Source organism: Pristis pectinata, chromosome 7 (genome assembly GCF_009764475.1).
Source record: "Pristis pectinata isolate sPriPec2 chromosome 7, sPriPec2.1.pri, whole genome shotgun sequence".
NCBI lineage: Eukaryota > Metazoa > Chordata > Chondrichthyes > Rhinopristiformes > Pristidae > Pristis > Pristis pectinata.
The window spans coordinates 104,184,104-104,328,282 of NC_067411.1; the positions used below are offsets into that span (position 1 = coordinate 104,184,104).

Genomic DNA, 144,179 nt, shown 5'->3' on the forward strand with positions numbered 1-144,179 from the left:
GTATTGCAATCTTTCTCATTGGTACCTCTATATATTGATTTAGAAAACTTTCCTGAACACATTTGACAAATTCCAAGCCATCCAACCCTTTCACAGTGTGGGAAACCCAGTCAATATGTGGAAAGTTAAAATCCCCTACTATTACAACTTTCTGTTTCTTACATCGATCTGCTACCTCCCTACAGATTTGTTCCTCCAATTCTCTCTGACTATTGGGTGGTCTATAATACAACCCTATTAGTGTGGTGTTGATATGTTTTTAGTTTTGTTTTAGAGATGTTTTTATAGACTATTTTAGATATTTATCACTGTTCTTTTTGTTGCACTGATATGAGCTGGTGAGAAACAGTATTTCGGTTTTTTTGTGTATGTAAATACTCAGAGAAATGACAATAAAGTAAATCTTGAATCTTGAATCATACATGGATTATGGTAAGGCATTTGTTAAGGTCCCTCATGGGAGGCTCATCCAGAAGATTAAGCTGCAGGGGATCCACAGTGACTTGGCTGTTTGGTTTTAGAATTAGTTTGCCCATAGAAGACAGAAGGAAGTGGTCGATGATTCTTATTCTGGCTGAAGATTTATGACTAGTGGTGTTCCACAGGGATCTGTACTGCGACCTCTGCTGTTTGTGATGTATGTAAATGACTTGGATGAAAACGTGGATGGGTGGGTTAATAAGTTTGCAGATGATACAAAGAGATTTTGAAGACATTTTTGTATTCCCACTTTCCATGCAAATTGGGTTTGGAGAAGAACCATTCACAAATGCCAGTTAGTTAAGCCCATTTTTCGCTGTATTGATGAAGGAGAGACAGGACTCCAATCAGCTAACCACAGAGAGGTACAGTGGAGTCAAACGGTACAGCTGTAGCAGCCTGGACCCGCAGGTCTCGAACCGCCATCGTCGGCCGCAGGCACATGCGTGGGAGCGCAACGCGAACTAACTGCGACGCGGACTAACCGCGGGTCGGGCCTTCCGGCAGGGACTGCACATCACATTCGCCAGAGAGGCTCTTGGTTACTTCAGTGAGTGCACACGCTTTGTTTCAGTGAGTAAAGTGTGCTCCAGTCCAGCCGCCGGTTTCTGCGTTTTCTTTCCTGCCACGCGCTGCGTTCGGCTACATTTGGTGACCCGATGCTCCCAGATGGCATCTGGAACCCGAGACATGAATCCCAACAACTCACACAACACAGTCTCACTCAAGCTCCCAACTTTCTGGGCTGCTTAGCCTCACATTTGGTTTGAGCAGGCTGAGGCCCAGTTCAGCATCAGAGGCATTACAGCCGACGCCACACGGTACTACTACGTGGTCAGCGTGCTCGACCAGGACATGGCAGCGCGTATCATTGACTTCCTGCACCATCCGCCTACGGAGGACAGGTACATTAAAATCAAGCCACTCCTCCTCTGCACTTTCGGACTCTACCACCGCGAACGAGCCGCGCGGCTCCTGCGCGTGGACGGCCTGGGCGACCGCAAGCCATCCAAGCTGATGGACAACATGCTGGCACTCATGGATGGCCTGCCTCCTTTTCGAGCAGCTGTACCTCAAGCAACTGCCAGAGGATATTCGCCTCCTCCTCACGGGTGAAGATTTCAGCGACCCGCGCAGCCTCGCGGCCAGGGCGGACATTTTGTGGCAGAGTAAGCAGCGGGGAGCAGCTTCCATCTGCCTAACCACGACCGCACAGCCTAAGGCCAAGACCCCACAACTGAAACGGCCGAGACCCATGGGGGACAAAGATGAGGGTTCAGACCAATGGTGTTTTTACCACCAGAGGTGGGGGTCAAACGTGCGCTGCTGCCGTCCACCGTGTGCCTTCCCGGGAAATGCCGGGGCCGGCCGTCGCTAGTGGCTTCGACGGCTGGCCGGCGCGACAGCCTCCTGTTCCTCTGGGACTGACACTCTGGGCGACGTTTCCTGGTGGACACCGGGGCCGAGATCAGCGTCCTTCCCCCCTCAAACATGGACACCCGTACCACAGCCCCAGGCCCCCACCTCACCGCTGTGAACGGCACCACCAACTGGATGTACGGCTCGTGTACCACCCCGCTGCGTTTTGGCCCCAGCTGTTTTACCTGGACCTTCACAGTAGCAGCGGTGTCGCGGCCATTACTAGGGGCGGATTTCCTACGGGTCAACCGCCTTCTGGTCGACCAGAAAGGTTGGCATTTGGTCCACGCTGAGACTTTCCAAACCATCCAGCTCGGGGAAGCCCAGTTCCCGGCCCTTCACCTGGACTCCGTCACGCTCTCGGGTGACGAGTTCACCAGGATGCTGGCGGATTTCCCCTCCATCATCACCCCACAGTTCTCCACTACCGGCCCCAAGCACGGCGTACAGCACCACGTTCCCACGCAAGGACCACCGCTACACACCCGGGCCCGTAGGCTGCCACCCAACAAGCTTCGCCTCGCCAAGGAGGAGTTCCGGAAAATGGAGGAGATGGGGATCATCCGCCGCTCGGACAGTCCTTGGGCATCGCCGCTGCACATGGCGCCCAAGTCCACAGGAGGTTGGAGGCCCTGCGGGGATTACAGGAGACTTAACAACGACAGAACCGCCGACAGATACCCGGTGCCCCACATCCAGGACTTCACGGCCAACCTCCACGGGGCGGCCATCTTTTCAAAAATTCTACCTGGTCCGAGGTTATCATCAGATCCCTGTGCACCCTGACGATGTGCCCAAGACAGCCATCATCACCCCTTTCGGGCTGTTCGAATTTCTAAGGATGCCCTTTGGCCTCAAGAACGCAGTTCAGACTTTCCAGAGGCTAATGGACTCGGTTGGGCGAGGCCTGGATTTCGTTTTCATCTACCTAGACGACATCCTGGTAGCCAGCAAGTCACGCAAGAAACACGTGGCACATCTACGCCAGCTCTGCCGGCACCTGAGTGACCATGGACTGGCAATCAACCCGGCGAAGTGCCAGTTCGGGCTGCCAGAAATCGACTTCTTGGGCCACCAGGTCAACCGGCTTGGAGCTGCCTCTCTGCCAGACAAAGTTCAGGCCATCCGCCAGTTTCCCAAACCCAGCATGGTCAAGGGCCTGCAAGAGTTTGTGGGGATGGTGAATTTCTACCACCGGTTTGTGCCGGTGGTGACGCGCATCATGAGACCCCTGTTCGGTCTGATGGCCAGCAAGGCTAAGGAGGTGGAATGGGACACAGAGTCCACGGAAGCCTTCGAGCAGACCAAAGAGGCGTTGGCGAAGGCGGCCCTCCTAGTACACCCAAGAGTTGATGTACCCACGGCGCTCACAGTCGACGCTTCCGACACAGCAGTCGGCGGAGTCCTGGAGCAGCTTGTCGAGGGCCAGTGGTGACCGTTTGCCTTTTTCAGCTGACACCTGTGACCGCCAGAGGTGAAGTGCAGAGCTTTCGCCAGGGAGTTACTAGCGCTCTACCTAGCCATCCGGCACTTCCGGTATTTCCTCGAAGGATGGGATTTCACCACGTATATAGATCACAAGCCCCTCACCTTTGCCCTCACAAAGGTATCGGACCCATGGTCAGCTCAGCAGCAGAGGCACCTCTCGTTTATCTCAGAGTTTACCACCGACATCCACCACATCACGGGGAAGAACAACGTGGTCACCGACACGCTGCCTCGTCCCCACATCCACTCAGTGACCACCTCAGCCCCAGGGGTCGACTACACAGCGCTGGCGCAGGCACAACAAGCAGACACCGAGATCCCGGCCTATCGCACCGCCGTTTTGGGACTCCAGCTGGAGGACGTCCCCGTTGGCCCTACAGTGGTTTGGCTCCTGTGCAACATGTCAACTGGCAGAACCTGGCCCATGGTACCAACAGCATGGAGGCGGCAGGTATTCGACACGCTACACGGCCTGGCCCACCCGTCCATCCAGGCATCCATCAAATTGGTCTCAGACAAATTTGTCTGGCACGGCCTGCGCAAGCAGGTCGGACACTGGGCCAGGACCTGCGTACACTGCCGGACCTGCGTACACTGCCAGACCGCCAAAGTCCAGCGGCACGTGAAGGCTCCCCTCCAACGGTTCCAACCGAAGCTAGGCAGGTTTCAGCACATCCACATGGACATCGTCGGCCCCCTGCCCATCTCCCGGGGCGCCAGGTATATCTTCACCATGGTCGACAGGTTCACCAGATGGCCCGAAGCCATGCCGCTAGCGGACACATCCACGGAGTCTTGTGCCAGGACGCTCATCGCAAGCTGGATCGCCAGGTTCGGACTTCCAGCGGACATCACCTCCGATAGGGAGGCACAGTTCACGTCAGGGTTGTGGACAACACTGGCACAGCTCTTGGGCACCCATTTACACCACACCACGGCATACCACCCACAGGCCAACGGTTTGGTCGAGCGTTTCCACAGGCACCTCAAGTCAGCCCTGATGGCACGCCTCAGAGGGCCCAACTGGGCAGATGAACTTCCCTGGGTTCTACTGGGCATCCGCACGGCCCCCAAGGAGGACCTGGGCACCTCGGCAGAGTTGGTTTACAGCACCCCCCGACGGTCCCGGGCAAGTTCATGCCAGAGGCCCAAGGTCCAGCAGGGACTCCAGCGGAAGTGCTGACGAAGCTGTGGGTCAAGGTGGGGAGCCTGGCACTGGTTCCAACCTCCAGACATGGCACTACACCGACTTTTGTTCCTAGGGATCTCAGGGACTGTGAGTACGTTTTCATTCGCAGGGGCATACACAAGTCCCCTCTGCAGAGGCTGTACAAAGGACCCTTCAAGGTGATCCGGCATAACGGATCTACATGTGTTGTGGAGGTGGGGGGCCGCCAAGAGACCTTCACAGTGGACCGCCTCAAACCGGTGCATTTGGACATCGGACAGCCCGTGAAGGTGCCCTCACCGTGCCAGCGGGACAGGCCATCTAGGGTGGACACACAGACTGGGGATCCCACGCCCCTGATGGGCGATTCTGGGGGGGGGGTGGTGGTGGTGTAGCAGCCTGGACCCACAGGACTCGAACTGCCATCGGCGGCCGCAGGCGCATGCGCGGTAGCACAACGCGAACTAACTGCAACGTGGACTAACCATGGGGCGGGCCTTCTGGCGGGGACCGCACATCACATCCGTCAGAGAGGCTCTCAGTTACTTCGGCGAGCGCGTGATCTTTGTTTCAGTGCTCCAGTCCAGCTGCCGGTTTCTGCGTTTTCTTTCCTGCCACGCGCTGCGTTCAGCTACACAGTAAAGGTTATAAAGCAATTTTCATCTCTGACCTTCCCTAAATACTAGCAAACCTGTTCTTCCACTAATAATTCTTGGCAGAAAAAGGTGGGAGGCAGTTACAATAATTTCGTTTTTCAGGACCAGGTATCTCAGTTATTGGTTTTCCCGTATTGACCTTGAGAAAACAGTGGGGATAAAACGAATTGCCTTTTTGAACTGAAGCATCCTTTTGGTGAAGGTACTGTATTTCCATTGTGCTGTTTAGTAAGGAGTTCCAGGATTTAGACCCGGCGATGATGAAGGAACAGTAATTTCTTTCCAAATCAGGATGGGGTGCGGCTTGGAGAGGAACCTGCAGTTGGTGGTGTTCCCTTGTCTTTAATGATGGTGTAGATTATGGACTGGGGTAGGTGCTGCCAAGTAGCTTTGAGTAACATTTAATTGCACAGCACACATTGCCGTCATGGTGCACCCATCTCAAAAGGATTGAAGGTTTAGGGTGGTGGATGAGGAAGTGTTGAACTTCTTGAGTATTGTAGCTACAATCATCCAGGTAAGTGGAGAGTATTCCATCATGTTTCTGATTTGTGCCCTGTACATGGTGGGAAGGTATTTCCCTTTTTCCAAAATCTTAGGTGACTATCTCCCATTATTATTTTGCTTCCACAGAGATTGAAATGATCCTCACCTGTTTTCAGAAAAATCTGGATGGAGCTTTTGGAGACTTGACATTCACTTATAGGTCTTGCACACTAAAAATTTTAAAATATCTCTCCCTCAGTACTGGATTTAGTAGGACTTGTGATTGAAAATGATAACCTTCTGGTTACCACCACTGGGTCACAGGTTTGTCGCAGTTGCCACTGGCAACTGGTTTATTTGAGTGACAGAAAGAAGACGAAATCTGAGTCAGAGGTCAAAGATATGATGATGTCACATGACTGCCTATTCATGACATCATGACTGTCCTGGAATTGTAGCCTTGAGACTACGTTCTTAAGATCTCGTCAGTGGGAGTTTAAATAATTCATATTTACAGCCTACTGCTTCAAGACATCATGATTTAAATTGGCTCCCATTTATGGCCCTTGCTCTTTTGGTCATTTTATTAAGTAGCTTGTCAGGTCCAGTGGATTTTCACCACATGTCTAAGTTAATTTGCTTTTATTCCACAGGCATCTTATATGCACTGTAATTTTTTCTTTATTTGACTGATTTACCAACTGTCTGCAGCCATGAAGACACGTAGAGGGCGCAAAGGCAGGAAAGTTCCATTATCTGCTCCTCTAACTACTCAAGCTTCCACACCTGAGTCAACAATGCAAGAGAATGGACAGGAGTCAAATTTTCATCATTCTGCATCACCTGCTGTGCATCCGTATTCTCGACCCTCTGCACGAACTCGTACTATCAGAGAGCTTTCTGAGCCCAGGAACTGGTCTGCTGTGAAACTGAAGGCAGAGTTGACTGCTCTGGGAGTTCCAATACCTCAAAACTATAAGAAACAGCAGCTCTACACCCTCTTTATGAACTCAAGAAGTGCTTCAGAGGCTTTTGCACATGATTCTGCTTTAATTGCAGATCGAATCCATTCTCTTGATGTGATTGCTTCCATGGTATCAACACCAGTTTCTACCTCCAACAACACAGACTCAGTGAACAACCATGGTCCTTGTCTTGCTCTGGACTCATCACCTGAAACTCCTGTAAGTTTGCACAATTTGCCCTACATGGATGAGTATGCACAAAGCACAATAGGCAACTTGTGAAGAGTAATTATTAATGTGAATAGAACGGTTAGTTAATAATTCAGTATTGTAACATACTGAAACTATAACATGGGGGTTGGATTTCCTTAGTTTTTTTCTCTGGTTACAATTAAGTTATAATGTCTCAAATCAATATAAAGGCAATTTGCAAAATAGCTATCACAATTAACACTACCTTCCTCAATACAAGTGAATTGACAAGTTCAAGGTTATTGTTGTCATAGGCATACACACACAGGGTATAAGTGCCATGAAGATGAGCTTTTTACAGCAACAGCACAGTACATTACAGGATGAGGACAAACATAAATTAACATAAATTAAATTTTACATAACTACAAGTGTGCAAAATAAACAACAAAATAAGCAATGACGCTAGTGCAACATGAAAGAGAGGGAAAAAAATTGGTCCAAGGTAGTGTTTGGGTTTTTCAGGTCAGTTCAAGAACCTGACGGCAGTGGAGAAGAGGATGTTGTTGAACCTTGAGTTGTGGTTCTTCAGGCTCCTGTATTCCTGCCTGATGGCAGCATCAAGAAGAGGGCAGGGCCTGGATGGCGGGAGTCCCTGATGGTGGATGTCACCTTCCTGAGACATCACCTCCTGTAGATGTCCTCAATGGTAGGGAGAGCTGTACCCGTGATGGAACTGGCTGAGTCCACCACTCTCTGTAGTCTCTTGCGTTCCTGTGCATTGGAGTTCCCACTGGGTATAATGCTTTCCATTGTACATCTGTAAAAGTTTATCAGAGTCTGTGATGACATGCTGAATTTCCTTAAACTTCTAAGAAAGTAGATATGCTGGTGCGCCTTCATGGTTGCATCCATGTGCCGGGCCCAGGATAGGTTCTCCAAGATGTTGATACTGAGCTGATGTTGAAGCTGCTTGCCCTTTCCACTGTAGACCCTTCAATGAGGACTGGTGTCTGTTCGCCTGACAAGTGCTTATTTTTACTTTACTTTCTCTATTAACTGCTCTCTGTCCCTGCTCTACTGTAGCAGGTGAATGTCAGTACCAGATTTTACATGCATAAAATGGAGAAGCATACGTGCATAGGGAGAAGCAGTTTTCCCAAGAAGAGCAGGAAACAAAAATGAGCATTTTTTTTCTGGTTTCAGTTGGTTTGGTGACTCATTAACATAATCAAAACAGAAAAAAGAGTGTTATAAAAAAGCTGCATTCCAATACAGTCTTTGGTTGTTTGATTCCTTGAAAACAGGTGTGATAAGACTTAAAAAGAAGTGCACATGCAGTGGATAAAATCCAAAGATTTTGTCCTTTTCAACTAGAAAGCTGTGAAATAGATTAAACCCAAAGGCCACTCACTCAACAGTGGGACCTTGGTAAAATTGGCATCTTTATTTTTTTTGCCTTTTTGCACAAAGGCAAACGAATCATTGAGACACAGTGCTGGAGTCATGCAGCACAGAACATGCACTATAGAGCATAGAACATGCAACATAGAGTGTAGCACTATAGAGCATAGAACATGCAACATAGAGTGTAGAGCATGTAGTGTAGAGCATAGAACATGCAGCATAGAATATAGAACATGGAGCATGCAGCATAGAATATAGAAGATAGAACATGCAGTGTAGAATATAGAACAGAGAACATATCACATCGAATGTGGAACATGCAGCGTAGAACATAGAACATGCAATATAGACTACATGCAGCATAGAATATTGAACATGCAGCATAGAATATAGAAGATAGAATATGCTGTGTAGAATACAGAACATGAAACATATCGCATGGAACATGCAGTACAGAATATAGAACATAGATCATGCAGCATAGATTATAGAACATGCAGCTTAGAATAGTTCCTTCAGCCCATCATGTGCATATCGATCGTCAAATACTCATTTCACTAATCTGACTTACCAGCATTTAGCCAGGAGCCTTCTAAAAGACACTTCGACAGGTACATGGATAGGAAAGGTGCAGAGTGGTATGGGCCAAACACAGACAAATGGGACAAGCTTGGATGGGTATCTTGGTTGGCATTGACCAGTTGGGCCAAAGGGACTTTTTTGTTGTTGTATGACTCTATTCAAGTGTTCATCTAGATTCTTTTTAAATGTATTTTAGACACTTTAGAATATCTGCCTCAGTTACCCACTCAGGCAATGCATTCCAAACCCTGGGTGGAAAATTCTTTCTCAGATCCCCTCTAAGCCACCTGCCCCTTACCTTAAACCTAAGGCCCACTGGGAAAATGTTTCTCATGATCTGCCCTATCTATGCCACTCAATATGTTGTACATCTAAATAAGATCCCCCCTCAGCCTCCTCTGCTCCCAGAGAAACAAACTTAGCCGATCCAGTTTGTCATAACTGAAATAGAACATAGAACAGTACAACAAGGGACCGGCAATTGGGCCCACAATGTTGTGCTGATCTCAATGCCAATTTATACCAAATGTCCTCCTCTGTATAATCCACATCCCTCCATTCCCTTCATATTCATGTGTCTATCTAAAAGACTCTTAAACTCCACCAAACTGCCTGCTTCCACTAGTACCCTGGTAACCCATTCCAGGCACATACCACTCTCTGTGTATAATTAAAAAACAACTTGCCCCTCACGTCACTTTTTAAACCCCCCCCCCGACCTTGAAAAGCATGTCCGCTGGTGTTTGACATTTCTACCCTGGGGAAAAGATTCTGACTGTCTACCCTATTTATGCCTCTCATAATTTTAAAAACCTCTATCAGGTCTCCTCCTCAGCCTCCAAAGCTCTAGGAAGAACAACCCAAGTTTGTCCAACCTTTCCTTATAGCTCATACCCTCTAATCCAGGCAGCATCCTGGTAAACCACTTCTGCACCCTTTCCATAGTCTCTACATCTTTCCTGTAATGGGGCAACCAGAACTGCACACGATACTCCAAGTGCAGACTGACTAAAGTTTCATATAGCTGCAGCATGAATTTCCTACTCTTATACTCAACAGCCCTACCAATGAAGGCAAGTATGCCTTCTTCATCAACTTATCTACCTGTGCTGCCACCTTTAGGCATCCTTGGACTTGTTCAGTATTTCCTCAATACTCACTGGGGGCCTACCATTTATTGTACAGGTTCCAGCATTATTAGTCATTCTAAAATGCATCATCTCATTTATCAGGATTAAATTCCATTTGACATTGTTCTGCCCAACTTATCAACTCTGTAACCCAAAATTCTCCTTCTCACCATCAAAACAGCACCATGTTATGGATGCGATGGGAGGTCGATACAGTCACTGTCACTAAAGAGGTAGTGATGAGCAAACTAGTGGGCATAAAGGTAGACAAGTCCCCTGGTCCTGATGGGTTGCATCCCAGGGTGCTGAAAGAAATGGTAGAAGTTATAGTAGGCACACTTGTGATAATTTCCAAAATTCTCTGGAATCTGGGCAGGTCTTAGCTTAATATCCATAGTTGGGAAAATGCCTGAAGCTATCATTAAGGAAGAAGTAGTGAGATATCTGGATAGAAGTGGTTCCATCAGGCAGATACAGCATGGATTCTGGAAGGGGAGGTCCTGTTTAACAAACTTACTGGAGTTCTTTGAGGATATAATGAACGCAGTAAATAGAGAGGAACAGGTGGATGTTGTATACTTGGATTTCCCGAAGGCATTCAATAAGGTGCCACATAAAAGACTTATCCATGAGATAATGATGCATGGAGTTGAGAGTAATGTATTAGCATGGTTAGAGGATTGGTTAATTAATAGAAGGCAGATAGTTGGGATAAATGGGGGTTGGGAGTGTTATGGGCGTACAGGAGGGAAGGGTTAGATTGATAACGGAGGAGCTGTTTATATAATTTGGCACAACACTGTGGGCCGAAGGGCCTGTACTGTGCTGCACTGTTCTATGTCCTCTGGTTGGCAATCAGTGATGAGTGAGGTGCCAGAGGGGTTGGTGCTGGGCCTGCAACTGTTCACGATATACATTAACGATTTGGAAGAGGGGACCAAGTGTCGCGTATCTAAGTTTGCTGATGACACTAACTGAGTGGAAAAGCAAATTGTGCAGAAGATGCGGAGAGCCTGCAGAGAGATATAGATAGGTTAAGTGAGTGGGCAAGGATCTGGCAGATGGAGTACAGTGTTGGTAAATGTGAAGTCATCCACTTTGGAAGGGAGAATAGAAGATCAGATTATTATTTAAACAGTGACACACTGCAGCATGCTGTTGTGCAGAGGGACTTGGGAGTGCTTGAGCATGAATTGCAAAAGGTTGGTTTACAGGTGCAACAGGTTAGCAAGGTGGCAAATGGAATAGTGGCCTTCATTGCTGGAGGGATTGGATTTAAGAGCAGGGAGGTTATTGCTGCAACTGTACAGGGTACTGGTGAGGCTGCACCTGGAGTACTGCGTGCAGTTCTGGTCTCCTTACTTAAGGAAGAATATACTGGCTTTGGAGATGGTGCAGAGGTGGTTCACCAGGTTGATTCTGGAGATGAGGGGGTTAGCCTATGAAGAGAGATTGAGTTGCCTGGAACTATATTTGCTGCAATTCAGAAGAATGAGAGGGGATCTTATAAAAACACATAAAATTATGAAAGGGTTAGATAAGATAGAGGCAGGAAGGTTGTTTCCACTGGTAGGTGAGACTAGAACTAGGGGATGTAGCCTCAAGATTTGGGGGAATAGATTTGTGATGGAAATGAGAAGAAACTGCTTTTCCCAGAGAGTAGTGAATCTGTGGAATTCTCTGCAGTGGAGGCTACCTCATTAAATATATTTAAGACACAGTTAGATAGGTTTTTGCATAAGATAAGGTAAGATTTCTTTATTAGTCACATGTACATTGAAACACACAGTGAAATACATCTTTTTGCATTGTGTTCCATAGTTGGGGAATTAAGGGTTCTGGGGAAAAGGCAGGTAGGTGGATCTGAGTCCATGGCCTGATCAGCCATGATCTTTTTCCCAGGGTTGGAGAATCAAGAATTAGAGGACATAAGTTTAAGATGAGAGGGGAGAGATTTAATAGGAAACTGAGGGGCAACTTTTTCACCCAGAAGGTGGTCCAGCTATGTAATGAGAAGTCAGAGGAAGAGGGTGAGGCAGGTAAATTAGCACCATTTAAGAGGCACTTGGACAGGTACATGGATAGGAAAGGTTACTGGAATATGGGCCAAACACGGGCAAATGCTTAGATGGGCATCTTGGTTGGCATGGATGAGTTGGGGTGAAGGGCCTGTTTCCATGCTGTATGACTCTTTCTTCAAGGGTAGGGGAGTCGAAAACTAGAGAGCATAGATTTAAGGTGAAGAGAGGAAAGATTTAAAAGGGACCTGAGGGGCAGCTTTTTCACACAGAGGGGAGTGGGTATATGGAATGAGCAGCCAGAGAAAGCTGTAGAGGCTTAAAATACATTTAGCCAGGTACATAAATAGAAAAGATTTAGAGGGATATAGTCAATTGGTAAATTGGTTTATTATTGTCACATGTACTGAAGTACAGTGAAAAACTTGTCTTGCATACCGTCCATACAGATCAATTCATTACAACAGTGCATTGAGGTAGTACAAGGGAAAACAGTAAGAGTTCAGAATAAAGTGTCACAGTTACAGAGAAAGTGCAGTGAAGATAGACAATAAGGTGCAAAATCACAATGAGGTAGATTGTGAGGTCAAGAGTCCATCTTATCGTACTAGGGAACCACTCAATAGACTTATAACAGTGGGATAGAATTTGTCCTTGAGCCTGGTGGTACATGCTTTCAGGCTTTTGTATCTTCTGCCTGATGGGAGGGGGGAGAAGAGAGAATGTCTGGGGTGGGTGGGGTCTGATTATGTTGTCTGCTTTACCAAGGCAGCGAGGTGTACACAGAGTCCACGGCGAGAAGCTGGTTTCTGTTATGAGCTGAGCTGTGTCCGCAACTCTCAGCAGTTTCTTGCGGTTATGGGCAGAGCACTTGCCATACCAAGCCATGATGGATCCTGATAGGATGCTTTCTATGCTACATCAATAAAAATTGATGAAGGTCAAAGGGGGTGTGCTTAATTTCTTTAGCCTCCTGAGGAAGTAGAGTAGCTCATGAGCTTTCTTGGCCGTGGTGTCTATGTGCTTCGACCAGGACAGGCTATTGGTGATGTTCACTCCTAGGAACTTGAAACTCTCAACCCCCTTGACCTCAGTAGCATTGATGTAAACAGGAGCGTGTGCACCGCTCCCCTTGCTGAAGTCGACCAGCTTTTTTTGTTTTATTGACTTTGAGGGAAAGGTTGTTGTCATGACACCATGCCACTAAGCTCTCTATCTCCTTCCTGTACTCCAACTTATTGTTATTTGAGATATGGCCCACTATGGTGGTATCATCTGCAAACTTGTAGATGGAGTTAGAGCAGAATCTGGCCACACAGTCGTGAGTGTATAGGGAGTAGAGTAAAGGGCTGAGGACGCAGCCTTGTAGGGCACCTGTGTTGAGAATAATCGTGCTGGAGGTGTTGCTGCCTATCCTCACTGATTGCAGTCTGTTGCTCAGGAAGTCAAGGATCCAGTTGCAAAGGGAGGTGTCAAGTCCCAGGTCTAGGAGTTTGGAGATGAGTTTGCTTGGAATTATAGTATTGCTGTGGTCAATAAAGAATCGTCTAACGTTGGTGTTTTTACTGTCCAGATCCTCCAGAGATGAGTGTAGGGCTAGGGAGGTGTGCTATAGACCTGTTTTGATGGTAGGTGAATTGCAGTGGGTCAATGTTGTCTGGGAGGCTGGATTTAATGTGTTCTTCATGATGGGGATGTCAGAGCCACCGGTCGGTAGTCATTGAGGCACGTTACCTTGTTTTTCTTAGGTACCAGGATGATAGTTGTCTTCTTAAAGCAGGTGGGAGCCTCAGATTGAAGCAGGGAGAAGCTAAAAATGTCTGTAAAGAACCCCGCACCAGCTGATCTGTGTAGGATCTAATGATACAACCAAGGACACCATCCAGGCCAGTTGCTTTCCATGGGTTCACTCTCCGGAAGACTGATCTTACATCCTCAGTGGTGATTGTGGGTTCAGGTACATTGGAGGCTGTCAGGGTGGGTGGTGACAAACCACTCCCTTTCTGTTCAAAACATGCATAGAATGTGTTAAGTTCATCAGGAAGGGATGTGCTGTTGTGGGCAATGCTGCCTGACTTTACTTTGTAGCCCGTTATAGCATGTAATCCCTGCCACAACTGATGACTGGTATTGTCTCTTGGCATCTCTGATAGCTTTACGGAGGTCGTATCTAGATTTCTTGTAAAGGTCAGGATCAGCTGATTTGAACACCGCAGTCCTAGACTATGGACTCTTGGACTATAGATACGGGTCAAATGTAGGCAAATGGGACTTGCTTGGATGGATGAGTTGGGCCAAAGGACCTGTTTCCATGCTGTACAACTCCATGACTCTGACTCTATCACCAAAGGTGCTGCATTCCCTCTTTATTGCACAGGAGTTGTGGTTGATTCATACGGGTCCACTTAAACTGCCTTTCTGTTTGCTGTGGAAGTGTCATCCATTTGTGAGTTTTGTCTCACCTCATTTTCAGAGGCCTCTTTTTAACATCTTAATGGAAAAAAACACTTAAAATGCAACTGATGAAGAGTCCAAGGTAAGACAAACAGTCCAATGGCCAGATCTTATAGATTTTTATAGAAAGAATACTTACAATATTTAGCAATGTGTTTTATGTCTTCTTTCTGTAATGTTTTATTCATTCATTATGTTATATGAACCTAATTTTTAAATTGCTTTTTTGGCACTGAGTTAGAAAACAACAGGATTAACGTATTGACCTTCGGGTTATCCTTCAGCAATTTAATTGATTTGTTTTGTGTTTTGTGAATGATACTACTGAAAATAAAGCAGAACCAATATGAGGTTACAAGTTCAAAGTGATTTTATTTCTCTGTAGATCATTGGCTGTAAAGTAGTTAGTCATTGAACTCTGTTAGTTATGTTTTTTCCTAGAGCTGTTCACTATTGTTTATTCCACATTTATTTAATGTGTGACCTCTTGTGATTTTGTCTTCTGCCTACTCTCAGGGGATCTGAGGGGCAAATTTCTCACACACGGGGTAGTGGGTATGTGGAATGAACTGCCAGAGGAGTTGGTAGAGCAAGGTACAATTACAACATTTAAAAGACATTTGGGCAGGTGCATGGATATGAAAGGTTTAGAGGGATATGGGCCAAATGCAGGCAAATGGGATTAGCTCAGGTAGCCATCTTGGTAGGCATGGATGAGTTGGGCTGAAGGGCCTGTTTCCATGCTGACTAACTCTATGAATCTACTCAAGTATAAATTGGGAAAATAGGCTGTGGTTGAGGCTCCACTTACTGAGAAGACTGAAGCCATTGTCTTCATTACGAAGTACAAACTCTCTTTCCTAGCCCACTTTCACCCTTTCCTGACCACGTAGTTCGAATCAAATTCTACATCCTGTTCTGATGAAAATCTTTGACCTGATACACTAACTCTGTTTCTCTCTCTATAAATAATATCTGACCTGCTGAATAGCTGCTGTGTTTTCTGTTTTTATTTCAGGTTTCCAGCATCTTATTTGATCTACTCCATCAGAAGCTCACTACCTCCATTTGCATCATTGCCCACCTCTGGCCTTCCGTAACTCATCTGTTGCTGTAATCACTTCAGACCCAAGTCTCCAAATAGCAGCCTCAAATGCAGCAGCCTGTACAACCATAATCTCATTCAAAATTCTCCTGTCCCTATCCTAACTTGCACTATTAAACCAACACCCCTATCTTTGCTGATTGACTTTAACATCTGGTTCCACCAAACTTCAAAATTAAAGTCCTCCTGTATTCAACTCCCTCGACATCTCAGCCCTCACAATATCTATAATCTACTTGAGCCCTACAATCTTCTGAAAAATCTGCATTGCTCCAACTCTGAATACATTGGTGATTGTTGCTTCAACTATAGATATATTAAAGTCTAGAATTCCCTCCCTAAGCCATTCTATCTTTTCACTTCTTTAAGCTGTTTTCCTAGAAACCTTTTACATTGACCCTGCTGCACATGTCATTGAAGCCTATAGCCCATAATAAACAGCATTATGATAAACCTAAGTGTTTGAACATGGTAATCCAAGGAAACTTACAATTGCTACAGTGGTAGCAGGAAGCAATCATTCTGTATGTTCCATTAGTAACTGCTCTCCATTTTGGTTTGCTGGGCTTACAAACACAGCACCGGGCAGGCCATGTAAACCTTCGGCTGGCAGTTTTCCTTAAGTTTGAACTTCACCACTGGACCATGGTATTAACTGGAAGCCTTGGCTTGGAATGCACGCTGGTGCTTTTGTACCAGAGTATTCAATGCAGGGCTTCCCCCAGTACGACTGATGTAGGATAGCACCAATGGAATGTTTTTAATCCAGTTTCTGCCCAGCAAATTAGGCTGTTGGCTTCCCCTGACAACATGCACTGGTAAGTGGAACAGGTCTCTGTGGTGGATCACTTCTGCTGTGAATACGTCCCGTACGTAGACACTGTCCCCGGTGCAGCTGCGAAACACCGAGTTTGGAGGTTGTCGTTTTGGACTCCGGTGTAAGGATGATTTGCATACCAAGGTGCTGGCTGACCCAGTCTCCAGCTCAAATTTCACGGGCTGGTTGTCTACTGTGAGCGTAGCCAAGTTCGGAGGCCAGTTCTGGTTGCCCATTTCATGGGTTTGGAAGGTAGTGTCCGCTTCTTCACAGCAGCCGTCTCCTTGAGTGGAATTGATAGTGGAATTCTGTCACTTTCCCAGGGCACGTTGAATTGCGAAGCAAATCTTCTCGAGGTGCCCTAACTTCAGAAAGAACCTGCAGATGGTCTTTTGATGCTTGCAGTGGGGCCACTGGACATGACTTTCACCACAGTGATGGCGCCCCTGTGAAGGCTGATGTGATTTTGACTGGAAGCTGCGGGTTTGCAAACACTGGCAAACATTGACGTGTTCAGGACGGGGCTCTTGCTCCAGTACTGCCTGAATAAGTGGTTCTGGATTTGGTTGAATCTGTGTAAGGCCTCTCTTGACTGCTTCCCTGTGACTGCCTCCTTGCTTTGTCCCAGGACAAGTCGTGGTTTTCAGACAGGAGGGTCTCACGTGTCTTCTCATCATAGACTCCGATAATCAACGCTTGGATAAGCATCACTTCTTCAAATTTGTTCGATTGGATGTCTTTGTATTTGCACTCCTGCACAGCCAGAGCTAATCTTGTGAAGAAATCATCTATGTTCTCATTGGGGGGTTGTTGTAGCTGTGAGAACCTGAAGCATGCTGTAAAGACATTGTCCTGAATCCCCCAAATGATGTCTAAAGCCTCAAACGTACTGGTCAATTCAGCTTTGCTCTGTAAGTGCAGAGTATTGAAGTATTTCTGCCCGAGTTCTCCCAATTGCATGCAAAGCAGCTTGAGTTTGACAGCTTCCTCCAGCTCAACTGTTGGTGTTAAAACTGCTAGAAGTTCGATGTCGTCCTGGAAGGTTTTCTTCTGTTGTAGCCAGGTTTCTGGTGTTGGTTTTTCCACAATTGCAGCCCAGAATGGATTGTGTGCTTGAAGTTGAGAGGCCATTCTTGTTTTGATCCTTATTGCCAAGTGTTATGTATGTACAGAGCAAGAACAACAACGGTGTGGTAGAGTAAATGCCTTTACTGACTCGTATCAATCAAAATACAGAAACTTAGCAAGTTAAATTGCAGACCCACAAGAAGGTCTGCGGAGATTCCCCGGAGTCCCGCGCCAAAAGTGAAGTTGCGCACGTCAGAGGGCATCGTTGTTCTGCCGAATGATCATCTGGCCAGTGCGTGCATGCGTATAGGTGTGCGCATGCATACTGCCACATTCACGCCATCAATCTGCTGGGTGATTGACCGACCAGCATGCACAAGTGTCGCACTTGCTGTGTTCTCCATACGCTTCATCCGTATGGTTCACTCGCCATCTGGAACATGCCCTCTTCTCATTGCTACCATCAGGGAGGAGGTACAGGAGCCTGAAGACCCACACTCAGTGATTCAAGAACAGCTTCTTCCCCTCTGCCATTAGATTTCTGAACAGTTCATGAACCCATGAACACTACCTTGATATTCCTTTTTCTTTGCACTATTTATTTATTTTGTAATTTATAGTAACTTTATGTCTTGCACTGTACTGCTGTTGCAAAACAACTAATTTCATATCATATAAGTCAATGATAATAAATCTAATTCTGATTCTTCTCCTGCCTTATGGCTAGAACCTTGCTCTGCTGGGTGTGTCTTTGCACAGATGGTATTTCCTGTGACTGCAATAACAAAGAGAAGAAAAGAACATGGTTATGGTGAGGATGGGCACTGTTAAGAGGAACACGCAGCAGACATAGGCAGACTATTCAGTTTATTGAGTAGAAGAGGCATCTGAAGTGGCAAGTTAGCCACTTGTAGCACCTCAGCCATGTGAAGCTCAGCTTCTGCAGAGTTTATATATATCATACCTCCTATCCTCAAGGTTTGCAGTCTGGTCAGTCATTGTGGCAGGATGGGTTAGTCTTCGTGTGTGTGTATGTGTTTAGAACACACCAGAAAACATCCAGGTGTCTTCTTCTGCGGAGCTCTATTGGGATCAAGAATGCAATGGTGTGTTCTGGTGGTTAGTGCCCTTTATGAGCTGAAGCCTTGTCATCAAATAATGTAGAATGCAGCCCACTGGTCCACAGCAGTAGATGCTGGCAAGAGCTCACCTGCTAAGACAGGTGAAGCATTGTATTGTGCACTGAAACCAGACACTTACATTTGCATAAAGATCACAACTGAAAGCTAGATGCCAGCAAGACCAGTATATTCAAGGATAGGTTACCTATGCAGTGCCAGTTTAGCGTAATTATTGAAGGCAGAAGAATTTTGATCTCAAAACACTGCTCTAGCAGTTGAATGTAAAAGTTCCCTCAGCACTAACCAAAGAAGAATTGGAAGCTGTGTCAGTGACCTAGTCAATATTTATTTCTCAACCAACATAACTAAAATGCATTAACTAGTTGTTCCTCTCACTGCCATTTACTTGACCATTCACTGAGCAACTGCCGTGCTTCCTACATCACAACAGTGACGACATTTCTAAAATGTTTCTTTCATTATGAGGACTCTGGGGCTTCCTGAGAAAGTAAAAGGTGCTTTTACATTCAAGTTATTCTTCAACAGGGTTAAGTGGGAGAAAGTTAGGTTTGCTGCTCAGCAAATGTTTACACTTTGATTCCTCATTGATTATCAATTGGCAATAGACCTCAAATGGAAGAGACTGCACCAGATATTTGCTATATAAAGGAAAAGGGCTTCAACTGAACGGCCCAGGATGATCCAAAACATTTGTGATGATGTGTAACATTTGTTCAATGGTCCACAGCCATGACTACCTGTGAGAGTTCATCACTAAATTTGCAGTTTTTAGAATTAATGAATGATATTTAACTACAATTCTGTTCTATTGCAGGTAGAAATTAAAGATCAAAACAGCACTTCATCTTTCCCCAGTCATCAAAGATAAGCCATACAAGCTCCTTTCTGGAAGCATCTACTGTATAATGGGAAATGTATCTGCAGGAAAGACATTAAAAAATTATACATCATGTGAGGAAGCTTCTCATTTTTTATATCAAGGTGCAAGTTAACATGTGTTGCCAGAGAGATGAAGTTGGAGAATTTATATGCATAATTTAGGATGCCAAGCAGTGGTTTACCTTTCAAATTCGTGGGTGTCGCTGGCTATGCCAGCATTTATTGTCCTTCTCAATTGGCCTTGAGATGGTGATGGTTAACTATTGCAGTCCTTTTAGTGACATTTCTCCCACAGAATTGTGAGGAAAGGAGTTCAAGAATTAAGATCTAGTGGCAATTAAAGAGTGACACTATACTTACTGCTCAGAAAGATGTGTGATTTAGAGGGGAGATTATTGGTGGTGGTATTCCTTTGTGCCTCTTGCTCTTGTCCTTGCTGGTAGAGGTTGGAGTTATGGTGATCTCCAGGCATTTTTTGTGAGTATCTGTGATGTTGATGCCATTGAATGTTAAGGGCGCACATTCAGCTTTATTCTTCCTGATGATGGTCATTTCTTGGCACTTGTTTGGTGTGAATGTTATTTGCCACTTATCATTGCTTGCCTGAATATTATTCAGATCCTGCTGCCTGGAGGCATGGATCATATTCTTTGCTGTAGGGATGTAAACCAAATTGAATATTGTGCAACTAAGCCTGTGTTTAGATTTGTAACTTCATGATGAAAGGTAGGTCATTGATATAGCAGCTAAAGGTGAGTGAAGCTAAGTAATTCCCTGAATGGTGTCCTGGGTTGGTGTAATTGACCCCCAACGATCACAATCATCTTACTTTGTGCTGGGTTTGACTCCAGCCAATGCAGTATTTTTCCCATGACACCCATTGACTTCAGTTTTGTCAGTGCCACAATGTCAAATATTGCTTTGATGTCAACGGCAATCACTCACACCTTGCCTCTGAAATTTGGCTCTTTGGTCCATGCTGGGACTTGTCTATAATAAAATCTGGAGATAAGTAATCCTGGTGGAAGATGAACTAAGTATTAGTAGACAGGTTACCTCTGCCACTAGATTGAGTCATAGAGCACTACAGCACAGAAACAGGCCCTTCAGCCCATCTAGTCCATGCCAGCCTGGTTTACTGCCTAGGTCCATCTACCTGCACCGGGACCATAGCCCTCCATATCTCTCTCATTCATGTACCTATCCAACCTTCTCTTAAATGTTACAATTGAACCTGCATCTACCACTTCCACAGGCAGCCCATTCCACACTCACACCACCCTCTGACTGATGTAGTTCCGCCCTCAGATTCCCCTTAAATATTTCACCTTTCACCCTAAACCTATGACCTCTAGTTGGGGGAAAGCCTGCATGTATTCACCTTATCTATACCCCTCATAATTTTGTGTACTTCTAGAAGATCTCCCCTCATTCTCCTGAGCTCCAAGGAATAAAGTCCTAACCTATTCAATCTATCTTTGTAACTCATGTCCTCAAGTCCCAGCAACTTCCGTGTAAATTTTCTCTGCACTCTTTCAAACTCATTGATATTTTTCCTGCAAGTAGGTGACCAGAACTGCACACAATAATCCAAGTTTGGTCTCACCAATGTCTTATACAACTTCAACATAACATTCCAACTCCTATACTCAATGCCCTGATTTACGAAGGCCAAAGTGCCAAAAGCTCTTTTTACGACCCTATCTACCTGTGATGCCATTTTCAAGGAACTATGGATCTGTATTTCCAGATCCCTTTGTTCGACCACACACATCAGAGCCCTACCATTCACTGTGTGAGTCTTACCCTGGTTTGTCCTCCCAAAGTGCATCACCTCAAGTGTCTGCATTAAATTCCATCTGCTGTTTTTCAGCCCATTCTCCCAGCTGGTCCAGATCACTTTGCAAGCTTTGATAGCCTTCCTCACCATCCACCACGCCCCCAATCTTGGTGTCATCCGCAAATTTGCTGATCCAGTTTACCGCATTATCATCTAAATCATTAATAGAGATGACAAACAACAATGGACCCAGCACTGATCCCTGTGGCACACCACTAGTCACAGGCCTCCGGTCAGCAAGACAACCATCTACTACCACTCTCTGGCTTCTTCCTCTAAGCCAACATTGAATCCAATTGACTACCTCATCCTGAATGCCAAGTGACTTAACCTTCTGGACCAACCTCCCAGGCAGGACTTTGTCAAAGGCTTTGCTAAAGTCCATGTAGACAATGTCCATGGCCTTCCCTTGATCAACCTTCCTTGTAACCTTCTCGAAAAATTCTATAAGATTGGTTAGACATGACCTGCCACACACAAAGCCAATTTGACTATCCCTGATCAGGCCCTGTCTATCCAAATACTTAGATATCCTGTCCCTTAGAATACCTTCCAATAATTTCCCCACAACTGACATCAGGCTCACTGGCCTATTATTTCCCATCTTATTCTTAGAGCCTTTCCAACACCTCACCCATGGCTAAGGATGTTCTAAATATCTCTGCCGGGCTCCTGCAGTTTCTGCACTAGCCTCCCACAAGGTTTGGGGGAACACCTCGTCAGGCCCTGGGGAATTTATCCACCCTAATTCACCTCAAGACAGCAAGCACCTCCTCTTCTATAATCCGGATTCGGTCCATGACCTCACTACTCTTTTTCCTCAGTTCTATAGACTGTGTCTGTCTCTCGCGTAAATACAGACACAAAAAATTCATTTAAGATCTACCCCATCTGTTTTGTTTCAATGCATAGATGACCATGTTGATCTTCAAGAGGACCAATTTTGTCCCTTGCTGTCCTTTTGATCTGAATATAGCTATAGAAATCCTTGGGATTCCCTTTCACTTTGTCTGCCAGAGCTATCTCATATCGTTTTTTTTAACCCTCCTGATTTCTCTCTTAAGTGTTCTCTTGCATTTCTTATACTCAAGCACCTCATTTGATCCTAACTGCCTATACCTGATATGCGCCTTCTTTTTGTTTACCAGGGCCTCAATATCCCTCAATAACCAAGGTTCCCTAAACCTGTTAGCCTTGCCATTTATTCTAACAGGAACATGCAGATTCTGTACTCTCAGTATTTCACTTTTGAAAGCCTCTCACTTACCAAGCATCTCTTTGCTGGAAAACAACCTATCCCAATCCACACCTGCCAGATCCTGTCTGATGCCATCAAAATTGGCCTTCCTCCAGTTTAGAATCTTAACCCTAGGTCCAGTCCTATCCTTCTCCATAATTATCTTGAAACTAATGGAATTATGATCACTGGATCCAAAGTGTTCCCCTACACTCAATTCCGTCACTTGCCCTGTCTCATTCCCTAAGAGGAGATCCAATATCATGCTTTCTCTAATTGGGACCTCTACGTATTGATTAAGGAAACTTTCCTGAACACATTTGACAAACTAAATCCCATCCAGTCCTTTTACAGTATGGGAGTCCCAGTCAATATGTGGAAAGTTAAAATCACCTACTATCACAACTTTATACTTCCTACAACTGTCTGCCGTCTGTCTACAAATTTGCTCCTCTAAATCCCGCTGTCTATTGGGAGGTCTATTAATATATTCCCATTAACATGGTCGTCCCTTTTTTATTCTTCAGTTCTACCCAAATTGCGCTGGTAGTTGAACCCTCCAGTATGTCCTCTCTGAGCACTGCCATGACATTTTCCCTGATGAGTAATGCCACCCCTCCCCCTTTAATACTACTTCCCCATCATATCGAAAACAACAGAACCCCAGAACATTGAGCTTCCAGTCCTGCTCCTCCTGCAACCAAGTCTCACTAAAGGCTACAACATCATAATTCCACGTATTGATCCATGCTCTCAGTTCATCTGCCTTACCTACAATACACCTTGCATTGAAATAGACACAACTCAGAACATTAGTCCATCATGCTCAACCTTTCACTTTCTGTCTTTGCATATAGTCTTCACATCTGCTTTCCCCACAGCCGCTCCACTTGCTGACCTACCACTCTGGTTCCCACCCCCTGCAACTCTAGTTTAACCCCCCCACCTCCCCCCACCCCCCGAGCAGCATTAGCAAATCTTCCCACAAGGATATTGGTCCCCCTCCCGTTCAGGTGAAAACTGTCCCATTTGTACAGATCCCACCTGTCCTGGAAGAGAGCCCAATGATCTAAAAATATGAAGCCGTCCCTCCTGTACCATCTCCTCAGCCACATGTTAAACTGCACTATCTTCTTATTTCTTGCCTCACTAGCACATGGCACAGGTAGCAATCCTGAGGTCACCACCCTGGAGGTCCTGTCTTTTAACTTAGCACCTAACTCCCTGAACTCATTTTGCAGAACCTTGTCACTTTTCCTGCCTATGTCATTGGTACCAATATGGATCATAACCTTTGGGTGCTCACCCTCTGCCTTAAGAATGCTGTGGACTTGATCCACACTTCCATCATATTCCTGAAGGTTGAGATGAGACTAGTTGAGCAATCATGGGTTAGACTGACTTTCAGAATCAAAATCAGAATCAGGTTTATTATCACCAACATATGTCATGAAATTTATTGTTTTGTGGCAGCAGTACAGTGCAAGACGTAAAGACATAAAAATTACTATAAGTTACAAAAATAAATAACTAGTGCAAAAGAGGAATAACGAGGTAGTGTTCATGGATTCATGGACCGTTCAGACATCTGATGGCAGAGGGGAAAAAGCTGTTCCTGAAATGTTGAGTGTTGGTCTTCAGGCTCCTGGACCTCTCCAGTGGTAGTAACATGAAGAAGGTATGTTCCTGGTGGTGAGGTTCCATAATGATGGATGCTGCCTTCTTGAGGCACCGCCTCTTGAAGATGTCCTCAATGGTGGGGAGGTTTGTGCCCATGATGGAGCTGGCTGAGTTTACAACCCTCTGCAGCCTCTTTTGATCCTGCACATTGTAGATTCTGTACCAGGCGGTGATGCAACCAGTCAGAATGCTCTCCACTGTACATATGTAGAAATTTGCAAGAGTCTTTGGTGACGTTCCAAATCTCCTCAAACTCCATTAGGAGAGCCATTGGTGTGCCTTCTTTGTGATTGCATCAATGTGTTGGGCCCAAGATAAATCCTCTGAGATGTTGACACCCAGGAATTTGCTCACCCTTTCCACTGCTGACCCCTCAATGAGTACTATTGTGTGTTCTCCCAACTTCCCCTTCCTGAAGTCCAGAACCATTTCCTTGTTCTTGCTGACATTGAATGTGAGGTTGTTGTTGTGATGGCCTCCTCATTGCCATCTGAGATTCTGCCAACAACAGTGGTGTCATCAGCGAATTTATATATGGCATTTGAGCTCTGCCTCACCACACAGTCATGAGTGTAGAGAGAGTAGAGCAGTGGGCATCCTTGATGTGCGCCTGTGTTGATTGTCAGTGAAGAGGAGATGTTATTACCGATCCACACTGAATGTGGTCTCCCGATAAGGAAGTCGAGGACCCAGTTGCAGAGGGAGGTACAGAGGCCCAGGTTTTGAAGCATGTTGATTAGTACTGAGGGGACAATGGTGTTGAACACTGAGCTGTAAACAGCAGCCTGACATATATTTATCGTCGTCTAGGTGCTCCAAAGCTGAGCGGAGAGTCAGTGAGATTGGGTCCACTGTAGACCTGTTGTGGCGGTAGGCAAATTGCAGCGGGTACAGGTCCTTGCTCAGGCAGGAGTTAATTCTAGCCATAACCAACCTCTCAAAGCACTTCATCACAGTAGATATGAGTGCTACCGGGTGATAGTCATTGAGGCAGCTCACCCTGCTCTTCTTGGGCACTGGTTTGATTGATGCCCTTTTGAAACAGATGGGAACTTCCGACTGCAGCAGTGAGAGGTTGAAGATCTCCTTGAACACTCCAGCCAGTTGATCAGCACAGATTTTCAGTACTTTGCCTGATACACCGTTGGGCCTGATGCCTTGCAAGGGCTCACTCTCTTGAAGGATGTTCTGATGTCGGACTCTGAGACAGAAGTCACAGGGTCACTAGATGTTGTAGGGATTCGCACATGTGTAGTGTTATTCTCCCTTTCAAAGCGTGCAAAAAAGGCATTGAGCTTATCAGGGAGTGAAGCATCACCGCCATTTATGCTGTTAAGTTTCGCCTTATAGGAAGTAAATGGCATTCAAACCCTGCCATAGCTACCATGTGTCCGATTATGTCTCTAACTTCACACAGAATTGCCTTTTTGCTTTCACGATGGCCTTCCATAGGTCATACCTGGACTTCTTGTAGGGTTCTGTATCACCGGTCTTGAATGCCACAGATCTAGCCCTCAGCAGACTGTGAATCTCCTAAGGTACATTCTTTGATCTAAGTACATAGTCTAAGATATTCCTTGTTTATCACATGACATTTTGGGAAACAGAGCATAATAGTTTTCTAATGTTCCTGGCTAATATTCATAATTTCACTTTTTATCATTGTTAGGTTCGCTAGCTGTTTAATCTTTGGGCTTTCTCACATGATTTGCGAAGTAGTAATTGCCTGTTGCATAACCACCAATGACCTTACAACTAAATCATCAGCTGTGAGATATATTCAAAACACAAAAGGCAGTACACAGTGTTTTCCTTTCTGTAAAAGCACCACATCATAAAAAGTTAAAATTGGTTTGAAATCACTGTCACATCCTAAAAATTCTGGTGCCTAATTAGTGGGGAACTGATCACCATGTGGATTTATGTTTTACAGCCAGACTATTTTTGCCAATTAAACATAAAGTATGCTACATTCTATTTTCCACCGCCCTGTATCTGCTCATTAAATCTCCTGCTTTCGTCAGTTGGAAGGACATGGTTGATGATTTAAATTATTAAAAATAAGATTAAAAGCAGTATGACATGTTCCAAGAAGGTTGTTACTTAACTAGGACCAAAATTTAAGATAATGGGTTGAAATGAAAACAACTCATTCAAGGACCAAATTAAAAGTGCTAACAAATAAAACTGTGTGTGTTGCAGACTTGCAGAGGGATTACAGATACTCTTCATTACCAGGGTTTCGCAAATCTGGGCAAGGGATCCTATTTCACATCTTTTCATATATGCCTGTGTTTGGATTTGACCTTGCCAGATTGCTGCAGACACACTGAGACACAGTTTGCCATACTCCTGAATGCACTGTCAGGTTAACATGCATCCAAGAGCATGGCTTTAAGATCGCAGCTGAATGACACATTGGACTACGTGGACTTGAGAAAGAAATCCTTCCTCAACCTCAATGAGAGCCTGTTTGCCGCTGCAACCAATTGTTCCATCCCTCTGCCAACTCTCACCACCTCAGGTATCATCAGAGTGGCCATCACCTTCATCCTTTTCATCCTTTCAGTGACTATGAATATAACATTTCTGGTGAAACAGAACAAGAAGAAAGCATCACGCCTCAAAACACTGCTCAACAACCTGACAGCAGCCAATCTGGTGGAGACCCTGATCATCATGCCGATGGATGGCACCTGGATAATCACAGTGCAGTGGTTTGGTGGTGAGTTCCTTTGCAAGGCCCAAAATTTTCTCAAGCTCTTCTCCATGTATTGCCCTGCTTTCATGGTGGCGGTGATCAGTTTGGATCGCTACCTGGTAATTACAAAACCCTTGAAAAGCATAACAGCGGGGCTCCACACCGGAAAGTATATGATCGCTGCAGTTTGGCTCTCCAGTCTGGTCTTGGCTTTGCCTCAGGTAAACACTCTATGTTGATGTGTATGCCTTTCATTGTCACTGTTATGTGGAGTGATTTTAAAAAATGTAGAGATTGTAAACACAGCTGCTATAGCAAAAATTATTCACTTTCTTTGCAGATACATGCATTTATAGTGTACACTAAGTGGCAATCAACAATTTTTCTGTTACTGTAGAAGGGTGGTCTTTGACCACAGGTGAGGTCCTGGATGACTGGCGAGTGGCTAATGTTGTTCCTCTATTTAAGAAAGGAACAAGGGAAAATCCGGGCGACTATAGACTGGTGAGTCTCACATCAGTTGCAGGGAAATTGCTGGAGAAAATTCTTAGAGATAGGATATACGAGCATCTGGAATTTAATAGTTTGATTAGGGAAAGCCAGCATGGCTTTGTGCGGGGCAAGTCGTGTCTTTCTAACCTGGTTTTTTGACAGGGTGACGAGAGATTAATGAAGGTAGAGCTGTGGATGTCATCTATATGGACTTCAGTAAGGCATTTGACAAGGTTGGTTAATCAAGAAAGTTCAGATGCATGGGGTCAGTGGAGAATTGGCTGTGTGGATCCAGGACTGGCTTGCCTGTAGAAGACAAAGGGTGGTGGTTGAAGGGACTTATTCGGGCTGGAGGCCTGTGAGTAGTGGTGTTCTGCAGGGATCTGTGCTGGGACCTCTGCTGTTTGTGATGTACATAAATGACCTGGATGAGTATGTTGATGGATGGGTTAGTAAGTTTGCAGACGATACCAAGATTGGTGGAGTTGTGAATAGTACAGAAGATTGGCGATGGATACAGCGTGATGTAGATCAGTTGCAGATGTGGGCAGAGAAATGGCAGATGGAGTTTAACCTGGATAAACGTGAGGTGCTGCACCTTGGTAGGACTAATGTCAAGAGGCAGTACACTCTTAAGGGAAAGACCCTTAACAGTGTTGAAGAGCAGAGAGACCTTGGGGTGCAAGTCCATGGCTTATTGAAAGTGGCTACACAGGTAGATAGGGTGGTTAAGGCGGCTTATGGAATGCTTTCTTTCATTAATCAAGGTATTGAGTTTAGGAGTCAAGATGTTATGATGCATCTCTATAGAATTCTGATTAGGCCACATTTAGAGTATTGCGTGCAATTCTGGTCACCTCACTATAGGAAGGATGTCAAGGCTTTAGAGAGGGTGCAGAGGAGGTTTACCAGGATGCTGCCTGGATTAGAGGGCATGTGCTATCAGGAGAGGCTGGACAAACTTGGGCTCCTTTCTCTGGAGCGGCGGAGGCTGAGGGGTGATCTGTTGGAAGTGTATAAAATTATGAGGGGCATAGATAGGGTGGACAAGCAATATCTTTTTCCCATTATTGAGCGATCCAATACCAGAGGCCATGCATTTAAGGTGAGAGGAGTAGGTTGAGAAGAGTCATAGGGGGTAAGTTTTTTACTGAGAGAGTCATGGATGCCTGGGATGCGCTGCCAGATAGGGTGGTGGAGGCAAATTCACTGGGGGCTTTTAAGAGGGGCTTGAATGGGCACATGAATGAGAGGAAAATGGAGGGATATGGGCATTCTGTAGGTAGGAGGGATTAGGTATGTCGGCACAACGTTGTGGGCTGAAGGGCCTGTTCTGTGCTGTACTGTTCTATGTTCTATATTAAAGATATGGGCAAGGCCACCATTTATTGCCCATCCAATTTGCCCTTGAGAAGATGATGGTGAGCAGCCCTTCTAGTGGAAGGTACTCCATGTCATACTGTGGGTGGGGATTTCCAAGATAATCATAGAGTACTACAGCACAGGAACAGGCAATTTGGCCTATCTAGTCCATGCCGACCTGATCTTCTGCCTAGTCCCATCTACTTGCACCCAGACCATGTCCCTCCAAACCCCTCCCATCCATGTACCTATCCAAACTTCTCTTAAATGTTGCAATTAGCATAACACTATTACAGCGCCAGCGACCCGGGTTCAATTCCCACTGCTCTCTGTAAGGAGTTTGTATGTTCTCCCTGTGTCTATGTGGGCTTCTTCTGGGTGCTCCGCGTCCTCCCACATTCCAAAAGCGTACAGGTTAGGAGCTGCGGGCATGCTGTGTTGGCGCCAGAAGAGTGGTGACATTTGCGGGCTGCCCCCAGCACATTCTCAGTAATGCATAAAGATGCATTCCACTGTGGGTTTCGATGTACATGTGGCTAATAGATAAATATCTTATCTTAATTGAACCCACATCTACCACTTCTGCTGGCAGCTCTTTCCATACTCGCATCACCCTCTGAGTGAAGACGTTTCCTCTCTGATTCCCCTTAAATATTTCACGTTTTACCCTAAACCTGTGACCTCTCGTTCTGGTCTCACCCACCTGAGGGGAAAAAGCCTGCATGCATTCACCCTATCTATACCCCTCATAGTTTTGTATACCTCTATAAAAACATAGAACATCGAACACTACAGCACAGTACAGGTCCTTCGGCCTACAATGTTGTGCTGACATTTTATCCTGCTCTAAGATCTATCTAACCCTTCCCTCCCACATAGCCCTCCATTTCTCTATCATTCATGTGCCTATCAAAGAGTCTCCCCTCATTCTCCTGCAATCCAGGGAATAAAGTTCTAACCTATTCAACCTTTCCCTATAACTCAAGTCCCAGCAACATCCTTGTAAACTTTCTCTGCAGTCGTTCAAGCTTATTGATATCTTTCCTGTACGTAGAACTGCCCACAATACTCCAAATTCAGCCCCTCACCAATGTCTTGTACAACTGCAACATAACATCCCAACTCCTGTACTCAGTGCCCTGATTTATGAAGGCCAATGTGCCAAAAGCTCTCTTTACCCTATCTACCTGTGATGCCACTTTCAAGGAATTATGGACCTGTATTCCCAGGTCCCTTTGTTCTACTGCACACCTCAGTGCCCTACCATTCACTATGTAAGTCTTACCCTGGTTTGTCCTCCCAAAGTGCATCACCTCACACTTGTCTGCATTAAATTCCATCTGCCATTTTTCAGCCCATTTGCCTAGCTGGTTAAGATCGCTTTGCAAGCTGTGGTAGCCTTCCTCGCTGTCCACTATGCCCCCAACCTTGGTGTCATCTGCAAACTTGCTAACCCAGCCCTCCACCCCCTCATCTAAATCATTAATAAAAATCACAAAAAGTAGAGGTCCCAGAACTGATCCCTGTGGGACATCACTAGTCACAGTCCTCCAATCCAAATGCACTCCCTCCACCACAACCCTCTGCTTTCTACAGGCAAGCCAATTCTGAATCCACACGGCCAAGCTTCCCTGGATCCCTTGGCCTCTGACCTTCTGAAGAAGCCTACCATGCGGAACCTTGTCAAACACCTTACTAAAATCCATGTAGACCACATCTACTGTACTACCCTCATAAATCTTCTTGGTCACCTCCTCAAAGAACCCTATCAGGCTTGTGAGGCAAGATCTTCCCTTCACAAAGCCATGCTGGCTGTCCCTAATCAGTCCATGTTTCTCCAAATGCTCATAGATCCTATCTCTTAGAATCCTTTCTAGTAGCTTACCCACCACAGACGTAAGGCTCACTGGTCTGTAATTCCCTGGACTATCCCTACTACCTTTTTTGAATAAGGGGACAACATTCACCACCCTCCAATCCTCTGGTACCATCCCCATGGACAACGAGGACTCAAAGATCCTAGCCAACAATTCAGCAATGTCCTCCCTAGCCTCACAAAGCAGCCTGGGGAATATTCCGTCAGGCCCCGGGGACTTATGTGTCCTAATATTTTCTAACAGTTCCAACACATCCTCTCTCTTGATATCTACATACTCTAGAACATTACCCTTACCAACACTGTCCTCAGCGTCATCAACATCCCTCTCCCTGGTGAATACTGAAAAGAAGTATTCATTGAGAACCTCACCCACTTCCACAGCTTCCCACCTTTGTCTTTGATCGGACCTACCTTTACTCTAGCCATCCTTCTGCTCTTCACGTATGAGGAAAAAGCCTTGGGATTCTCCTTAACCCTACTCACCAAAGCCTTTTCATGTCCCCTTCTCGCTCTCCTCAGCCCCTTCTTAAGTTCCCTCCTTGCCACTCTATATTCCTCACGAGCCCTGTCTGATCATTGCTGCTTACACCTTATGTATGCTGCCTTCTTCCTAACTAGTTTTTCTACCTCTCTTGTCACCCATGGTTCCTTCAGCCTCCCATTCCTTCTCTGCTTCACCGGGACAAATTTATCCCTAACACCCTGCAATTGATCCCTGAACATCGACCACATCTCTATAGTACATTTCCCTTCAAAAATGTCATCCCAATTCACACTGTCAAGTTCTTGCCTTACAGCCTCATAATTCGCCTTTAGGGCGGTGGATGAGGGACTAATTAAGTCATGGAATACTGTATGGACTACTTTGCTGGATCGTAAAAGCTTAAATTTGTTTGGTTGCAGAGGGAACAGTTGAGAACTGTCAGACTGTAGACCCAATGCTTTGTCTGCACTTAGTGTCAAGGAGCATGGATGAGTATTACACAAGTTTGACATGGGGCTTTATGGAGCTAAAAGTCCATCCTTTCCAAAAATGGAATGTGTCCTCACTTCCACATGTGGACATCAGAATGGTGGAACATCTTTTAACATTTTTCAGTTTCCTGTTCTCAACTTGCTCACTTTCTGCATGTGCATTATACACCAGGATGGCCTGAAAACCCTTCCTCCTTGAATAAAGGCCTAACCAGTGCCCATCTACCACCATCCTACTTATAGAAAAAATCCTTTAACTCAACTTATTTCCTCCAAATCAAAAGCATAGCTGTTGGAAAATATATCCAAGCTATACCAATCTCTTTGTGGGATATTTGGAACAGTCCTTGTTTTGGCCCTACATAGGCCCTATCATCGATTTTTCAGTACATCAATGAATATATTTGTGTTATTTCCTACTCTCCTACAGAACTCAAAAATTTCAAGACCGTTGGAAGTCAGGTTCCACTCTGTCACTTTTACATGGTCCATCTCTGACTATTCCCTCCCCTTCCCTTTCTTGATTTAGTTATCTCCTTCTCAAGGGATCAGTTAATAACTAATATCCATTACAAACCCACAGACATCCACAACCACCTTGACTATGCCTCCTCTCTCTCTGATTCCTGTAAGTACTCCATTCCATTCTCCCATTTCCTCCTGCTCCATTCCATCTAGTTTGAGAGAGGAACAATATCACAGCTGCACTCAGAGGGGACATAACGGAGGGTTCATCCACTAAGTCTATATGGGTAGAACTCAAAAATAAGAAAGGTGCAATGACTCTGATGGGATTATATTACAGACCCCTCAGTAGCCACCAGGACATTGAGGAACAGATGTGAAGGCAGATTAGGGAAAGGTGTAAAAACAGCAGGGTTGTTGTCATGGGGGACTTGAACTTCCCTAATATAGACCAGGACCTCCTTAAAGCAAGAGGTTTAGGTGGGGCAGAATTTGTTTGGTGCATCCAGGAGGGCTTCTTAAATCAATATGTGGATCGTCCAACAAGAGGAGGGGCCATACTGGACCTGGTGTTGGGTAATGAGCTGGGCCAGGTGACTGACCTTTCAGTGAGAGAACAGTTAGGGAACAGTGATCACAATTCCTTAAGTTATAAGATAGCTATAGGTAAAGATAAGTATGGATCTTGTGAGAGAGTATTAAATTGGAGCAGGGCAAACTATGGGAGCATTAGGCAGGAACCAGGGAGAGTTAATTGGGAACAGCTGTTTTTGGGCAAATCTATATCTGACATATGAAGGGTGTTTAAAGGCCAACTGCACAGAGTACAGGACAGGGATGTTCCAGTAAGAAGGAAGGACAAAGATGGCAAGGTAAGAGAACCTTGGATGTCGAGAGGTGGTGAATTTAGTCAAGAAGTGAAAAGAAAAGTATATAAAGCTTAGCAAGCTAAGATCAAACAGAGCCCTTGAGGATTATAAAGAAGCCAGAAAAGAACTCAAGAAGGAAATTAGGAAAGCTAGTAGTGGCCATGCAAAGTAGGATTACAGAGAATCCCAAGGCATTCTATACGTACATCAAGAGTAAGAGGGTAACTAGGGAGCAGGTAGGACCACTCAAAGATAAAGGAAGGAACATGTGCTTGGAAGTGGAGGATGTTGGTGAGGTCCTAAATGAATACTTTGCATCAGTATTTACCAAGGAGCAGGACGTGGAATATAGGGAGATCAGTGTGGAGCATGCTAATTTGCTAGGGCATTTTGAGATAAAGGAGGTAGTGTTGGGTCTCTTAAGGAATATTAAGCTGGATAAGTCCCCAGGACTTGATAGGATATACTCCAGGTTATTGAGAGAGGCAAGAGATGGGATTGCTGGGGCTTTGACCAATATTTTCGTGTCCTCTCTAGCCAAAGGCAAAGGCCCGGAGGACTGGCAAGTAGCTAATGTTGTTCCATTATTCAAGAAGGGAAACAGAGATAATCCTGGAAACTATAGACTAGTGAATCTCACGTCAGTGGTAGTGAAGTTACTGGAGAAGGTTCTTAGTGATGGGATTTGTGTGCATTTGGAAAACAATGGCCTAATTAGGGATAGTCAGCATGGCTTTGTGCAGGGCAAAATTGTCTTACTGACTTGATTGAGTTTTTTGACAAGGTGATGATGGTCATTGATGAAGGTAGAGCTGTGGATGTTGTCTACATGGATTTTAGTAAGGCGTTTGACAAGGTCCCTCATGGGAGGCTCATCCAGAAGATTAAGATGCATGGGATCCACTGAATTGGCCGTTTGGATTCGGAATTGGCTTGCCCATAGAAGACAGGGGACATTCTAGCTGAAGGTCTGTGACTAGTGTTGTTCCACAGGGATCTGTACTGGGACCTCTGCTGTTTGTGATGTATATAAATGACCTGGATGAAAAAGTACATGGGTGGGTTAGCAGGTTTGCAGATGATACAAAGATTGATGGTGACGTGGATAGTGTAGAAGACTGGCAAAGATACAGCAGGATAGAGATCAGTTGCAGATATGGGCAGAGAAATGGCAGATGGAGTTCAACCCGGCCAAATGTGAAGTGTTGCACTTTGGGATATCAAATGTAAAGAGACAGTCCACTGTTAATGGCAAGACCCTTAATAGTGTCAATGAGCAGGGGGATCTTGGGGTCCAAGTTCATAGCTCCCTGAAAGTGGCTACACAGGTTGATAGGGTGGTAAAGAAGGCATATGGCATGCTTGCCTTTATTAGTCGAGGCATTGAGTTCAAGAGTCAGGAAGTTATGCTGCAGCTTTATAAAACTTCAGTTAAGCTGCAGCTGGAGTATTGCATTCAGTTCTGGTCAATCCATTTTAGGAAAGATGTGGAGGCTTTGGAGAAGTTGCAGAAGAGGTTTACCAGGATGCTGCCTGGATTAGAGGGCATGTGCTATAAGGATAGGTCGGGCAAACTTGGATTGTTCTGTCTGGAGCAGTGGAGACTGAGGAGAGACCTGATTGAGGTTTATAAGATTATGAGGGGCATAGACAGAGTAGACAACCAGTATCTTTTTCCCAGGGTTGAAATGTATAAGACCAGAGGGCATGCATTTAAGGTGAGAAGGGGTAAGTTCAAGGGAAATGTGTGGGGCAAATTTTTTTTACATAGAGAGTGGTGGGTGCTTGGAACGCATTGCCTGGGGTGATGGTGGAGGCAGACACAATAGGGGTTTCAAGAGGCTCTTAGATAGGCACATGAATATGTGGGAAATGGAAGGGTATGGACATTGTGGAGGCAGAAGTGATTAGTTTAGCTGGGCATTTGATTACTAATGTAATTAGTTTGCACAACATTGTGGGCTAAAGGACCTGTTCCTGTGCTGTACTGTTCTGTGTTCTGTGATGATGACACATTATAGAATATAGAACATTACAGCACAGGAACAGGCCCAGGGTGTCTGTGTCGACTATGATGCCATGCCAAACTATTCCCATCTACCTGCACAGGGTCTATATGCCTCCATTCCTTGCCTGGGGGAGGCGATGGTGCAGTGGGATTATCACTGGATTAATGATCTAGATATGCAGGGCAAAGTCTTGGAAACCTGGGTTTGAATCCCACCATGGCAGATGGTGATAAATTTGAATTCAAATTATAGAATTAAAAAGTCTAGTGAAGATCATGAAAACTATTGTCGTTTATTGTAAAGACCCATCTGGATCACTAATATGCCATCCTTACCTGGTCTGGCCTACACTTGACTCCAGATTCACAACAGTGTGGTTGATCTTAACAGCCCTCTGAAATGGCCCAGCAAGTCATTCAGCTGTAATAAACTGCTAGAAAGCCACAAGGAAATAAAACAGGACGGATCTCCTGTAGTCAACCTAGGCATCGGAAACAATAATGGCAAAAACTGTAAAGTCCTCCTTACCAATATCTGGGGGCTTGTGCCAAAATTGGGAAAGCTGTCTCGCAGACTAGTCAAGCAACAGCATGACCTCGCCACACTCACAAAATTACACCTTACAGCCAACATCCCAGACATCACCACCTCATTGGGTAAAGGAACCTGCTGATGAGCACCTACCACTCCTCCCTCAGTGATGAATCAATACTACTCCATGTAGGACATGACTCGGAGGAAGCATTGAATGTGGCAAAGGCACAGAATGTACTCTGGGTGGGGACTTCAACGTCCATCACTGAGTGGCTTAGTAGCACCCTTACAGACTGAACTGGCCAAGTGCTAAAAGACATTGCTGCTAGATTGGGTCTGCAGCAGGTGGTGAGGGAAGCATGGGAAAAAGCTACTTGATCTCCTCTCTCAGATGCATCTGTCCACAGCAGTATTGGTGGAGTCACCAGCACACAATCCTCGTGGAGACAATATCCTGTCTTCACAGTAAAAATACACTTCATTGTGCCATGTGGTGCTAACATCATACTAAATGGGGCATATTGCAACCAGATCTAGCGACTCAGACCTGGGCATCAAAAAGGTGCTTCCATCAGCAGAAGCAGAATTGTACTCAACCCCACACAAAAAGTGCTGGAGGAACTCAGCAGGTCAGCAGCATCTATGGAAATAAACAATCAATGTTTCGGGCCGAGACCCTTCATCAGGACTGGAAAGGAAGAGGGCAGAAGCCAGAATAAGAAGGTGGGGGAGGAACACACGCAAGCAGGGTGTGCACCTCCTTTACCATCCTATCTACTTGTGTTGCCTCTTTCAGGGAGCTATGGACTTGCATCCTAAGATCCCTCTGTACATCAGTGCTCTGAAGGGTCCTGCCATTTACTGTACACTTTCCACTTACATTTGACTTCCAAAGTGCAACACCTCACATTTGTCCGGATTAAATTCCATCTGTCATTTCTCCATCCATATCTCCAATTGATCTACAGTATGTCCTGCTGTATCCTTTGAAACTTTACCATCTACAACTCCACCAATTTTTTGTGCCATCTGCACCCTAACTCTGATCATCCCATTTACATTTTCATCCATATCAGTTTTTCTGAAATGCCTTCCTTTTTCTTTAACCATGGCTTTCCCTCCACCACTGTTGACAGTGCTCTCAACTGCATCTGCTCTATTTCCCACACTTCTATACACACCCTTCTCCTCCCACCTAGAATAAAGATAAGGTTCAACTCGCCCTCCATCCATCCCCCATTTAACAGATTATCCTCCATAATTTCTACCACCTTCAATGAGATTCCACCATCAAATGCATTCTCCTTCCCCTCCAGTATTCCAAAAGGACCATTCCCTCTGCAAGTCCTTGGTTCATTCCTTACTCTTAACCGACATCCAGTCCTGTCCTCATGGTACCTTCATATGCAACTGAAGGTTATGTAACACTTGTCGTTTTGCCTCTTCCTTTCCCACCATCCAGGGACCCAAACTCTCCATGCAGATGAAGAGTTCCCATCTTCCCATTTCATGCACTACCTTCAGTATTCATGATGTAGTTTCTGTTGCATTGGATAACTTAAATGCAGATTGAGGGACTGCTTTGCAGAACACTTCTCTTTCATTCCTGAGTTTCCAGTTATCCTGTTATGTTAATTCTCCATCGCACTTCCTCTGTGACCTCTCAGTCTTTGATCTCTTGTACTTTGCCAATTCAAACTACACGTCTGCCTACACATACTCTATATCCTCCATTTCCTGCCTCTCTAAGTGCCTCTTAAACGTTGCTATCATATCTTCTTTCACCAACTCTCCTGGCAGCACGTTCCAGACACCTACTGCACTCCATTTAAAAAAAAATTGCCTCATAAAGCTCCTTTAAAATTTCCCGCTCTCAAATTAAAGCTATGCCCCCCTATGATATTAAAAGTTCGTTATTTATATAAATTATTTGGATGCAAATGTAGTAAGTTTGTGAATGCCATTGAATTAGGAGGTGGTGTTGATGTGAAGAAGGTTATCATAGATTACAGGGGCATCTTGATCAGTTAGGGAAATGGGCCGAGGGGTGGCAAATGGATTTCAACACAGATGCGTTTGAGCTGATGCATTTTGGAAAGTCAAACCAGCGTAGGACTTGTACTATGAATGGTAGGGCACCAGGGAGTGTAATGGAACAGCAGGACCTAGGAGTACAAGTGCACAGTTCGTTGAGAGTGGTGTCACAGGTAGATAGGGTGGTGAAAAAGGCATTTAATACGCTGCCCTCATCAGTCAGGGCATTGAGTACAGGAGTTGAGACATAATGTTGCAGTTGTATACTGTAAGTCATTGGTGAGGCCACACTTGGAGTACTGTGTGCAGTTAAAGGAAAGACGTGGTTAGACTGGAAAGAATGCAAAAAACATTGACGCGGATGTTGCCAGGACTAGAGGCCCTGAGTTATAGGGAGAGGTTGGCCAGGCTAGGTCTTTATTCCTTGGAACAAAGGAGAATGAGGGGTGACCTTATAAAGATTTATAAAATCATGAGGGGCATAGATAAGGCAGATGATAAATCTTTCCCCAGGATAGAGGAGTCCAAGACTAGGGGGGGCATAGATTTAGGGTGAGAGGGGAAAGATTTACAAGAGACCTGAGGGGCAACTTCTTCACGCAGAGGATGGTGGATGTATGGAACGAGTTGCCAGAGGAAGTGGGTGAGGCATGTACAATTGTATCAATTAAGAAGCACTTGCAGGGGCAGGGCTTAGAGAAATATGGGCCAAACACAGGAAATTGGGTCTAGCTGGGTCTGCATGGACTCGTTGGGCCAAAGGGCCTGTATCTGTGCTGTGATGCTCTGCCACTCTATGACTCTGAGAGTTAGGGGAACATGTCCCTACTAGGGTGAAGGGTAAGGCTGGCAATTTTAGGGAAGCTTGGTTGATGAGAGATATTAGGCTCTGGTCAGGGAAAAGGAGGCATATACTGGGTTTGGGCAATTGGAAGTAAGCGAATCTCTCTATTATAAAAAGTGTAGGAGTACAATTAAGAGGGAAATCAGGACGAAAAGGGGGCATGAGATGGATCTAGCATGCAGGGTTAAGGAAAATCTCAAGAAATTCTCTAGGTATATTAAGAGTGAAAGGGGGACTAAGGGAGAGAATAGGTCGCTTTAAAGATCAGCATGGCCATCCATGCATGGAGCCACAGAAAATGAGTGAGATTTTTAATAATTAGTTTTCGTCATAGAGAAAATGATGGATGCTAAAGAAATTAGGGAAATGAGTGATGATGCCTTGGACCACATATGAATTACCAGGGAGAAGGTATTGGTGGCCTTAAAGCACATTAAGGCGGGTAAATCCTTAGGGCCTGACCAAGTGCATCCTTGGACCTTGTGGGAAGCTCGGGAAGAAATTGCGGAAGGCATTGCAGAGATATTTGCTTCATCTTTAGCCACAGGTGAAGTTCCAGAAGACTGGAGGGTGGCTAATGCTGTACCGTTATTTAAGAAGGGCAGCAAAGACAAGCCAAGAAACTACAGACCGGAGAATTTGAAATCAGTAGTGGGTAAGTTACTGGAGGGGATTCAGAGGGACAGGATGTATCAACATTTGGATAGGCAAGGTCTAATTTGGGATAGTCAGCTTGGCTTTGTGTGTGGGAAATTGTGTCTGACAAATCTCTTAGAATTTTGCAAAGAGGTAACCGAGAGGATAAATGAGGGAAGGGCAGTGGATGTTGTCTATATGGACTTTAGCAAGGCCTTTGACAAGGTCCCACATGGCAGGCTTGTCCTGAAGGTTAGATCGCATGGTGTCCAGGGAGTGATAGCTAATTGAGTTCGTAATTGGTTCAATGGTAAGAAGCAGAGAATGATAGTGGAAGGTAATTTTTCGGACTAGAGGCCTGTGACTAGTGGTGTGCCACAGGGGTTGGTGCTGGCACCTTTGTTGTTTGTTATTTGGATAAACGATTTGGATGAGAACATACAAGTCACGGTTAGTAAGTTTGCAGATAATACTACAATAGGTGGTATCATAGACAGTGGAGAAAGTTATCAAAAATTACGGGAGGATCTTGATCAGCTGAGGATTGTCAAGCAGCATTCAATTCAGATACATGTGAAGTGGCTCTCCACTCTTCATTGGAGCACCTAGACAACAGCAAAACATACGTTAGGTTGCTGTTTGTCGATTACAGCTTGGTGTTCAACAACAGTTAAGCAACATTAATCCTCAGTATTCAAAACCTGGGCCTCTGTAACTCCCTCTGCAACTGGATCCTTGACTTCCTATAATATAATATTTATTTATTAGTCACATGTACATTAAAACGCACAGTGAAATGCATCTTTTTGCATTAACAACCAACACAACATAGCATGCCCACAACTTCCGAACCCGTGTGTCTTTTGGAACATGAGGTTGCTTTGGCAGATAATGTGAAGGTAAATCCGAAGAGGTTCTACAAGTATATGAAGAATAAAAGGATAGTAAGGGACAAAATTCGTCCCCCAGAAGATCAGAGTGGTCGTCCATGTGTGGAGCCTCAGGAGATGGGGGAGATCTTAAACAATTTTTTTGCATCAGTATTTACGCAGGAAACCGGCTCAGTGGAAATGGAATAAAGGGAAATAGAGTCATGGAACATATAGACATTAAAGAGGAGGAGGTGCTTGCTGCCTTACAGCAAATAAAGGTAGATAAATCCCCTGGGCCAGATAAGATATTTCCTCGGACATTGAGGGAGACTAGTGTAGAAATTGCAGGGGCCCTGGCAGATATATTTAAAATGTCCTTAGCCGCGAGTGTGGTGCCGGAGGACTGGAGGGTAGCTCATGTTGTTCCATTGTTTAAAAAAGGATCTAAAAGTAAGCCAGGTAATTACAGGCCCGTGAGCTTGACATCAGTAGTGGGTAAATTGTTGGAAGGTGTTCTGAGAGATCAGATATACAAGTACTTGGACAACCAAGGGCTGATTAAGGATAGTCAGCATGGCTTTGTGCGTGGTAGATCGTGTTTAACGAATCTTATAGAGTTTTTCGAGGTTACCAAGAAAGTAGATGAAGGAAAGGCTGTGGATGTTGTCTACATGGACTTTAGTAAGGCCTTTGACAAGGTCCCACATGGGAGGTTAGTTCAGAAGGTTCAGACACTAGGTATCCATGGAGAGGTTGTAAACTGGATTCGAAATTGGCTGTGGGAGAAGACAGAGAGTGGTAGTGAATGATTGTTTCTCAGACTGGAGGCCTGTGACTAGTGGTGTGCCTCAGGGATCTGTGCTGGGACCATTGTTGTTTGTTGTCTATATCAATGATCTAGATGATAATGTGGTAAATTGAATCAGCAAGTTTGCTGATGACACTAAGATTGGAGGTGTTGTGGACAGCGAGGAAGACTTTCAAAGCTTGCAAAGGGATCTGGACCTACTGGAAGAATTGTCCAGAAAATGGTAGATGGAATTTAATGCAGACAAGTGTGTGATGTTGCATTTTGGAAGGATAAATCAAGGTAGGACATACACAGTAAATGGTAGGGCACTGAGGAGTGCAGAGGAACTAAGGGATCTGGGAGTTCAGATACATAATTCCCTGAAAGTGGCGTCACGGGTAGACAGGGTTGTAAAGAAGGCTTTTGGCATCCTGGCATTCATAAATCAAAGTATTGAGTATAGGAGTTGGAATGTTATGGTGAGGTTGTATAAGCCATTGGTGAGGCCAAATTTGGAGTATTGTGTGCAGTTCTGGTCACCTAACTATAGGAAGGATGTCAGATTGAAAGAGCGCAGAGGAGATTTACTAGAATGTTGCCAGGTCTTCAGGAGTTGAGTTACAGGGAAAGATTGAACAAGTTAGGACTTTATTCTTTGGAGCGCAGAAGAATGAGGGGAGATTTGATAGAGGTTTACAAAATTATGAGTGGTATAGACAGAGTTAATGCGAGTAGGCTCTTTCCACCTAGATTAGGAGAGATAAGTATGAGAGGACATGGCTTTAGGGTGAAAGGGGAAAGGTTTAGGGGGAACTTCTTCACTCAGAGAGTGGTGGGAGTATGGAACGGGCTGCCATCTGATGTAGTAAGTGCGGGCTCACTCTTGAGCTTTAAGAATAAATTGGATAGATACATGGACGGGATTGGTCTGGAGGGTTATGGACTGGGTGCAGGTAAATGGAACTAGCGGGATAACGTTTCGGCACAGACTAGAAGGGCCGAATGGCCTGTTTTTATGTGCTGTAGTGTTCTATGGTTCTATGGAATGTGGGAGGAAACCAGAGCACCCAGAGGAAACCCACACAGACACGGGAAGAATGTACAAACTCCTTACAGACAGTGGCTGGAAATGAACCCGGGTCACTGGCACTGTAATAGCGTTATGCTAACCACTACACAAATGTGCTGCTCCTTATCAGGAGACCACAGTCAGTGCAGATCAGTAAAAACATCTCCTCGCTGACAATTAATACAGGTGTACCTCAAGGATGCGTGCTTAGCCCACTGCTCTACTCTCTCTACACTGATGACTGTGATTAAGCACAGCTCAAATGCCATCTTTATATTCACCAATGACACGACCGTTGGTAGAACCTCAGATGGCGACAAGGAGGCATGCAGGAGTGAGATAGATTGGCTGGTTGAGTGGTGTCGTGATAACAACCTCACACTCAACGTCAGCAAGACCAAGGTATTTATTGTGGACTTCAGGAAGGGGAAATCAGGAGAACACACACCAGTCCTCATTGAGGAGTCAACAGTGGAAAGGGTGAGCAGCTACAAGTTTCTGGGTGTCAACCCTGGTTAGACCACACTTAGAATATTGTGTTCAGTTCTGGTCACCTCATTATAGGAAGGATGTGGAAGCTTTAGAAAGGGTGCAGAGCAGATTTACCAGGATGCTGCCTGGATTGGAGAGCACGTCTTATGAGGACAGGTTGAGTGAGCTGGGGCTTTTCTCTTGAGAGAGAAGGAGGATGAGAGGTGAATTGATAGAGGGATACAAGCTGATAAGAGGCATATATTGAGTGGACAGTCAGAGACTTTTTCCCAGGGGGGAAATGGTTAACACGAGGGGGCATAATTTTAAGGTGATTGGAGGAAAGTATGGGGGGGAGGGTATCAGAGGTAAGTTTTTTACACAGAGAGTTGTGGGTGCGTGGAAGGTGCTACCAGGGGTGCTGGTAGAAGTGGATACATTAGGGACATTTAAGAGACTCTTAGATAGGCACATGGATGATAGAAAAATGGAGGGATATGTGAGAGGGAAGGGTTAGATTGATCTGAGAGTAGGTTAAAAGGTCTGCACAACATCATGGGCCGAAGGGCCTGTACTGTGCTGTAATGTTCTATGTTCTATGGTCTAACACCTCAGGATCTATTCTGGGCTCAACACGTTGATGCAATCAAGTAGGCGGCATGCCAGCGGCTCTACTTCATTAGGAGTTTGAGGCGATTTGGTATTACAAATTTCTATTGATGTACGGTAGAGAGCATTCTGACTGGTTGCATCACCGCCTGGTATGGAGGCTCCAATGCACAGGATCGCAAGAGGCTGCAGAAGGTTATAGACTCAGCCAGCTCCATCACAGGCACAACCCTACCCACCATTGAGGACAACTTCAAGAGGTGGTGCTTCAAGAAGGCGGCATCCATCACTATCTGGGATATGCCCTCTTCTCGTTACTACCATCGGGGAGGAGATACAGGAGCCTGAAGACCCACACTCAATGATTTAGGAACAGCTTCTTCCCCTCTGCCATATTTCTGAATAATTTAGTGGTGTTCCTGGACTGAACACTACTTAATAGTGGATAAAAAGGAATAATTATTTTGTAATTTATAGTCATTTTATGTCTTTGCACTGCACTGCTGCCACAAAACAACACAATTCATGACATATAAGTCAGTGATAATAAACCTGATTCTGATTCTGAATTGTTGCATTTTGGGAAGTCAAACCTGGGTAGGACTTAAACAGAGAATGGTTGGGCCCTGGGGAGCGTTGTGGAACAGAGGGATCTTAAAGTACGTAGACATAGAACACTACAGCATAGTACAGGCCCTTTGGCCCACAATGTTGTGCTGACATTTTATCCTGCTCTAATTTCTATCTAACCCTTCCCTCCCACATAGCCCCCTATTTTTCTATCATTCAAGTGTCTATCTAAGAGTCTCTTAAATGTCCCTAATGTATCTGCCCCCACAATCTCTGCTGGCAGTGCGTTCCACGCACCCACGACTCTCTGTGTAAAAGAAAAATCTTACCCCTGACATCCCCCTTATAACTTCCTCCAGTCACCTTAAAAATATGTCCCCTCGTGTTAGCCATTGTCACCCTGGGAAAAAGTCTCTAACTGTCCACTAGATCTATGCCTCTTATCATCTTGTTTGCATTATATAGTTTGCTGAAAGCAGCTTCACAGGTACACAGGGTGGTGAAGTTGTTTAGCATGCTGGCCTTCATCAGTCAGGGCACTGAGTATAGGAGCTGGGACGTGATGTTGCAGTTGTACAAGACATTTGTGGAACTCAAATCAGACTAGCTTGGTGGGTACCATGGTCAGCATGGACAAGTTGGGAGTAAAGAGGACGGGAAGATATTTAATTGGGGAAAGGCAAATTATGAGGCTTATAAGGCGAGAACTTGGGATGGTAAATTGGGGTGACGTTTTTGAAGGGAAATGTACTATGGAGATGTGGTCAATGTTCAGGGATCTTTTGCAGGATGTTAGGGATAAATTTTCCCGGTGAGGCAGAGAAGGAATGGTAGGGTGAAGGAACCGTGGGTGACGAGAGAGGTGGAGCAACTAGTTAGGAAGAAGAGGGTAGCATACATAAGGTTCAAGCAGCAAGGATCTGACAGGGCTCATGAGGAATATGGAGTAGCAAGCAAGGAGCTTAAGAAAGGGCTGAGGAGAGCGAGAAGGGGACTTGAAAAGACTTTGGCAAGCAGGATTAAGGAGAATCCCAAGACTTTTTTCTCGGACTTAAAGAGCAGAAGGATGGCTAGGGTAAAGGTAGGTCCGATTAAAGACAAAGGTGGGAGGATGTGCCTGGAAGCTTTGGAAGTGGGTGAGGTTCTCAATGAATACTTCTCTTCAGTATTCACCAAGGAGAGGGGTCTTGATGATGCTGAGAACAGTGTAGGTGAGGGTAATGTTCTGGAGTATGTAGATATTAAGAGAGAGAATGTGATGGAGTTGTTAGTAAATATTAAGACAGATAAGTCCCCGGGGCCTGATGGAATATTCCCCAGGCTGCTTCATGAGACGAGGGAGGAGATTGCTGAACCGTTGGTTAGGATCTTTGAGTCCTCGTTGTCAACGGGGATGGCACCGGAGGATTGGAGGGTGGCGAATGTTGTCCCCTTATTCAAAAAAAGGTAGTAGGGATAGTCCAGGGAATTACAGACCAGTGAGCCTTACGTCTGTGGTGGGTAAGCTGGTGGAAAGGATTCTAAGAGATAGGATCTATGAGCATTTGGAGAAACATGGACTGATTAGGGACAGCCAGCATGGCTTTGTGAAGGTAAGATCTTGCCTCACAAGCCTGATAGGGTTCTTTGAGGAGGTGACCAGGAAGATTGATGAGGGTAGTGCCGTAGATGTGGTCTACATGGATCTTAGTAAGGCGTTTGACAAGGTTCCACATGGTAGGCTTCTTCAGAAGGTCAGAGGCCAAGGGATCCAGGGAAGCTTGGCCGTGTGGATTCAAAATTGGCTAGCCTGTAGAAAACAGAGGGTTGTGGTGGAGGGAGTGCATTCAGATTGGAGGGCTGTGACTAGTGGTGTCCTGCAGGGATTGGTTCTGGGACCTCTACTTTTTGTGTTATTCATTAATGACTTAGATGAGGGGTGAAAGGCTGGGCTAGCAAGTTTGCAGATGACACAAAGATCGGTGGTGTTGTGGATAGTGTGGAGGGCTGTAGAAGCTTACAGAGGGATATTGATAGGATACAGAGCTGGGCTGACAAGTGGCAGATGGAGTTCAATCCAGAGAAGTGTGAGGTGGTACACTTTGGAAGGACAAACTCCAAGGCGGAGTACAAGGTAAATGGCAGGATTCTGGGCAGTGTAGAGGAGCAGAGGGATCTGGGGGTTCATATCCACAGATCACTGAAAGTTGCCTCGCAGGTGGATAGGGTAGTTAAGAATGCTTATGGGATGTTAGCTTTCATAAATCGGGGAATCGAGTTTAAGAGCCTCAAAGTGATGATGCAGCTTTACAAAACTCTGGTTAGGCCGCACTTGGAGTACTGTGTCCAGTTCTGGTCACCTCATTATAGGAAGCATGTGGAGGCGTTGGAAAGGGTGCAGAGGAGATTTACCAGGATGCTGCCCGGATTAGAGAGTATGGATTATGAGGAGAGACTAAAGGAGCAGGGGCTGTTCTCATCGGAGAGGAGGAGGATGAGGGGAGGCATGATAGAGGTATACAAGATATTGAGAGGAATAGATAGAGTGGACAGCCAGCGCCTTTTTCCAGGGCACCAATGCTCAAAACAAGAGGACATGGCTTTAAGGTATTGGGTGGGAAGTTCAAGGGTGATGTCAGAGGGAGGTTTTTCACCCAGAGAGTGGTTGGTGCATGGAATGCACTGCCTGGGGTGGTGGTGGAGGCTGATACATTGGACAAATTCAAGAGATTGTTAGATAAGCATATGGAGGAATTTATGTTAGAGGGATAAGTGGGAGGAAGGGGTTAGATAGTCATAGGTGTGGTTTGAAGGGTGGCACAACATGGTGGGCCGAAGGGCCTGTATTGTGCCATATTGTTCTATGGTTTAGAAGGGCCTGTTTCCTTGCTGTATTAACCTATGTCTCTAATAGCTAATATACTCCAATCTAGGCAACATCCTGGTGAACCTGTTTTTCACCCTCCACAAAGCCTCCACATCCTTCCTATAACGCAATGTGCAGAACTGCACACAATACTCTAAATGAGGCATAACCAAAGTTTTATATAATTGCAACATATGATTTCCTGACTTTTATGATCAATATCCCAACTGAAGAATGTAAATATGCCATATGCCTTCTTTACCACCCTATCTACTTGTGTTGCCACTTTCAATGAGCTATGATCTTGCACCTCAAGACCCCTCTGTACATCAGTGCTGTTCAGGATCCTGCCACTTACTGTATACTTTCCTCAAGTAGATCAAGAATTTCGAACTGACAGACTAGAAAGGCATTTGGTTGGAGTAAAGGGAATTATGAGGCTCTCAGGCAGGAAGTTGGAAGCTTAAATTGGGAACAGATGTTCTCAGGGAAAAGTACGGAAGAAATGTGGCAAATATTCAGGGGATATTTGTGTGGAGTTCTGCATAGGCATGTTCCAATGAGACAGGGGAGTCACGATAGGATACAGGAACCGTGGTGTACAAAGGCTATAATAAATCTAGTCAAAAGGAAAAGAAAAGCTTACAAAAGGTACAGAGAGCTAGGTAATGTTAGAGATCTGGAAGAGTATAAGGGGAACAGGAAGGAGCTTAAGAAGAATAATAGGAGAGCCAGAAGAGGACATGAAAAGGCCTTGGTGGGCAGGATTAAGAAAAACCCCCAAGGAGTTTGTTAAGTGTGTACAGGAAGTATTCCTGTCACAGTATGTTGACAGGCCGACTAGAGGGAATGCCATATTAGATCTAGTATTAGGTAATGAACTAGGTCAGGTGACAGATCTCTTGGGTGAACATTTGGGGGACAGTGACCACCGCTTCTTAACCTTTAGCATTGTCATGGACAAGGACAGGAGCAAAGAGGATGGGAAGATATTTAATTGGGGAAGGACAAATTATGAGGCTATAAGGCTAGAACCTGAGTGTGTAAATTGGGATGACATTTTTGAAGGGAAATGTACTATGGAGATGTGGTCATTGTTCAGGGATCTCTTGCAAGATGTTAGGGATAAATTTGTCCTGGTGAGGCAGAGAAAGAATGGCAGGGTGAAGGAACCATGGGTGACTGGAGAGGTGGAACAACTAATTAGGAGGAAGAAGGCAGCATACATAAGGTGTAGGCAGCAAGGATCAGAAAGGGCTCAGGAGGAATATAGGGTAGCAAGGAAGGAACTTAAGAAGGTGCTGAGGAGAGCAAGAAGGGGGCATGAAAAGGCTTTGGCGAGTAGGGTTAAGGAGAATCCCAAGGCTTTTTTCACTTATGTGAAGAGCAGAAGGATGATGAGAGTAAAGGTAGGACTGATTAGAGACATAGGTGTGAGGATGTGCTTGGAGCCGTGGAAGTGGGTGAGGTTCTCAATGAATACTTCTCTTCAGTATTCAACAAGGAGAGTAGCCTTGATGACGCAGAGGACAATGTTGGTAAGGTTAATGTTCTGGAGCATGTAGATATCAAGAGGGAGGATGTATTGGAGTTGTTAGAAAATATTAGGACAGATAAGTCCCCGGTGTCTGATGGGATGTTCCCCAGGCTTCTCCACGAGGCGAGGGAGGAGATTACTGAGCCTTTGGCTAGGATCTTTGAGTCCATGTTGTCCATGGGAATGGTACCAGTGGATTGGAGGGTGGCGAATGTTGTCCCCTTATTCAAAAAAGGTAGTCGGGATAGTCCAGGGAATTACAGACCAGTGAGCCTTATGTCTGTGGTGGGCAAGCTGTTGGAAAGGATTCTTAGAGATAGGATCTGTGGGCACTTAGAGAATCACGGTCCGATCAGGGACAGCTGGAATGGATTTGTGAAGGGAAGATCATGTCTCACAAGCCTGATAGGATTCTTTGAGGAGATGACCAGAAAGATTGATGAGGGTAGTGCAGTAGATCTGGTCTACATGGATTTTAGTAAGGCATTTGACAAGGTTCCACATGGTAGGCTTCTTCAGAAGGTCAGAGGGCATGGGATCCAGGGACACTTGGGTGAGTGTATTCAGAATTGTCTTGCCTGTAGAAAGCAGAGGGTTGTGGTGGAGGGGGTGCATTCTGATTAGAGGGCTGTGACTAGAGGTGTCCCACAAGGGTCAGTTCTGGGACCTCTACTTTTCATGATATATATTAATGACTTGGATGAGGAGGTGGAAGGGTGGGTTAGCAAGTTTGCAGACGACATTAAGTTCGGAGGTTTTGTGGATAGTGTGCAGGACTGTAGGAGATTGCAGAGGGATATTGATAGGATGCAGAGCTGGGCTGAGAAGTGGCAGATGGAGTTCAATCCAGAGAAGTGTGAAGTGGTACACTTCAGAAGGACAAACTCCAAGGCAGAGTACAAAGTTAATGGCAGGATTCTGGGTAGTATGGAGGAGCAGAGGGATCTAGGGGTTCTTATCCATAGATCACTGAAAGTTGCCTCGCAGGTGGATAGGGTAGTTAAGAAAGCTTATGGGATGTTAGCTTTCGTAAGTCGGGGGATCGAGGTTAAGTGCCTCGAGGTAATGATTGAGCTCTACAAAACTCTGGTCAGACCACACTTAGAGTACTGTGTCCAATTCTGGTCACCTCATTATAGGAAAGATGTGGAAGTGTTGGAGAGAGTGCAGAGATTTACCATGATGCTGCCTGGTTTGCAGAGTATGGATTATGAGGAGAGACTAAGGGAGCTAGGGCTTTACGCTTTAGAGAGAAGGAGGATGAGAGGAGACATGATAGAGGTGTACAAAATATTAAGAGGAATAGATAGAGTAGACAGCTAACGCCTCTTTCCCAGGGCAGCAATGCTCAATACAAGAGGGCATGGCTTTAAAGTAATGGATGGGAGGTTCAAGGGAGGTATCAGAGGGAGGTTTTTCACCCAGAGGGTGGTTGGTGCATGGAATGCGCTGCCTGGAGTAGTGTTGGAGGCAGGTACACTGGTCAAGTTCAAGAGATTGTTAGATAAGCATATGGAGGAATTTAAAATAGAGGGATATGTGGGAGGAAGGGTTTAGATAGTCTTAAGCGAGGTTTAAAGGTCGGCACAACATGGTGGGCCAAAGGGCCTGTATTGTGCTGTATTGTTCTATGGTTCTATGGTTCATTCTACAAGTATGTGAAGAGCGAGAGGATAAGATGCGAGGGAAAGGTCCTTTCAAGTGCAGCAGTGGGAAAGTGTGTATGGATCCAGAACAAATAGCAGAGGTACTTAATGAATACTTTACATCAGTATTCACTACGGAAAAAGATCTGGGGGATTGTAGTGAGGACTTGCAGCAGGCTGAAAAGCTTGAGCATGTAGGTATTAGGAAAGAGGAGGTGCTGAAACTTTTGGAAAGCATCAAGTTGGATAAGTCGCCAGAACTGGATGAGATGTACCCCAGGCTGCCGTGGGAGGCGAGGGAGGAGATTGCTGAGCCTCTGATGATGATCTTTGCATCCTCGATGGAGACGGGAGAGGTTCCAGAAGATTGAAGCATTGCAGATGTTGTTCCATTATTCAAGAAAGGGAGTAGAGATAGCCCAGGAAATTATAGTCCAGTGAGTCTTACCTCAATGGTTGGTAAGCTGATGGAGAAGATCCTGAGAGGCAGGATTTATGAACATTTATAATATGATTAGGAATAGTCAGCATGGCTTTGTTAAGGGCAGGTCCTGCCTTACGAGCCTGATTGAATTTTTTGAGGATGTGACCAAACACATCGATGAAGAGAGAGCAGTAGATGTAGTGTGTATGGATTTCAGCAAGGAATTTGATAAGGTACCCCATGCAAGGCTTATTGAGAACGTAAGGAGGCATGGGATCCAAGGGGACATTGCATTGTGGATCCAGAACTCACTGGCCACAGAAGGCAAAGAGTATTTGTTGAAGGTTGGTATTCTGCATGGAGGTCGGTGACCAGTGGTGTACCTCAGGGATCTGTTCTGGGACCCTTACTCTTTGTGATTTTTATAAACGACCTGGATGAGGAAGTGGAGGAATGGGTTAGTAAGTTTGCGGATGACACAAAGGTTGGATGTGTTGTGGATAGTATAGAGGCCTGTCAGAGGTTACAGCAGGATATTGATAGGATGCAAAGTTCGGCTAAGAAGTGGCAGATGCAGTTCAACCCAGATAAGTGTGAAGTGGTTCATTTTGGTAGGTCAAGTATGATTGCAGAATATAGTCTTAATGGTAGGACTCTTGGCAGTATGGAGGATCAGAGGGATCTTGGGGTCCAAGTCAATAGAACACTCAAAGCAGCTGCACAGGTTGACTCTGTGATTAAGAAGGCATATGGTGTATTGTCCTTCATCAATCATGGAATTGAATTTAGGAGCCGAGAGGTATTGTTGCGGCTGTATAGGACCGTGGTCAGACCCCACTTGGAGGACTGTGCTCAGTTCTGGTCATCTCACTACAGGAAGGATATGGAAGCCATGGAAAGGGTGCAGAGGAGATTTACAAGGATGCTGCCTGGAATGCGGAGCATGCCTTATGAAAACAGGTTGAATGAACTCGGCGTTTTCTCCTTGGAGCGACGGAGGATGAGGGGGGACCTGATAGAGTTATATAAGATGATGAGAGGCATTGATCAGGTAGATAGTCAGAGACTTTTCCCCAGGGCTGAAATGGTGGCCACAAGAGGACATAGGTTTAAGGTGCTGGGGAGTAGGTATAAAGGGGATGTCAGGGGTAAGTTTTTTACTCAGAAAGTGGTGAGTGTGTGGAATGGGCTGCCGGCAACGGTGGTGGAAGTGGATATGATAGGGTCTTTTAAGAGACTTTTGGATAGGTACATGGGGCTGAGAAAAATAGAGGGCTATGGGTAAACCTAGTAATTTCTAAGGTAGAGACATGTTCGGCACAGCTTTGTGGGCTGAAGGGCCTGAACTGTGCTGTAGGTCTTCTATGTTTCTATGAACTAATGAAATGGTGTCCCAGCAACACTGCCTGTCGAGCAGCTGCTTCAGAGCATCAGACACCCAAGTTCATTCCGGATGTTGGGTGCATTCTATATGGAGTTTGCACGTTCTCCTTGTGATCACATGGGATTCCTCTGGAGCCCCGTTTCTTCCCACATCCCAAAGACATGCAGGTTGGTAGGTTAATTGGCCGGTGAAAATGACCCCTAGTTTGTAAATGTGTGGTAGAATCTGGGATTAGTAAATGGGATTGTGGGAGGGTTTAGGGGGTGGTGGAATATAAAATGCAATTAAAATAAGATTGATGTAACTAGGTGGTTGATGGTTGGCTTGGAGTGGATTGGACTGGTATGGGCAGAACAAAGGACCTGTTTGCTTGCTGTATCCCCCTTGACTCCTTTCCAGCAATAAGGGAATGATAATCTAATCACACAATGTGTACCAAATGATGGTGCAAAACGAAGCCATGATGTACCCATGGTGGAGAAGGTAAATATTTAAGGTAGTGATTGTGGTGCCAATGAAGAAAGTGGTTTCCTTCAGAATATTACCAAGCTCAAATGTTGTTGAGGCTTGTTCAGCATGACACGGTAGTGCAGTGGTTAGTGTAACGCTATTACAGCGCTAGGGTCCCGGGTTCAATTCCATCCACTGTCTGTAAGGAGTTTGTACGTTCTCCCTGTGTCTGTGTGGGTTTCCTCTGGTTGCTCCAGTTTCTTCCCACATTCCAAAGACGTACAGATTAGGAAGTTGTGGGGATGCTATGTTGGCGCTGGAAACGTGGAGACACATGCGGGCTGCCCTCAGCACACTGTGCAAAAGATGCATTTCACTGTGTGTTTCAATGTACATATGACTAATAAAGATATCTTATTTCTTACATTTGGAGAGTTCTGTCTGGTTCCTGATTTCAGTCTGACAAATTGTGCAAAAGCTTTGGGAGTCAGTGTGTAGGTTACTTTCCATAGTATTCTGTCCATTCTTGTTAACCACAGAAAATATATGGCTGGTCCACTTAAGTCTCAATAATGTTTCTCAGGATGCATGTCAGTGCATTTATCTGCTTTTGAAGATCAGGCTGACTTGAAAGTCCTGTTTCTTGCACACAAAAATATGTACAAGAGAAATAAGAACACTAAGATCTAATGTGCAAGTTTCAAAGAATAAATCCAGTAACTTTTCTGTTTGTCTAATATTGTTTCTCTTGCCACCTTTGCTGCCTGACCTACTGAGCATTTCCAGCATTTTCTGTTTTCATTTCAGGTTTCCAGGATCTCTCGTTCTTTTTTCCATTTTGATAAAAGATCTAATATCTCAATTTTCGGTGTGCTACAAAAAGCTTCCACTGATGGGTCTGAGCTCTGCTGTGCAAACTTGGGCCACATGTGACTAATAAAGATATCTCTCTTATCTTATATTTGGAGAGTTCTGTCTCATTCCTGATTTCAATCTGACAAATTGTGCAAAGACTTTGGGAGTCAGTGTGTAGGTTACTTGCCATAGTATTCTGTCCATTCTTGTTAACCACAGAAAATATACATGTATGGCTAGTCCACTTAAGTTTCAATATGCAAGCTGACTGTTGCCACATGGGCTCAGATTGCTGCCGTACACACTCAAGCTGATGCATAGCCCATGATTCTGAAAGTGATTCGATGGAGAATGACCTACCTTTTCTAGACAGAATGACAACATTTGTACTCCTGTTCCTGCCTTCTGCCAGAACCTTGCTAGCTGGCGAACAGGCCCAAGACTCAATTGAGACAGTGCAGGTTGAAGCTGGGCTTTCTAAATCCACAACAATTTGGCATTGCCCTCTAAGGCCACCTGCAGGCTGTTCAATAATAAGTCAGCAGTCTTCCCTTACTTATTTGGCTGCTACTAGGGAAGAATTTTGCAGAAGTACTAGGAAAAATGAAGGTAACCAGAAAGCACAAAAGAAGATGCACAAGAGTGACTTATTTATCACTGGAGCTATGAGCAGCAGCTCCACCTGCTAAGCCACCATGCCACCCCATTCCTGCTCGTACTCAGTTCCAAGATGAAGGCATGCTGGGCCATGCATTGTAGAAAGCTTACATTTAAATGAGTAATGGCGCACAGAAGCCCCAACCAGACTTCTTTCTTTCAAAAATTGAAACATTAGGCAAATAAGGAATGCTCCAAAAATAGAGTTTCATGTCCACAAAACAAAAATTCAACAATTTACTTGTAAGTCCATGATCTATTCACATGTTATTAGTGGTGTTCTTTATGCCATTCAAAGAGTTTTCAGTAGGGAAAGGTAGCAGGAGCTTGGCATGTGACAATGGCAACATTGCTGCTGAATTAGTTTTGCACAAAGGCTATTATCAAGATTCACCTGTTTTGCAAGTGGACATCGGGTGCATAGATGTGAAAGCTACTATGGCAAAAAGCAACTATGGAACACCAAGTTTTTGACTTTTAGGAAGCCGCTGAATGCCTTAGATTAAGAATTATAGAATCTAATTTCTCAACATTGATATGTGTAACAAGTGGACTTGATCCAGTGAGTAGCTGAGGCAGGTGATGAGGAGGCTATTTCTCAGAAAGTGACAATCATTCACGTCCATAGCTGACCAGATTTCTGACTTTTTTTTTCCATCCCTTTCAATACCATAACTTGAGAATCTTTCAGGCAGATCATTTCATTATCGGGCAGTACAATGTAGGTTTGAGTGAATGCAACCAAGTGAATTGTCATAAAAGATTAACTTGACTAATTTCCTTGATATATCTAGCAAAAATACGATTTGAATGCAATAACATTGTTTACTCTTGAGGAAAGGCTGCCTGCATATATAAGAGAAGATATCTTTATTAGTCACATGTACATCAAAACAGACAGTGAAATGTATCTTTTGCATAGAGTGTTCTGGGGGCAGCCCGCAAGTGTCATCATGCTTCCGGAGCCAGCATAGCATCCCCACAACTTCCTAACCTGTACGTCTTTGGAATGTGGGAGGAAACCGGAGCACCCGGAGGAAACCCACGCAGACATGGGGAGACCGTACAAACTCCATACAGATAGCAGCGGGAATTGAACCCGGGTCGCTGGCGCTGTAAAGTGTTACGCTAACCACTACACTACTGTGCCTGCCCCCCCGTGACTTCCTGTCACATTGCAACTTATTTAATTCTGAAACACCCACTAGAGCAAGCTGCCTTCAACACACAGTCTTCAATGGAGACACAACAGACTGCAGATGCTGGAATCTGGAGCAATACACAAACTGTCTACAATGATTTACAGAAAAGCCACCATCAACATTGGCCATAAAGGGTGGGTGAAAAATGCCAGATTCCCCACATTCCCAGAATGTATACATCAGAAGCATTGGTCTGCTTCTTAAAATTTATTTTGATTTTCTTTCTTCTTCACTTTTGCAGCTATGGCTCTTCAGAATGATCCACTATACAGAACCATGCCCCTTCTCACAGTGCGCAACTCTTGGAAGCTTTCAGGGTCAATGGGACCAGGCCTTCTACAACTTCTTCACCTTCGGATTCCTATTTGTTTTCCCGTTAATCATCATGCTGATCTGCAATTTCAAAATAATCATCAAGATGACAAACAATCTGCGTCCAAAATTCAATCGTATGTTCACAAACTTTCTCATCACCTACTTACAGGGTGGGCTCTTATGTTGAAAAAGCTGCAATGTTTTTATTGACAGCTTTTAGTTTAAAATTTTAATTCATCAAGGCGAGAAAATTAATTACTGCAGTCTACTAAAGGTAATAGTTCTTCTTAGATTAGAAGTGATCTGATAAAATGTTCTGATTGAAGATGTTTCTAAGCCACCTTGGCTCCTTTATTAATGAGGAGACAAAAATGGAACATTTTGGGGATAAGAGGAGGAGGAATGCACATCATTGCCAGACATGTCCAAGTTTAAAGGGCATGCGTCATTATTATTTTACTTCTAGTGTTTTTATATCAACTGCACATGAGGAGACTTTATATAGAATGTTAAGAATAAGGTGACCTGTAAATTAATGAATGCTAATTTCAGCTGTTGCAGTTCTGTGGTAAGCCATTTTTTATCCTTCAACTAGATAATATCATTCCAAAGGGTCATATTACTTTAGAGAATCACATATCCTTTGATTATAAATCTTTGTGATTTCCCATCTTTCCATTATTTTCCATTGTATCCACGCTGTAAACTTTCCAGAGTAGGTGACAGTTTTTTCTTGAGCAGCAATAAGACATCACATCATCCATTGACCAATGTTTCAGTTACAGGGGCTCCCCGTGTTACAAATGACCTAACTTGTCCAGGACAGATTCCCGTCACAGTATGTTGACAGGCCGACTAGAGGGAACCCTGCCTCCCTGGTGCCAGGGTCCGGGATATCTCAGATTGGGTTCAGGTTATTCTCAGGAGGGAGGGCATGAACCTAGATGTTGTGATCCATGTAGGGACTAACGACTAACGACGTTGGCAGGAAAAGAGAGGAGGTCCTGCGTAAGGAGTTCAGGGAGTTAGGTGCTAAGTTGAGGGGCAGGACATCCAGGGTAACAATTTCAGGATTGCTACCTGTGCCACATGCGAGTGAGGAGAGGAATAGGAAGATTAGGCAGATTAATACATGGCTGAGGGGATGGTGCGAGAGGGAGGGCTTCAGATTTATGGATAATTGGGATTTGTTCCAGGGAAGATGGGATCTGTTCCAACGGGATGGTTTACACCTGAACTGGAGGGGTACTGACATTCTTGCAGGAAGGTTTGCTAATGCTGCTTGGGGGGGGGGGGGGGGTTAAACTAAATTTGCAGGGGGAGGGGATCCAGAATGAGAGAGAGGATAGCGAGATAGAAGGTAGAGGACAGATAGGAACTACACAATTTCGGAACATTAATACGAATGGAGAGAGGAGAAATGGGTTAAAAATCCTATATCTGAATGCACGGAGTGTCAGGAATAAGGTAGGCGAGCTTGAAGCTCAGATACGAATGGGTAAGTATGATGTTGTTGGGATAACAGAGACATGGCTGCAGGGAGATCAGACCTGGGAAATGAATTTTCAAGGGTATACATGCTATCATAAGGACAGGAAGGTGGGCAGAGGGGGTGGGGTGGCCCTGTTGGTGAGGAATGAGATTCAGTCCCTTGCAAGGGGGGACATTGAATCAGGAAAAGTAGAGTCAGTGTGGATAGAACTGAGGAACTGTAAGGGCAAAAAGACCCTAATGGATGTTATCTACAGGCCTCCGAACAGTGGTATGGATATTGGGTGCAAGCTGAATAGTGAGTTAATGTTGGCATGTGGCAAGGGTAATGTCACAGTAGTTATGGGGGATTTCAATGTGCAAGTGGACTGGGAAAATCAGGCTGGTACTGGACCCCAGGAAAGGGAGTTTATAGAGTGCCTCCGGGATGCATTCTTGGAGCAGCTGGTACGAGAGCCAACCAGGGAGGGGGCTATTCTGGATTTAGTGCTGTGTAATGAGCAGGATTTGATAAGAGAACTCGAAGTAAAGGAGACGTTGGGAGGTAGTGACCATAACATGATAAGTTTTTATCTGCAATTGGAGAGGGAAAAGGGCAAATCAGAAGGGTCAATTTTGCAGTTGAACAAAGGAGACTATGGAGCCATGAGGGAGGAGCTGGCTAAAGTTGACTGGGTGGGCATCCTAGCAGAATTGTCAATGGAACAGCAATGGCAGGTATTCCCGGGAATAATGCACAAGGTGCAGGATCAGTTTATTCCCCAGAGAAGGAAAGACTCAAAGAGGGGGAAGGGGCCACCGTGGCTGACAAAGGCAGTCAGAGATAGCATTGTGTTAAAAAGGAAGAAGTATGGCAGAGCCAAGCTGAGTGGGAAGATAGAAGATTGGGAAATTTTTAAGGTGCAGCAGAATTTAACTAAAAAGGTAATTCGGGAAGAAAAAATGAGGTACAAAGGCAAGCTAGCCAGAAATATTAAGGAGGATAGCAAAAGCCTTTTTAGGTATGTGAAGGGAAAGAAGTTAGTTAGGAACAATGTTGGGCCCTTGAAGACCGAATCGGGTGAAATTATTACGGGAAACAGGGAGATGGCAGTCGAATTTAATAAGTACTTTGGATCTGTCTTCACGGGGGAGGACGTAAGAAATCTCCCAGAGGTAAGGATGGACAAAAGGCAGAGGGTGACAGAGGAACTGAAGTGGATTGACATTAGGAAAGAAATGGTGATGGGTAGACTAATGGGGCTGAAGACTGACAAATCCCCAGGTCCAGATGGTCTGCATCCCAGGGTACTAAAGGAGGTGGCTCTAGAAATTGTGGATGCATTGGTGATCATTTTCCGATGTTCCTTAGATTTTGGGTCAGTTCCTGAGGATTGGAGAATGGCTAATGTTATCTCACTTTTTAAGAAAGGAGGGAGGGAGAAAATGGGGAACTATCGTCCAGTTAGCCTAACATCTGTGGTGGGGAAGATGCTAGAGTCCATTATTAAGGATGAAATAGTGGCATATTTGGATAGCAATGATAGGATTGGGTCGAGTCAACATGGATTTACCAAGGACAAATCATGCTTGACTAATCTACTGGAGTTTTTTGAGGATGTAGCCAGGAAAATAGATGAGGGAGATTCAGTGGATGTTGTATACCTCGACTTTCAGAAGGCATTTGATAAAGTGCCGCACAGGAGATTGGTGGGTAAAATTAGGGCTCATGGAATTGGGGGGCGGGTATTAACATGGATAGAAAACTGGTTGGCGGATAGGAAACAAAGGGTAGGGGTGAATGGATGTTTCTCAGAATGGCAGGCCGTGACTAGTGGGGTGCCACAGGGCTCGGTGCTGGGACCGCAGCTGTTTACGATCTATGTTGATGATTTAGGTGAAGGCATTGTGAATAACATTAGCAAGTTTGCTGATGATACAAAGTTGGGTGGCAGTGTGACATGTGTAGAGGAAGTTAGGAGAATTCAAGGTGATTTGGATAGGTTGGGTAAGTGGGCAGATACTTGGCAGATGAAGTTTAATGTGGATAAGTGTGAGGTTATCCACTTTGGGAGCAGGAACAGGAAGGCGGATTATTATCTGAATGGTGTGGAGTTAGGTAAGGGGGAAATACAAAGGGATCTTGGAGTCCTTGTTCATCAGTCACTGAAAGTGAATGAGCAAGTGCAGCAGGCAGTGATGAAGGCTAATGGAATGTTGGCCTGTATTACAAGGGGAATTGAGTACAAAAGCAAAGAGATTCTTTTGCATTTGTACAGGGCCCTGGTGAGACCACTCCTGGAGTATTGTGTACAGTTTTGGTCTCCAGGGTTAAGGAAGGATATCCTGGCTATAGAGGGCGTGCAGCGTAGGTTTACGAGGTTAATTCCAGGGATGTCGGGACTGTCTTATGCTGAGAGGTTGGAGAGACTGGGATTGTACATGCTGGAATTGAGAAGATTGAGAGGGCATCTGATTGAAACATACAGGATTATTAAGGGATTGGACAAGATAGAGACAGGAAATATGTTCCAGATGTTGGGGAAGTCCAGGACCAGGGGACATGATTTAAGAATAAGGGCTAGGCCATTTAGGACAGAGGTGAGGAAAAACTTCTTCTCCCAGAGGGTTGTGAATTTGTGGAATGCACTGCCTCAGAGGGCAGTGGAGGCCAATTCTCTGGGCACTTTCAAGAAGGAGCTAGATGGGTTTCTTATAGATAGGGGAATCAAGGGCTATGGGGACAAGGCAGGAACAGGATATGGATTGTTGAGGATCAGTCATGATCTCAAAATGGCGGTGCAGACTCAAAGGGCCGAATGGTCTACTTCTGCTCCTATTGTCTATTGTGTATAGATCTAGTATTAGGTAATGAACCAGGTCAGGTGACAGATCTCTCGGTGGGTGAGCATCTGGGGGACAGCGACCACTGCTCCCTAACATTTAGCATCGTCATGGACAAGGATAGGAGCAGAGAGGACGGGAAGGTATTTAATTGGGGAAGGGCAAATTATGAAGCTAGAACTTGCAAGAATAAATTGGGATGACATTTTTGAAGGGAAATATACTCTGAGGATGTGGTCATAGTTCAGGGATCTCTTTCAGGATGTTAGGGATAAATTTGTCATGGTGAGGCATAGAAAGAATAGCAGGGTGAAGGAACCATGGGTGACAAGAGAGGAGGAACAACTAGTTAGGAGGAAGAAGGCAGCATACATAAGGTTTAGGCAGTAAGGATCAGACAGGGCTCATGAGGAATATAGGGTAACAAGGAAGGGACTTAAAAAGGGGCTGAGGAGAGCAAAAAGGGGACATGAAAAGGCCTTGGAGAGTAGGGCTAAGGGAAATCCTAAGGCTTTTTTCACTTATGTGAACAGCAGAAGGATGACGAGAGTAAAGGTAGGACCGATGAGAGACAATGGTGGGAAGATGTGCCTGGAAGCTGTGGAAGTGTGTGAGGTTCTCAATGAATACTTCTCTTCAGTATTCACCAAGGGGAGGGGCCTTGATGACGCTGAGGACAGTGTTGATAAGGTTAATGTTTTAGAGCATGTGGATATCAAGAGAGAGGATGTGTTGGAACTGTTAGAAAATATAAGGACAGATATGACGGAATATTCCCCAGGCTGCTCCATGAGGCAAGGGAGGAGATTGCTGAACCATTGGCTAGGATCTTTGAGTCTTCATTGTCCACGGGAATTGTACCAGAGGATTGGAGGGTAGCAAATGTTGTCCCCTTATTCAAAAAAGGAAGTAGGGATAGTCTAGGGAATTATAGACCGGTGAGCCTTACGTCTGTGATGGGCAAGCTGTTGGAAAGGATTCTTAGAGATAGGATCTATGAGCATTTAGAGAATCATGGACTGATTAGGGACAGCCGGCATGGCTTTGTGAAAGGAAGATCATGTCTCACAAGCCTGATAGGATTCTTTGAGGAGGTGACCAGGCAGATTGATGAGGGTAGTGCAGTAGATGTGATCTACATGAATTTTAGTAAGGTGTTTGACAAGGTTGCACATGATAGGCTTCTTCAGAAGGTCAGAGGGCATGGGATCCAGGGAGGCTTGGCCGTGTGGATTCAAAATTGGCTTGCCTGTAGAAAGCAAAGGGTTGTGGTGGAGGGGATGCATTCAGATTGGAGGGCTATGACTAGCGGTGTCCCACAAGGATTGGTTTTGGGACCTCTACTTTTCGTGATATTTATTAATGACTTGGATGAGGGGGTAGAAGGGTGGGTTAGCAAGTCTGCAGACGACACAAAGGTTGGCGGTGTTATGGATAACGTAGAGGATTGTCGAAGATTGTAGAGGGACATTGATAGGATGCAGAGCTGGGCTGAGAAGTGGCAGATGGAGTTCAATCCGGAGAAGTGTGAAGTGGTATACTTCGGAAGGACAAACTCCAAGGCAGAGTACAAAGTTAATGGCAAGATTCTGGGTAGTATGGAGGAGCAGAGGGATCTAGGGGTTCATATCCACAGATCACTGAAAGTTGCCTCGTAGGTGGATAGGGTAATTAAGAAAGCTTATGGGATGTTAGCTTTCATAAGTTAGGGGATCGAATTTAAGAGCCTCGAGGTAATGATGCAGCTCTACAAAACTCTGGTTAGACCACACTTGGAGTACTGTGTCCAGTTCTGGTCGCCTCATTATAGGAAGGATGTGGAAGCATTGGAAAGGATGCAGAGGAGATTTACCAGGATGCTGCCTGATTTGGAGAGTATGGATTATGAGGAGAGACTAAGGGAGCTGGGGCTTTACTCTTCGGAGAGAAGGAGGATGACGGGAGACAGGAGAGAGGTGTACAAAATATTAAGAGGAATAGATAGAGTAGAGAGCCAGCGCCTCTTTCCCAGGGCACCAGTGCTCAATACAAGAGAGCATGGCTTTAAAGTAATGGGTGGGAATTTCAAGGGAGATATCAGAGGGAGGTTTTTCACCCAGAGAGTTGTTGAGGCATGGAATGCACTGCCTGGGGTGGTGGTGGAGGCAGGTACGTTGGTCAAATTCAAGAGATTGTTAGATAAGCATATGGAGGAATTTAAAATAGGGGGATATGTGGGGGGAAGAGGTTAGATAGTCTTAGGCGTGGTTAAAGGTTGGCACAACATGGTGGGCCGAAGGGCCTGTATTGTGCTGTACTGTTCTATGGTTCGATTATGGAAATCCAACTTTACACAAATTATCCCATATATTTTTAAAGCATTTTTCAAGTTCGTAATAATGATAATAATAATAATAATAAAATGTTTCGTGGTATTCACTAATAACAGAATACAGTATATATTCTATCAGTTTAATCATGGGTAGTGTGAGGGTGATTATTCAATGAAATGAAAGAATTTCTATAGCAAAGTAAATGTAGAGCAATAAAATGTGGGTAGTTATAGAAAATGGATGTTTCTTACTTACAGAGTGTAGGAGGAATTTGTGTGTTTAACCTGCACCTTGAATCTGGCTTTCACATGGGGCCCAGTCACCCTCTTAATTACGGCTCAGATCGGGGCAACACACAAAGAAAATCTCTTGTACAGCAGTGGTGAGTTGCTGTACAAATAAAGTCGTTTTATTCAGACCTGTTACAGTATACAATGGGGAGCACTTTGAGTGAGAGTTCAAAGATACTCCACTGATCCAAACGACCCAGCAAATTACAGTATTTGCGTTGCAATAGTTATATGCAGATTTCACAATTTCATCAATAACCCACTCTTCTTTATAGTATTTTATCTCTGTTTAACTTCTGCAGGGGTTGCCTCTAACAGTCTGACAAATGGGACTTTTCCCCCATTCTCCTTGCAATTAGGTGACCTGGTTTATGGTCTTGTCCTTCTGTTGTGACTAAGCTTATCTCATGATCAGTTGTCCTGCACTGAAGCTGTTTTCTAACCTCCATTTGTTTATCTCTGCTCCAGCCAGCTATGTCTTATAATCTAAACACTTCCCTGCTCTTAGTAGCTGTTTCTTCTAAGTGACCTTTAAATCATCTCCATTATTGGCCTATTTTCCTATCATCTCTTTTGAACTCATATGAGACTTTCCAAAGACGTACGGGTTAGGAAGTTGTGGGCATGCTATGTTGGCGCCGGAAACGTGGTGACACTTGCGGGCTGCCCCCAGAACGCTACGCAAAAGATGTATTTCACTGTATGTTTTGATGTACATGTGACTAATAAAGATATCTAATCTAATCTAAGTTGGCCATATTACAAACTTTCCCAATTTTCTTATAATTCCTAAGATTATTCTACAATTTCTCCCCTGGTGGCCCTTGGCTACACCCAAGGGAGCCATATTAAATAACAACATCTAATACTGATTCTTGGAGTAATCACTACCTGTTTACCTCACCTACCTGCCTGACAAATATCAGGATCTTCAGTTTCTTGTATAGCTTTCTATATGCCAGAATGAGAAAATCAAAACAATTACAATCAATAACTGTACCAGTACTGCTGCATGCGATATAATCCTAATCCATGGGTGTACATGAGCATTCTGTCCCCAGTTCCAGGCCTTTTCCCACCAAGCCTGTTTTTTTTTAGATGTTCTCTGCTTCTGTACCATGTTTCCAAATTACCTTGGTGCTCTCGGACCATTTCTGAACTACCTTCTCACCCTCCTTCACCAGTGCCGTCCAATCGGCATGGAGGTGTGGTATTGGTAGAAGCTCGGTCACAGTAAGTCTCCTTATTGGTATTGGTATAGGTATTGGTATTGGTTTATTATTGTTACTTGTACCAAGGTACAGTGAAAAACTTGTCTTACAAACCGATCTTACAGGTCAATTCATTACACAGTGCACAGTGCACCTTAATGTCTCATCTGGGTCATTTTGTACATAACAAGGTTTACTGTTATCAAATGCTCCTCCAGTGGCACTGTCACTTCTTTGTCTCCGATGATGATTTGTCTCTTGAGACCCTGGATTACAACATTATGACCAGATAGGGTACAATTCTGGCCATTCTTATCATACCATTTAGCGGAGGTATTGACGTAATAGTTTCCCTGCGACAGAGTAAAACTCCCAAAGGATGCATTAGTCCTGACATTAACACAAGCTTACAGTTGTTACAATATGTAAATCCACACTAAACTCTACTGTATTTATTATATCCTCTGGGCAGGCTTGGTGATTCCCTCCTTGATGGCATCTGTCTAATCTAATGCCCCTTGGCTTTATCCATGTGCACATTTATCCATGCTCCCTGTTTATATTGTCCAATATTGTGCACCTGGTATAGAACAAAGGTCTTATTCTGTAGCTGGTGTGGGGTATGGAGAACAACTTCTCTGACATATGCTCCTTGAGCATCCTGACACACCAGGTCCACCTGACTGGCTACAGTCAATGATCATAGGTGGCAGTCGGATTACATATCTTGACTCCACTGTTTCAGTTGTTGCGTTGATATCCAATTGGAGACTTGGTGGTTTGCTAACTGCAGAATGCAACCCTGTACCTGGGACACCAGCCAGTTGGGATAGACTGCGCACACCTGTTCCCTGTGTTCTTCCTGAGAAATATTACTGACTCTAGCTATAGTTCTATTTATCGTCCCCTCGTAAGGCTTGATTATTTTAACTTCCTTGAGAAATACTTGTGCTGCTTCCTCCCCTGTCCTACTGACTGTTTCAGCATCCTTAAATCCCATTGCTGCTACTCTCCGTATCTTCCCTTTCAGTTGTTCTATCTGTTCACTAAGTCCTATGCCTCGTGTGTTAACTGTGGATATCCCTGCTGCATATCCTGCTCCCACTATATCCACTAGTCCTATTCAGGTCCTACATGTTTTTACTCCTTTTCCCGTCAACTGCTTCCCTAACAGATATTGGAATAATTCCCTAATATAAGTTGAGCATCATTCTGGGATGTCCAACCCTGTAAGGTCAAGCATCACCTGAATGTGACGGTAATGGGGAACGAGGTTTACTTTTTCTTTCATTGGAGTCATTACTAATCCGTCCACTACCTTGATATCCTCATCACAGGAGGTCAGACCCTCAGTAGTGGCGGTTAAAGGTTGATCATTTGAACACCCATCTAACGTTGACTTCTGATCTCCAGATCGACTGCGAGGCATAACAAACTGCATTTGTGTCTCCCCTCTCTGACCTCCAGGGACCAACCCCAAAAACATTTCCAGAAAATCCACGTTACATTTTCCCCTTCGCACTGCACCATTTGTCTGATAGTTAAAGTAGCTCCATTGGTGCAGATAGTTGTACTTCAGCCATCACGTACAGCCGTACCCTGTCTGCAGTAGTGTTCCCCATTCCAGTTACATTGTCTAATGACTAAATGTGGTTCTGTTGGAGCACTTGTGATTCCAGTCTGATGTATGTGTATAAAATTCCTGTAAAAAAAGCAAATCCAGCCATCTGCCAGTAGTGTTAAAGTTACTACTCTATGGTTCATACGGCTTCAGTTGGGTCCAATGATTCCATCTAGCTATCCCCTTCATGTACACTAGGGCACATGTTTCTCCCACTACTATAATACTGTGTGGTCCTACCCACCAGGGCTGAAGTCCAGCCCTTTCTGGGAGAATTTTAACCATAACCTGATCTCCATCCTTTGGCATTTTGGCTTCAATACTTACTTTCTCCTTTTCCCAATCCTTGATCCTCTGCTGATCGATTACCTCATTTTTAAGCTCATGTAATCGGTTTGCCAGCTCCTGGATATACCCAAAAACTCTTTCCCTTCCATTGCAAACCTCTGCTGCTCTGGTTGTCACGTCTTCTGGTAGATTCATAGCTCATCCTGTCATCCACTCAAAGGGTGTTAACCCTGACCCTCTGGCTGGAGTTGTCCTTAACTTCATCAGAAGGGCTGGGACTACCTTAACCCATCCCTGTCCAGTCTCACTGAATGCTTTAGTAAGGCTGTTCTTCAGAGCCCGGTTTGCTTGTTCCACTAATCCAGAACTCTGTGGGTGGTAGGGTATATGGAATCACTGTTTTACTCCTAACAAGGTACATGCCTCCTTCATTATCTTACCCGTGAAATGCGTTCCCTGATCCGAGTCCATCCAAAGAGCCTCAACCCCCACCTAGGTATTACTTCTTCGGCAAGGATTCATGCCATGGTTCCAGCTGAAGAGTCTCTGCAGGGGAATCCTTCTGCCCAGTAATAAAGTGAACAATCATTACTAAACAGGTCCTTTTATTTTGGGACTGGTGCAAGGATCCAGTGAAACCTATCTGTATACTGTAAGTATACTGTATGTCTATCTGTATCTGATACACTTCGGGAGATCAAATTTGAAGGCAGGTTAATGGCAGGACTCTTAGCAGTGCGGAGGAACAGAGGAATCTTGGGGTCCACGTCCATAGATCCCTCAAGGTTGCCACACAGGTCAATAGGTTTGTTAAGAAGGCACATGGAGTGTTGGCCTTCTTTAGTCGGGGTATTGAGTTCAAGAGCTGCGAGGTAATGTTGCAGCTCTTTAGAACTCTGATCAGACCACACTTGGAGTATTGTGTTCAGTTCTGGTCACCTCATTACAGGAAGGATGTGGAAGCTTTAAAGTGGGTGTAGAGGAGATTTACCAGGATGCTGCCTGGATTGGAGAGCATGTCTGATGAGGATAGATTGAGCGAGCTAGGGCTTTTCTCTTTGGAGAGAAGGAGGATGAGAGGTGACTTGATAGAGGTTTACAAGATGATAAGAGGCATAGATCGAGTGGACGGTCAGAGACTTTTTCCCATTGAGACAATGGCTAACACAAGGGGGCATAATTTTAAGGCGCTTGGAGGAAGGTATAAGGCGGATGTCAGGGGTAAGTTTTTTTACACAGAGAGTGGTAGGTGCATGGAACGCACTGCCTGCAGAGGTTGTGGGGGCAGATACATTAGGGACATCTAAGAGATTCTTAGATAGACACATGAATGATAGAGAAATGGGAGGCTAATGGGAGGGAAAGGTTAGATAGATCTTAGAGCAGGATTAAATGTCGGCACAACATTGTGGGCCGAAAGGCCTGTACTGTGCTGTAGTGTTCTATGCTCTATGTTCCCTTATTCCCCTTGGCCTTGGTTGATTTCCCATTTGGGTGCCATTCCTGGCTCGCATTGGCACAAGTTATGCTAAATCTCTTCCCATCCCATTCCACCACCAGCAACCACTAATCTGATGTTGCATCCAAACTCTCCCTAGATATGCCAGTCCATGGTAAACATTTAACAAAATTTGCTGGATACAGGCTGTGGCTGTTATCTTCCCATCCTTTTGCCATACTCTGTTACAATCTTTGACTATCCCCTGTGCTCCCACAACTGTTTCTCTTCACCTGGAGCAGACTCCTGCATGTGCCTTATATTTTCTGATGTATTAATTATTCTACTTACAGGGGCGATACTTGTGTCCCCTGTCCATTCCCGTTCTTCCTCCGTTAAAGCTTCAGCTGATCTATCTGCATAATCATTTCCCTTCTGTTGTGGCATCTGGATCTCTTTATGGCCACCTGGAGGATGTGCTAGAACTTTTGAGAAACATTAGAATAGGTAAGTCACCAAGTCTGGATGGGGTATATCCAAGGTTATTACGGGAAGCAAGGGAAGAGATTGCTGCACCTTTGGTGATTTTCTTTGCATCCTCATTGGCCACAGGAGTAGTGCCAGATAATTGGAGGGTGGCAAATGTTGTTCCTTTTGTCATGGTTCCTAGTGCTGGTCCTCAATTTGGCCCCGTTTATGGTGCCTTGTTGTGCATCACATGATTTCCATGCACCACTAATTGCATAATAACACACATCTGAGTTCCATCAGGAGACTAGTATTAGAACCCAGGTTCCACTAGCCCTGGTTCCACTAGCACTGGTTCCCAGAGTATTGGTCAATCTTTGGCTATACTTTGTCTTCTGGCTGCTTAGAGCTGCCAATTCTAGAGCAGTCCCAGTTTTGCTGTTTGTCCTAGGATATCCTGTTTCCATGTCAGGACTCTGCCTCAGAACCCTGAGGCAAGATTCATCCTAGTTGCTGCCTGAGTTTGGTTCCGAGGAAGCATCCTGACTCCAGTCTCGTACTGGTGTTCTGCATTTGTGTTCTCCATGATCTTGCTCTTTGTTTGACACTGTGACACCTTTGTTTAAGAAAGAGAGTAGGGATAACCCTGGGAATTACAGACCAGTAAGTCTTACTTCAGAGGTGGGCAAATTGTTGGAGAAGATTCTTAGAGACAGGATTTATGGGCATTTGGAGAAGCATTGGCTGATTAGGGACAGTCAGCATAGCTTTGTGAGGAGCAGGCTGTGCCTCACAAGCATGATTGAATTCTCTGAGGATATGACAAAGCACATTGATGAAGGTAGAGCAGTGGATGTGGTGTACATGGATTTTAGTAAGGTGTTTGATAAGGTTCGTCATGGAAGGCTGATTGAGAAAGTCAGAAGGCATGGGATCCAAGGAAATATGGCTGTGTGGATTCAGAATTAGCTCACTCATAGAAGACAGGGTGGTGGTAGATGGAGTGTATTCTGCCTGGAGGTCAGTGACCAGTGGTGTTCCACAGGGATATGTTCTGGGACCCGTGCTCTTTGTGATTTTTAGAAGTGACATGGATGAGGATGTGGAAGGGTGGGTTAGTAGGTTTGCTAATGATACAAAGGTACAGAGGCATGCAGAAGTTTGGTCACCCCTGGTCAAAATTTCTGTTACTGTGAATAGCTAAGTGAGTAAAAGACGACCTGATTTCCAAAAGACATAAAGTTAAAGATGACACATTTCTTTAATATTTTAAGCAAGATTACTTTTTTATTTCCATCTTATACAGTTTCAAAACAACAAAAGGAAAAGGGCCCGAAGCAAAAGTTTGGGCACCCTGCATGGTCAGTACTTAGTAACACCCTCTTTGGCAAGTATCACAGCTTGGAAATGCTTTCTGTAGCCAGCTAAGAGTCTTTCAATTCTTGTTTGGGGGATTTTCGCCCATTGTTCCTTGCAAAAGGCTTCTGGTTCTGTGAGATTCTTTGGCCGTCTTGCATGCACTGCTCTTTTGTGGTCTCTCCACAGATTTTCAATCCTGTTTAGGTCAGGGGACTGTGAGGGCCATGGCAAAACCTTCAGCTTGTTCCTCTTGAGGTCGTCCATTGTGGATTTTGAGGTGTGTTTAGGATCGTTATCCTGTTGTAGAAGCCATCCTCTTTTCATCTTCAGCTTTTTTTTTTACAGATGGTGTGATGTTTGCTTCCAGAATTTGCTGGTATTTAATTGAATTCATTCTTCCCTCTACCAGTGAAATGTTCCCCGTGCCACTGGCTGCAACACAAGCCCAAAGCATGGTCGATCCACCCCTGTGCTTAACAGCTCGAGAGGTGTTCTTTTCATAAAATTCTGCACCTTTTTTTCTCCAAACATACCTTTGCTCATTACAGACAAAAAGTTCTATTTTAACTTCTTCAGTCCACAGGACTTGTTTCCAAAATGCATCAGACTTGTTTAGATGTTCCTTTGCAAACTTCTGATGCTAAATTTTGTGGTGAGGACACAGGAAAGTGTGGAGATATGGACTTTTCCCCAAGATCCCTCTGTACATCAATGCTGTTAAGGGTCCTGCCATTAACTGTATACTTCCCCCTTACATTTGACCTCCCAAAGTGCAGCACCACACACTTGCCCAGATGTGCAGTGTTCCATTCTGAATGCAGTAGTAGGGACAATGTTGCATGTTACTTTTGCAACTTTGGGAACAAGCAATGCACTTCAGGAAGATGAGTATATGAGAAAGAAGATGCAGCTGTTCTGTTTGAATGAGATCAGTTTATTTTCTAGGTGTCTAGCATACACAACTACTTAATGTTCTTGAAGAGAACCAACAAATGTTCTGTGCTTTACTAAATATATTGTTCATTTTGGTACTCTCTGCTGATCTCAGTATTACTTTAGGAATTGTTGAACTTTTCATCATATTTATTTTACAGAGATGGATCTGAACCGGTCAAGGAACGGTATACCAAAAGCTCGCATGAAAACAATGAAAATGACCATTGCTTTTGTCTCTTCTTTCATCATCTGCTGGACTCCATACTACCTGATGGGAATTTGGTATTGGTTTGATCCAGACCTGGACAATAAGTTGCCTGAACCAATCAATCATTTCTTATTTGTCTTTGGATTACTAAATCCGTGCCTTGATCCACTTATTTATGGGTATTTTTCTTAGTTCATTCTCAAATGTGATGCTTGTCTTTTCATTATGTATTGTTCAGTGCTGCAAATATCTTATTGCTATTATTGTCATTTGAAACACAGAACCCTAAGAATGCTATGGTATCACTGGCACACCTACTGACCATGTTGTGAAAGATTGACACCTGTACTACCATGTTCTGGACTTTAGACACACACCAACCATATACTGAGATCCTAAACAGTTGCACTCCTAGTTCTTGCAATTTTACAGACCATATTTTGCCAGTTCCATGTTGTGCCACTTTCAACAATGGTGCAGACCATTTTGTAGAAACCCTTGCCATCAACTGCAGCACATGCCATTATAATTGTGCAACAAATCAGTTAATTTGCAATTTTTCTGTGTGGGAGCTATTAGAGTAGAAAACCTGCAAGGCTCTTAACTCAGTGTCAGTTTAAAGGCATAAAGTATGTGTCAAGACACCCAAGAAGGTGGTTACTCCTTCAGCAAAGAAGTGCAGCACATACTATTTGGAACAGGCATCCAAGCCAAACCCAGAAGTTTTCCAATATTTTCACATTTGCTGTGGGACTCACTTTAGAACTTGAGCCAACACAATCATGAAGTTGACTATTCATTCCATGTTATTCATTATGCTCTGTGTGAAGTTAGGCTGTACTCCTTAATCCTCTGACCCAGTGCCCTCAATCTCACTAAATACAACTGGAATGTATGCCAGTAGCCTTACTTAGTAAGCTGCTCCCTAGGAGAAAGAATCTGAGACCACTGCAGCACAACCAATATCAGATTTTGCCCTCCAGCAATCTCTGCTGAACTCGGGTGAAATTATGTTTTGTGAATCACCACTTGAAGACTCGTCTTTTTTTATGCCAGTATTTGAGTGAGTGGTTGAATCTGCAGGAAATCTAGCCACCTTTGTCTGAAATACCAGAGTGGACCTCACAGCTCTAAATGTGAAGAAAGTGCAGAGATTGAGGTGTTGGTGAATGAGTTTTAATCTTATCATTTAGCACACCTAAGAACAGGATGTGAAGGTGGCCTCAGTATTAAGTACACAAGAACCCAATCACTGTGTTTAGCTACGGGCGCTGCACGTGTTTCACCTGTTCTGCCCATTTCTGTCAGGCAATCAGAAAACTAACCAGCAATGTTTGAAGGGCAAGTAATGACCCATCCAAGTAATATCCATGTAATTTCTTTACCTATGTGGAAAAGGAGGAGCAGGAGTACTGAGCCCACTAAAAATGTCTCCATTTCTGAAATCTCTAGTTCCTCCACCTCACATCTCAAAGTTCTGCATTTGTAATGATTATACACTCAGCCTTATAACCGTTCCAGCCCTGATTTGTCACTATCAGTGAGCTGTGAGGGTGGGAGTTGTGAAACAGTGGTAATTGGTGTCTTATGGCTTTCTGGGGATATACTGTACTTGTATGTTTATTATTTTTACTGAATTGTCTAGAGGTACTTCTGATTAGTTGAACTTAATGTATCTGACCACATCTACATTTACTCCGTATGCTCATCTTTCATGGAATAAAGACACGATGATACAAATCAATTCTTATTTCATCTGATGTTAATTCAATCCTAACTTCAAAGGAAGTTTTAGATAATAAAAAATAACTACAGTGCATATAGCTTCCTTTAGATAATCTTGATATTAAGAAAATACAATGATAATAGAGTTGTTGAGTCATCACAGTAATCAATTCCTACAGATTCCATTTCAGTCTGTAGCCTCCTTTGCAATAGCAATTCAAGTGTTTGCCTAGACACTTCTTAAATATTGTGGGAGTACCTGGCTCTGCCATACACTAAGGCTGTGTATTTCAGATTCCAATCATTCTCTGGGTGAAAAAAGTTCTATAACCCCTTACCCTAATCCTATGTTCTCAAAATTTATATGTTTCCCTCATGGGAAGAACTGTCCTACTATCCATCCTTTCTCTGCCCCTCATAATTTTGCATACCTCAATCAGGTCCCACCACCAAACCTCCCACCCCAGCCTCCTCCACTCCAAGAACAGACCCAGCCTATCCAGTCTCTTCTCATAACTGAAATACTTCACACCAGGCAACATCCAGGTGAAATTCCTCTGCACCATCTCCTGTGCAATCACGCTCTTCCTATACTGTGGTCCAGCCCATGTCTTATCAAATTGCACCAAAACATTGCTGCTCTTATATTCTATGTCCTGGCTAATGAAGGCATGTATCCCATGTACCTTCTTTACCACCTTATCTACCTGTACTGTCACATTCAGGGATCTTCAAATTTGTATAGTGACGTCCCTCTGTTCCTCAATTCTCCCTCGGGCTTATCATTCAGTGTGTATGTCCCATCCTTATTAGTCCTCCCAAAGTGCACTACCTCGCACTGATCAAGATTAAATTCCATCTGACACTGCTCTGCGCATCTTATCAACTGATTGATATCATCTTATAGTTTACAACTGTCATCCTCCCAATCAACAACTCTGCTGATTTTTGTGTCATCTGCAAACTTACTAATGTTACCTCCTCTGTTCATATCTAAATTGTTAATCTATATAGCAAACAATGAGGGTCCCAGCACTGGTCCCTGTGTTGTACCACAAGCTTCTAATCACAAAAAGAATCCTCCACCATTAGCCTCTGCCTCCTATTACCTAGCCAACTTTGGATCCAATTTGCCAACTTGCCCTCTTATCCTAAGAACTCTGGGCTTTTGGATCAGTTATAAATGGGCAAAAAAGTTGGCATGGATGTGATGGGCTGAAGGGCCCTTTTCTGCTGTCTATGACTATGACAAACTAGAATCTTTCCAGTTCATGTTTTACATGCAAGGCATTTTTTCTTGGTGTTTCAAAATATCTTCAAAATATTGAATAGAACAGAGTTGCCCCAAGTGTGACAGTTAACCATATGTAGTTGTTTACAAACATATATATGGCCATAGTTTTTATTTGATTAGTACATAAATATTGAGTAATAAACAAACCTTAGGTATGTGATCTCAATTACTCTTAACCAAATGGGACATTGCTATAAAACTTCTGTGTACTTGTTGGTTAAACACTAAAGACAGAAAACAGAGCACGTGAACGTTGTCAAATTATGGGTGAAGATAACTCGATGGAAACAACAGCAATAGTGGGTGGAGCCTATTTTTTGGTCAGCTCAAACAATTGTAGGCTAATAGATGAAGTAAACCCACATTATGCAGCTCCAAACATTACTCAAAGGACAAGCAATATTGAAACATTCTTCTGGATGATGAACAGGTGCCAATCTGGTGAACCTTGTGAAAATCAACAATCACTTTAATGAAATCAAAGTATTATTGACAATCTCTGAAAAAATCTCAAAAGGTGTAGTGTTTGATAAATTCATTCCATAATTCCAAGCCTTGACAAAAGAGAACTGCAAAATACCCTTGCTGTGATAGATTTTTAAGTAACAATATATGTGAAATATTTTAATCTTTTATTATTTGTTATTTATTAAAACTAGCCTTTGTGCTTATCCTCCTTCATGTTTGAATGGAATCATTCTTGAAGTTAAAGCTAGCCAGGACTTTGACTTGAAGTTTGAGATTTTCAACCATCTTTAATCCAACAGCAAATGATGTAAACATGCATAAATTGGACTCCAAATGCAAAAATAATAACATAATGTTTTATGAAATGTTGGTCTCTTCAGTTAAGGGATAATTGTGAAAGCAGTGCGGGGGAATAGGATTGTATCAATTCGATTCAATGAGGTTAATTTCAAAAGTTAACTAATGGGCAATAAATGGGTGGAATTGGTTTCAGTGTAAAATATGTTTCTGATGTATTATCATTCATTGGTTATAAAAGTGAATTTCACTAGACATCAGTTCTCATAAAATTCCTATGTTTTAAAAGTTATTTTAGTTCGTACCTTTGTTAAAATACATTTTAGTTTGTTGTAGAAGAGTAATCATTGTAGCTGTTCTGTCACATGAAGTAGTAAATTCCTTAAATGAAAGATATTGGAGGTAATAACAGCTGATCTCTATTCCCCAGTTTTCATCTTGGGAACATTGTTCAGATTAACAATATTGTCAAAATCCTGGTACAAATGTTAAAAGATTGAAAAATACCTTTTTCCATAATAATCCCTAGCAATTGCCCTTCAGTCTTTCTGAATAGCTGCAGATATCAAGCAAATGGTGTTAACCTTTTGTCATTACAGCTAAAGGTGAGAGGAAGGAGTTTTACAGGGGACCTGTGGGGGAAGTGTTTTTCTACAAAGTGGTTGATATCTGGAGTACAGTGGAATCAGATACAATTACTACATTTTACATAGAACACAGAACAGTACAGCATAGAACAGGCCCTTCCACCCACGATGTTGTGCCAACATAGCTAATCCCTCCTAACTACAGAACGCCCATATCCCTCCACTTTCCTCTCATTCATGTGCCCATCCAAGCCCCTCTTAAAAGACCACAATGAATTTGCCTCCACCACCCCATCAGGCAACGCATTCCAGGCATCCACCACTCTCTGAGTAAAAAAAACTTACTTCTCATGTCTCTTCTGGACCTACCCCCTCTCACCTTAACTGCATGCCCTCTGGTATTGGATCGCTCAATAATGGGAAAAAGATATTGCTTGTCCACCCTATCTATGCCCCTCATAATTTTATACACTTCCAACAGATCACCTCTCAGCCTCCGCCGCTCCAGAGAAAGGAGCCCAAGTTTGTCCAGCCTCTCCTGATAGCACATGCCCTCTAATCCAGGCAGCATCTTAGTAAACCTCCTTTGCACCCTCTCTGAAGGCTCAACATCCTTCCTATAGTGAGGACCAGAATTGCACGCAATACTCTGCAAGCGGCCCTAACCAGAGTTCTATAGAGATGCATCATGACTTCTTGACTCCTACACTTAAATGAAAGCAAGCATTCCATATGCCTTCTTAACAGCCCTATCTACTTGTGTAGCCATTTTCAATGAGTCATGGACTTGCACCCCAAGGTCTCTCTGCTCTTCAACACTGTTAAGGGTCTTTCCCTTAAGAGTGTACTGCCTCAACATTAATCCTACCAAGGTGCAACACCTCACAGTTATCCGGGTTAAACTCCATCTGCCATTTCTCTGCCCACATCTGCAACTGATCTATATTACACTGTATCCATCACCAGCCTTCTACACTATTCACAACTCCACCAATCTTGGTATCATCTGCAAACTTACTAACCCACCCATCAACATACTCATCCAGGTCATTTATGTACATAACAAAGAATACAGATCCCTGCAGAACACCACTACCCACTGATAGGTGAGTCACCTGGCCAGGCTCATTACCCAACACTAGGTCCAGAATATCCTCTCCCCTTGTTGGACTGTCAACATATTGATTTAAGAACCACTCATGAATATAGCTAACAAATTCTGCCCCATCTAACCCCCTTGCACTAAAAAGGTCCCAATTTTTATCAGGAAAGTTGAAGTCTCCCATGACCACAACCCTGTAATTTTTTCACATTTCCCAAATCTGTTTGCATATCTATTCCTCAATGTCCCGATAGCTATTGGGAGGTCTATAGTACACCCCAAGAGAGTGATGGCACCCTTCCTATTCCTGAGTTCTACCCATATAGACTCTGTATCCGAGCCCTCCATTATGTCTCCCCGGAGTGCAGCTGATATATTATCTCTAATTAGTATTGCAACTCCTCCCACTCTTTTACCCCCCTCTCTATTCTTCCTAAAACTTTGAAACCCTGGTACATCAATCACCCATTCCTGTCCCTCCCTCAACCAAGTCTCTGTAATGGCCACAACATCGTAGCTCCATGTACTGATCCATGCTCTTAGTTCATCACTCTTGCCCGTTATACACCTGGCGTTCGAGTACAAACACTTCAAACCATTCATCCCATCACATCTGTTATTAGGAATCTGCCTAATGCAACATTCCTTGACATCAGCCCTCCTGCCCGTTTTCTCACTAACTGACCTGTCTTTCCAGTTCCCATCCCCCTGCGAAGCTAGTTTGAACCTTCCCCAGTAGCATTAGCAAACTTCCCTGCCAGGATATTGGTTCCCCTCCAGTACAGGTGCAACCCGTCCCTCTTGTATAGGTCACCACTTCCCCAGAAAAGGTTCCAATGATCCAAGAACTTGAAACCCTCCCCCCTGCACCATCTACCCAGCTACTCATTTTCTGTGCTATCATCCTGTTCTTTCCTTCACTAGTCCATGGCACCAGGAGTAATCCGGAGATTACTATCCTGAAGGTCCTGCTCTTCAGCCTTCTTCCTAACTCCCTATACTCATTGCGCAGGACCTCTACCCCGCTCCTGCCTATGTCATTGGTACCAATATGCACCACAACTTCTGGCTGCTCACCCTCCCCCTTAAGAATATTCTGCAACCGTTCTGAGACATCCAGGACCCTGGCACCCAGGAGGCAACACACCATCCTGGCATCTCATCGGCGGCCGCAGAATCTCCTGTCTGTGCCCCTAACTATCGAGTCCCCTATGACTATCGCTCTGCCTGACTTCATCCTTCCCTTCTGAGCCTCAGAGCCGACCACAGTGCTCCTGGCCTGGCTGCTGCTGCCTTGCCCAGATAGGTCATCCCCCTCAGCAGTATCCAAAGGGGTATACTTGTTGCTGAGAGGAATGGCCACAGGGAGAACCTGCACTGACTTCTCTTTCCCCCCACCTCTCTCTGTGCTCACCCATCCACTACCTGAATCCTGCCCTCTGGGTGTAACCACCTGCTCAAAGGTCCTGTCTATGATTCACTCAGCGTTCCGGCTGCTCCTCAGTTCATCCAACTCCTGCTCCAGCTCCTTAATCCAGTCTTTCAGGAGCTGATGGTCTCCCTGATGCCTTACCACAAGTGTAGGCATCAGGAAGACCATCACGTTCCATGAATTCCCACATCCTACAGGAGGAGTATTCCATTGCTGTATCTGCCATCCTGCCTACACTGTATTAAGGGAATCTAAGACCAAAGCACCAATAATAAAAGGACAAACTTACCCTTCTTACCTGTTCTTTTGCCTCAGCCTCTTCTCGTCAAAGCCTCTAATTTCCCACTCTGACTCCAGCCCACTCCAATGATAGCCGTTCCAACGATGGCCGCTTTGCCAGACCCTACCTCTCTTTTATGGTTAAAGGCCCCAAGCGAGGAGAGGGAAAAAAAACTCACTGGGTCAGGTGACTCTCCACTCTCTTCCCACCACTGCCGCTTCCCACGCCTACGCACTGGCTTCTGCGGGGAAAAAAAACTCCAAGCAAATGGAGAGGAAAAAAAGAGGCATTTTAAGAGGCATTTAGTCATGCCTCATGCACAGGAAAATGGCTGTTTTTGAAATATTTATTCAAGTGATGTGGGTTGAGCAAGCATTTCATTGCCCATCCCTAATTGCTCGAGAAGATAATGCTGAGCTGCCTTCTTAAGGTCTGGGTGTACCTACAATGATGTTAGGAAGAGAGTTCCAGGATTGACTCAGTGATAGTGAAGGAATGGTGATATATTTCCACGTTGGGATGGTGTGTGGCTTGGTGGGAAACTTCCAGGTGGTGCTGCTCTCATGCCTTTGTTGCCCTTGTCCTTCTAGCTGGTAGAGGTTGTGGGTTTGGAAGGTGCTGTCTAAGGAGTCTTGGTGAGCTACTCAAGTATGACTATCTAAATTTGCAACCTCGAGGATAATGGCAACAGATGTGTGGGAACACCACCAACTGCAGGTTCCCCTCAAGGTCATGCAACATTCTGACTTGGAAATATACCATCATTCTCCATCATTGCTGGGTTTAAATCCTTGAATTCCTGATGGGCATGCCTTCACCAGAAGGACCACAGTGGTTCTCAAGAAGACAATTCACCATCACCTTCTTGAGTGCAGTTAGGAATGGACAACAAATACTGGCCTTGCCAGTAATGCCCAGATCCTGAAAAATGAATAAAAAATTGTGTAGCTTGCTGAATCAAACCTTATTCTTCTACCAGATTGGAATACATCAGCCTGGGCCCAGATATCTCCACAATCTACTGACTAATAGGGCTCTATTGGAACGAATTTGTGAGGTGGGGAAATCCATTCTTGATTCAGAATGGAGCGCTATAATAAAGCATAAATTGTAAATATCATTCAGACAGAATGTTGATCTGAAGGATCTTATTTTCCAACAAATCTTTTCATACAGAACATAGAATATGCAACAGTACAGCACGTGGTCAGCTGGTCTTTAAATAACTCCGACATGTCACATGTGGACTTGCCCATTAACAGCTGCTCCCACCCGACTCTCCCCAGCTCCTGCCTAATAATGTTGTAATTTGCCTTTCCCCAATTTAGCTCTTTCATCTGAGGTCTAGACTTATCCTGGACAGTAAAGACACATACATTAGACTATTGTTTATTGACTACAGTTCTGCCTTCAGTACAATAATTCCAAGCAAGCTTGTCACCAAACTTCGAGACCTAGGGCTCAATACCTCCCTCTGTAACTGGATCCTTGACTTTCTAACAAACAGACCGCAATCAGTGAGGATAGGCAGCAATACCTCCGGCACGATTATTCTCAACACTGGTGCCCCACAAGGCTGCGTCCTCAGCCCTCTACTCTACTCCCTATACACTCTCGACTGTGTGGCCAGATTCTGCTCTAACTCCATCTACAAGTTTGCAGATGATACCACTGTTGTAGGCCGTATCTCAAACAGCGATGAGTCAGAGTACAGGAAGGAGATAGAGAGCTTAGTGGAATGGTGTCATGACAACTACCTTTCCCTCAATGTCAACAAAAGAGCTGGTCATTGACTTCAGGAAAGGGGGCAGTGTACATGCATCTGTCTACATCAATGGTGCTGAGGTCGAGAGGGTCGAGAGCTTCAAGTTCCTGGGTGTGACCATCACCAACAGCCTGTCCTGGTCAAATCACGTAGATGCCACGGCCAAGAAAGCTCACCAGCGCCTCTACTTCCTCAGGAGGCTAAAGAAATTTTGTTTGTCCCCTTTGATTCTCACCAACTTTTACCAATGCACCATAGAATGCATCCTATCTGGATATATCACGGCTTGGTACGGCAACTGCTCTGCCCAGGACTGCAAGAAGCTGCAGAGAGTTGTGGACATAGCCCAGCGCATCACGGACACCAGCCTCCCCTCCTTGGACTCTGTCTTTACCTCTCGTTGACTTGGTGTAGCAGCCAGCATAATCAATGACCCCACCCACCCGGGACATTTTCTTTTCTCTCCTCTTCCATCGGGCAGAAGATACAGGTGCCTGAGGCACGTACCACCAGACTTAAGGACAGTTTCTACCCCACTGTGATAAGACTATTGAACAGTTCCCTTATACAATGAGATGGGCTCTGACCTCACGATCTACCTTGTTGTGACCTTGCAGCTTATTGCACTGCACTTTCTCTGTAGCTGTGACATTTTACTCTATACTGTTACTGTTTTTACCTGTACTACATCAATGCACTTTGTACTAACTCAATGTAACTGCACTGTGTAATGAATTGACCTGTACGATCGGTTTGTAAGACAAGCTTTTCACTGTACCTCGGTACAAGTGACAATAATAAACCAATACCAATACCAATTATCATAAAACTTAAGGAGTTATGATCTTTCGTTCCCAAAATGCTCTCCCACTGAAATTCAAATTACCTGGCCAGGGTCATTTCCCAATATGAGGTCCAGTATGGTCCCTCCTCTAGTTGGACTAACGACATACGGTTTCAAGAAACCATCTTGGATGCACCTAACAAAATCTCAGCCACCTGCACTAAGGAGGTCCCAGTTAATATTGGGGGAGTTAAAGTCGCCCACTACAACAACCCTGTTATTTTTACCTCTTTCCATAATCTGTGCACATGTCTGTTCCAGTTCACAAATAAGTGATGTAACCCCAACCATGATTAACTGAAGATTGAAATTAATCACTTTGCCTCTCACCTCTCCTTAGACACCTAACTGTTTAAACAAGCTTTGTTTGATTACACTCACAATAAGTCCAGTGTGCTTAAATGTGTTTATTCTGTTAAAGATTTTACATAAAAGTTGTCATTTTAACAATACTACACCAGTGGCACCAACTTTATCCTAATTTCATTGTATATATAGGAACACAATTCACTACAACTATAACAAATATTTAACTCCATACTTTATTTAGTTTTGGCATAAAAATACAAACCTTGCTTAAACTTTTAAAAAAAATGTGGAGGGATTGTCTCTTGATCCATATTGGCTGGAGTTAAGGGTAAGCAAAAACCTGACTGGGTGACTACATGTATTATGTTAAAAAATATCTTTTGTGGCCCACCAGATGAGAAATATCTTCAATTCAACAACTAATCTTCCTTCCCATGAAGACTTATTTTATATTTATCTGCATGATGATTCAATCTAATGATTTTGTTTACAAAGCAGTCTATAGGCACCCATGTTTGTATGTAAAAATGCAAGTAGCACTTTGGGTTGGACGTTGGTATTCAGAGGTGCCAAGGCTGGATGATGTTTCTTCTTGCTGAGCACACAGCAATAAGTAGCAACATAATCTTCAGTTGGACATGGGAAGGGATTAGTGTGCTTCTCCCATCAGCTTCACTGAAGACCAATAGGTAAAAACTTTAGCATGTCATGCACTGGCCCAGATGATAAACAAATTTACCGATAGTTGACATAATTTTTTTTTCCAAATGCACTCAAGAACTACATATTACAGTCCCAAGCCCACTTACTCAACTCATTTGTTGGCTTGGCAGCTCACCAAAGGTGAAGAACAAAGCTTGGTGCTGAAGTCCACAATTGATTTGTTAGTAGGATTTCAGGGCATTGCTGGACAATTTCCTTCTTTTACACTTGCTGAGTCTAACCTTAGACACATTGCTTGCTGCATCAACTGTTGCTGAGCCTGAGATAACCAATACGACTAATCACTGGATCCATAAAACTGTTCAGCATCCCAAAAGTAAAGAGTGCATGGTTGATTGATTCAGGAAGCTCCTTCTTGTTTATCATGGCAGGGAAAAAGTTGTACCAAAATCCCAGGATGTAATACGGGGTCCAGCAAATGATGAAGGTGCTCACAAGAACAACAGACAGCTTTAAAGCTTTCATTCGCACTTTGGGAACGTAGTTCTTACTACATCTTGAATCTGCATCTTTCAAGAATACTGGAAAAATAAAATATAATATAACCATTAGGTCCAACATAAATGTTCAACCATTAGAGGGAACTTGTTTAATCAGAATAAGGCATTGCAATCTTGCAAAAGTTGGCGATGAAGAATTGAATACAATTATACTTTCACTGATATTTAAAGAGTCTCAGTCATATTCAACTGTTAATGGATGAGATGGTGCTATTTTTGGATAGCTTGTATAGTCAAAGAGTGACAGAGTAACGTAGCATGGAAACAGGCCCTTCGGCCTAACTCATCAATGCTGACCAAAGTCTCCACGTGAGCAGGTCCCATTTTTCTGCACTTGGCCCATATCCCTCTAAATCATTCCAAGCCATGTACTTATCCAAATTTCTTTGCATATTGAATATTCCTGGTTTTTGGTGTTTTAAGAGGGATAGGGAAGGGGGGGAGAAGAGGAGGAGGGGTGGCGACACTGGTCAGGGACACTGTTACGGCTGTGGAAAAGATGGATGTTGTAGAAGGATCATCTCTAGAGTCCGTATAGGTGGAAGTAAGGAACTAGAAAGGAGCAGTTACTCTACTAGGAGTATTCTATAGGCCCCCCGGTAGCAGTAGAGATATAGAGGAGCAGATTGGCAGGCAGTGTTTGGAGAGAAGCAAAAATAACAGGGTTGTTATAATGGGAGACTTCAACTTCCCAAATATAGACTGGAACCTGCCTAGTGCCAAAGGTTCAGATGGGACGGAATTTGTTAAATGTGTCCAGGAGGGATTCCTGACGCAGTATGTCAACAGGCCGACTAAAGGGAATGCCATGCTAGATCTAGTTTTAGGAAATGAACCGGGACAGGTGAAGGATCTATTGGTGGGTGAGCATTTGGAAGACAGTGACCATTGCTCCATAACCTTTAAAATTGTCATGGACAGGGACAGGTGCAAAGAGGACAAGAAGATATTTAATTGGGGAAGGGCGAACTATGAGGCTATAAGGAGAGAACTTAGGAGTGTAAAGTCGGATGTCCTTTTTGAAGGGAAATGTACTATGGAGATGTGGTCGATGTTCAGGGATCTTATGCAGGATGTTAGGGATAAATATGTCCCGGTGAAGCAGAGAAGGAATGGCAGGGTGAAGGAACCGTGGGTGACAAGAGAGGTGGAACGACTAGCTAGGGAGAAGAGGGTAGCATACATGAGGTATAAGCAGCAAGGTTCAGACAGGGCCCGTGAGGAATATAGAGTAGCGAGGAAGGAACAAGAAAGGGCTGAGGAGAGCTAGAAGGGGACATAAAAAGGCATTGGCGCGTAGGGTTAAGGAAAATACCAAGCCCTTTTTCACGTACGTGAAGGGTGGGAGGATGGCTAGGGTAAAGGTAGGTCCGATTAAAGACAAAGGTGGGAGAATGTGCCTGGAGGCAGCAGAAGTGGGAGAAGTTCTCAATGAATACTTCTCTTCGGTATTCACCAAGGAGAGGGGTCCTGATGACGCAGAAGGGAGTGCTGGTAAGGGTAATGCTCTCGAGGTTGTAGATATCAAGCGAGAGGATGTGTTGAAGTTGTTAAGTAATATCAAGACAGATAAATCTCCGGGGCCTGACGGGATATTCCCCAGACTGCTTCAAGAGGCGAGGGAGGAGATTGTTGAACCGCTGGTAAGGATCTTTGAGTCCTCGTTGTCCACGGGGATGGTGCCGGAGGATTGGAGGGTGGTGAATGTTGTCCCCTTGTTCAAAAAAGGTAGTAGGGATAGTCCAGGGAATTACAAACTGGTGAGCCTTGCGTCTGTGGTGGGTAAGCTATTAGAAAGGATTCTAAGGAATAGGATCTATGAACACCTAGAGAATCATGGACTGATTAGGGACAGCCAGCATGGCTTTGTGAAGGGAAGATCTTGCCTCACAAGCCTGATAGAGTTCTTTGAGGAGGTGACGAGGAAGATTGATGAGGGTAGTGCGGTGGATATGGTCTATATGGATTTTAGTAAGGCGTTTGATAAGGTTCCTCATGGTAGGCTTCTTCAGAAGGTCAGAGGCCAAGGGATCCAGGGAAGCTTGGCTGTGTGGATTAGGAATTGGCTTGCCTGTAGAAAGCAGAGGGTCGTGGTGGAAGGAGTGCCCTCGGATTGGAGGGCAATGACTAGTGGTGTCCCGCAGGGATTGGTTCTGGGACCTCTACTTTTTGTGATATTTATAGATGACTTAGATGAGGGGGTGGAAAGCTAGGTTAGTAAGTTTGCGGATGACACTAAGATCGGCGGTGTTGTGGATAGTGTGGAGGGCTGTCGGAGCTTACAGAGGGATATTGATAGGATGCAGAGCTGGGCTGACAAGTGGCAGATGGAGTTCAATCCAGAGAAGTGTGAGGTGGTACACTTTGGAAGGACAAACTCCAGGGCAGAGTACAGGGTAAATGGCAAGGTACTTGGCAGTGTAGAGGGATCTGGGGGTTCATATTCACAGTTCACTGAAAGTTGCCTCACAGGTGGATAGAGCAGTTAAGAAGGCCTATGGGATGTTAGCTTTTGTAAATCGTGGGATTGAGTTTAAGAGCCACGAAGTGATGATGCAGCTTTACAAGACTCTAGTTAGACCACACTTAGAGTACTGTGTCCAGTTCTGGTCGCCACATTATAGGAAGGATGTGGAGGCATTGGAGAGGGTGCAGAGGAGATTTACCAGGATGCTGCCTGGATTAGAGATTATGGAATATGAGGAAAGGCTTAAGGTGCTAGGGCTTTATTCACTGGAAAGGAGGAGATGAGAGGAGACATGATAGAGGTATATAAAATATTGAGAGGAATAGATAGAGTAGACAGCCAGCGCCTCCTTCTTAGGGCACCAATGCTCGAGACGAGAGGGCCTGGCTTTAAGGTTATGGGTGGGAGGTTCAGGGGAGATGTCAGGGGGAGGTTTTTCACCCAGAGAGTGGTTGGTGCATGGAATGCACTGCCTGGGGTGGTGGTGGAGGCAGATACGTTGGACAGGTTCAAGACTTTGTTGGATAGGCATATGGAGGAATGTGAGATAGAGGGATATGTGGGAGGAAAGGGTTAGATAGTGTGAGGGTGGTTTGATGGACGGCACAACATGGTGGGCTGAAGGGCCTGTTTTGTGCTGTATGCTTCTATGGTTCTACGTTGTTATTGTGCCTGCCTCGACAACTTTCCCTGGCAGCTCGTTCCATGTACACACTGCCCTCCGTGTGAAGATATTGCCCCTCAAGTCCTTTTTAAGTTGTTCCCACTCACCTTAGAGCTATGCCCTGTAGTTTTTGGTTGCTTTTCTCTGAGAATAGAAACCCCATCTATGTCCATCATTATTTTATACACCTTTACAAGATCATCCCTCAGTCTCCTGTGTTCCAAGGAATAAAGCCCTAGCCTGACCAACCTCTCCCTATAACTCAGGCCCTCAAGTCCTGGCAGCAGCTTTGTAAACCTTATCTCCACTCTTTCCAGTTTAATAATCTTTCCTATAAACTGTATATGAATAGTCCAAGTGTGGCTCACCAACGTCTTATGCAACATATTTCCCAATTCCTATACTCAATGCCCTGACTGATGAAGGCCAGTGTGCCAAATGCCTTCTTCACCACCCTACCTGCGATGCCACTTCAAGCAAACCATATACTTGTACTCCTGGGTCACTCTGTTCCTGAATACTCCCCAGGGCCCTATCATTTACTGTATAAGTCCTACCATGGTTTGACTTCCCAAAATGCAAAAACCTCACACTTATCTGAACTGACAGCCATTTGCCAATCCTTGGCCCATTGACCTAGCTCATCAAGATCCCCCTGTAATTTTTGATAACTTTCTCCACTGTCTTTGATACCACCTATTTTTGTATCATCAGCAAACTTACTAACCATGCTTTGTACACTCTCATCCAAATCATGAATATAAATAATGAACAACAAAGGTCTCAGCACCAATCCCCGTGGCACACCACTAGTCACAGGCTTCCATTCTGAACAATAACCTTCCACCATCACCCTCTGCTTTCTACCATTGAGCCAAATATAAATCCAGTTAGCTAGTTCTCCCATGCAATATAACCTTCCAGACTAGCCTATCATGCGGGACCATGTCAAATGCCTAGCTAAAGTCCACATAGGTGACATCCACCACCCTGCCCTCATCTATCCTCTTGGTTACCTCTTCCATAAACCCAAAGAGATTTGTCGGACACGACTTCCCACGCAGAAACCTTGGGACTTGGGAGTCCTAGTGCAGGATTCCCTAAAGGTTAACTTGCAGGTTGAGTCAGTAGTAAGGAAGGCAAATGAAATGTTCGCATTCATTTCAAGAGGACTAGAATATAAAAGCAAGGATGTAATGCTGAGGCTTTATAAAGTGTTGGTTAGACCACATTTGGAGTATTGTGAGCAGTTTTGGGCCCCATACCAAAGGAAAGATGTGCTGGCATTGGAAAGGGTCCAGAGGAAGTTTACGAGAATGATCCCGGGAATGAAAGGATTAATGTATGAGGAGTGTTTGATGTCTCTGGGCCTGTACTCGCTGGAGTTTAGAAGGATGAGGGAGGATCTCATTGAAACCTACCGAATATTGAAAGGCCTGGATTGAGTGGACGTGGAAGTAGTGGGAGAGTCAAGGCCCAGAGGGCACAGCCTCAGAATAGAAAGACATCTCTTTAGAACAGAGATAAGGATGAATTTCTTTCGCCAGAGGGTGGTGAATCTGTGGAATTCATTGCCACAGACGGCTGTGGAGGCCAAGTCATTGGGTGTATTTAAAGCGGAGGTTGATAGGTTCTTGATTAGTGAGGGTGTCAGAAGTTACGGGGAGAAGGCAGGAGAATGGGGTTGAGAGGAAAAAATAAATCAGCCATGATCAAATGGTGGTGTAGACTCGATGGGCTGAATGGCCTAAATATGCTCCTCTGTCTTATTGCCTTACCTTGTCTATGGAGCGGGAACTGGAGGTTTGGAGCAGGAGCTTTGAAAAGAGGTGAGCCTCTGTACCTGTACTTGTGAGTTTCACCTTGCAAGAGTTTACAAGAGGCACATTTCCAAATTGTTAATAGTTGATTGGCTAATTAACAGCAGTGAATAAAAAGGTAGGTATATGCGGAGTGGCCATTGTTGGAGTGGACCAAGGTTAGAGTGGAGCACTTGAGGCTTTGGCTCAAGAGGCTTCAGCGAGAGGGGGCGGAGGCTAAGGTAAGTCTCTGGTAAGTTTCTTTCTTACTGTGATTTTTCCTTTAGTGCCAGGCTGTAGAATGGCTCCAGGGTCAGTGGTGTGTTCAGCTTGTGAGATGTGGGAGTTCCGGGAGATATTTAGTCTCCCTGATAGCTACATCTGCACAAGGTACATCCATCTGCAGTTCCTTACAGACCATGTTAGGGAACTGCAGCTGCAGCTGGATGACCTTCGGCTCCTACGGGATAACGAGGAGTTCATAGATAAGAGTTACAGGAAGGCAGTCACTCCTAAGCTGCAGGAGGCAAGTAAATGGGTGACTGTCAGGGGAAGGAAGGGGAATAGGCAGGTAGTGCAGAGTACCCCTGTGGCCGTTCCCCTGAATAACAGGTATACCGCTTTGGATATTATTGGGGGGGGGGGGGGGGGGGGGACCGACCTACCAGGGGAAAGTCACAGTGACCATGTCTCTGGCACTGAGCCTGGTCGTGTGGTGCAGAACGGAAGGGGGAGAAGAGGAGGGTGGTAGTGATAGAGGATTCCATAGTAAGGGGGCAGACAGGAGATTCTGTGGACGTGAAGGAGACTCCTTGATGATACGTTGCCTCTCGAGTGTCAGGGTCAGGGACGTCTCAGATCAGGCCCACAGTATTCTGAAGGGGGAGGGTGAACAGCCAGAGGTTGTGGTTCATATTGGTACTAATGACATGGGTAGGAATAGAATTGAGGTCTTGAAGAGGTAATATAGGGAGCTAGGTAGGAAGCTGAAAAGCAGGACCTCAAGGGTAGTAATCTCTGGATTGCTGCCTGTGCCATGCACCAGTGAGGGTAAGAATAGGTTGATTTGGCAGATGAATGCGTGGCTGAGGAGTTGGTGCAGGGGCTGGGTTTCAGATTTCTGGATCACCTGGGGAAAGTATGACCTGCACAAAAGGGACAGGAACACCTGAACTGGAGGGGGACCAATATTCTTGCAGGCAGGTTTGCTAGAACCATTGGGTAGGGTTTAAACTAGTTTTGCAGGGGGATGGAAACCAGAGTGATAGGTCAGAGGTTGGTTCATTTAGTGTACAAGTAGATGCAGCGTGTAAAAAGACTGAGAGGAAGGAGAGGTAGTGGAAAGGGCAAAACTGCAGTCAGTTGGATGGGCTGAAGTGTGTCTACTCTAATGCGAGAAGTATCAGGAACAAGGGTGATGAACTTAGAGTGTGGGTAAGTACATGGAACCATGACAATGGTCATTACAGAGACTTGGCTGTCACAAGGGCAAGAATGGCTGCAGGATATTCCAGGGTTTAGATGTTTCATTAGGGACAGGAAAGAGGTAAAGGAGGTTGGGGAGTGGTTTTGCTGGTCAAGGACAGTATCACAACTGTAGAAAGGATGTCCTGGAGGGATCGTCTACTGAGTTAGTGTGGGTGGAAGTGAAAAACAGGAAGGGAGTGACCACTCTACTGGGAGAATTCTATAGTCTCCCCCCAATAGCAGCAGAGTCACTGAGGAGCAGATCGGGAGGCAGATTTTGGAAAAGTGCAAAAATAACAGAGTTGTTATCATGGTTGATTTCAACTTCCCTAATATTGATTGGCACCTCCTTAGCATAAAGGGGATAGATGGGGAAGAGTTTGTTAGGTGTGTCCAGGAAGGATTCCTGATACAGTATGTGGACAGGCCAACTAGACAAGAGGCCATACTGGACCTGGTAGTGGCCAATGAGCCTGAACAGGTTTCAGATCTCTCAGTGGGAGAGCATTCTGGGGACAGTGACCATAAATCCTTGACCTTTACAATAGCCTTGGAAAGGGATAGGAGTAGACGATACGGGAAAGTATTTAATTGGGGGGAGGGGGAGTTATGATGCTATTAGGCAGGAACTTGGGAGCGTAAATTGGGAACAGGTGTTCTTGGGGAAGTGCACAATAGAAATGTGGAGGTTGTTAGGCAGGTTAAGGATGGTAGAGTGAAGGAACCGTGGTTGGCAAGAGACGCAGAATATCTTGTCAAAAGGAAGTCAGAAGCTTACCTAACGTTTAGAAAGCAAGCATCAGACAGGGCTCTGGAGAGTTACAAGGTAGCCAGGAGGAAGCTTAAGAATGGACTTAGGAGAGCTCGAAGGGGGCATGAGAAGGCCTTGGAGAGTAGGATTAAAGAAAACCCCAAGGCATTCTGCATGCATGTGAAGAATAGGAGGATGACCAGAGTGAGGGTAGGACCGATCAGGGATAAAAGAGGAAACATGTGCTTGGAGATGGAAGAGGGAGGGCATGTCCTTAATGAATACTTTGCTTCAGTATTCACCAGTGAGAGGGACCTTGACATTTGTGAGGATGGTGTACAACAGGCTGATACACCAGGGCATGTCGACGTGAGGAAAGAGGATGTGGTGGAACTTTTGAAATCCATTAATATAGATGTCACTGGGGCCAGACGGGATTTTTCTAAGGTTATTACAGGAAGCGAGGGAAGAGATTGCTGCACCTTTGGTAATGATCTTTGCGTCTTCACTGGCCACAGGAGTACTGCCAGTTGATTGGAGGGTGGCAAATGTTGTTCCTTTGTTCAAGAAAGGGAGTAGGGGCAATCTTGGGAATTACAGACCAGTGAGTCTTACTTCAGAGGTGGGAAAAGTACTGGAGAAGATTCTTCAAGACAGGATTTATGGGCATTTGGAGAAGCATAGGCTGATTGGGAACAGTCAGCATGGCTTTGTGAGGGGCAGGTCTTGCCTCATGATCCTGATTGAATTCTTTGAGGATGTGACAAAGCACATTGATGAAGGTAGAGCAGTGGATGTGGTGTACATGGATCTTAGTGAGGTGCTTGATAAGGTTTCTCATGGAAGGCCCATTCAGAAAGTCAGGAGGCATGGGATCCAGGGAAACTTGGCTGTGTGGATTCAGAATTGGCTCACTCATAGAAGACAGAGGGCGGTTATAGATGAAGCGTATTCTGACTGGAGGTCGGTGACCAGTGGTGTTCCGCAGGGATCTGTTCTGGGACCCCAATCTTTGTGATTTTTATAAATGACTTGGATGAGGATGTGGAAAGATGGGTTCGTAAGTTTGCAGATGACACATAGGTTGGTGGCGTTGTGGATAGTGTAGAAGGTTGCTGTCATTTACAACAGGACATTGATAGGATGCAGAGCTGGGCTACGAAGTGGCAGATAGAGTTCAACCTGGAAAAGTATGAAGTGATACAGTTTGGAAGATCGAATTTGAAAGTAGAATACAAGGTTAATGGCAGGGATCTTAGCAGTTTGGAGGAACAGAGGGATGTTGGAGTCCACATCCATAGATCACTCAAGGTTGCCGCGCAGGTCGATACGATTGTTCAAGAAGGCATATGGAGTGTTGGCCTTCATTAGTCGGGATATTGAGTTCAAGAGCCGCGAGGTAATATTGCAGCTCTATAAAACTCTGGTTAGACCACACTTGAAGTGTTGTGTTCAGTTCTGGTCGCCTCATTATAGGAAGGATATGGAAGCTTTAGAGAGGGTGCAGAGATTTCCTAGGATGCTGCCTGGATTGGAGAGCATGTCTTATGAGGACAGGTTGAGTGAGCTCGGGCTTTTCTCTTTGGAGAGAAGAAGGATGAGAGGTGACTTGATAGAGGTGTACAAGATGATAAGAGGCATTGATCAGATGGACATTCAGAGACTTCTCCCAGGGCGAAAATGGCCAACATGAAGGGGCATAGTTTTAAGGTGATTGGAGGAAGGTATAGGGGAGATGTCAGAGGTTTTTTACAGAGAGAGTGGTGGGTGCATGGAATGCACTGCCAGCAGAGGTGATGGAGGCAGACCCATTAGGGACATTTAAGAGACCCTTAGATAGGCACATGAATGATGGAAAAATGGAGGACTATATGGAAGGGAACGGTTAGATAGATAATAGAGCAGGATAGAATGTCAACACAATATCATGGGCCAAAGGGCCTGTACTGTGCTGTAATGTTGTATGTTGTATGTTCTATGTTCATATGCCGGTAGATCCTGTCCCTCAGAATCCCCTCAAGTAACTTACCCACCACTGATGTCAGGGTAGCCAGCCTGTAGTTCCCTGGCTTGTCTTGCTGCCCTTCTTAAATAACAGTACAATATTAGCCACCCCACAGTCTTCCGGAAGTTCGTCTGTGGCTAAACATGAAGCAAATAACTCTGCAAGGGCCTCCACAATTTCCTCCCTAGCTTCCCACAAGGTCAGAGGATGCACTTGCTTAAGCCCTGAGAATTTATCCTCCTTAATGTGCTTTTAAGGCTGCCAATACCTCCTTGGTAATTCGTATATGGTCCAAGACATCACAACTCATTTGCCTCATTTCCTTAACATCTATGATATTCTCCACAGTAAAAAAATGATGAGAAATTTAAAATCTCACCCATCTCCTGTGGCTCCACACATAGACACCCATGCTTATCTTTAAGGGGACTTTTTCTCTCCTTAGCCACCCTTTTATTCTTAGTACAATCAGGTACTTATAATGCCTCATTGAAGATAAACTTTATTTTATTCCTTCCCTTTCCATAAGTGATTCTGCATCACACAGGTCAAGAGCATGATCAGATGACTTGTTCCTGGACCTCTCCACATTTGTGCACATAAGGTCTGAAGGAACTGCCCATGTAGTCGCTATCTGAAGCCTCCCAATCCCTCTTGGAAAGATTTGCTCACCACTCAGTGTTTCCATGAGATATATCAGTTGAATATTATGGTTGAATAATCATTGGCATAAATTTACACTTTGCAATCTGTGGCGATGTGGATCGGAGCTCTGATTGTGTTTCTTCTCCTTCTGACCTGGGGCACAGATGCAAACTTAATGTAGTTGAATCTCTGTCCAGGTCATCAGCCAAACTGGGAATATAGCAATGATAGCTGGCCATTCAATCTCACGAACCTGTTCTGCCATTCAATTACATTATGGCAGATCTACAAATGAGCACCACTTACCCACTTTGTTCCTTATCCATTACTTAATCAAAAATAATCAATTTTTGAATGTTGAAGTGCTGAATGTTGCAATTAATCTAGCATCCACCACCATTTGGTTTAACGAGGCAGAGTTTTCATCTATCTTTTTTTAACGAAGGAGTGTTTCTGAAGGGAATGGCTCTAATGTTAACATTATACTGAAATGAGGAGGAATTTCTTCAGTCAGGGGTTGGTGAACCTGTGGAATTTGTTGCCACAGAGGGCTGTGGAGGCCACATCATTGGATGTATTTAAGGAAGCGATTAATAGGTTCTTTATAGGTAAGAGGGTGAAGGATTAAGGGGAGAAGACAGAAGCATGAGGTTAAAAAAAATCAGCTATGATTGAATGGCAGACCAGATTTGATGGGCCAAATGTCCTAATTCTGCTCCTATATCTTACGCTCTACACTTACTGGTTCCTGGTTTCCCCATGAGGCAAAATAATTTTTCTCTGCATCTTCAAATTTCTTTATAATTTTAATCCCTTTAAACTTCCACACTTAAAGGAATTCTTCAGTAGTTACTGCTTGGAGTTAATCAGTACCAAATTTACTTCATGAACCATCACAAGAACATCTATATGATTCTGAAACTTACACCTTAAAATTGCATCAACATATTTGACTGACATTGTAGGAGAACAGGAAAAAAAATAAATACTTACAATCGCCATTTAATGTCATTTTCCTCGTAATAGTAATTAATATACTTGCATAACAAAACACCATGATTATAAGTGGCAGAAGAAAGAGCCAAAGGAAGGTGAAGAAAAAGTAAACCTTTTCCTGCCAAGGTTCCTTGAAACTACCATGAGTCACACATTGAGTGAATGGAGCTGGTACGGAAATGGAAACTGTATGGAAAAGGAATAGCTGCAACGAAAATAAAGTAACATTATTAATTGTTATATTTTTACACAGCACATTAAAATAATTAGGGACAAAATTAGTGATTAAAGCAATTGAATCCTAAAATCTAACAGTGCAGAAATAAGCTATTCATGTTCGTTGTACTTTTTAAAAAAACTGCATTTTACCATATTTGTTGTTCTTTACTTGTTTTCCCATTGCAATATACATCCAATTCTTTTTTGAAACTTCCATTCTTTTTGGCAGAATATCCCAGACAATAACCAATTGCTGTTCATTTAAAAAAAACTCAGCTCTCATTTGTTTCCTTCAATCTCATCAACTGCATTCAGTGCTCTCGATACCAGCAAGATCAAATCTCAAGATCAGTAAGACCAAGCACAGATGAGGAGACTATTTTGCGGAGCATCTGCACTCTGTCCGCAATGGCCAACTTGAAGTCCTGGTTGCATATCATTTCGACTTCCCTCCCCATTCCCATACCAGCTGGTATGTTCTCTGGCTTCTCCATTGCAACAGTGAGGCCAAACACAAACTAGAAGAACAAGACCTCGTATTCCACATTCCACTGGGGTATCCTGCAACGCAATGGTGTAAACACTGAATTTTCCACTTTTAGGAAACTCACATCCCATGTGTACCTTTCCCACTCATACCAAGTCCTCTTTCCCTTTGTTCACCTTTTCCATTCCACACCCTATCCCACACCCTCACCCCTCACTGTCATCACTTAAGTTTGTTAGCTTCCTCCACCTGGTTCCATCTCTCCATCAACCACACACCTATTCACCTAGGTTCCTTCTGCCTTGGCGTATGCTTCCTAACTCTCCCCATCTAATTACATCTAAGTGCAAGTATATTCTGTCCCTAAGAATCTTTTCCAATAATCCCCCTCCCACTGAGGTAATGTTCACTGGTCTATAACTTCCTAGATTATCTCTATTGCCCTCCTTAAACTAAGAATCAACATTGGCTATTCTCTATTCTTCTGGGACTTTGCCTGTGCCTAAAGATATCTCAGTCAAGGCCCCAGCAATCTCCTCCCTTGCCTTTCTCAATATCTTAAGACAGATTCCATTAAGCCCTGGGAACATATGCACATATGCTTTTCAAGACACCCAACACCTCCTCTTCCTGAATATCGACATGCCCCGGAATATCAACATACCCATCTCACCCATGTCCTTCTCCTTGGTGAATACCAAGCAAAGTACTCATTTAGTACCGCTCACTTCCTCTGGCTCCAGGCATATATTCCCTTCTTTGTCCTTGAGTGATCCTACCATTTCCACAGTTACCTTTTTATTTTTAATGAATGTATTAAATGCTTTGGAATTTTACTTAATCCTTCTTGCCTAGATCATTTCATGACCACTTTTGGCTCTCCTTATTCCCTGCTTTAGTTCTTTCCTGCTCCCTTTATATTCCTTAAGGGCCTTGTCTGATTTCAGCTTCCTGAGCCATCCATATGTTTCCTTATTCTTTTTGACTAAACTTACAAGATCCCTTGCCATCCAAAGTTCCTGAACCTTGCCATCCTTATCTTTCCTCCTTACAGAAATATGCTGGTCATGAACTCTAACCAGTTGGACTTTTTTAGAAAAACTCCCACGTGTCAGACGTGGATTTACCCTCAGCTGCTCCCAATCTACTTGCCCTGGTTCCTGCCTAATACTGCTGTAATTAGCCTTCTCCCAATTTAGCACTTTTACCCAAGGACTTGTCCTATCCTTATCCATAACTATCTTTAGGATATTATGATCACATAATTATGTTTCCAAAATGTTGCTCTACTGAAACATTGGTCACCTGACCAGGCTCATTCCTCAGTACAATTTCTAGTACAGCCCCTTCCAGAGCTGGACTATCGACATACTGCTTCATGAAGCCCTCCTGGATGCACCTAACATATTGTGTCCCATCTAAGCCCTTGGCACTAAGGCAGTCCCAGTTAATATTGGGGATGTTAAAGTTACCCACAACAACAACCCTGTTGTGCTTGCATGTTTCCATGATCTGCCTGTATATCTGTTCCTCTTTCTGCCGCTGTCTCTTGGGAGGCCTAGAATATAACCCCATCATTGTGATTTCACCTTTCTTTTACCTGAGCTCTTCCTGTTTGGCCTCACTGGACAAGCCCTCTAATATATCCTCTCTGAGAGCAGCTGTAACATTCTCTATGATCAGTAATGCAATTCCCCACCTCTTTTACATCCCTCTCTGTTGTGTCTGAAACATCGAACCACTCCTCTCTAATCTGGTCCCATTTAGCACCTTCCAGCCTCTGTCTCTACCTTTCCCCTCCATCCACCTGGTTTCATCTGCCCAATTTTTATGAACAAAGAACATAGAACAGTACAGCACAGAACAGGTCCTTTGGCCCATAATGTTGTGCTGACATAGCTATTCCCTCCTACCTACAGAATGCCCATATCCCTCCATTTTCCTCTCATTCATGTGCCCATCCAAGCCCCTCTTAAAAGACCACAATGAATTTGCCTCCACCACCCTATCAGGGCAATGCATTCCAGGCATCCACCACTCTCTCAGTAAAAGACGTACCCCTCGCGTTTGTTCTGAGCCTACCCCCTTTCACCTTAAATGCATGCCCTCTGTTATTGGATGGCTCAATAATGGGAAAAAGATGTTGATTGTCCACCCTATCTATGCCCCTCATAATTTTATACACTTCCAATAGATCACCCCTCAGCTTCCACCACTCCAGAGAAAAGAGCCCAAGTTTATCCAGCCTCTCCTGATAGCACATGCCCTCTAATCCAGGCAGCATCCTAGTAAACTTTCTCTGCACCCTCTCTAAAGCCTTGACATCCTTCCTATAGTGAGGTGACCAGAATCGCAAGCAACACTCTAAATGCAGCCTAACCAGAGTTCTATAGAGATGCATCATAACTCAATATACTCAATCATAACTCCTATACTCAATACCCCAATTAATAAATGCAAGCATTCCATAAGCCTTCTTAACCACCCTGTCTACCTGTGTAGCCACTTTCAATGAGTCATGGTCTTGCACCCTAAGGTCTCTCTGCTCTTCAACACTGTTAAGGGTCTTTCCCTGAAGAGTGTACTGCCTCTTGACATTAATCCTACCAAGGTGCAACACCTCATGTTTATCCGGGATTAAACAGCCAAATCGCCACTGACCCCATGCATCTGAACTTTCTTGATTAACCAATTATCTGGACCTTGTCAAATGCCTTACTGAAGTCCATACAGATGACATCCACAGCTCTACCATCATCAATCTCTCTTGTCACCCTGTCAAAAAACTCAATCAGGTAAGACAAAACTTACCCCACACGAAGCCATGTTGGCTTTCCTTAATCAAGCCACTGGATTCCAGATGCTCATATATCCTATCTCTAAGAATTTTCCAGTAATTTCCCTTACACTGACATGAGACTGACCAGTTTTCTTATCTGTTTTCACCTGACATCCACCAGCTTCTGTCTCTAAACTTTCTCAGTCCCTCTGGCTCCATCTGCCCATCAGCCCCCAACTCACCTGGTTCCACCTATCACCTACCACCCTGCCTCACCCCTCCTTTCACACTATCTGCCCTCTACACCCTCAGTCCTGATGCGGGGTCTGAACCCAAAATGTCGACCATCTCTTTTCCTCCACAGAAGCTGCCTGACCCACTGAGTTCCCTCAGGAGTTTACAGGATTATTTATTTCTTGGGTATCATTCTTTATACCCCGGCTTGTTCGGACTGTAGTTTGAAGTCCACTTCTTGTGGGGCTGCTCATATTACGCTGTATGGGTTTTTAGTTGCAACCAGTTATAGAGCACGGAAACAGGCCCTTCGGCCCAATTGGTCATGCCGACCAAGATTCCCATCTAGGCTTGTCCCATTTGCATGTTAAACATCCAGTGGGCAATTCTAACTGCATTACCTGAGGCGTGGCCAGCGCACCACTCATAAGCCAGGCTCCGATCAGCAAGATGCGGTTCCTTTCGTTCGCTCTGCTGATGCCCAGAGGCCGTAGAATAGCACAGTAGCGATCGAGGCTAATGACCACGGTGACGAAGGCGCACGAATACATGGAGAAGAGTTTGAGGAACATGAGGAGTTTGCAGGCCGGACTGCCGGCCAGCCACTGCACGGTGATGTTCCAGGAAGCGTCCAGTGGCATCACGATGAAAGTGACCATCAGGTCGGCGCAGGACAAGTTGACGATCAGCGTTCTGATATGGGACCTCCCGTTGCCCTTCCTCCTCAGAGCGCCCCATAGCACGCTCAGGTTGAGGTAAGAAGAGATCAAGATGATGGCCAAGGTAATGACCACCCTGACCTTGGAGGCTGTTGAAAAGGTGGGCAGCAGCAGCTCGTCGTCACCGCCTTGGCCGCTGTCCACGGCGCTGGAGGTACCAAGGACGATCAGACTGCTGTTGTCCACGCTGCGGTTGCCGAGGGACAGTTGCTTGAGTTTCATCCTGTCCGATTCTCCCTCCGACTGCGTAACGCAGTGCTCGCAGAATTAAACCGGACGGGGGGTTGAGTGAAGGGCCGAGGGCCCAACCTTTCTGGTGCACAAAGGTTAACTCGGGGTGGGGCTTGGCTGATGATCCGAAGTTTTGAGCGACTCGTTTCTTCGCCTCTTCCCCTCCCCTTCCTCCCGCCCTCCCCTCTCCCAATAGCTCCCACCTCCATCCTGAACCTATCGACCGGGATAAGGAATTCCTATGGACTAGAATTCCCACAGACCAGATCCCTTCAGGTTTCTAGTGCCAACACTGCAAGCAAAGATATTCAATTAAATTAAAGAACAGTTGGATCCGAAATGAGCGCCCCACTGTGATAAGTAGTAGGCGCGTTTCTTTATTTTCCAAAGCAAAAATATGCGGCGTGGTATGATGTTAAAATAAACAGCAAGGTAGCTATTTTGGTTTGCAAATTTAACCTAAATGTAAATATGATAGTAAAGTTATTTTGATGATAAGTATTTCAGAAAGGGTTACAATGATATTATTACAATTCAGGAGACGGGCAAGATATTTCTCATCTGTTTGTTTCTCTTGGAGAAGGTTCTGAAAGCTGGGGAATTCAGGGAAGAAAATAGTGATGTCTTAAATATATCGACATTACAAAAAAGGTGCTGGTGGTCTCAAATTGCATAAAGATGGATAACCAAGTGTATACTTGGACGTTGTGGGAAGCCAGGGAAGAAATTGCTGGGGTCCTGACAGAGATATTTGTGTCATTGTTAGCCATGGGCAAGTTACAGGAAGACTAGAGGGTGGCTAATCATGAACCTTTATTTAAGAAGAACTGCAAGGACAAGCCAGGGAACTATAGGCTGCTGAGCCTATCTGTGGTGGGAAAGTTACTGGAGGGGCTGCTGAGAGACAGTATCTATCTGCTGTTGGAAAGACAAAGACTGATTATGGATAGCCAGCTTGGGAAATCATCGGAAATAGTGTCTCTTGAATTTGGTTGAATTTTTTTTGAAGAGGTGACCAGAAGGTTGAAGAGGGCAGGGCAGTAGACATTGTCCACCTGGACAGTATAGAAAATTATCTAAGCTTTCAACGGGATCTACATCAGCTGGAAAAGTTGATTACAATGGGCCAAAGAATGGCAGATGAAATTTAACTCGGACAAGTGCAAGGCATTGTATTTTGGTCAGTTAAACCAAGGCAGGACTTGCACAGTAAATGGCAGGACCTCGAGAGTGTCGTAGAACAGAGGGGGCTAGGAGTACAAGTACATGGTTCCCTGAAAGTGGCAATATAGGTAGACAGGGTGGAGAAGAAGGTGTTTGTCACATTTGCCTTCATCATTTGGGGTAATGAGTTGAGGAGTTGTGATGGCAAAGAGTGGGAATAAAGGGGGCCTTTCCTCGTTGGCTGCCAGTGACTAGTGGTGTTCCACAGGGATCAGTGTTGGGTCCTCTACTTTTCACAATATATATTAATGATCTGGATGACAGAATTGAGGGCTTTGTGGCCAAGTTTGCAGATGATACAAAGATAGGTGGTGGGACAGGTAGTGTTGAGGAAGCAGGGAGTCTGCAGAAGGACTTGGGCAGGTTGGGAGAATGGGCAAAGAAGTGGCAGATGGAATACAGTGTAGGGAAATGTACAGTCATGCACTTTGGTAGAAGGAATAAAGGCATAGACTATTTTCTAAATAGGGAGAGAATTCAGAAATTGGAAGTGCAAAGGGACTTGGGAGCCCTAGTGCAAGATTCCCTTTTGGTTAACTTGCAGGTTGAGTCAGTAGTAAGGAAGGCAAATGCTGAATAATAGAAGTACGACAAATCAGGATGTTAGGATATAGAATGTTAGGATAGAGGATGAGGTATATAGGAACATGTCTAAGATAGTATGTAGTGAAGGTGATAAGAAGGATAGACAGGTGAAAAGTCAGGATAATCTGCTGAACAATAGAAGTACAACAAAATCAATAGCAGATACCGGACTAAACGTACTATATTTAAATGCACGTAGCATTAGGAATAAAGTAGATGACCTAGTGGCACAACTACAGGTTAATAAATACGACATTGTGGCAATCACTGAGTCATGGTTTCATGATGGATGTGATTGGGAACTGAATGTCCAGGGGTACACAGTGTATAGGAAGAATAGGCGGGTAGGCAGAGGGGGAGGTGTGGCCATGATGGTTAGTAGCGATATAAAATCAATAGAAAGGAAGGACATTGGGTCAGAGGAGGTGGAATCCTTATGGGTGGAGCTAAGAAATAGCAAGGGTAAAAGGACGATAGTAGCAGTCATATATAGGCCCCATAATAGCATTCAGGAAGTGGACGATAAGTTGCAGTTTGAGATAGAAAAAGCATGCTAGAGTGACAATGTGAAGATAATTATGGGGGATTTTAACATGAAGGTGGACTGGGAAATCCAGCAAGGCGGTAGAACTCAGGAGAGTGAGTTTGTGGAATGTCTAAGGGACGTTTTTCTGGAGCAACTTGTTGATGAGCCCACCAGGGGATTGGCTGTTTTGGATTGGGTGCTGTGTAATGAACCAGAGGTGATTAGGGAACTAAAGGTAAAGGAACCACTGGGAACCAGTGATCACAATATGATTGAGTTCAGTTTCAAGTTTGAGAAGGAGAAGCTGATAACTGATGTATCGATATTTCAGTGGAACAAAGGAAGTTACAATGGTATGAGAGAGGAGCTGGCCCAAACTGATTGGAAGAGTAAGCTGGCTGGAGGGATGGTGGAGGAGAAATGGAAGGAATTTCTACAGGAAATAAGGAAAATGCAGGATAGATATATGCCAAGAAAAAAGGTTTTGAATGAAAAAAAGGCACAAATGTGGATAACGAGAGAGGTGAAGGCTAAAATAAAAGCAAAAGGGGCGGCGTACAAAGAAGCAAAAATTAGTGGGAAAACAGAAGACTGGGAAGCTTTTAAAAACCTGCAGAGAGAAACTCAGAAGGTCATTAGGAAAGAAAGGATGAATTATGAAAGGAAGTTGGCGGATAACATTCAAAAGGATACTAAGAGTTTTTTTAAATACATAAGGAGTAAAAGAGAGACACGGGTTGATATAGGACCAATTGATAACGGTGCAGGAGATATTATAATGGACAATAGAGAGATGGCAGAGGAATTGAATGAATATTTTGCATCAGTCTTCACCGTGGAGGACATCAGCAATGTGCCGGTTAGTCAGGAGTCTCACGAAGTGGAACTGAGTTCAGTTAAGATTACTAAGGAGAAGGTGCTAGGAAAACTAAATGGACTAAAGACTGATAAGTCTCCCGGACCGGATGAGGTGCATCCCTGGGTTCTGAAGGAGGTGGCGTTAGAGATAGCGGAGGCATTGGTGATAATTTTCCAGGAATCGATAGATTCCGGCATGGTTCCGGAGGACTGGAGGGTCGCAAATGTAGTTCCATTGTATAAGAAAGGAAGGAGGCAGCATAAAGGAAATTACAGACCTATTAGTCTGACGTCAGTGGTGGGAAAGTTATTGGAATCTATCCTCAAGGATGGGGTTATGGAATACCTAGAGACGCAAGGCAAGATAGGTCCTAGTCAACATGGTTTTGTGAAGGGAAGATCCTGCCTGACCAACCTATTGGAGTTTTTCGAAGAAATCACAGGTAGGGTGGATAAGGGAGAGGCGGTAGATGTTGTGTATTTAGACTTTCAAAAGGCCTTCGATAAGGTGCCTCACAAGAGACTGATTAATAAGATGAGAGGTCATGGAATTACGGGTAGGATAACAGAATGGGTGGAGCATTGGCTGGTTGGCAGGAAGCAATGAGTGGAAATAAAAGGATATAGTTCTGGTTGGCTACCGGTTACTAGTGGTGTTCTGCAGGGGTCGGTGTTGGGGCCGCTCCTTTTTACCTTGTACATTAACGATTTGGATGATGGAATAAATGGTTTCGTGGCTAAGTTTGCGGATGACACCAAGATAGGTGGAGGAGTAGGGAGTATTGAGGAGATAGGAAGGTTGCAGAGAGATTTAGACAGTTTAGGAGAGTGGGCAAGGAAATGGCAGATGAGATTCAATGTTGAGAAATGTGCAGTTGTACACTTTGGAAGCAGAAATAAGCGGGCAGATTATTATCTAGAAGGAGAGAAAATTCAAAGTATGGAAGTACAAAGGGACTTGGGGGTACTCGTGCAGGATACCTTAAAGGTTAACCACTGGGTCAGATCGGTGGTAAAGAAAGCAAATGCTATGTTGGCATTCATTTTGAGAGGTATATTGTATAAAAGTAAGGAAGTGTTGATGAGGCTCTACGGGGCACTAGTGAGGCCTCATTTGGAATATTGTGCGCAGTTTTGGGCCCCACATCTTAGGAAGGATGTGCTGACGTTGGAGAGGGTTCAGAGTAGATTTACGAGGATGATTCCAGGAATGAAAGGGCTTATGTATGATGAGCGTTTGTTGGCTCTTGGACTGTACTCACTGGAGTACAGAAGAATGAGAGGGGACCTCATAGCGACATTTAAAATATGGATAGGAAAGGACAGAGTAGATGTGGCTAGGCTGTTTCCCTTGATGGGTGAGTCCAGGACCAGAGGGCACAATCTTAGAATTAGAGGGCACAGTTTCAAAACAGAGATGAGGAGAAATTTCTTTAGCCAGAGGATGGTGAATTTGTGGAACTCCTTGCCACGTACAGCAGTGGAGGCCAGATCAGTGGGGGCGTTCAAGGAGGAGATAGATAGATATCTAAATAGTCGGGGTATCAAGGGATATGGGGATAAGGCCGGAAATTGGGATTAGAATAGGTTTTTTTTGTTACCCCCCCCGGCATTGATTTATGAATGCCAGGATGCCAAAAGCCTTCTTTACAACCCTGTGTACCTGTGACACCTTTAGAACTGAGATGAGGAGTTTCTTTAGCCAGAGGGTGGTGAATCTGTGGAATTCATTGCCACAGACGGCTGTGGAGGACACATCATTGAGTATATTTAAAGCAGAGATTGATAGGTTCTTGATTAATAAGGGCATCAAAGGTTATGGGGAGAAGGCAGGAGAATGGGGTTGAGAGGGAAAAATAAATCAGCCATTATTGAGTGGCAGAGCAGACTCGATGGGCTGAATGGCCTAATTCTTCTCCTATGTCCTATGGTCTTATGAGAGGCATGGATAAGGTGGATGGTCATGGTCTTTTTTCCAGGGTAAGGCAGTCTAAATCTTGAGGTCATAGATTTAACATCAGAGGGCAAAGTTTTAAAGGGGACCTGAGGGACAATTTTCTCACACAGAGAGTCGTGGGTATGTGGGATGAGCTGCCAGAGGAAGTGGTAGAGGTGGATACAGTTACAATGTTTAAAAGACATTTAGACCGGTTCATGGATAGGAAAGGGTTAGAGGGATGTGGCCAAACACAGGCAAATGGGACTAGCTCAGGTTGGCAGCTTGGTCAGCATGTACAAGTTGGGCCAAAGGCCCTGGTTCCATTTATAACTATGACTTTGTGATAGATATGTTTCACAGTACCACTGAAATATCACTTAAATAAACCTGGGCAAGGCAGAACAAGCTTACGTATTATCGACCTACCACAGATGTTAGGCTTACTGGTCTATAGTTCCCAGGTTTTTCTTTGCAACCCTTCTTAAGTAAAGGCACAACATTAACCACCCTCCAGTCATCCAGCACCTCACCCGTCACTAACAATCATGCAACTATCTCAGCCAGGTCTCCCACAATTTCTTCGCTAGCTTCCCACTGTGTTCTTGGACATACCTGATCAGGCCCTGGAGATTTATCAACCTTCATATGCTTTAAGACATCAGTACCTCCTCTGCTATAATGCAGACTATTCCTAAAAAATCCACATTAACTATCTCAAGTTCCAAAGTCTTCATGTCCTTTTCCATGCTCAAAACAGAGGAGACATATTTATTGAGGACCTCACCCATCTCCTACAGTTCCACACAAAGATGTCCACTTTGGTGATCTATAATACATCACACAGAACACCAAACAGTACAGCACAGGCACAGGCCCTTCAGCCCATGATGTCTGTGCTGACTATGCTGCAAGTGGTCTGTATTCCTGCATTCCCCGCATGTTCATGTGCCTGTCTAAATGCCTCTTAAATGTTGCTATGTTTTCATCACCTTCTTCCTAAATTAAACCTTCCCCTTCTCACCTTAAAGAACTTGACATTTCCACCCTGGGAAAAAAACTCTGTCTGCTCTATCTATGCCTCTCATAATTTTATATACTTCGATCAGGTCACCCTTCAACCTCTGACGCTCCAGAGAAAACAACTCAAGTTTGTTCAATCTCTCCTTATAGCTAATACTCTCCAATCCAGGCAACTTCCTGGTGAACCTCTTCTGCACCCTCTCCAAAGCCTCCACATCCTTCCTGTAATGCAGTAATCAGAACTGCCCACAATACTCCAAATGTGGCCTAACCAAAGTTTTATACAGCTGCAACATAACTTCCCAACTTTTATACTCAACACCCCAAGCAATGAAGGCAAGCATGCCACATGCCTTCTTTACCACCTTATCTACTTGTATTGCCACTCTCAGGGCCTATCGATGCACCCCAAGATCGATCTGTACGTCAATGTTCCTAAGGGTCCTGCCATTTACTGTAAACTTTCCTGTTATATTTGACCTCCCAAAGTGGAAAACCTCACATTTGGTTGGATTATATTCCACCTGCCATTTCTATGCCCACATTTCCAACTGGTCTCTATGCTGTTGTATCCTTTGACAACCTTCCTCACTCTCCACAACTCTGCCATCTTCTGTGTAATCTGCAACCATACTAATCAGCCCGTCCACATTTTCAAACAAATCATTTATAATATCACAAACAACAGATATCCCAGTGCTGATCCATAGAACACCACTGGTCACAGACCTCCAGTCAGAATATTAACCTTCCACCACTGTCATCTATGGCCAAGCCAATTTTGAATCTAATCTACCAAGTCACCATAAATCCCATGTGCCCTAATTCTCGAGCCACAGGAGGTGGGTGGGATTTTTAATGAACATTTCTCCTTGGTGCTTACTGAGGAGAAAATCATGTTTGCTCAAGAGATGAGAAACTAGTGGAGATGTTTTGGAGAACATTCATATTCCCAGGGAGGCGGCATTTGCAGCCTTACAGCACATTAAGGTGGATAAATCCCCAGGGCCTGTCCAAGTGCATACTCAGACTTTGTGGGAGGCTAGAGGAGTAATTGCGGAGGACCTTACGGAGATATTTGCTTCATTGTTAGCCGCTGGTGAAGTTCCTGAAGACTGGAAGGTGGCTAATGTTGTTCCATTGTATAAGAAAGGTGGCAAGGACAAACCAGGGAACTGCAGGCCGGGCAGCCTGATATCAGTAGTGGGGAAGTTACTGGAGGGAATTCTGAGGGACAAGATCTACCAGCATTTGGATGGACAGAGTCTGATTAGGAGGAATCAGCATGGCTTTGTGCTTGGAACAATTTTTTGATGAGGTAACCAAAAAGGTAGATGAGGATAGGGTAGTGAATGTTGTCTATTTGGACTGTAGCAAGGCCTTCAACAAGGTCCTGCATGGTAGGATGGTCTGGAAGGTTAAGTCCCGTAGAATCCAGGGAGAGCTAGTTGGGTGGATTCAAAATTGACTCAAGAGGTAGGAAGCAGGGAATGGTGGTTGAAGGTTGCTTCTCAGAATGGAGGCCGATGACTAGTGGTGTGCTGCAAGGGTTGGTGTTGGGACCCTTGTTTGTTATTTATATAAATGATTTGGATGAGAATGCATAAGGTTTGATCAGTAAGTTTGCAGATGACACAAAATTAGGAGGTGTTGTTGGTAGTGAAGAGCATTATTGTAGACTACAGGGGGATGTTGATCAGTTAGGGAAGTGGGCTGAGGAGTGGCAAATGGATTTCAATATAGATAAGTGTGAGGTGATGCATTTTAGAAAGTCAAACCACTGTAGGACTTATACTGTGAATGGTCGGGCACTAGGGAGTGAAACGGAGCAGAGGGACTGTATCCATGCTGTATTGCTCTTTGACTCTATAACTCTATGACCTCTTGTATGTTAAAAATGAACTCTTGACCTCACAATCTACCTCGTCACAGCCCTTGCATCTCATGGTCTACTGCACTTCACTTTCTCTGTAACTGTAACACTATCCTCTGCATTCTGTTGTTGCTTTGCCCTTGTACCACCTTGATGTGCTTATGTTTTGAAATGATCTGTATGGATGTCATGGAAAACTAAGTTTTTCCCTGTATCTCAGTACATGTGACAGTAATAAATCAATTGCAATCCAAACACCTGAACTTTACTAGGGGTGATTCTGCAGGAGAAGATATACAAGCATTTGGAAAGACAGGGGTTGTTTAGGGATAGTCAGCATGGCCTTGTACGTGGGATATCACGTCTTAAGAATTTGATTTTTTTGAAGAAGTAACCAAGTAAGTCGATGAGGGCAGGACAGTAAATGTATTCTGTATGGACTTCAGTGAGACCTTTGATGATTCCACATGTATGCTGCTATGGAAAGTTAGATTGCATGGGATCCAGGGAGAGCTGGCTAATTGGATACACAATTGGCTTGATGGTAGGAAGCGGAGGGTGATGATGGAGGGTTGGTTTTCAGACTGGAGGCCCGTGACTAGTGGTCTTCCCCAGGGGCCAGTGCTGGGCCCATTGCTATTTGTCATTTATATAAATTATTTGGATTAGAATATACAAGGCACGGTTAGTAAGTTTGCAATGACACTAAAATAGATGGTGTTGTTGACAGTGAAGATAGTTATCAGGATTTACAAAGGGATCTTGATCACCTGGGTCAGTGGGCTGGAATAGCAGATGGAGTTTAGTTTGGATCAGTGCAAGTTGCATTTTGAGAAGACAAATGAGAAATGAGGGTCGGACTTTCACAGTGAATGGTAGGGCCCTGGGGAGTGTTGTAGAACAGAGGGACCTAGGAATACAAGTACATGGTTCCCTGAAAACAGCATCACAGGTAGACAGGGTGGTGAAGAAGGCTTTTGGCATGCTTGCCTTAATTGGTCAGGGCATTGAGTATAGAAGCTGGGATGTTATGTTGCAGGTGTACTAGATGTTGGTGAGACTACGTTTGGAATATTGTGTTCAGTTTTGGTCACCCTGCAATAGGAAATATGCCATTAAGCTAGAAAGAGTGCAGAGGAGACTTACAATGATGTTGTCAGAACTCGAGGGACTGAATTATGGAGAGAGGTTGAGCAGGTTGGGGCATTTTTTTATGGGAGCATAGAAGAATGAGGGATGATCTGATAGAGGTGTATAAAATCATGAGGGGTAGAGATAGGGTGAATGTGCACAGTCTTTTTCCCAGGTTTGGGGATTCAGGGCACAGGTTTAAGGTGAGGGGGAGAGATTTAATAGGAACCTGAGGGGCAACTTCTTCACCCAGAGGATAGTCAGTATATGGAATGAGCTGCCAGAAGAAGTGGTTGAGGCAGGCACATAGAAAACATTTAATAGGTAGTTGGGCAGGTACATGGACAGGAAAGGTTTAGAGGGATATGGGCCAAACACTGGCAAATAGAACTAGCTCAGATGGGAATCTTAGTCAGCATGGACCAGTTGGGCAAAGAGCCTGTTTCCATCCTCTATTTCTCTATGACTCCATCACAACATTTAAGTATACCTGTATCTTTGTATATTTCAGTACGTTTTGAGATGAACAGGTTGTTTTACTTGGCACTTCTGTTACTAATACCTCCTCCCACCCATTCACTAATAATTCCTGGCAGATGATTCTCGGACAAACTCCACTCTGCGATTTAACTTGTCAAGCTCTCTGCCTGTTAGATTCACCTTCGCAGAGCAGTGTGTTTGGTCGGAACCAATCGTGACAAATAACCATCGCTTTAGTCTCTTTCTGCATTTAATTTAAGAATACAACTATCTATTGTACTGGAAGCCTAAATGGCACACGCTAACAAAACATAAAGTAACGTGGAAATTACCGAGGAACACAGATTGTCCTTTTAAATCACTGAATTGTGTCTGTCTTTGCAAGTCCATCTAAAGAGTTCCCAAAGATTTAGACAATTTTTGAAAGGAAATCGCGATTTTCTGAAAGGATTTATTTTTATTCATTGGGAAGAGTATTCCGAGGCAAACACCAAAGTTTTTATGCGCATTGCGTACAAGTTCAAAAATCGGAAACTAAAATATCCCAGTTGTCTTTCCCCATTTGATTAAACCGTAGCCTTATCGGTACATACTTTCAGGGAAGTGCTGTGCTTTTCGGTTGCATGAAAATCTTTGGTAAAAGAGGCGAAATGCTGAGTCAGCAGAATGCAGATTCCGCGAATGTAATCCGCATTTCGCAGCAACGTCCAATATACTCCCCACCGGTAAACTGCAGACTGCCGCATAAAATACTGTAGCAGGTGTAATAACCACAAGTTCCTTGAAATGGAGATGTGAGCTGACCCGCAGAAACAAAACAGTTTGTCATGAATAATTGTTTGCTTGCTTCCAGCCACACGGTATTCTTTACTTCTTGCATGCAGTCTGTTCTGAACAGGCAGTAAATGTCAAACTAATTACTTAGATCCTGGTAAATTGCTTGGCCTTTTCTCACATTGTCATCTATTGATTTGTTCATCAATTATTCAATGAATATTTTTTCTAGATTATAAAGAAAGAAAGAGCTTGCATTTATATTTGAATTTTATTCAATGTTGTACAGTAAGGAAACAGCAGGGACAACTTTGCCTAATGGCTCCACAGACATGATTGGGTTAACTGGCCTATAGCTTGCCTGAGGGTTGTTGGTAAGGGATGCATGTTGACCAGAATATCTCTCCTATTCATCTTTAAATTATTTGACTCCACCTGAGAGGACAGACACTTAATATTTCATCCAAAATATAAGGTATCACTTTTAACCACTCACTGTATGTGAATAGTTAAAAGTGAAATTCAGCCAAAATTCATTGATAATCTCTGCCTTAGAAGATAGTAGTAAGTCACCTCATTGAACTCCTGTTGATAGCTTAGTAGAGGTAATTCTAGAGTGTTTTTATGAAGTCAGAAGGTAAGCCTCAGAATACCCTGCCTCAGCTTTTCTTGTAGTCGGAGCATTTATGTGGCGAGTTCATCTGGACTTCTGGTCAGTAACAGTGCACAGGATGTTGACGGCAGAGAATTCAACACAATGCCATTGAGTGTAAAGAGAATGTTCTTGTACTCTTTCTTGTTGGAGATGGTCATTGCATTAAGCTTGTGTGACAAGAATAACAGTTGTCACTTGACAATGCAAGCCTGAGTGTTCTGCAGATCTCATTGCATGCAGGCATTATGGCTTCATTATCTGAGAACCCATGTGCATAACTGAAAATGGTACAGTTGTTAGTATTCTAGGGATGCAGCGTGTATTGTATATGACAGAGGACTCAGTACCGATCTTTACAGCACACCAGTGGTCACAGGCATTCAATCCAAAAATAACCCTCCACTACCACTCACTGCCTCCTATCACCAAGACAATTTTACATCCTATTTGCTAGCTTACCCTCAATCCCATGTGTTCTAATCTTCCAGACCAGCCTACCTTGATAAAATACATGTTGATAATAGGTGTCAATCCTCTTGGTCACTTTTTCAAAAAATCAGTCACCTTTTCAAAAAACTTATTGTGAGTAAAGATTTACCACACACAAAGCTATGCTGACTATCTCTAATCAGTCCTTGCCTTTCCACATGCAAATAAATCCCGTCCCTCAATCCTTTCCAATAACTTTCCCACCACTGATGTAAGGTTCATCAGCCTGGAGTTCCCTTCAGGCACAACATTTGTTGTTCTCCAGTCTTCCAGTACCTCACCTGTGGCTAACAAAGATAAATCTCTGCTAAGGCCCCGGCAATTTCCTCTCTTGCTTCCCATAACATTCTAGGGCCCGGGGGATTTATCTACCTTTATGCATTTCAAGACATCCAATACCTGCTCCTTTGTAAAGTTGAGGGTTAGGGTTAGTGAGCCAAGAGTGCTCCAGGATGCTCTCCTAAACTCACTAGCTTCCTTGTCCTTCTGCACAGTAAAAAATATAGACAAGTAGTATTCATTTAAGACCTTCCCCTTTACCTGTCGTTCCACAGATAGATCTACTCTCTCCCTAGTTACACTTTTGCTCTTAATATACTTAGAATCTTTTCAGATTCTCCTTTATCCCATCTGCCAGGGATATCTCTCTTTTTGCCCTCCTGATTTCCTTATTAATTGTATTCCTACATCACTCTTCAAGGGACTTGCTTGATTCCAGTTGCCTATACCTGACGTAGGCTGACCAAGGGAAGGCAGTGGACGTTGTCTACATAGACCTTAGCAAGGCCTTTGACAAGGTCCCGCATGGGAGGCTGGTCCAGAAGGTTAAGTCACTTGGCGTTCAGGATGAAGTAGTCAATTAGATTCAATGTTGACCTAGCAGGAGAAGCCAGAGGGTGGTAGTAGATGGTTGTCTCTCTGATTGGAAGCCTGTGACTAGTGGTGTGCTGCATGGATCCGTGCTGGGTCTGTTGTTGTTTATCATCAATATTAATGATTTAGATGATAATGTGGTAAAATGGATCAGCAAATTTGCACAAGACACCAAGATTGGGGGGTAGTGGACATAGAGGAAGGCCATCAAAGCTTGCAAAATAATCTGGACCAGCTGGGAAAATGGGCTGAAAAATGGCAGATGGAATTTAAGGCAGACAAGTGTGAGGTGTTGCACTTTGGGAGGACAAATCAGGGTAAGACTTACACAGTGAGTGGTAGGGCTCTGAGGTGTGCGGTAGAACAAAGGGACCTGGGAATACAGGTCCAAAGTTCCTTGAAGGTGGCATCACAGGTAGATAGGGTCGTAAAGAGAGCTTTTGGCACTTTGGCCTTCATAAATCAGTGCATGGAGTACAGGAGTTGGGATGTTATGTTGAAGTTGTACAAGACATTGTTGAAGCCAAACTTAGAGTATTGTGTGCAGTTCTGGTCACCTACCTACAGGAAAGATAGCAATAAGCTTGAAAGAGTGCAGAGAAAATTTACACAGATGTTACTGGGACTTGAGGACCTGAGTTACAGGAGTAAGTTGAATAGGTTAGGACTTTATTCCCTGGAGTGCAGGAGAATAAGGGGAGACCTTACAGAAGTATATAACATTATGAGGGGTATAGATAGGGTGAATGCATGCAGTTTTTTCCCCTCAGGTTAGGTGAGACTAGAACTAGAGGTCATGGATTTAGGGTGAAAGGTGAAATATTTAAGGGGAATCTGAGGGGGAACTATTTCACTCAGAGGGCGGTGTGAGTGTGGAATGAGCTGCCAGCCGAAGTGGTAAATGCGGGTTCAATTGTAACATTTAAGAGAAGTTTGGATCGGTGCATGGATGAGAGAGGTATGGAGGGCTATGGTCTGCAGCAGGTAGGTGGGACTAGACAGAAACCCAGGCCGGCATGGACTACATGGGACGAAGGGCCTTTTTCCATGCTGTAGTGGTCTATGACTCTATATGTTTCCTTTTTCATGGCCAGACCCTGAATATTGTTCATCAACCGGGATTCCCTAATTTTGCTGGTCTTTGCCCTTCACTCTAACATGAATGTGCTGGCCCTAAATTCTTCTTGTCTCACTTTTGAAAGACTCCCATTTGCCAGACATCCCTTCACATGCAAGCAGTTTCTCCCAATCAACTTTTCAACTTCCTGTCTCATGCCATTGAGATAAGTCTTCCCCTAGTTTAGGTCTTCAACTTCAGAATCAGTTTTATTTTTTTCCATAATTATCTTGAAACTAATAGAATAGTGGTCACTGGTCCCAAAGTGCTCCCCCACCTGCACATCAATCACTTGCCTAGCCTCATTTCCTAAGAGGAGATCGAGTATAGCCCCCTCCCAGTACTAGAAACATAGGCAAAATACAAATGCACCCTGGATTTCATTTGTCCTCCATAAAATCTAGTATGTATTTTGTGATAATCTGTTGTTGATATAAGTAGAATAGCAGTGAAGGGTCAGGACGCTCCATTTGCAGCACTAAAGATTTTCAGGTGATTATTTTTATTAACTGGAAAATCACAGCAGGATACCTAATTAATTTTAATAAATGGAAAATTACCTTTTCAATGAAAAAAAGCCAGAATTTTCATGTTTTATCATCACAGCCAATTTATGTGGGACAACCTGCCTTAATCAATTTATAATGGCATAGCAATAGGAGCAGGGGTGGTGCATCATCTGCAAATCTTTGCTTCTTGATTAGCCATAGGTGAGATGCCAGAAGTCTGGAGGGTAACAAAACTTTACAAAACTCTGGTTAGGCCACACTTCGAGTACTGTGTCCAGTTCTGGTCGCCTCATTACAGGAAGGATGTGGAGGCATTGGAAAGGGTGCAGCGGAGATTTACCAGGATGCTGCCTGGATTGGAGAGTATGGATTATGAGGAGAGACTAAAGGAGCTAGGACTGTTCTCATTGGAGAGAAGGAGGATGAGGGGAGACATGATAGAGGTATACAAGATATTGAGAGGAATAGATAGAGTGGACAGCCAGCGCCTCTTTCCCAGGGTGCCAATGCTCAAAACAAGAGAACGTGGCTTTAAGGTATTGGGTGGGAAGTTCAAGGGTGATGTCAGAGGGAGGTTTTTCACCCAGAGAATGGTTGGTACATGGAATGCGCTGCCTGGGATGGTGTTGGAGGCTGATACATTGGACAAGTTCAAGAGATTGTTAGATAAGCATATGGAGGAATTTAAGTTAGAGGGATATGTGGGAGGAAGGGGTTAGATAGTCATAGGTGTGGTTTGAAGGGCAGCACAAGATGGTGGGCCGAAGGTCCTGTATTGTGCCGTATTGTTCTATGGTTCTATGGTAACTAACGTTGGCCCCTTGTTCAAAAAAGGCAGTAGGGATAAGGCTAGAAACTACAAGCCAGTGAGCTTTACATCAGTGGTAGGGAAGTTGTTGGAGAAGGTTCTGATGACAGGATTTATGTTCACTTGGAAAGATGGGGAGTGATTAGGAGGAGTTGGCATATATTTTATATGTAGAGGAGATCATGTCTTACAAATCTGACTGAGATTTTTGAAGAGGTAACCAAGGAGATTGATAAAGACAAGACAGTAGATGTTGTTAATGTGGACTTTAGTAAGGCTTTTGAAAGGTCCTGCATGGTAGCTGGTCCAGAAGGTTAAGGCACAGAGGATCCAAGGTGTGTTGGTGAACTGGATACGAATTGGCTGGGTGATTGAAGGCAGAAAGTAGTGGTGGATGGGTGTTGTTCTCATTGGAAATCTGTATCCAGTGGCGTACTGCAGGGATCAGCGCTAGGATCTTTATTTTTTGTAATGTATATAAATGACTTGGATGAGAATGTAGGGGGTATGATTAGTAAGTATGCAGACAACACAAAAATTGGCAGGGTCATAGATAGTGAAGAAGTTTATTTGAAGATACAGTGGATAATAGATCAACTGGAAAGTTGAGCGGAGCAGTGGCAAATGTAAGGCAATGTACTTTGGGAGATCAAATCCTGTTAGGACATATAGAGTAAATGGCAGGGATCTTAGGAGCATTGATGTACAGAGAGACCTTAGGGTGCAAGTCCATAGCTCCCTGAAAGTGACAACATAGATGAATAAGGTAGTGAAAAGACATTTGCTATACTTTTCTTCATAGACAGAAGCATCGAGTACAAGAGTTGGGATGTCATGATGCAGTAAGACTGCACTTAGAGTATTGAGTGCAATTTTGGTTGCCACACCACAGAAAGGATGTGGTAGCAATAGAGAAAGTGCAGAACTGATTCTTGCATGTTGCCTCCAATGGAAAGCTGTAGTTATAAGGAGACATTAGATAGGTTGGGTTTATTCTTGATGGAACATAAAAGGCTGAGGGGTGACCTTACAGAGGTTTATAAAATTATGAGGGGTGTAGATAGGCTAGTCAGAATCTTCTTCCCAGGGCAGGAGTGTCGAGAACTAAAGGATACAGGTTTAAGGTGAGAAGGGAGAAATTTACGGGACATTTGAGGGGTACGTTTTTGACATAGTGAGTGGCAAATATGTGGAATCAGCTGCCAGAGGAAGTTGTGGAGGCAGATACTATTACAACTTTTTAAAGGCATTTAGACAGGTACTTGGATTGAAACAGAGGGATACAGGCTTAATGCAGGCATATGGGATTTGTGTAGATAAGGACCATGGTTGTCATGGATGAAATGGGCCATAAGGTCCAGTTTCTGTTCTGTACATTAATATGACTCATTACTATGGTTAAACCAGCAATGTTGAAATGTATTCTCATATTGTTAAGATTGTGCCCATTATAGAACATAGAACAGAACAGCACAGGAACAGGCCTTTTGGCCCAGTGTTGTGCCAAACCAATTAAACTAGTAATTAAATGCTTAACTAAGCTAATCCCTTCTGTTTACACAATGTCCATATTCCTCCATTCTTTGTGCCTACCTAAGAACCTCTTAAACACCTCTATTGTATTTGCCTCCACTACCACCCCTGGCATCACATTCCAGACTTATAAGTACTCCCTGCTTGTGGGACTGATAGCAACCAGTACCCTTGAAAACATGTCACTTTCCAGACACACACTGCCTCACTTGGACAGGACATCCCACCAGAAAAAAACGGGTCACTTACATAAAGGCATCCCCTTGTGCTTCTCTGCAGTTAATCTGGGGAGTAGTTACAACATTAATGTGTGTGCTGTCAAATCTGGCTGTATTGTTCAGTCAATGCGTAAAGGTCTTGCATCTATGAACAAATGGAAGGATCTTTGACCCAAAAAAGCCAGTCAAAACACAGGAACACTAAGTTGTCATACAAAAGAGGCCAGGGTCTTTCCAGTTATTGGCTTGTAGCCTCAGACTATTGTCTTCACCATCAACAGCACCAATTTTCATCTGCAAATTTACCAATCCTATTCCTACATTCAAATCCAGATCATTATTGGCCTCCACTCTCTCCCTGGTTACCTGCTTTCTAACAATGTAAAATGCCTAGGATTTTCTTTGATCTTGTCTGCTAATGATATTTTGTGGCCCATCCTTGCTCCCTCTTAATTCCTTTTTTTAGGTACTCACCAACACATTGTATACTCCTGAAGGACCTTGCCTGTTTTCAGTACTCTCCACTTTTCATATGCTTCACTTTTTGCTTTATCAAACCCTTCATATCCCTTGACATCAAGGGTTTCCTGGACTTGCTTTTACCACCTTTCACACTTTCAGGAACATGTTAGCCCTGATCTCCCATTATTTCACTTGTAAAAGACTCCCACTTGTTGGATATAGATATACCCATGAGTAACTGCTCCCATTTTACTTTTGCCAGGTTCTGCCTTGTGAAATCAAAATCAGCCTTCCCCCAATTCAGGACCTTAATATCCTGATCACCCTTACCCCTTTCGCTAACCACCATGTACCATAGAGAATTATGGTGACCATCTCCAAAACACTCACCCATAGACACTTCAGCTACTCACCTGGCTTCGTTCCTGATGATTAGGTGCAGGACGGCCCCTCCCCCAGAAGGACTATCTACTTAGTAGCTCAAAGCTCTCCAGGATGTATTTTAAAAATTCCACCCCCCTCTAGGCCTTTCGCACAGACATGATCCCAGGTAATATTGGGGAAGTTGAAGAGATCCAGCAGAGATCCCAAAGGTCTAAGAACCTGAATCCCTCCCTCCTGTATCTGCTCCTCAGCCATGCATTCATCTGCCCTATCCTCACTCGCGACTGAAACTTGGAGTAATCCAGAGATTACAACTCTTGAGGTTCTCCTTTTTAATCTTCTGCCTAACTCCCTATATTCATTCTACAGGACCTTATCCTTTTCTACCTATGTCATTGGTACCAATATATAAAACAACCAATCTCTGATTGCTCCCCCTTGAGAATGTTCTGCAACCATGGACCGTACAGCACAGAAACAAACCAGTTGGCCCAACTCGTCCATGCAGACCAAGATGCCCATCTAAACTAATCATATTTAGATAGAACATAGACATAGAACAGTACAGCAGAATACAGGCCTTTCGGCCCACAATGTTGTGCCGACCTTTAAACCTCGCCTAAGACTACCTAACCCCTTCCTCTCACATATCCCTCTATTTTAAATTCCTCCATATGCTTGTCTAGTAATCTCTTGAATTTGACCAATGTACCTGCCTCCACCACTGCCCCAGGCAGCGCATTCCATGCCCCAACCACTCTCTGGGTAAAGAAACCTTCCTCTGATATCTCCCTTGAACTTCCCACCCATTACTTTAAAGCCATGCCCTCTTATATTGAGCATTGGTGCCCTGGGAAAGAGGCGCTGGGTGTCTACTCTATCTATTTCTCTTAATATTTTGTACACCTCTATCATGTCTCCTTTCATCCTCCTTCTCTCCAAAGAGTAAAGCCCTAGCTCCCTTAGTCTTTCCTCATAATGCATACTCTCTAAACCAGGCAGCATCCTGGTAAATCTCCTCTGCACCCTTTCTAATGCTTCCACATCCTTCCTATAATGAGGTGACCAGAACTGGACACAGTACTAACCACAGTGCACAGTGTGGTCTGACCAGAGTTTTATACAGCTGCATCATCACCTCGCGGCTCTTAAACTTGATCCCTTGACTTATGAAAGCTAACATCCTGTAAGCTTTAACTACCTTATCCACCTGTGAGGCAACTTTCAGGGATCTGTGGATGTGAACCCCCAGGTGCCTCTGGTCCTCCACACTACCTAGAATCCTGCCATTAACTTTGTGCTCAGCCTTGGAGTTTGTCCTTTCGAAGTGTACCACCTCACACTTCTCTGGTTTGAACTCCATCTGCCACTTCTCAGCCCAGCTCTGCATCCTATCAATGTCCCTCTACAATCTTCGACAATCCTCTATGCTATTCATAACACCACCAACCTTTGTGTCGTCTGCAAACTTGCCAACCCACCCTTCTACCCCCTCATCCAAGTCATTAATAAAAATTATGAAAAGCAGAGGTCCCAGAACCGATCCTTGTGGGACACCACTAGTCACAGCCTTCCAATCTGAATGCACACCCTTCATCACAACCCTCTGTTTTCTACAGGCAAGCCAGTGAGGGGGTAGAAGGGTGGGTTGGCAAGTTTGCAGATAACACAAAGGTTGGTGGTGTTGTGGATAGTGTGGAGGACTGTCGAAGATTGCAAAGGGACATTGATAGGATTCAGTGCTGGGCTGAGAAGTGGCAGATGGACTTCAATCTGGAGAAGTGTGAGGGGGTACACCTTGGAGGGACAAACTCCAAGGCTGAGTACAAAGTTAATGGCAGGATTCTAGGTAGTGTGGAGGAGCAGAGGGATCTGGGGCTTCATATCCACAGATCCCTGAAAGTTGCCTCACAGGTGGATAGGATAGTTAAGAAAGCTTATGCGATGTTAGCATTAATAAATCATGGGATCGAGTTTAAGAGCTGCAAGGTAATGATGCAGCTGTACAAAACTCTGGTTAGACCATACTTGTCCAGTTCTGGTTGCCTCATTATAGGAAGGATGTGGAAGCATTGGAAAGGGTGCAGAGGAGATTTACCAGGATGCTGCCTGGTTTAGAATGTATGCATTATGAGGAGAGTCTAAGGGAGCTAGGACTTTATCATGTCTCCTCTCAGCCTCCTTCTCTCCAAACAGTAGAGGTATACAAAATATTAAGAGGAATAGATAGAGTAGACAGCCAGCACCTCTTTCCCAGGGCACCAATGCTCAATACAAGAGGACATGGCTTTAAAGTAATGGGTGGGAAGTGCTAGGGGGATATCAGAGGAAGGATTTTTTTTACCCAGAGAGTGGTTGGGGCATGGAATGCGCTGCCTGGGGCAGTGGTGGAGACAGGTACATTGGTCAAATTCAAGAGATTGCTAGATAAGCATATGGAGGAATTTGAAATAGAGGGATATGTGGGAGGAAGGGGTTAGATAGTCTTAGGCGAGGTTTAAAGGTCGACACAACATTGTGGGCCAAAGGGCCTGTATTGTGCTGTACTGTTCTATGATTCTATGATTCTAGATGTTTTACTAAATTAATACATCTTCCTCCATGTGACAATTCCTGTCCCAGATTCATGTTTTAAAGATTTTCCACCACTAAAATTAAACTGATTGTCCTGTAGTCACTGGGCTTATCCTTATTCCCTTTTTTGAAGAAAGTAATATTCTCCATTGTCCAATTTTCTTGCACCAGCCCTACATCCAAAGTGCATTAGAAAATTATTTTCAGTGCTCTGCAATTTCCCTCTGTACTTCCCACAATTCTAGGATGCATCCTGTCTGTTCCTGGTGACTTATCAGCCAACTTTTCTGATACCCATGTTGTCAATTGTGCAGGTAACCAGTGTCTCAACTACTTCTCTTTCACGATTACATGTGAAGCACCCTCTTCTCTGGTGAAGAATGAAACAAAGTACTCATTTAGCAATGGAACGATGACCCCTGCAATCATATGCAAGTTCCATTTTTGTTGTGAATGGTCCTCACCCCTGGGCAGTGTGTCCCAGATTGCAATCATCCTTCAGATTTTTTATTTCCTCAGATCCATCTAATACTCTTATTTCTCACCTTAAACCTACACCCTCTGTCTTTGGGAAAGTTTCTCACTTTCCACTCTGTCTATGCCCCTCATAATACACCACACTCAGCCTCCTCTGCTCCAAGAAAAATAAACTCAGCCTATCCAATTTTTCTTTCAAACTGAAACATTCCATTTCAGACACCATTCTGGTAAATCTGTTCAACACCTCTCTAATGCAATCACATCCTTCAGCAATACACACATTACTGCAGCTGTGGCTTAACCAAAGTTTTAAAAAGATGTACCATGAACTCCATATTCTTATATTCTGTGCCCCAGTTATTGAAGGTAAAAATCCCAAATGCCTTCTCCACCATTTTCTCTATGTGTGCTGCCATATTCGGGGCTCCCTGGACTTGTACGCTAAGGTCCCTCTGTTCCTCAATAATCCACAGGGCTCTATCATACGTTGTGTATGTCCTCCCAAGGTTCATCACCTTCCCATATACCTTTTTTACCACTGACTGTATCTACCTGTGCTACCTTGTTTAGAGATCTCTTCCTCAATACCCACAATGCCCCTACCTTTCATGGTGTATGTCCCACCCTTATACACTGAGTTCCCTCTGTTCCTCAATACTCCCTAGGGCCCTACCATTCATGGTGTTTACCCTGCCCTTATTAGACCTCCCAAAATACAAAAGGAGGATATTACATGTTATGTGAAAGTGGGAAGGCATGTTAGATGAAATATAATGAGGAAAAATGTAAAATCATTCACTGGTTGAAAAAAATAGGAAGTCAACTTATCTTGAAAAGGTTGAATGATTGAAAGGTGTCAGTGTTCAGGAGAACTTGGGTGCCCTTGTCCATGGATCACTGAAGATTACTATGCAGACACAGCAAGGAATTAGGAGGGCCTTTATTGCAAGAAGATTAGTGTCAAAGAGTAGAAACATCTGGGACTAATTATATAAACGTAAAATGAGATTACTTCTGGAATATTGTGTACTGCTCTGTTTGCCCTACCTAATAAAGGATGTACTTGCAATAGGGAGTCCATTGAAGTTTTCCCTGATTGATCATGGGATGGAAGTCAGAGTCAGAGCTTTAAAGCATGAAAAGTGGCCCTTTGGCCCAACTTGTCCATGCCAACCAAGTCGCCTAACTGAGCTAGTCCCATTTGCCTGTGTTTGATCCATATCCCTTTAAACCTTTCACATCCATTTACCCATCCAAATGTCTTTTAAATATTGTAATTATACCTGCTTCTGCCACTTCCACTAACAGTTTGTTTCATATACTCACCACCCTCCATTAAAAAGTTGTCCCTCCGGGAGCTTTGTTATGCAAGGCAGACTGGGCCTGTACTTACTTGGATTTACTAGAATGACTTCATGGAAATGTACAAAGTTCTTCAGGCTTGACAGGGAAGTTGTACAGTTGATGTTTCCACTGGCTATGGTATCCAGAACCAAGTGTTCACTTTTAGATATTAAGGGATGACTCATTGGGTAAGTGTTGTTAGGTTAAAGGATCAACCATGAGCTCATTGACTACAACCAAACAAAATATTAAATTTTGGGGCTGAGGAGAGCAAGAAAGGGACATGAAAAGGCCTTGGCGAGTAAGGTTAAGGAAAATCACAAAGCTTTTTTCACTTATGTGAAGAGCAGAAGGATGATGAGAGTGAAGGTAGGACTGATTAGAGACAAAGGTGGGAAGGTGTGCCTGGAAGCTGTGGAAGTGGGTGAGGTCCTCAATGAATACTTCTCTTCAGTATTCACCAAGGAGAGGGGCCTTGATGACGCTGAGGACAGTGTTGGTAAGGTTAATGTTCTGGAGCATGTAGATATCAAGAGAGAGGATGTGTTGGAGCTGTTAGAAAATATCAGGACAGTTAAGTCCCCAGGGCCTGATGGAATACTTCCCACGATTAAATCTTAATAAGAGTGAACTCTTTCCATTAAATATGCAAACCCCAATTTATAGGCAATTACCATTTAGATTAGTAACAGACCATTTTACGTATTTGGGTGTTAAGATTACCAAGAAGCATAAGGACCTGTTTAAAGTTAACTTGTTACCTTTAATTGATCGTGTTAAACAATTATTTACGAAATGGTCCCCATTAACCCTATCATTGATAGGCCGAATTAATGTGGTTAAGATGAATATTTTACCAAAATTTCTATATCTATTTTAGGCGATTCCAACTTTCATCCCAAAATCTTTTTTTGACACTATTGATTCTAAAATTCTTTCATTTATATGGCAGAATAAAAACCCAAGGTTAAGTAAGAAATATTTACAGAAATTAAGAAAGGATGGTGGCATGGCTTTGCTTAACCTTAGATTATATTACTGGGCAATTAATATCAGATATTTAATTTTTTGGGCACAAGATTTAAATGTAATTCAATTTCCCAAATGGGTATACCTTGAGTATGAATCAGTGCAAGGATTTTCATTAGTTTCTATTTTAGGAGCCTCACTCCCTTTTGCACTTACTAAATTAAGTAAATATATGACTAACCCAATAGTTAAACATACAATACGAATAGGGTTTCAATTCCGTAAATTCTTTGGATTGAATAAATTTAACTTATCAAACCCCATTCAATCTAATTTTTTCTTTCAACCATCCAGAATCGACTCAGCTTTTTCTTTATGGAAAATGAAGGGAATAACATGTTTTCGTGGTCTATTCATTGGTAACTGTTTTTTATCTTTTGAACAGTTGTCTAATAAATACAATTTGCCTAAATGACACTTTTTTCAATACTTACAGATAAGAAATTTTTTAAAAGTTACCATGCCTTCTTTTCTGACTCCATATAAAATTGAAATTACGGAAATAATTTTAGGCTTTAATCCCTATCAGAAGGGCTTGATAGCAATAATTTATGATCTAATTATGAAAATACGTCCAGAGATACTTGATAAAATTAAGAATGAATGGGAGAGAGAACTCCAGATACTTTTACCCATAGAGACATGGAAGAAAAGTCTTCAATTAGTTAATACATCTTCAATGTGTGCCAGACACTCTTTGATACAATTTAAGGTGGTTCACAGGACCCATATGTCGAAGGATGAGTTTGCCCGTTTTTATCACCATATAAATCCTATATGTGATTGATGTAATTTTGAGGTGGCTTCCCTGACACATATGTTTTGGTCCTGTCCTCTTTTGGAAAAATATTGGAAGGACATTTTTAACATTATTTCAACTGTATTGAATATTGATTTACAACCTCACCCAATCACTGCAAATTTTGGGTCACCAATGATGGAATCTGGCCACCTATCTGCTGCTGCTTGTCGTATGATTGCCTTTGTTACATTAATGGCCAAGTGATCCATTTTGTTTAATCGGAAGGATCCAATACCTCCCACCACTTTTCAATGGTTCTCTCAAACTATATCATGTTTAAACCTAGAAAAAATTAGGAGTGGCACTTTTGATTCTTCACTTAAATTTGAGGAAGTTTGGAGTCCATTTATTCAATATTTTCATATGATATAGATCCCTTTTTAATAATCTTTGAATTTAGAGGAGCGGAGTTGACGACATAATAATGCTCTTTGTTCATCAAGAAATATCAGTCCAATTTTTTTTTCTTTTGAAATTTCTTTTAGTTTGTTTTGTTTTATTACTTACAATTTTTTTTTGATTTGGGTTATTTATATAATAAATCTTTTTCTTTCTGCTTTTGACTTTTTTTTGTAATATATTCATTTACCAAGAAACCATGGGGCCTAGAATATATTTTTTATTCTTTATGACTATATATGTCATGATTGTGCTCCTGATCTCTTTGTAGTACGTGTATAATTACCGATGTTATATGTATTAATCTGTATTAATTTGAAAATTAATAAAAAGATTGAAAAAGAAAGAAAGGAATATTCCCCAGGCTGCTCTGCGAGGCAAGGGAGGAGATTGCTGAACTGTTGGCGAGGATCTTTGAGTCCTCGTTGTCCACAGGGATGGTACCAGAGGATTGGAGGGTGGCAAATGTTGTCCCCTTATTCAAAAAAGGAAGTAGGGATAGTCCAGGGAATTATAGACCAGTGAACCTTATGTCTGTGGTGGGCAAGCTGTTGGAAAAGATTCTTTGAGATTGAATCTATGGGCATTTAGAGAATCATGGTCTGATCAGGGACAGCCAGCATGGCTTTGTGAAGGACAGATCATGTCTCACAAGCCTGATAAGGTTCTTTGAGGAGGTAACAAGGAAGATTGAGGGTAGTGTAGTAGATGTGGTCTACATGGATTTCAGTAAGGCATTTGACAAGGTTCCACATGGTAGGCTTCTTCAGAAGGTCAGAGGGCATGGGATCCAGGGAGGCTTGGCCATGTGGATTCAGAATTGGCTTGCCTATAGAAAGCAGAGGGTTGTGGTGGAGGCAGTGCATTCAGATTGGAGGGCTGTGACTAGTGGTGTCCCACAAGGATCAGTTCTGTGACCTCTACTTTTTGTGATTTTTATTAATGACTTGGCTGAGGGGGTAGAAGGATGGGTTAGCAAGTTTGCAGACGACACAAAGGTCGGTGGTGTTGTGGATAGTATGGAGGACTGTCGAAGCTTGCAGAGGGATATTGATAGGATGCAGAGCTGAGCTGAGAAGTGGCAGATGGAGTTCAATCCGGAGAACTGTGAGGTGGTACACTTTGGAAGGACAAATTCCAAGGCTGAGTACAAGGTTAATGGCAGGATTCTGGGTAGTGTGGAGGAACAGAGGGATCTGGGGCTTCATATCCACAGATCACTAGAAATTGCCTCACAGGTGGATAGGGTAGTTAAGAAAGCTTATGGGATGTTAGCTTTCATAAGTCGTGGGATAGAGTTTAAGAGCTGCGAGGTAATGATGCAGCTGTACAAAACTCTGGTTAGACCACACTTAGAGTACTGTGTCCAGTTCTGGTCACCTCACTATAGGAAGGACGTGGAAGCGTTGGAGAGGGTGCAGAGGAGATTTATCGGGATGCTGCCTGGATTGGAGAGTATGGATTATGAGGAGAGACTAAGGGAGCTAGGGCTTTACTCTTTGGATAGAAGGAGGATGAGGGGAGACATGATAGAGGTATATAAAATATTAAGAGGAATAGATAGAGTAGACAGCCAGCGCCTCTTTCCCAGGGCACCAATGCTCAATACAAGAGGGCATGGCTTTAAAATAATGCATGGGAAGTTCAAGGGAGATATCAGAGGAAGGTTTTTCACCCAGAGAATGGTTGGTGCATGGAATGTGTTGCCTAGGGTGGTGGTGGAGGCAGGTACATTGGTTAAATTCAAGAGATTGTTAGATAAGCATATGGAGGAATTTAAAATAGCGGTATACGTGGGAGGAAGGGGTTAGGTAGTCTTAGGCATGGTTTAAAGCTCGGCACAACATGGTGGGACAAAGGGCCTGTATTGTGCTGTATTGTTCTATGGTTCTATGGTATGGCCGAAAAATTTGTTTAAGCTATTATTTCAACAACAATTAACAAGTTCATTTGGCAGATTACAGCATTTACCAACAGAAACAGAAATATCTACATTGAAAACATTTGCTCACCTTGATCTTTATTACTCGACTTTTAACTTCTCAAAAGAATTAATGTTCATTCAAACACAAAGCTCAAATGTTATGGGTTGTTTTATTTTAAAATCAAACTTTTTCCAATATCTGCATAGACCTAAGAGGTTAAATATGTATGATGTTAAATCAAAGTCAGAACGATAAAATGGCTCACACAGCATGGATTTTGTACAGTTAATGCATGCCAGTTTTAAAAAATAAATTGCAGTGCATTTTTTTTCAAATGGGCTGAAATTGTACTCTATTGCCCTCTAGCCACACAGTACAAACAGTCTCCACCAGCTACCTTCAAGGCCCCATGCAATCATCCTTCCCTCAACCTCCACTACCCCAACCAAGTCACAGATAGAGCCACTGACTCACTTTCCTTCCTGGGTCAAACTCAGTCAAAAGTCTCTCATTACACAGCAATCCAGGTGTTCTTACTGGAGCCTAGATCACCAAAAGGATAGGCCTCTCACCTTTGCACAAGCCAACAAATTAAGCTCCAAGTAATGTGGTGAAGTTTCCAAGTTGAAGATGGGCTGTAGGTCAAAAGGTCAGGAGAACATAGAACCTAGCACAGTACAGCACGGGAACAGCCCTTTGGCTCATGATGTTGTGCCGAACTAATTACTGGGGTTTAAACTGGAGTTGCGGGAGGGTGGAAACCAGAGTGCAGGGCAGCAAGTGGAGTGGCTGCGGGGAAAGTAAATGTTAAGCCTATGAGCAAAGACAGGAATTGACAGGTTGATGAGCACGGTGAGACTCATGTTCTGAGATGTCTCTATTTTAATGCGAGAAGTATTGTTGGTAGGGCGGATGAACTTAGAGCAGGGATCGGCACGTGGAATTATGATGTTGTAGCCATTAGTGAGACTTGGTTGAAGAGGGCAGGACTGGCAGCTCAATGTTGCGGGGTTCCGATGTTTTAGACATGATAGACAGGGAGGTATTAAAGGGAGAGGGGTGGTATTACTCATCAGGGAAACATAGAAACGTAGAAAAACCTACAGCACAATTCAGGCCCTTCAGCCCAAAAAGCTGTGCTGAACATGTCCCTACCCTAGAAATTACTAGGCTTACCCATAGCCCTCCATTTTTCTCATCTCCATGTACCTATCCAACAGTCTCTTAAAAGACCCTATCGTATCTGCCTCCACCACCGTTGCCGGCAGCCCATTCCACGCACTCACCACTCTCTGAGTAAGAAACTTACCCCTGACATCTCCTCTATATCTACTCCCCAGCAGCTTAAACCTGTGTCCTCTTGTGGCAACCATTTCAGCCCTGGGAAAAAGCCTCTGACTATCCACCCGATCAATGCCTCTCATCATCTTATACACCTCTATCAGCTCCCCCCTCACCCTCCTTCGCTCCAAGGAGAAAAGGCCGAGTTCCCTCAACCTGCTTTCATAAGGCATGCGCCACATTCCAGGCAGCATCCTTGTAAATCGCCTCTGCACCCTTTCTATGGCTTCCGTATCCTTTCTATAGTGAGGCGACCAGAACTGAGCACAGTACTCCAAGTGGGGTCTGACCAGGGACCTATATAGCTGCAACAATACCTCCCGGCTCCTAAATTCAGTTCCACAATTGATGAAGGACAATACACCATATGCCTTCTTAACCACAGAGTCAACCTGCGCAGCCACTTTGAGCGTCCTATGGACCCCAAGATCCCTCTGATCCTCCACACTGCCAAGAGTCCTACCATTAATACTATATTCTGCCATCATATTTGACCTACCAAAATGAACCACTTCACACTTATCTGGGTTGAGCTGCATCTGCCACTTGTCAGCCCAACTTTGCATCCTATCTATGTCCCGCTGTAACCTCCGACAGTCCTCTATACTATCCACAACACATCCAACCTTTGTGTCATCCACAAACTTACTAACCCACCCCTCCACATCCTCATCCAGGTCGTTTATAAAAATCACAAAAAGTAAGGGTCCCAGAACAGGTCCCTGAGTTATGCTACTGGTCACCGACCTCCATGCAGAATACGACCCTTCAAAAACCACTCTTTGCCTTCTGTGAGCCAGCCAGTTCTGGATCCACATTGCAATGTCCCCTTGGATTCCATGCCTCCTTACTTTCTCAATAAGCCTTGCATGGGGTACCTTATCAAATGCCTTGCTGAAAACCATATACACTACATCTACTGCTCTCCCTACATCGATGTGTTTGGTCACATCCTCAAGAAATTCAAACAGGCTCGTAAGGCAGTACCTGCCCTTGACAAAGCCATGTTGACTATTCCTAATCATATTACACCTCTCCAAATGTTCATAAATCCTGCCTCTCAGGATCTTCTCCATCAGCTTACCAACCACTGAGGTAAGACTCACTGGTCTATGATTTTCTGGGCTGTCTCTACTCCCTTTCTTGAATAAGGGAACAACATCCGCAACCCTCCAAACTTCCGGAACCTCTCCCGTCTCCATCAATGATGCAAAGGGATCATCATCAGAGGCTCCACAATCTCCTCCCTCACCTCCCATAGCAGCTTGGGATACATCCCATCTGACCCCGGCGGTTTATCCAACTTGATGCTTTCCAAAAGTTCCAGCACCTCCTCTTTCCTAATATCTACATGCTCAAGCTTTTCAGCCTGCTGCAAAGAAAATGTCACGGCAGTGCTCAGAGAGGACCTATTGGAGGGCTCGTCTACTGAGGCAATATGGGTGGAACTGAGGAATAAGAAAGGGATGTCCATGTTAATGGGACTATATTATAGACTCCCAATAGTTAGTGGGATTTAGAGGAACAGAGAAAAAGCAGACAGTTGCAACAAATAAGGTTGTGATAGCAGGTGATTTTAACTGTCCACATATTGACTGGGGCTCCCATACTGCAAAGAGATTGGATGGAATAGAGTTTGTCAAATGTGTTCAGGAAAGTTTCCTCAATCAATATGTGGAGGTCCCAGCTAGAGAGAGCGTGATTCTGGATCTCCTCTTAGGGAACGAGATGGGGCAGGTGACAGAAGTGTGTGGGGGAACACTTTGGATCTCGTGATCATAAATCCATTAGTTTCAAGATAATTCTGGAGAAGAATAGGACTGGTCCTTGGGTTGAGATTCTAAAATGGAGTAAGGCCAATTTTGATGGCATCAGAAGGGATCTGGCAGGCGTGGATTGTGATAGGCTGTTTTCCAGAAAGGAGATGCTTGGTCAGTGGGAGGCTTTCAAAAGTGAAATATTGGGAGTACAGAATCTATATGTTCCTGTTAGAATTAAAGGCAAGGCTAACGGGTTTAGGGAACCTTGGTAATATTTATCAGATATTTATTTATTAGTCACATGTATATTGAAGCACAGTGAAATATGTCTTTTTGCATTACTGAGAATGTGCTGGGGGCAGCCCGCAAATGTCACCACTCTTCCAGTACCAACATTACATGCCCACAGCTCCTAACCTGTACGTCTTTGGAATGTGGGAGGAAACCAGAGCACCCGAAGGAAACTCCTTACAGACAGTGGTGGAATTGAACTCAGGTCGCTGGCGCTGTAATAATGTTATGCTCACCACTATTGAGGCCCTAATAAAGTAAAAGGAGGCACATATCAGGTATAGGCAGTTAGGATTAAATGAGGTGCTTGAGGAGTATAAGAAATGCAAGAGAACATTCAAGGGAGAAATCAGGAGGGCAAAAAGAGGACATGAGGTTGCCCTGGCAGACAGGGTGAAAGAGACTCTCAAGGGTTTCCATAACTCTGTTAAGAGCAAAGAGTAGCAAGGGACAAAATTGGTCCTCTTGAAGATCAGCATGGTCATCTATGCATGGAGCCAAAGGAGATTGGGTAGATATTAAATGAATTTTTTGCATCTTTATTTACTCTGAAGACAGACACAGAGACGTGAGAACTGAGGCAAAAGAGTAGTGAAGTCATGGACTGCATCTGGATTACGGAAGAGGAGGTGCTGGGTGTCTTGAGGCAAATAAAGGTGGATAAATCCCCAGGACCAGACAAGATGTCCCCTCAGACCTTGTGGGAGGCTGGTGTAGAAATTGCGGGGCCCTGGCAGAGATATTTAAAGTATTCTTACCCACCGGTGAGGTGCCGAAGGACTGGAGGATAGCTAAGGTTGTTCCGTTGCTTAAGAAAGACTCTAAGAATAAGACAGGAAATTATAAGCTGGTGAGCCTGACGTCGGTCACGGGTTAAATTACTGGAAGGTATTTTAAGAGACAGGATATATAAGTATTTGGATAGACAGGGCCTGATTAGGGATAGTCAACATGGCTTTGTGCATGGTAGGTCATGTCGAACCAATCTTATAGTTTTTCAAGGAGGTTATCAAAAAGGTTGATGAGGGAAAGGTGGTGGACGTGGTCTACATGGACTTTAGCAAGGCCTTTGACAAAGTCCTGCATGGGAGGCTACTCCAGAAGGTTAAGTCACTTGGCATTCAGGATGAGGTAGCCAATTGGATTTAACATTGGCTTAGTGGGAGAAGCCAGAGAGTGGTAGTAGATGGTTGTCTCTCTGACTGGAGGCCTGTGACTAATGCTGTGCCGCAGGGATCAGTGCTGGGTCCGTTGTTGTTCATCATTTATATTAATGATTTAAATGATAATGTGGTAAACTGGATCAGCAAATTTGAGGACAACACCAAGACTGGGGGCGTAGTGGAGAGTGAGAACACGGGAAGATAGGGTCGTAAAGAGAACTTCTGGCACTTTGGCCTTCAGCAATAAGGGCATGGAGCACAGGAGTTGGAATGTTATGTTGAAGTTATGCAATACATTTTTGAGGCTGAATTTGGAGTGCTGTGTGCAGTTCTGGTCACCTACCTAAAGGAAAGATAGCAATAAGCTTGAAAGAATGCAGAGAAAATTTACAAGGATGTTGCTGGGATTTGAGGACCTGAGTTATAGGGAAAGGTTGAATAGATTAGCACTTTATTCCCTGGAGCACAGGAGAATGAGGGAAAATCTTATAGAGGTATACAAAATTATTAGGGGTATAGAAAGGGTGAATGTATACAGGCTTTTTCCCCTAAGGTTGGGTGAGACTAGAACTAGAGGACATAGGTTTAGGATGAAAGGTAAAATATTTAAGGGGAATCTGGGGGGGGGGGGGATTTCTTCACTCAGAGGGTGTGGGAGTGTGGAACAAGCTGCCAGCAGAACTGCCAGTAGGTGCAGGTTCAATTGTAACATTTGAGAAAGGTTTGGATAGATACATGGGGAGTAGGTATAGAGGAGATGTCAGGGGTAAATTTTTTACTCGGAGAGTGATGAGTGCATGGAATGGGCTGCGGCAACGTTGGTGGAGGCGGATACAATAGGGTCTTTTAAGAGACTTTTGGATAGGTACATGGAGCTGAGGAAAATAGAGGGCTATGGGTAAGCCTAGTAATTTCTGAGGTAGGGACATGCTCGGCACAGCTTTGTGGGCCGAAGGGCCTGAAATGTGCTGTAGGTTTTCTGTGTTTTCTGTTTTCTGTGTGTTACATGGATGGGAGGGGTTTGGAGAGCTCTGGTCCAAGTACAGGTCGATGGGACTAGGCAGAAGATCAAGTCGGCATGGACTAGATGGGCTGAAGGGCCTGTTTCTGTGCTGTAGTACCCTATGACTGTAATTAAACCAGTAATTAAACATCAAACTCAACTAATCTCTTCTGCCGACACAATGTCCATATCCCTCCATTCTCTGCACATTCATGAGCCTATCTAAGAGCCTCTTAAATGTCTCTATCATATTTTCCTCCACCGCCACCTGGCAATGCACTTCAGGCACCCACCTCTCTCTGTGTAAAAAACTTGCCCTGCGCATCTTGTTTGAACTTACCACTCTCACCTTAAATGCATGCCTTCTTGTATTAGATATCTTGACTCTGGGAAAAAGATACCTGTTGTCTTCTCTATCTATGCCTCTCTTAATCTTATAAGTCTCCCCTCAGCCTCTGCCACTCCAGAGAAAACAGCCCAAGCCTATCCAACCTCTCCCAATAGAACATGCCCTCTAATCCAGTAAGCATCCTGATAAACCTCTTCTGCACCCTCTCAAAAGCCTCCACATCCTTCCTATTATGGGGTGACCAGAATTGAATGCAATTCTCCAGATGTAGCCTAACCAGTTTTATAGATCTGCAACATAATTTCCTGACTCTTGAACTGAGTGCCTCAACTAATAAAGGCAAGCATGCCACATGCCTTCTTTACACCCTATTAACCTATGCAGCCACTTTCAGGGAGCTATGGACTTGGACCCCAAGATCCCCCTGTACATCAATGCTGTTAAAGGTCTTATCATTAACAGTGTACTATCTCTTTACATTTCATCTCCCAAAGCGCAGCACTTCACACTTGGCAAGATTAAACTCCATTTGCCACTTGTCCGCCCATATCTACAACTGATCTATACCCCACTGTACCTTTTGGCAGTTTTCTACACAATCCACAATGCCACCAATCTTTGTATTGTTTATGGACTTTACTAACCCACCCATTCACATTTTCATCTAAGTCATTTGGTATTTGGTTACTGAGGTACAGTGAAAAACTTGTCTCGCAAACCGATCGTACAGGTCAATTCATTACACAGTGCAGTTACATTGAGTTAGTACAGAGTGCATTGAAGTAGTCCAGGTAAAAACAATAACAGTACAAAGTAAAGTGTCACAGCTACAGAGGAAGTGCAGTGCAATAAGGTGCAAGGTCACAACAAGGTAGATTGTGAGGTCAAGAGTCCATCTCATCGTATAAGGGAATCATTCAATAGTTTTATAACAGTGGGATAGAAGCTGTCCTTGAGCCTGGTGGTATGTGCCCTCATGTCTGATGGGAGAGGAGAGAAGAGAGAATGATCCAGGTGGCTGGGGTTTTTGATTATGCTGGCTGCTTCACCAAGGCAGCGAGAGGTAATGACAGAGTCCATGGAAGGGAGGCTGGTTTCCGTGACGCGCTGGGCTGTGTCCACAACTCTCTGCAGTTTCTTGTGGTCCTGAGCAGAGCAGTTGCCATACCAAGCTCTGATGCATTCAGATAGGATGCTTTCTATAGTGCATCGACAAAAGCTAGTGAGTGTCAAAGAGGACATACTGAATTTCTTTAGCCTCCTGAGGAAGTAGTGGTGCTGGTGAGCATTCTTGGCCATGGCATCTAAGTGATTTGACTAGGACAGGCTATTGGTGATGTTCACTCCTAGGAACTTGAAGCTCTCAACCCTCTCGACCTCAGCACCATTGATGTAGACAGGTGAATGTACACCAACCCCTTTCCTGAAGTCAATGACCAGCTCTTTTGTTGACATTGAGGGAAAGGTTATTGTCATGACAGCATGTCACTAAGCTCTCTATCTCATTCCTGTACCTCGACTCATCGTTATTTGAGATACGGCCTACAACGATGATATCATCTGCAAACTTGTAGATGGAGTTAGAGCAGATTCTGGCCACACAGTCATGAGTATATAGGGAATAGAGTAGAGGGCTGACGATGCAACCTTGTGGGGCACCAGTGTTGAGACTAATCGTGCTGGAGGTATTGCTGCCTATCCTCACTGATTTGTGATTTATATACATCACAAACAGTAGAGGTCCCGGTATGGATCCCTGCAGAACACCACGAGTCACAAACCTCCAGGGAGAATAAGTCCCATCAACCACTGCCTCTGTCTTCTATGAGCAAGCTAATTCTGAATTCAAATGGCCAAGTCACTGTGGATCCCATGCATCTCAGTCTTCTGGATGAGTTTACCATGAGGGACCTTGTCAAATGCCTTACTAAAATCCATGTAGACAACATCTACAGCTCTACCTTCATCAATCACCTTCGTCAACTGCTCGAAAAACTCAAATTAGTAAGAAATGACCTGCCCCACTTAAAACCATGCTGACTGTCCCTAATTAGGCCATGGTTTTCCAAATTCTCATTAATCCTAATCCAAAAAGGGTCACCAAGGATGTGGCATGCTGAAGGGCTTGTTTCCTTGCTGTGTAGCTCTATGACTCTATGATTCTCTGGGTGAGGGGGTTAGAACAAATGGTCATGGTCTGAATATAAGTGGTTGGCTATTTTGGACTGAGATAGTGAGGCATTTCCATAGAACCATAGAACCATAGAACACAAAACAGGCCCTTCGGCCCACCGTGTTGTGCCGTCCATCAGACCACCCTCACACTACCTAACCCCTTCCTCCCTCATATCCCTCTATCTCACGTTCCTCCATATGCCTATCCAACAAGCTCTTGAACCTGTTCAATATATCTGCCTCCACCACCACCCCAGGCAGTGCATTCCATGCACCAACCACTCTTTGGGTGAAAAACCTCCCTCTGACATCTCCCCTGAACCTCCCACCCATAACCTTAAAGCCATGACCTCTCGTCTTGAGCATTGGTGCCCTGGGAAGGAGGCGCTGACTGTCTACTCTATCTATTCCTCTCAATATTTTATATACCTCTATCATGTCTCCTCTCATCCTCCTCCTTTCCAGTGAATAAAGCCCTAGCACCTTAAGCCTCTCCTCATATTCAATACTCTCCAATCCAGGCAGCATCCTGGTAAATCTCCTCTGCACCCTCTCCAATGCCTCCACATCCTTCCTATAATGAGGTGACCAGAACTGAACACAGTACTCTAAGTGTGGCCTAACTAGAGTTTTGTAAAGCTGCATCATAACCTCGCGGCTCTTAAACTCAATCCTGCGACTTATGAAAGCCAACATCCCATTGGCCTTCTTAACTGCTCTTTCCACCTGTGAGGCAACTTTCAATGAACTGTGAATATGAACCCCCAGATCCCTCTGCTCCTCCACACTGCCAAGTACCTTGCCGTTTACCCTGTACTCTGCCCTGGAGTTTGTCCTTCCAAAGTGAACCACCTCACACTTCTCCGGATTGAACTCCATCTGCCACTTGTCAGCCCAGCTCTGCACCCTATCAATATCCCTCTGTAAGCTCCGACAGCCCTCCACACTATCCACAACACCGCCGATCTTAGTGTCGTCCGCAAACTTACTAACCCAGCCCTCCACCCCCTCATCTAAGTCATCTATAAATATCACAAGAAGTAGAGGTCCCAGAACCGATCCCTGCGGGACACCACTAGTCACTGCCTTCCAATCCGAGGGCACTCCTTCCACCACAACCCTCTGCTTTCTACATGCAAGCCAATTCCTAATCCACACAGCCAAGCTTCCTTGGATCCCTTGGCCTCTGACCTTCTGAAGAAGCCTACCATGAGGAACCTTATCAAATGCCTTACTAAAATCCATGTAAACCACATCCACCACACTGCCCTCATCAATCTTCCTGGTCACCTCCTCAAAGAACTCTATCAGGCTTGTGAGGCAAGATCTTCCCTTCACAAAGCCATGCTGGCTGTCCCTAATCAGTCCATGTTTCTCAAGGTGTTCATAAATCCTATCCCTTAAAATCCTTTCTAACAGCTTACCCACCACAGACGTGAGACTCACCGGTCTATAATTCACTGGCCTATCCCTATTACCTATTTTGAACAAGGGGACCACATTCGCAACCCTCCAATCCTCCGGCACCACCCCCGTAGACAACGAGGACTCAAAGATCCTTACCAGCGGTTCAGCAATCTCCTCCCTAGCCTCTCGAAGCAGCCTGGGGAAAATCCTGTCAGGCCCCGGAGATTTATCTGTCTTAATATTATTTAACAACTTCAACACATCCTCTCTCTTGATATCAACAACCTTGAGAACATTACCCCTACCAGCACTCCCTTCAGCATCATCAAGACCCCTCTCCCTGGTGAATACCGAAGAGAAGTACTCATTCAGAACTTCTCCCACTTCTGCCGCCTCCAGGAAAATTCTCCCACCTTTGTCCTTAATCGGACCTACCTTCACCCTAGTCATCCTCCTACACTTCACGTACTTGAAAAATGCCTTGGGGTTTACCTTAACCCTACTAGCCAAAGCCTTTTCATGTCCCCTCCTAGCTCTCCTCAGCCCTTTCTTAAGTTCCTTCCTCGCTACCCTATATTCCTCACAGGCCCTGTCTGAACCTTGCTGCTTATACCTCACGTATGCTACCTTCTTCTCCCTAACAAGTCGTTCCACCTCTCTCATCACCCACGGTTCCTTCACCCTGCCATTCCTTCTCTGCCTCACCGGGACATATTTATCCCTAACATCCTGCATAAGATCCCTGAATATCGACCACATCCCCATGGTACATTTTCCTTCAAAAAGGACATCCCAATTTACACTCCCAAGTTCTCTCCTTATAGCCTCGTAGTTAGCCCTTCCCCAATTGAAAAACCTCTTGTCCTCTGCACCTGTCCCTGTCCACGACAATTTTAAAGGTTATGGAGCAATGGTCACTGTCCCCCAAATGCCCACCCACCAATAGATCCTTCACCTGTCCCGGTTCATTTCCCAAAACTAGATCTAACATGGCATTCCCTCTAGTCGGCCTGTCAACATACTGCATCAGGAATCCCTCCTGGACACACTTAACAAATTCTGTCCCATCTAAACCTTTGGCACTAAGCAGGTTCCAGTCTATATTTGGGAAGTTGAAGTCTCCCATTATAACAACCCTGTTATTTCTGCTTCTCTCCAAACACTGCCTGCCAATCTGCTCCTCTATATCTCTACTGCTACCAGGGGGCCTATAGAATACTCCTAGTAGAGTAACTGCTCCTTTCTTGTTCCTTAACTCCACCCATACAGACTCTAGAGATGATCCTTCTACAACATCCATCTTTTCCACAGCCGTAACAGTGTCCCTGACCAGTATCGCCACCCCTCCTCCTCTTCTTCCCCCTTCCCTATCCCTCTTAAAACACCAAAAACCAGGAATATTCAATATCCATTCCTCTCCTGACGTCAGCCACGTCTCAGTAATAGCCACGATATCATAGTCCCCCATACTTATCCAAGCCCTCAGTTCATCCCCCTTATTCCTGACACTTCTTGCATTTAAGTAAACACACTTCAGTCCATCTACCTTACTACTTTTACAGCCTGTATTCTGCTTCTCCTTCCCCAAAGCCTCTCTACCTGTTTGATCTAACTTTTCCCCATTCCCTTCTTCCTCTGACCTACTCCTCCGGTTCCCTTCCCCCTCACAAACTAGTTTAAACCCTCCTGTACCACCCCAGCAAATCTCGCCGCAAGGATATTGGCTGCAAGGATTTCTTCACTCTGAGGTTGCAAATCTCTACCGCAGAGGGTTGTGGAGATTCAGTCATTGCAGTTATTTAAAGTAGAGATCGAGTATTTCATAGTTATTAACAGAAGTAAGGAATGTGGGATAGTGCAGGAAGATGGAGCTCAGATAGAAGATCAGTCATGATTTTGTCAAATGAGATAGCAGACCATCTGGACTCTCCCGCTCATTATTAGGAAGTTGTGGGCGTGCTATGTTGGTGGCAGAAGCATGGTGACACTTGCGGGCTGCCCCCACAACACTTTACACAAAAGATGCATTTCACTGTGTGTTTTGATATACATGTACTAAAAAGGTATCTTATGTTCTTAAAATTGTTGAGTGCATACTTGAAGTGCTTTGACCCAAATGGGCCATGACCCCACTGGTAAGAAGTGAGAATTGGATGGGTAACTCATCTTCATCCTCATACAGGCCCTTCAGCCCACCATGTTGTGCCAACCTTTAAACCTCACCTAAGACTATCTAACCCCTTCCTCCCACATATCCCGCTATTTTAAATTCCTCCATATGCTTATCTAGCAATCTCTTGAGTTTGACCAATGTACCTGCCTCCACCACCACCCCAGGCAGTGCATTCCATGCTCCAACCACTCTCTGGGTAAAAAACCTTCCTCTGATATCTCCCTTGAACTTCCCACCCATTACCTTAAAGCCATGCCCTCTTGTTTTAAGCATTGGTGCCCTGGGAAAGAGGCGCTGGCTCTTATCTATTCCTCTTAATATTTTGTAAACCTCTATAATGTCTGCTCTCATCCTCATTCTCTCCAAAGCATAAAGCCCTAGCTCCCTTAGTCTCTTCTCATAATCCATACTCTCTAAACCAGGCAGCATCCTGGTAAATCTCCTCTGCACCCTTTCCAACACTTCCACATCCTTCCCATAATGAGGCAACCAGAACTGGACACAGCACTCTAAGTGTGGTCTAACCAGAGTTTTGTCCAGCTGCATCATTATCTCGAGGCTCTTAAACTCGATCCCATAATTTATGAATGCTAACATCCCATAAGCTTTCTTAACTACCCTATCCACCTGTGAAGCAACTTTCAGGAATCTGTGGACATGAAGCCCCAGATCCCTCTGCTCCTCCACACTACCCAGAATCCTGCCATTAACTTTGTACTCCATCTTGGAGTTTGTCCTTCCAAAGTGTACCACCTCACACTTCTGCGGATTGAACTCCCATCTGCCACTTCTCAGCCCAGCTCTAAATCCTATCAATGTCCCTCTGCAATCTTTGCCAGTCCTCCACACTATCCACAAGACCACCAACCTTTGTGTCGTCTGCAAACTTGCTAACCCACCCTTCTACCCCCTCATCAATTAATAAAAATAGTGAAAAGTAGACGTCCCAGAACTGATCCTTGTGGGATACCGCTAGTCGTAGCCCTCCAATCTGAATGCACTCCCTCCACCACAACCCTCTGCTTTCTCCAGGCAAGCCAATTCTGAATCCACATGGCCAAGCCTGCCTGGATCCCATGCCCTCTGAACCTTCTGAAGAAGCCTACCATGTGGAACCTTGTCAAATGCCTTACTAAAATCCATGTAGACCACATATACTGCACTACCCTCATCAATCTTCCTGGTCACCTCCTCAAAGAACCATATCAGGTTTGTGAGAGATGATCTGCCCTTCACAAAGCCATGCCAGCTGTCCCTGATCAGACCATGATTCTCTAAGTGCCCATAGATTCTATCTCTCAGAATCCTTTCCAACAGCTTGCCCACCACAGACGTAAGGCTCACTGGTCTATAATTCCCTGGACTATCTCTACTTCCTTTTTTGAATAAGGGGACAACATTTGCCACCCTCCAATCCTCCGGTACCATTCCTGTGGACAACGAAGACACAAAGATCCTTGCCAAAGGCTCAGCAATCTCCTCCCTCACCTCGTGGAGCAGCCTGGGGAATACTCGGTCAGGCCCCAGGGACTTATCTGTCCTAATATTTTCTAACAACTCCAACACATCCTCCCTCTTGATATCTACATGCTCCAGAACATTAACCTTACCAACACTGTCCTCAGCGTCATCAAGGCCCCTCTCCTTGGTGAATATTGAAGAGAAGTATTCATTGAGGACCTCACCCACTTCCACAGCTTCCAGGCACATCTTCCCACCTTTGTTTCTAATCAGTCCTACCTTTACTCTCGTCATCCTTCTGCTCTTCTCATAAGTGAAAAAAGCCTTGGGATTTTACTTAACCCTACTCGCCAAGGCCTTTTCATGTCCCCTTCTTGCTCTCCTCAGCCCCTTCTTAAGTTCCTTCCTTGCTGCACTATATTCCTCAAGAGACCTATCTGATTCTTGCTTCATAAACCTTATGTATGCTGCCTTCTTCTTCCTAAATAGTTGTTCCACCTCTCTTGTCACCCATGGTTCCTTCACCCTGCCATTCCTTCTCTGCCTCACTGGGACAAATTTATCCCTAAGATCCTTCAAGAGATCCCTGAACAATGACCACATCTCTTCAATGAAGACAGACCAGCTAGGCTAAATGGTTTCCTTCTCTGTCATAAACTTTCTATGATTCTTTGCGTCTAATTCTGGTCATCACAGAATCTGAGGGGAAGTTAAGGGGAATGTGTAGGGAATAGATTAGAGTGAAAATTATTGGGGGAATGAGACTGAGTCTATGCTGGCTCACAGAACAATGGACTGAAATGGTCTCCTGTGCCCTATGGAAATATTCAGTTCAAAAGCAATACAGAAAATTCAGTCCCACTTTTTTTTGGGGTGACACGGTGGCACAGCAAGCAGAGCTGCTGCCTGCATCACAACCTCAGTGAAGCAGGTTCAATCCCGATCTCTGATGCTGTCTGTGCCGTGTTCGCATGAGTTTCCTTCATGTTCTCCCTGTGAATTTCCTCCAGGTGCTTCAATTTCTTCCCACATGCCAAGACATGGTAGAGTAATTGGCGACTATAAATTTCCACTGTGTGTAGATGGATGATGGAATCTGGGGGCAGTTGCTGGAATGTGGGGAGAATAAAATATAGGATTCGTCTGAATGGATACTTAATGGTCAGTGTGGACTCAGTGAGCTGAAGGGCCAAATCTTGTGCTAAATGGTTCTATGACTTTAGAATGGCCCTTGCAAGACAACAAAAGACATTGACCAGAATGATTCCTGGGAAGAGGATTTTCAGCAAAAACTGGATTGTCTACTTGGAACGAAGGTTGAGGGAAGATATGGTAGAGGTTTGCAAAATTACCTTGGATGTAGATGGAGTGAGGAGAAGCTGTTCCAATTCATGGATGGGTCATGGAACACAAATCCCAAGTGATGGGTAAAGTCAAAAGGGACATGTGAGGAAAACTTTAGATGCAAAGTGGTGTGGGAAACAGTCAGTTAAGGTTCTGCAAAGAGAATTGGAAAGATACGTAAGGGAAATAATCTGCAAGGCTACAGAATAAGTAGAGGATGGGATTGAACAGGTTGCTCTGCAATGAGTCGATGTGAGCATTTTCTGTGCTATAATGATTTTGTGATTGTGCCTTTACACATTAAATAGAGTATGGTACCTAGCAACATGGGAGTGGGATTAAATAAGAGAATGGATCAGCTCAAGATAGAATGGCGGAGCAGATTCGATGGGCCGAATGGCCGACTTCTGCTCCTTTGTCTTATGGTCTAATGAACGTGAATCATTGTACAGTATAACTGGAATGCATACCAGCCACGATATCTCCTTAATTATGTTAATACACGTTGAATAATTTTAAATTTGCGTTGGTGATGAAACTTCAAGACCTTGAATTTCTCTGGGACATCACAATATTATCTTCCCTACATCATTGAAATGGATCCCGAAATGTCATCGGCACTGTGGGAATGTGGGAACTCCATGTTGTGGACCGACCCATCCACGACCCGGCTCTGCACGGAGGCTTCTGGTGACGGAGCAGCGGCTTCAATTGGTGATAGACACGTTTTACATTGCTGCTGCTGGATTGGAGAATGCCAAGTGGGTCGTGATTAGAAAACGAGAACAGTGACTGGATGAAGCCGTGCTCAGTCACTTCATAAAGGGCGCCGCTGCTATAAGCTGCTGTTGTTGGCGGCTTCATTGGAGACGAAGATGACCGAGTTTTCGTCAAGGACTGGAAAATGCCGAATATTTCTGGTAAGGTTTTCTTTCCGGGACGGGAACGCAGGGCGCAGTAACCCCCATCCCAACCCTTGGGTGACCACCTCCCACGTCTATTGCAAATATGGGACGTCCTATCTGGCCATTCTGGAGCTTCTTCACTTGAACCAATGATTCCCAGTAGGAACCTTGACTTGAGGTGCTCCTGCTAAGGAAGGAGATCACACTTGTAAGTTCTTCTTGAACAACTCCTAAAATTGTACAAATTCTACCCCAAAATTGTTGACAGCTGCACAATATAAAGGCCAGGACTCACCATGAATTGCTCCCTGTCTGTCCTTTTTTTTCAAACAATTCCTGCTGTCCTCGGCGTGCCTGTGCGCATCGTTTCAGCACACGTTTGAACTTTCTGGGGCTAATTTCTCCTCCTTTGAAATCACTGTCCTCGGCAACTATGCTGGAATTGTGGGGAGGAATACGTTGAAGGCAACAAACCTTTAAAAAATCTGTCATATTAAATAGTAGCTTAGTATCTTCCCCCAAATCACTTACTTTGCTGTGGAAACAGCAGGAAAACTGTATATTATCATTCCCATTTAATTAGATGTATATTGTACTCTACTTGCAACATTTCATCCCATTGTGTGAGAAAGTAGCTTCTTATTACTACTTCTGCCAGAACGTTGTGCCTGGTGCTTACTACAGCTTTGATAAGTGTTTGAGTTAATAATAATGTGCCAGTCTGATCAATGGATTATAACATGGGGCAAAATATGAAATTCTTCCTCTGACTGGAAGACTAACAAGGAGTGTTATTGTCTGGAATAGAGAACAGTACAGCACAGTAACAGGCCCTTTGGCCCATGACGTTTGTGCTGACTGTGATGCCAAATGAAACTAACACCATCTGCCTGCACATGGTTTGTATCCCTCCATCTCTGCCTGTTCATGTGCCTGGCTAAATGCCTTTGAAATGCTTCTATCTGAACAGGAAACCTCAAATAAGAGGGCATTGCCTTAATGTGAGAGGGGGAAATTTAGAGATCTGAGGCAATATTTTTTAATGTGGTGGATGCCTGGAACCCACTGCTAGTGGTGAGGGTGGATGCAGACAATATTGGCGTTTGAGGCATTTAGACATGTGGAGGGATATGGATCCTGTGCAGGAAGATGAGATTGGTTTTAGTTGGCATCATGGTTGGCACAGATTGTGGGCTGAAGGGCCTCTTCCTGTGCTGTACTGTTCTATGTTCACTTTCCCTTATCGTCCACATTATTTGGTTATTCTGGAGTTCAGATTAAATGTCCTGCTTGTAAAGTCAGATGTTGCTGGAAGAGCTGTCATGCTTGGTAGGTAGTCAAATGGACTGCAAGGCTGGTTTCAATGACACTGCAGTATGTTGCAGAAGATGGTAATAACTTTGCAATCAGTTTTTAAGTTGTATGGTGTATTTTAGTGCTGTAAATCTTCGTATTGCAACAAACACGGTAAAATTCACTGGGTGTGGTGGTAACTAATGCATCATGTGATTAAAGGTAGTTGCTACATTGATTTGTAACCATAGAATCATACAGCACAAAACAGGCCCTTTGGCCCACCATGTTGTGCCGTCCATCAAACCACCCTCACACTATCTAACCCTTTCCTCTCACATATCCCTCTATCTCTCATTCCTCCATATGCCTATCCAACAAATTCTTGAACCTGTCCAATGTATCTGTCTCCACCACCACCCCAGGCAGTGCATTCCATGCACTGACCACTCTCCGGGTAAAAAAAAACCTCCCCCTGACATCTCCCCTGAACCTCCCACCCAGAACCTTAAAGCCAGGCCCTCTCGTCTCGAGCATTGGTGCCCTAAGAAGGAGGCGCTGGCTGTCTACTCTATTCCTCTCAATATTTTATATACCTCTATCATGTCTCCTCTCATCCTCCTCCTTTTCAGTGAATAAAGCCCTAGCACCTTAAGCCTTTCCTCATATTCCATATGCTCTAATCCAGGCAGTATCCTGGTAAATCTCCTCTGCACCCTCTCTAACGCCTCCACATCCTTCCTATAATGCGGCGACCAGAACTGGACACAGTACTCTAAGTGTGGTCTAACTAGTCTTGTAAAGCTGCATCATCACTTCGTGGCTCTTAAACTCAATCCTGTGATTTACGAAAGCTAACATCCCATAGGCTGCCTTAACTGCCCTATCCACCTGAGTCAACTTTCAGTGATCTGTGAATATGAACCCCCAGATCCCTCTGCTCGTCTACACTGCCAGGTACCTTGCCATTTACCCTGTACTCTGCCCTGGAGTTTGTCCTTCCAAAGTGTACTACCTCACACTTCTCTGGATTGAACTCCATCTGCCACTTGTCAGCCCAGCTCTGCATCCTATCAATATCCCTCTGTAAGCTCCGACAGCCCTCCACACTATCCACAACATCACCGATCTTAGTGTCATCAGCAAACTTACTAACCCAGCCTTCCACCCCCTCATCTGTCATCTATAAATATCACAAAAAGTAGAGGTCCCAGAACCAATCCCTGCGGGACACCACTAGTCACTGCCCTCCAATCTGAGGGCACTCCTTCCACCACAACCCTCTGCTTTCTACAGGCAAGCCAATTCCTAATCCACACAGCCAAGCTTCCCTGGATCCCTTGGCCTCTGACCTTCTGAAGAAGCCTACCATGAGGAACTATATCAAATGCCTTAAAGTCCATATAAACCACATCCACTGCACTACCTTCATCAATCTTCCTCATCACCTCCTCAAAGAACCCTATCAGGCTTGTGAGGCAAGATCTTCCCTTCACAAAGCTGTGCTGGCTGTCCCTAATCAGTCCATGATTCTCCAGGTGTTCATAGATCCTATCCCTTAGAATCCTTGCTAACAGCTTACCCACCACAGATGTAAGGCTCACTGGTCTGTAATTCCCTGGACTATCCCTACTACCTTTGACCAAGGGGACAATATTCGCCATCCTCCAATCCTCTGGCACCATCCCCATGGACAACGAGGACTCAAAGACCCTTACCAGCAGTTCAACAATCTCCTCCCTCGCCTCTCGAAGCATCCTGGGGAAAATCCCGTCAGGCCCCGGAGATTTATCTGTCTTGATATTATTTAACAACTTCACCTCCTCTCTTGATATCTACAACTTCAAACATTACCCTTACCAGCACTCCCTTCCGCATCATCAAGAGCCCTCTCCTTAGTGAATACCAAAGAAGGATTCATTGAGAACTTCTCCCACTTCTGCTGCCTCCAGGCACATTCTCCCACCTTTGTCTTTAATCAGACCTACCTTTACCCTAGCCATCATCCTACCCTTCATGTATGTGGAAAAAGGCCTTGGGATTTTCCTTAACCCTACTAGCCAATGCCTTTTCATGTCCCCTTCTAGCTCTCCTCAGCCCTTTCTTAAGTTCCTTCCTCACTACTCTATATTCCTCACGGGCCCTGTCTGAACCTTGCTGCTTATACCTTATGTATGCTACCCTCTTCTCCCTAACTAGTTGTTCCACCTCTCTCGTCACCCACAGTTCCTTCACCCTGCCATTCCTTCTCTGCCTCACTGGGACACTTATCTCTAACATGATCTGGTCTTTGTCACATGATAGCAAGCTTGTTCATGTGCATAAAAGGGGTGTTCCACTGAGTGGACTTCTTGCGACTGGGGTCATGAGCAGTACCAAAGGCCATTCACTGTCACCAGGAGTCCTTGGCAGCAGAACAGATGTGAAAACTATTACTTTGTCCAACTGGTCTTGCTCATTAGAAACAGAAAACCTTTTTTTTAAAATCTTTTTATTAGTTTTCAGATTAATACAGATTGATATAGCATCAATATTTATACATGTAATACAAAGAGATAAGGATAACAATCATAGCATATATCATCATAAAGAACAATAAAATATAAAAAAAACTGTAGATCCAATGATCTCTTAGTAAATGAATATAACATAAAAGAAAGGAAAGAAAGATTTATTACATAAATTTAAAAAAAACCAAATCAATAAAAACAATTATAAACAATATAAACTAAACAAAAAACTTTTCAAAAGAAAAACAAACAACAAAAAAGGAAGAAAAAACTGGGTTAAAATTTCTCAAACAGCAATATTATGTTGTCAAGTCCATTCCTCCAAGTTGGAAAGTTATTGAAAGGGCAGAAATATAGAAAACCTATAGCACAATTCAGGCCCTTTAGCCCACAAAGCTGTGCTGAACATGTCCCTACCTTAGAAATTACTAGGCTTACCCATAGCCCTCTATTTTTCTCAGTTCCATGTACCTATCCAAAAGTCTCTTAAAAGACCCTATCGTATCCAGTTCCACCACTGTTGCTGGCAGCCCATTCCACACACTCACCACTCTGAGTAAAAAAAAAACATACCCCTGACATCTCCTCTATACCTACTCTCCAGCACCTTAAACCTATGTCCTCCTGTGGCCACCATTTCAGCCCTGGGGAAAAGCCTCTGACTATCTACCTAATCAACGCCTCTCATCTTATATACCTCTATCAGGTCCCCCCCATCCTCTGTCACTCCAAGGAGAAAAGGCCGAGTTCCCTCAACCTACTTTCACATGGCATGCTCCACATCCCAGGCAACATCCTTGTAAATCTCCTCTGCACCCTTTCTATGCCTTCCACATCCTTCCTGTAGTGAGGTGATCAGAACTCCCCACAGTACTCCAAGTGGGGTCTGATATAGCTGCAACAATACCTCTTGGCTCCTAAATTTAATTCCCTGATTGAAGGACAATACACCATATGTCTTCTTAACCACAGTCTACCTGGGCAGCCACTTTGAGTGTCCTATGGACTTGGACCCCAAGATCCCTCTGATCCTCCCCACTGCCAAGAGTCCTACCATTAAGACTATATTCTGCCATCATATTTGACCTACCAAAATGAACCACTTCACACTTATCTGGGTTGAACTGCATCTGCCACTTGTCAGCCCAACTTTGCATCCTATCTATGTCCTGCTGTAACCTCTGACAGCCCTCTATACTATCCACAACATATCCAACCTTTGTGTCATCCACAAACTTACTAACCCACCCCTCCACATCCTCATCCAGGTCATTTATAAAAATCACAAAGAGTAAGGGTCCCAGGACAGATCCCTGAGGTACACCACTGGTCACTGACCTCCATGCAGAATATGACCCTGCAACAACTACTCTTTGCCTTCTGTGGGACAGCCAGTTCTGGATCCACATTGCAATGCCCCCTTGGATCCCATGCCTCCTTACTTTTTCAATATGCCTTGCATGGAGTACCTTATCAAATGCCTTGCTGAAATACATCTACTGCTCTCACTTCATCGATGTGTTTAGTCACATCCTCAAAAAATTCAATCAGGCTTGTAAGGCAGGACCTGCCCTTGACAAAGCCATGCTGACTATTCCTAATCATATTATATCTCTCCAAATGTTCATAAATCCTGCCTCTCAGGATCTTCTCCATCAGCTTACCAACCATTGAGGTAAGACTCACTGGTCTATAATTACCTGGGCTATCTCTACTCCCTTTCTTGAATAAGGGAACAACATCTGCAACCCTCCAATCTTCTGGAACCTCTCCCGTCTCCATCGAGGATGCAAAGATCATCATCAGAGGCTCTGCAATCTCCTCCCTCTGCTTCCACAGCAGCCTGGGGTACATCTCATCTGGTCCTGGTGACTTATCCAACTTGATGCTTTCCAAAAGTTTCAGCACCTCTTTTCTAATATCTACATGCTCAAGCTTTTCAGCCTTCTGCAAGTCCTCACTACAATCCCCTAGATCTTTTTCCATAGTGAATACTGATGTAAAGTATTCATTAAGTACCTCTGCTATTTGTTCTGGATCCATACACACTTAAGCACTGCTGCACTTGATAGGCCCTATTCTTTCATCTTATCCTCTTGCTCTTCACATACTTGTACAGTGCCTTGGGGTTTTCCTTAATCCTGCCCACCAAGGCCTTCTCATGGCCCCTTCTGGCTCTCCTAATTTCCTTCTAAGCTTTTTCCTGTTAGTCTTGTACTCTTCCAGATCTCTAACATTACCTAGCTCTCTGTACCTTTTGTAAGCTTTTCTTTTCCTTTTGACTAGATTTATTATAGCCTTTGTACACCACGGTTCCTGTATCCTCTCGTCACTCCCCTGTCTCATTGGAACATGCCTATGCAGAACTCCACACAAATATCCCCTGAATATCTGCCACATTTCTTCCATACTTTTCCCTGAGAACATCTGTTCCCAATTTACTCTTCCAATTTCCTGCCTGAGAGCCTCATAATTCCCTTTACTCTAACTAAATGCCTTTCTAATCTGTTCCTATCTCTCTCCAATGCTATTGTAAAGGAGATAGTGATCATAATTTTATCTCCAAAATGCTCTCCCACTGAGATCTGACACCTGAGGAGGTTCATTTCCCAATACTAGATCAAGTAAGTCTCTCCCCTTGTAGGCTTATCTATATATTGTCAAGAATTCTTCCTGAACACACTGAACAAACTCCACCCCATCTAAACCCCTCGCTGTAAGGAGATGCCAATCAATGTTTTGGAAATTAAAATCTCCCATCACAACTGTTATTTTCATGCCTTTCTGGGATCTACTTCACTATCTTCTCCTCAATATCCCTGTTACTATTGGGCAGCCTATAATAAAAAATACCCAGTAAAGTTATTGAACCCTTCCTGTTCCTAACCTCCACCCACAGACTCTGTAGACAGTCCCTCCATGACATCCACCTTTTCTGCAGCCGTGACACTATCTCTGATCAACAGTGCCATTCTGCCACCTCTTTTGCCTCTCTCCCTGTCCTTTCTGAAACATCTAAAACCCGGCACTTGAAGTAAACATTCCAGTCC

General features: G+C 44.2%; 2 protein-coding genes across 2 annotated transcripts; one reads left to right on the forward strand and one right to left on the reverse strand.

Annotated features, from left to right (window-relative positions):
* Window positions 1–26,601: 26,601 nt before the first annotated feature.
* LOC127572948 (gonadotropin-releasing hormone receptor-like) lies at window positions 26,602–69,346 on the forward strand. Its single transcript, XM_052020673.1, has 3 exons — window positions 26,602–27,135; window positions 54,636–54,843; window positions 69,105–69,346. Exons 1-3 carry the CDS (start codon window positions 26,602–26,604, stop codon window positions 69,344–69,346), a joined length of 984 nt encoding a protein of 327 aa, XP_051876633.1.
* Window positions 69,347–80,223: 10,877 nt separating this feature from the next.
* Window positions 80,224–95,934, reverse strand: LOC127572949 (gonadotropin-releasing hormone II receptor-like). Its single transcript, XM_052020674.1, has 3 exons — window positions 95,395–95,934; window positions 91,272–91,479; window positions 80,224–80,501 (listed from the first exon to the last, which is right to left on the reverse strand). The coding sequence occupies exons 1-3, from the start codon at window positions 95,932–95,934 to the stop codon at window positions 80,224–80,226; spliced, it is 1,026 nt and encodes a 341-aa protein (XP_051876634.1).
* Between the last annotated feature and the right edge of the window lie 48,245 nt (window positions 95,935–144,179).

Bases quoted from the DNA above. Each gene is read 5' to 3' on its own strand.
- LOC127572948 (XM_052020673.1), top strand. From the start codon at position 26,602: ATGGCTTTAAGATCGCAGCTGAATGACACATTGGACTACGTGGACTTG. The intron at 27,136-54,635 runs GTAAACACTCTA...TCACTTTTGCAG, and splicing joins TGGTCTTGGCTTTGCCTCAG to CTATGGCTCTTCAGAATGAT. The intron at 54,844-69,104 runs GTATGTTCACAA...TTTATTTTACAG, and splicing joins TCTGCGTCCAAAATTCAATC to AGATGGATCTGAACCGGTCA.
- LOC127572949 (XM_052020674.1), bottom strand. From the start codon at position 95,934: ATGAAACTCAAGCAACTGTCCCTCGGCAACCGCAGCGTGGACAACAGC. The intron at 91,480-95,394 runs GTAATGCAGTTA...TTTTCGTTGCAG, and splicing joins GTGCGCTGGCCACGCCTCAG to CTATTCCTTTTCCATACAGT. The intron at 80,502-91,271 runs GTAAGTATTTAT...TTATTTTTCCAG, and splicing joins AATGACATTAAATGGCGATT to TATTCTTGAAAGATGCAGAT.